The sequence below is a fragment of the Delphinus delphis genome, chromosome 18, assembly GCF_949987515.2.
Source record: "Delphinus delphis chromosome 18, mDelDel1.2, whole genome shotgun sequence".
Classification (NCBI taxonomy): Eukaryota; Metazoa; Chordata; class Mammalia; order Artiodactyla; family Delphinidae; genus Delphinus; species Delphinus delphis.
This window is the reverse complement of record NC_082700.1, coordinates 48768830-48890725: the sequence shown is the minus strand read 5'-3', so window position 1 is coordinate 48890725 and position 121896 is coordinate 48768830. Positions and strand designations below refer to the sequence as shown.

At 38.4% G+C, this 121896-nt stretch overlaps 2 protein-coding genes and 1 pseudogene across 4 annotated transcripts; 2 read left to right on the top strand and 1 right to left on the bottom strand.

The window, feature by feature from the left end:
- Nucleotides 1-2292: 2292 nt before the first annotated feature.
- UCHL3 (ubiquitin C-terminal hydrolase L3) lies at nt 2293-45714 on the bottom strand. Its single transcript, XM_059995635.2, has 8 exons — nt 45581-45714; nt 35070-35198; nt 32085-32241; nt 31651-31736; nt 29763-29810; nt 7930-8005; nt 3256-3314; nt 2293-2519 (listed from the first exon to the last, which is right to left on the bottom strand). The coding sequence occupies exons 2-8, from the start codon at nt 35142-35144 to the stop codon at nt 2436-2438; spliced, it is 585 nt and encodes a 194-aa protein (XP_059851618.1). The 5' UTR covers nt 35145-35198; nt 45581-45714; the 3' UTR covers nt 2293-2435.
- Nucleotides 45715-53635: 7921 nt separating this feature from the next.
- COMMD6 (COMM domain containing 6) lies at nt 53636-74965 on the top strand. Of its 3 annotated transcripts, none has more exons than XM_059995634.1 (4): nt 53636-53723; nt 53812-54032; nt 64322-64474; nt 66819-67176. In XM_059995634.1, the coding sequence occupies exons 3-4, from the start codon at nt 64349-64351 to the stop codon at nt 66867-66869; spliced, it is 177 nt and encodes a 58-aa protein (XP_059851617.1). In that variant the 5' UTR covers nt 53636-53723; nt 53812-54032; nt 64322-64348; the 3' UTR covers nt 66870-67176. The 3 variants fall into 3 exon arrangements, 2 of the variants coding, with proteins under 2 accessions (XP_059851617.1, XP_059851616.1); XR_009516773.1 differs by adding an exon at nt 72239-74965 and having other exon boundaries at nt 53677-53823; nt 66819-67117; XM_059995633.1 differs by having other exon boundaries at nt 53677-53823.
- A 29431-nt stretch (nt 74966-104396) lies between these two features.
- LOC132413842 (MORF4 family-associated protein 1-like) lies at nt 104397-104770 on the top strand (annotated as a pseudogene).
- Nucleotides 104771-121896: the final 17126 nt, after the last annotated feature.

Genomic DNA, 121896 nt, shown 5'->3' with positions numbered 1-121896 from the left:
GCCTGCGCGCCTAGAGCCCGTGCTCCGCAACGAGAGAAGCCGCCGCAATGAGAAGCCAATGCACCGCAACGAAGAGTAGCCCCCGCTCGCCGCAACTAGAGAAAGCCCATGTGCAGCAACAAAGACCCAATGCAGACAAAAATAAATAAATTTATATATATAAAAAAAAGAAATTATGTAGGAGAAATCCAGCAAGGCAACAGGCAGAACACTGCTTAGGAATGTTTAAAATATTTAAGATGATACACAAGATAAATTTGAGGACAAAATGCAAACAATGTAACAAAAAACCCGAACACTTTGTTGTTGTTATTGGCATGCCAAAGCATCATCTCTATATACTATCCATTTACAGCATTGTTTCAGATTATTTCTTCATCCCTATTGCCAACATTTCATTCGGGCCCTCTTCAGATAGGTCCAAAGTGACCTCATCATAGTCTATTTTTTCTAATCCAGTGCTTCCCAGACTTAATATGAATCACTCAGGGATCTTGCTGAAAACACAGATTCTGATTCAGTAGGTAAAGGGTGGGGTCTGAAATTCTTCATTTCTAACAAGTTCCCCAAGTAATACTGATGTAACCACACTTTAAATAACAAACAGCTAATTTATTCAACTTTTTTTTAAGGTGTACAATTTATTTAATGCATTTATATGTTTCAAAATAATTACCATAGTGTTAACACCTGCATCAAGTTACTGACCATTTCTTTTTTAAAATTAATTTTTAGTGGAGTATAGCTGGTTTACAATGTTCTGTTAGTTTCTGCTGTACAGCAAAGTGAATCAGTTATACATATATATATATATATATATATATATATATATATCCACTTTTTTAGATTCTTTTTTTTTTTGGCTGTGCCATGTGGCACGCAGGATCTTAGTTCCCTGACCAGGGATTGAACCCACGCCCCCTGCGTTGGGAGAACACAGTCTTAACCACTGGGCCACCAAGGAAGTCCCTCTTTTTTAGATTCTTAAAATACCACTTATTTCATGTTGCAGCCTCAGGAATCCACCCTAACTCAGTGAAGCACGTATAAAACATCTACATTCAATTCTACGGGTTCAGAACTTCATTCTGGACCAATCTGGTCTTCTGCTATATTCATTCCACCCCATCTCTGCTCTGTTTTTTTTTTTTTTATTGTTTTGTTTTGGGGGGGTAAAATGTATATATAGTGAAGTAAGATTTCAATGAGTTTTGCTAAATGTATACACCTGTGTAACCAATATTCTCCTGAAAAGATGGACCATCACACCAACCGTGTTTTGACGTTAACTCTTCAAATACTCTTCCACCTTTCCACTGCCTTCCACCTTATCCTTTAAGACTTAACTGAAGCCCCTTCTTTTTCAAAACACACCCCAAATTCACTCACATACCTCAATCTAAATTACTACTAATTTTAAGACCCTAGCCATCACTGTCTCTTAACTAAAGCAGTGGGTTCCTCACGTCTCTCTACCCCTATTCTTATCCCCCTCCCCAATATATTATCCACAGAGTAGTCAGTGATATAAAATTATAAACCAAATCAGGTCACTCTCTTGCTTAAAACACTCCAATGGCTTACCATCACACCTGCAATAAATCCAAATTCCTTTTCCCATATTCCTGTATCACTAAGCCCTCCTACTCTGACCTCATCTCTTGTTATCTTCCCATTATTTTCAACGCTCTGGTCTTATGAACCTTTTTTTCTGGTCCTACAACACAGTGAGACTTGCCTACTTTAGGGACTCTGCATTAATTATTCCCTCTATTCTCCCCACCACTCTCCCCTCTTCTCCCATTTCTATGACTGGCTACTTTTCGCTATTCAGATCTCAACTTCAAAGTTACCTCTCACAGAAGCCTTCCCTAACCACAAAAATCTAAAGTATCCACTCAGTCACTCTCTAACACAAATCCGACTTTAATTTCTGCATAGCAGTCATTATTGGTATGTATCTTATTAATGTGCTTATCATCTGTCTATTCTCACAAGAACATAAGCTCTGTGACTAAGAAACTTGCCCACAGTGTTCACTGCTGTAACTCCAGCGCCTAGAACAGTGTTCAGCTCATTAAAAGTAGATGCTAACCAAATGTTTGCTAAATAAATATATGATATATGTTCATACTATGCAGATGGAAATTGTGCCTGTGTCCCAATACAGAATCTCCCATGAAATTCAAAGAGAGTAAGAAAGATACAGCTAGCCATCCAATAAGGTAAATCCTTCATAAGAAAGAAACGGAAGGACTGCAGCTTTAATTTGAGGCAAAAATAATATAAAACACAGATTAAGCCAAAGCTTAGTTCACATAAAGTTTAATCAGTCAAGTTAGTGAAAATATCAAAATTTTTGAGTTAGTGTATGGCAGAAGAAATTTAATTTTGTTGCAAATAATACAGTATTTGGTGTTTCCATTCTGGACAAGTTAAGCTGCAGAAAGAGCAATGGCATTGAATCTCAGTTCATCAGGGTCACGTTCCATAAACTTCTTGCAAACTTCTATGGCATCCTATAGGGAAAAAAGATACATAATCTTTCAATTTAAAAACGTGTTTTACTTAAAACTGATAAATGTTTCACGTTTTCCTAATCCATACTAATTTTATACTGCAGACTTCTTTTCTCAAATAAAAAATAACTTAAAGGACACTAGAAGAGTGAATGGCTGGTGGTTTAATTTGATTAGTACAAAAGTATAAGATCTGCTAAGTGTTCTTTCTTAAAATGCTTTTAAGAAACTTTTAACATGAAAATTACATATTTTATTGATTCTAAGCCATAAAATTTGTTTGTAAATTTAAAAATCTCTAAGATCAAGATATAAATGATGGTATCTTGGATTTAATGAAATATGGGATATGATGTGCATCTCTTTCAATACTATTCTTGTCTTTTTCAAATTTGATACTTGTTCGCACAAAGAGCTCTGCAAACTTCTTTATTTGCTGTAGATTTTTAACGCTAGTTCAAATTTTTCTTTTTGGATTTTCTCAAGAGAGCCAGGATAAGGAGAAATACAGAAAAATGTTATACCAGTTATCTTTTATTTATTTTTGCCATGCCACGTGGCATGCGGGATCTTAATTCCCTGACCAGGGATCAAACCTGTGCCCCCTGCAGTGTAAGTGTGGAGTCATAACCACTGGACTGCCAGGGAAGTCCTATACCAGTTATCTTTAGAGATGTTTTAAAGATAACAAGAACATTAATGACACTGAAGGTGGGCCAACAAGTTTTATTGTTACCTCTAATAAAGTTTCATCACTAGTTTCCCCATGGTTAATTGGAAATGGTTTCCGTCCATCTGTGGAAAATACATGAACAGGTGAATGGTTAGTTGTTTGTATAGGATAATGCACTTTCTTTCTTTCTTTTTAATACTATAAACAATTAACAACATGTATTTCATGTACAAATTTTTCCAATTCACCCAGAAATATCCTTTATCCATGTTGTTTTGTTTTATGTGGGATCTAATCAAGAATCACATATTCTATTTAGTTATCCTATCTCTTTAGTCCTCCTTAATTAAGAATGACAGGATAATGTACTTTCAACATCCATTTTCCTCTTCCCACAGTGAGGCAAAAGTTAAAAGATAAAATAATATATCCTAAAACAAACACTTTAAGTATGCTACCTACGAATATTTTTAACACCAATAGTTATTTAGAACCTTGTTTCCATGTTTGAAAGCCTATATTATCTTCACAAACAGACATTATTAGAAATATATACTATTGGCTTTAATTTCCTAAAAAGAATATGCAAAATTAATGTCAGCTTTTCAAAAGTTATGACCATCAGAAATATAAAAAATTTCTTTCTTCACTTTAAAGCCTTCTGATGAAGGCTCCTAAGTAAGACTGACATGTTTATACCAATGAAAGGAAGCCACTACAAGGTTTATATATTACTACTACTAATTGTGTACCAAGGTAGGAGTACAGAGCAACAATCTAAATCACCTAGGATTATTTTACTGACCACCAAAAGTAATCAGTATCACCTTGAATAAACTAGTACTTTTTCAATACTATGAAAAACGAAAAAGTCCAGAATTATATAAACTCCTGCTAACCCAAAGTTAACTGATACTCTCTATACAAGCCTATAATTTCAGATGTTTCATAAGTGGCACATCAAGTTCAAGCCATAAAACACAACTCCCTCTGTAATTTCATGGCTTCTAAACATAATAAAAAGTTTTGAATCAATATGTATACATAGTGATAGACCTGGACTAAAAGATACTACTTGTAAAGAAAATATGAGTGAAAATTAACCAAACCAAAAAGCAAAACAGGACAATTATGAAATCTGAAGAAATAAAAAAGTTAAAAAGAAAAGTACATTGACTATGGCTCATCTGAGAATAGTATTTCTGTAGTCATAAGAATATAAACAACTATAACAACACTGGAAGAACAGGAAAAAGTAAACCATGTATTTTTGTGATTGGGAGGGATAGGTAGGTAAAGAGGGTGACAAAGGAAAGCTAGATTATCTTCATTGTGGGAAGCCAAGGAATAACATTAGGTAACTTCCACCTCTAGCCAGAATGAAATAATGTACTGGACTAGGCCTTCCACTGGAAACAACTAAAGACCTGGACAAGATATCTGAAACCATTGTTTTATAGATTGGGAAACAGGTAGCCCAGAACTGTTAGTAAGCCTAACAGTAATGTCCACTTATCTGCCAGTGCCGGAAAGGAAAACCCAAGCAGCCTACAGCAGCCTCACTTAGGAGACCGAGGGGAAAGAGCAGAGTTCAAGGAGGCTGAGGCAGGTGGAGTTTGCACAATGCCAGGAAGAAGGTAGCTACACACTTTGGCGAGCTGTTGCTCTTTGTCTGGGACCAGGCCAGGATCAGTGGGCCAGCTGGGGGCGGGAAGCAGTGTGTCTGGAACAGAGCTTTGGGCTGGGGTGGTCAAGAGCTTGTTTATATACCAGGGGAATGAGTAAATCAGAAAAGAAATGAAGGATAATGAGAGCTAGATTTCCCATGTTCAGAAAAGGAAGTCACAAATATGGATAACACTAGAATAAACTGTATATTATTAGGTTAGAATTATAAATGTGGATGTAAATAAATGCTTTTTAATATATAGAGAAACAGATATAATTGTGTGTGTATGTATATCCATATTCACATACATGTGTCTATGTATATAATACAGACAAATATTTCCTAGCTCTGTCCTCTGAGAAAGCCTAGAAGTAATGATATCTTAATAGCAATTAACACACTTAGCACCCAGGTCTTGGTTCTAATCATCATTTTCCAATGAAAGGAACCAGGGCTCCTTGGAGAAGTGGCTGAACACAGGGCTGGGGCACGAAAAACAAAGGATGAACCAGGAAATGTTTTTCTACTAGAAAGTTAGAAAGTGCTCAAAAGAATGACAGGGACACATAAAAAGGACATATGCCAAGAACTACATGAAGCCCTAAGGACAAGAGGTGATAATAGAAAGATGAATAACTCAGTCCCTTTCATCAGCTAACCTTACAATTAGGTATAGAATGAATACATTGAAGACTACCACTACCCTTTGTTATACAATTTTCCTGTAGAAATTACCTTGCACCACGTCTATAATTATATAGCCTTGTTTTTTAAAATAAGGATATGTAGAAATGACTTTTTTTTTTTTTTTTTGCGGTACGCGGGCCTCTCACTGTTGTGGCCTCTCCCGCTGCAGAGCACAGGCTCCGGCGCGCAGGCTCAGCAGCCATGGCTCACGGGTCCAGCCGCTCCGCGCCATGTGGGATCTTCCCGGACCGGAGCACGAACCCGTGTCCCCTGCATCGGCAGGCGGACTCTCAACCACTGTGCCATCAGGGAAGCCCAGAAATGACTTTTTTCTTAAAAACCATATGCTGCTCTCTTACCCACTGTTTTCTATGCACTAACTCAATACTCCTCTTGCTCAACATTCCTTTTAACTTTATTAGGAATTTGCGTCAGGGCTACCACCAATTCCCCTTGCAATGAGTCAGCAGCTGCCCATCTTCATTTGTCTTGCATTCATCCCTGTCCTCTCTAACATCTCAAAGATTCCAGCTATTCTGTAGAACTCTGAAATTCTTTAAACTCATTTAGAGAATGTAATCCTCAAAGGGCTCTGATTCTCTATCAGCAACATCGATCATTCTTCCTGCTAAAGAATACTTGAACCAAACAAGACCTCAGTAGTTCTGCCTTTCTTTTCTGATGTTCTTAGTTCAAACCAATTTTAAAATACTTTGGTGCTGATCTTGGCATGCTACAAAAAAGAACCATTCTGTATATGTAGCCTATCCCGGATACACATCTTTCCTTCTACTGCCCTTTTAGTCTCTGAGCTCAGAAAGCTAGCTAATCAGTCAAACTGAGGTTTTTAGACAACTCATTCCTTCCCGTGAGATGATCAGAGGTGCTTTTCTTCTGAATATCTTTTAGACGTTATTGTTTGCTCTATTATGAAGTCGCCCATTCTGAAGGTCACCATTACTTTTATAGTCTCTGGTTATGGATATTTATCACTCCTCTGGCCTCTCCTAAATCTACTTTCTTGAAGTCAACAGAATGTGTCTGTAAGTCTCAGCACACTCTTTACTTCCACTTCTACTAGTTACTCTTTATTATTCAGAATTCAGAGCAGAAACTAGCTTCCAGCAATCGGACATTTGAAATCCCCAATCCCTATTACATTCTATCTTTATGTAGATTCTAGAGACTGAATTAGCAAAGCATATGCTCCAAATCGCTCTGCAGGTCTGTTACATACTCCGATGACAACTATCTGATTCCTACTCAAATCACTCTACTATTGCAGATGACCCACAGGGATGTACATTCCTTTTCTTGTCCCCTTTAATAGAGCCACTTCTTTTTAATGAAGTGTATGATTCTGTTGCCATATTCCAAATATAAAATCCATCTGAATTTTATGGACCACATTTACAGTCACAATCAGAGTCCTTTTGGAACTCTTCAGTCTTTAAGTTAAGGAAAATGAAAGTGAAAAGTTAATATTTACAGCAAATGAGAAGAAAGAGAACTAAAAATCACGGTATCTAGAAATTGAAAAGGATTTCACTTTTTTGTTTCTTTATTCGGCCTTTTTTAATCAAAGAAGGTCTCAGAGAGAAAGACAAAAAGGACTCATAAGTACTATCTACCAATTTTGAAAGAATCATAAAAGTTTCTTCTGCCTGAATGAATCAATTTAAACTATCCTCGAGTTATTATCCTCTAAAATTATCCTCTAATTATCCTTTAATTATCAATGAAAATATCCTCTCCTCCAAATACAAACTAAAGTAGTCCACCTATAGTTAAACTTTTAAAAGGTAAGTGCAGGAATAGGCCAAAATACCAAGTAATTAATCATGGCTACTTTGACACATGCCTTAGGGAACTGTTGCCAGAAAACATAGACTCCTGTAAAGTCTTTTTAAAAATCAGATGTGATAAAAAAGGATAGTACAAAAGCCTGAAAACTAGTAATACTCATTATTGAATACAAAAACTAGTCATTATGAATAATACGCTATGTTTTAAAACTAGTTTCAGGATCAAGATCGTTCATCCAAGATGTTGACGATAACCAACTCAAAAATTTAGTAAAGACTGCTGAAGTGATTTACAGGAGTCTCCTAAATGATTTAGCAAAGCATTTTCCTGCTTTGCTAAAATGCAAAGGTGGTATGCAGGAATTCTTGAATTATAAGTTACTTGAACATCAAAAACATATTTATTTTTTGTAGTAAAAATTTTTAAATGGAAAACTTCCATTATGCCAACTCAATGTTATATGGTAATCAATTAATTTAGGTAAACACAATAAATATCAACAGTCATGTTTATCAGAAATACAGATTTCCCCATTTACTATTTCTTTCCCCAGGATAAATTAAAATAGTTCTTACCTAATTCATAGAGATGCCCATCTACATGAACTAATGCAATAAAATGAAGATCTACTTTTTCATCTATATTTGGTGCCTGGAATAGGAGGGGAAAATACATATTATATATATTAGTAGTCAAATCAATCAACTACATGTAAACACATACAAATAATATCAAATGACATGAAAAAATATTTATCCAATATAATTCAAGGCTTAATCTTTGATATAGTGGACAGAGTGAACACGCCTACATTTATAATAAATGTGCTTGCCCACCAACAAGGAGAACACTGACTCAAGGTACACCTTTCTTAATCTCAATTGACTTTAACCTAAAGTTTTGTTCACTCTGGAAGCCCAGCACCTAGCACAACACCTGATACATAGTAGGTATACAGTGTATACTTGCTGAATGAAATGAATGCATGAACTAATTTGTCTAATTTCTGAAATTTGAAATAATAAAGTTTTTAGAAGTTTAATAATAGCATAAACAGAGTTTAAAAAACTCTTTGCAAGTTAAATTTTAGGACATCAAGAAAGTGAGTTCTTCCCTTAATGATGTAACCTTAATCTAATTTTTTTGAAAAATGCAATATAGACTTAGAATAAAATAAGTATTTTTATTCATCCTAGATTCAAAGGTTTAAAAACGAAGAGAAGGGCTTCCCTGGTGGCGCAGTGGTTGAGAGTCCGCCTGCCGATGCAGGGGACACGGGTTCGTGCCCTGGTCCGGGAAGATCTCACATGCTAGGCCCATGAGCCATGGCCGCTGAGCCTGCGTGTCCGGAGCCTGTGCTCCGCAGCGGGAGAGGCCACAGCAGTGAGAAGCCCGTGTACCGCAAAAAAAAAAAAAAAAAAAAAAAAAAAAAACGAAGAGAAGCAGGAAAATAGCCCAAAAGATTAAAGGAGAAAAAGGGAACAAGTTAAAGTAACTTGAACAAGTTAAAGTAAAATTTAACTTAGCCTACAATTTTTCTCTCGTTTTCTCAGTGAACTATTTGATATTAAAACTATACCTAGGTTTTTTTAGCTTGCCAAATTCAATTTGCATGAGCAACTTGTGCTACATTTCTTAGACATTCAAATAACTTATGCAAGTCAATACATGATAAACTGGCACTGTTTACAATATATAGTAACTACACAGATAACACTAATATGTGTTAGCTATATACCAAATCTAAATGGTTTGAAATGAAATATAATCACTGTTAAATGTAAGTACAGATTTTAGAGGCAAAAGTTTTAAAGAGGCATAATCAAGTTATATCTCATATTATTTAATATCCAGTAAGTAACACAACAGTATCAACTCTAAAATTTCTATTTTTTCACCCTCAAGTAATTATATAATTTTAAGTTTTAAGTAATACGAAGTTTTCAGATGCAGAAATTGAAAGGAACAGAACAAACGTTCCTATCTTGGATTTACTGGATGCCTCTAAAGCATTTACAGATAGTGACTCATCTAACCTCATCTTATTCTTCAGGGATTATTGCCCTCGAATTACGAATGGCAACAACGCAACATAAATTGCTGTGGCAAACTAGCTCTTCCTAAATTCAACTTAGAACTAAAGAATTTCACAGTTGGTAGGAATCACAGTTACGTAGTTTTACTGTTGCTCCAATGCTAGACTGCTCTCTATTGTAGCCCCATCTTGTGGTATCCCCGCAAACAACAGGGAACTGCCGCTAGGTTTTCAGGCAGTCCATTCCATTTTGACAGTTTTGTTAGAATTATCCCTCATACTGAGGCAAAAAATGTTTCCCAATATTTTCCATCATCTTAAAAAAGTCTAATCCCGCTTGAACATGATATTTCTTCAAACACTTAAAGACAGTGATAATGAGTTCCCTTATTTTACTGGTCAGAGAATCAAAGATTTTAGTGATCACTCAATCCAATACCCCCATTTCACCAATGACCAGAGAGAACCCAATTTTTCAAGGTTAAATCTAGGCAATTCAACAAACTATAAATTCAATTCTATAACAAGAACACTACAAAAAATTCCTTATCCAACTAGGAAAGGGGCTTGATTTACTTATTTTAAGATAATTCTCCAATAGGATATAAAGTATATTTAAAATCTTTTGAGCTCCTATGTCTTTAAAATTATTACTTATTTTAACACCATCTCTTCTTAAGAATAATACCTCTAATCTGGTTTTTACATTTTGTCAGTAAATACAACCGTGCTAGAGATAAAAGTAATACAACCAGAACCAGAGACCTGAATATGTACCCAACCCCTGTGAGCACTGGGTTTCTTATCGGTTTTGAGGTTTAAACGAAATGCATGAAACTACTTTGTAAACTGTTAAGTGTCATATAAACATTATGTGTTATTACAATACTAAGACTACATTATTACAAATGTAAGAAGTCACTAAATCTAGTGACTCAAAATTGTGAGTCATTGTACCTTTTAACCAAAAGTGCATACTAAAAATACAAAACGCCAAAGAGGGCACGAAAATCCTTCAAACTATTATAAAAGATAAATGCTCAAAATTTCTAAACCTTCCACAAGACCTCAGCACCTATTACAAGCCTTTTCCTTTGGTCAACTTCAATTAGTCAGAGTCTGAAATCTATAATTATGCAATTGCTTAAACATTATTCCACTGAAAACAAGAACAATACATAAAAAGCAAATTCCAGGGCTTCCCTGGTGGTGCAGTGGTTGAGAGTCCGCCTGCCGGTGCAGGGGACACGGGTTCGTGCCCCAGTCCAGGAAGATCCCACATGCTGCGGAGTGGCTGGGCTCGTGAGCCATGGCCGCAGGGCCTGCGCGTTGGGAGCCTGTGCTCCGCAACAGGAGAGGCCACAACAGTGAGAGGCCCGCGTACCTCAAAAAAAAAAAAAAAAAAAAAAAAAAAAGCAAATTCCAGTATGTCTTCTGTTTCAAAAAGTGACCAATAACTAACAAAAGGCAAAAACCAGAAGCTACAGATTAGATAATTTTTACCTACATTTTTATATCTTATTTTTTACAAAGTTTCTTAATTTAGAACATACTTATTACCTTGAAGGATTAAAAAAATGATGTGACAAATCAATTAGATAGAAATTAACTAAATGCTAAATAAAAATTTCAAATTATAAAAAACAGTTTAAATTTAATTTATAATTGTGGCGCTAAATATATACCAGGCACTGTTCTAAGTGCTTTATAAGAATTGACCAATTAATTGTTATATAAACCATATGAGGTAGGTAATATAGTTATACCCATTGTACTCTCAAGAAAACTGAGGCACAGAAGTGTTAAGTAACATGCTCTGGGTCACAAAGCTAGTAAGTGATAGAATCTGGTTTCAAATCCAGGCAATGTCATTCTAGAATCCATGTTCTTAACCACTAGGCTATGAAAACACTTATGAAGCTATAAAGCAATGGAATTAACATGGGGAAAAGATCAATATTACATAAAAACATAAAACTGAGAATGCCAATTTTTATGACATGTTCATTTATATTTAGAATATTTTTTAAGTACAAAGGAATTTATTCCTATGTGGAATCAACTGTGTCCAAGTCAGAATTTAGAAAATTACGGTTTTACTCTGATCATCTAATTCACTTGTGTCTCCTACTGTGCCAGCGTATGGCACAGTAGGGAAGCAATAAATATCAGATGGATAAATACGACAAACGCATGTTGTGACCCAATGAGGATAATGAAATAGAGAGACACCAGTCTGTTGATGCCAGTTTGTGGACGAAAGGCTATTTTGATGACTATACTGATATTTGGTGGAAGCAGATGTTTAAGGAAAAGTGCCAAGACTCCACCTCATAGTTTGAGAATAGCTCTAGAAGAGTAAATAAGGGGAAGGAAAGAATGTCTGACACCAACTTTTAATTTTTTTAAGCATGAAAGTATGTGTAATCAGACTTCCTCTGGCTTCAAAAGTCACGATGATTTACTGAAGTGTCAAGTTTCTTATAAATGTATGGCATACACCAAATCTTTCGGATGTCGCATTTCTAGGTAGGCTCTGTCAAGCTATAGTCATTACCATTAACTTTCTAAAACATCAGAAAGACAAGAACTATAGTTGCCATCCTGCATCTTATTTCAATTATGAGAATTATTAGAATTCCATCATCAACCTCAACATTTAAGGTAATTAGGTAATTAGCACAATTACAAGAACAAATGTACTTTTTAACAGTTTGCTAGTATTATCAACTTAAAAAGGAGAAATTATAAAATTTGTGGGAAGTCTATATCAATTCACAAGGAGAAAAATCGTCACCTCCTACATGAGAAAAGATCTTTAGAAACTGAATAGGCAGGGAAGATTGGATCAAGATTAAACCAAGTACCTGAGCCACCTCAGGGAATAAAATAGCTTAGATGAAACACCCTACACCATGGAAGCTTAGATTAAGGATAGAGTGAGTAAAATAACCCCAAAGCATGACAAGAGACTAAAGTCATGTTCAGAAACATGGAAAAAAAATAAAGTAAGAGATGGCAAAGAACTCAGACAATACACAGCATTTGTTGACCTGAGTCAACTAAATGAAATTGGAAAGATGAAGGGTAAGAGAATACATATTCACTTTAACAACTGACAGGAACTTAAACATTATCATGAATGTCGATCAGCACTCATCAAAAGGCAGGCACCTGTTGGTGTTATATGGAGTGGAAAGATGGATGTTCACCAAGGCACTGGTGAGAGTCAAGCTGGACTGCAAAACATAGAGGTATGCTTGCAGTCTTACTGGGGGAGAAAAAGCTAATGGTTGATGAACCAAGAGAAAAGCGCTTTGAAGACTGAAGAAGTTTAAGGGAAAAAATGGACTGCCCCTGTCACTGGAAGAAGAGATGGAAGATTGACTACACTTACAACAGAATGGAGACCCAAAGATGGTAGGCGTAAGAAGGGTCGCCAGCGACGAAGACGGAGAGATGGACTGGTAGCCTTTGCAGGGCCTACATGGTTACGTTTGGCCCAGGGCAGGGATGCATGGTGACACCATGATGAGGCCTTCGCTCTGCAGTGGCTAGAATGAGGCTGTGATGAGGATGGCGGAGAGGACTACATAATTAAAAAAGAGAACATTTTACTGAGACCACGTTACTGGGAGATCAGTTATTCTTAAAAGCACCGTATGGTCATACTTGGATTTATATGGTCTAGTATTTTTAATCAATCATAATTTAGAAAAGGATCGTAAATGAATATTAGTTAAAGGTACGTGAAGTGGAAATACATAACCAAAGTATCAGGTTATATTCCATAGCTTCTGTTAAGTGCACATCTAAACTACCCTCATTTGTATAGCGCAAACTCATGGAATTATTTAAAAGTCACTAAAGTGGAATTATTACATCAAACTGTTTTTAAAAAAAAGAACACACACACAAAAAAAACATGTAACACATACAAAACATACAAAGAATTATGTGTAAAAGAAAACCGTATGGTAACAGGCACTAGTAAAAAGAATTTCTTAGCAGTAATAAACACTAAGGAAAAAAACAACTTCAAAATATAGAGGAGTGAAACAAATCCCTCAGAAGCTGATGCCATGCATAAACTATCCTCTTACTTAGGCTGAAAAGTTAAATGGAAACTATCATGGATTATTTAGCCATCTTTTAGTAAAAGAAAAAAACAGTTAAAATATGTATCACTTATTTTGTGCCAGGCACTCTTTTAAGCACTTTACACGTATTAATTCATTTAATCTCCCAGTAACCCATGAGATAGTTACTGTAATTATCTCCATTTTACAAATAAGAAATCAGAGCACAGAGAGGTTAAGTAACATAACCCAGGTCACACTGCCAGGAAGCAGCAGGGCTGGGATTCAAATACAGCAAATCTAGTTCTAGAATCCAATGATCTTAATAACTGTGGTGTACAGCCTAAGTGGCCAAGAAAAAGATTTTAATACTCATTTATTAGACCAGATTCCAACGAGCAGAGGAGTAATCCTCTTAAAATTAGATTTTTGGGAGTCACATTTTCGAACACTATTGTACCACAAAAGGTGAATCTGACCTAAGAGTTTTCCACAAAATGCACATGCTAATAAACACTAACTTATTAATGGTAATCCAAATGATAATTTTACAATTGTCGCCTCCAATAAATAACACCAGCACATGAAACTGAGTTTAAAGCAGTATGATAAAATTATAATCACTAACAACCATAGTGAGAAGAAGTAAAAAAAAAAAAAAGTGATATAAGTCCTTGCTTAGTGATAATGGATTTCACTAACCATGACCTATTTTCTTTAGGAAAATAAAGGGGTTTTCCTTGAATGATTTCTATGACTCTTTCAACCCTGAAAACCCTATGATCCTACTTAGTACTTCTGATCTATGTAAAATAATACAATAACCTAAAATAAAGGGTTTTAAAAACATGTTTGTGAACAGTTTAGCTGCTCATAGTAAGAATCAATCAATTAGAAATACATAAATGAATCCTACACTTTGCTCTATATGGGAACAAAGGTGTATATAATAAAGTGTCTGCTCTCACATAGTCTAACATGTTTGTCATATTCAATCTGATTACATTTAAATAAGAGAAAGACAGAAGAGTGGGGAAGAGGAAAAGGAAAATGGATGGAGAAAGAAAATGGAGTAAAGGAAGAGAGGAAGAGATGACTAATGAGTAGTGGAGAAAACAAAAATTTTCTAAGAATCTAGGGAAGGAGAGATTACTAAACCAGAAGTAGAACTAAAGGCATACATTGAAAGAACATATAAGGTTTGGGCAGGCAAAATGGGAAAGGTATTCCTAGCAAAGAATTCAGCGTGAGAAAAAAGACAAAAATAGGAATGAGGATGACATGTTCAGAGGACTAGACTATCAGGTCTGGGATCTGACTTTACCCCCCATCTAAAAAGTTATCCTGTTACTTGTTCATAGGTGCTGGCAGAAGACATGAGACGCTATGTCAGAGACAAAGGACTTTACTCATAGCCCAGCAAGGAGCACTATCATCACTGTTAGTGTCAGTTCACATGAGGGCAACACAGAGGGCCCAGATGGACGGCTGCACACACAATGGGCTGCATTATAGGAGAGGAACACTGGGCTTGGGGAAACTGATGTATTATAATAAGCAGTAAGCAAACTTGTCTTTGTTCTGGAGGCAGACATTACCTCATCCCTCACAGTGCTTACTGGGAGAAAAGTGATTTCTAACTTAAAATATGATGGCTCTCTTCTTTTGCCATTTTTGAAGAATGTTTTTTAAAACTTAAAAAAAAAATTCAAATTACAAAGAGTTACAAAAATAAAAAGAGTACAGGAAACACCTAGATTTACCTATGACATTTTATTCTGATTTGCTTTATCATCTGTACTTATACTCTCTTGCTCTCTTCCTGTCTCTCTACATAGTTGTTTTTTTTTTCTTCCTGAACCATTTGAGGATAAGTTATATATATCATGGTCCTTTACCCCTAAATACTTCAGTATTTCTTAAGACTAAGAAAATTCTCTTGGACTTCCCTGGTGGCACAGTGGTTAAGAATCCGTGAACCAGGGGCCTCCCTGGTGGCGCAGTGGTTAAGAATCCGCCTGCCAATGCAGGGGACACAGGTTCAAGCCCTGGTCCGGGAAGATCTCACATGCCGCGGAGCAACTAAGCCTGCGAGCCACAACTACTGAGCGCGCATGCCACAACTACTGAAACCCGCGCATCTAGAACCCGTGCTTTGCAACAAGAGAAGCCACTGCAATGAGAAGCCCGTGCACTGCAAAGAAGAGTTGCCCCCGCTCACTGCAACTAAAGAAAGCCCGTGCACAGAAATGAAGACCCGATGCAGCCAAAAATAATTAATTAAAAAAGAAAATTCTCTTTTATACAGCAGTTATCACCTTCATAATTTCATATAGATATGGGCTGTGTTAGGATGTGTGTAGGTTGGGTGTCACGTTAGACTTCTAACCTTCCATCCATATTTTAATTTTGTCAGTTGATCCATTCATGTCCTTTGTAGCATTTCCCCTCAGGATCTAATCTGGGAGCAGGTATTGAATTTTTTTGTCATGTCTCTTCAGTATCCTTTAACCTGGAGCATTTCCAACAGCCTTTGTCTTTTATGACATTAACACACAGTCCCCTTCCCACATTTTTTAATATACATTAAAAAATGCATTATAGGATTTTTTAATATACAGGTTTTTTACATAAAAAAATCATGCTCTCTGTGAATACAGACATCTGTATTTCTTCCTTTCCAATCCATATGCCATTTGTTTCTTTTTCTCACCTTACTGCATTGGCTATAGGACCTCTAGAACAGTAACGAATTTCGCTGATTTTCACTTTTAATTATTTCTTCCTTGTGCGTACTTTAGGGATAATTTGCTCTTTTTTTTTTTTTTTTTTGCTACCTTTAGGTAAAAACTTAGATCACTGACTTGAAGCCTTTTTTCTTTTCTACTATAAGCATTTAGTGCTATAGATTTTTCTCTAACCCTTGCCTTTTCTTTTCTACTATAAGCATTTAATGTTACAGATTTTTCTCTAATCCCTGATTTAGCTGCAACTTGTAAATTTGGATATATTTAATAATTTTTCTTTCAATTCAAAATGTTTTCCAGAAAACAAATTTATGGTTACCAAAGGGGAAAGGGGGTTAGGGGAGGGATAAATTAGGAGTTCAGAATTGGCAGATACAAACTACTATATAAAAAATAGATAAAACACAATGTCCTACTGTATAGCACAGGGAACTATATTCAATATCCTGTAATAAACCATAATGGAAAAGAATATGAAAAAGAATATACATATATATGTATAACTGAATCACTTTGCTGTACACCAGAAACTAACACAGCATTGTAAATCAACTACACTTCAATTAAAAAAAATTTTTTTAAATGTTTTCTCATGTTCTCTGAGACTTCCTCTTTGATCCAACAAGCTATTTAGAAGTGTATTGTTTAATCTCTAAATATATGGGGATTTTCCAGATACTTTTTACTGTTATTAATTCCTAATTTAATTCCATTATGGTTAGAAAATATTCTTTGTATAATTTAAATTTTTTAAAAAATTTTTAAGATTTATTTTCTGATCCATAATATGGTCTATCCATGAGCACTTAATCATTCTTTAGAACAATTTAAAAAACAAAATTTATTTTATATTTACCTTCACTTGTTCCATTTCCAGTGCTCACCAATTCTTTGTGTAGATTCAAGTTGTAGTGCAGGTAAGCTTGTAATGAATTCTCTCAGTTTTTGTTTGTCTAAAAGACTTTATTTCTCCTTTATTTTTGAAAAATATTTTTGTTCCATCGAATTCATTTTAAAAACCTTTTTCTTCTTTTTTTAAAAAAATATTTATTTATTTGGCTGCGCCAGGTCTTAGTTGCGGCACATGGTATCTTCGTAGCAACGAAGGGATCCTGCCTGTGGGATCTTCGTTGAGGCATGTGGGATCTTTAGTTGTGGCACACAGGATCCTTTAGTTGCAGCATGCAGGATCTTTAGTTGCAGCATGTGGGATCTGGTTCCCTGACCAAGGATCGAACCCGAGCCCCTTGCACTGGGAGCGCGGAGTCTTAACCACTGGACCACGAAGGAAGTCCCTCTCTTTTCCTTCTGATTCTACCTGCACATATTAGATCATCTGAAATTGATCCACAACTCTTGGGTGACCTGGGGGGTTTTGTGGGGTTTCTTCCCATGATTTTTTATTTTTGTGATTCAGTTTGGGTAAATTTCTAGCAATTTATCTTCACATTTCCTGATTCTTTCCTCAACATTTGCAAGTCTACTGGCAAATCCATTAAAGGCATTCTTCACCTCTGGTACTGTGTTTTTAATTACTAGATTTCCATTCGATTCTTTCTTAGCGCTTCCAACTCTCTGTTGATATTCCCCATCTGTTGGTATCTGTTGTCTACCTTTTCTACTTGAGGCTTTAACATATTAATCACAGTTATTTTAAGTTGCATCTGACAGTTCCAACACCTGGATCATATCTGAGTTTGATTCTGTTGATTCCTTTGTCTTGTGACAGTGTGTTATTTCTCTTGTTTTCTTCATCTTATAATTTTTGTTTAAAAGGCACACATCCTGTGTAGGAGCAGAGAGACTGAGACAAATGTATTTATGTCTGGGAATGGGCATGCCTCCTCTTCTGCTAGGGCTTTAGTGTGTGGAGTTGAGTCAATCTAGTTAGAAGTTGTGCTGTTTGGTTTGTTTTTGCTATGGTTATCCTCAGTAATCTACCAGCTTAAAATCTGCCTCGCATTACTGTGTGATTAGGGTAGGAGCTGGCTTGCTGAATGCTTTCTTTTTCAACGTTCTTGTTCCACTCATAGCTTTAGGATTTTTCTCAGAGTCTATGCCTCAGAGAAGGTCTCTCTTCATGCTCTTGGCCTACCCCACACATTTGACACTTGTTTGTTGGTGCTGGCTGGTCTAATGGTGGGAAGGTGAAGGCATTCTTTGTTGACATGGTTCAGCCTCCATCATAAGTAGGTTGTTTGTACCTGGATATCAAGGACAAGGCTTTCCATGGGATCCTCCCCTCCTCCATTGATTTCTCTCATAGGAGTTTCCTATACCTCCCCTGAAGGGGTAGTTTTGTCTGTTCCCTTCTCCAGGGAGGGTTTTCTGTCCCAGCATTGTTAGGTTTTATTCCATAGGGGAGAAGAATCCAGGTCCTTCCCAAAGTAGAAGCTGCTTCCTCCCCCCAGGCCTGCACCTTGGGCCTCTCTCTTGCCTTGTCCCTAGTTTAAGCTTATAGGCACCCAGTGAGGTCTGTGGAGAGTGGATGTGAGCTCCCCTTTGGCACTGCTTACAGGGATTTTATAGTATCATACCAGCCTATACTTGACCTTTAGCAATTTGTTAAAATTTTTAACATTTTTTACAAGGAAAAAAAATCATATTCTTCACGCTGCTTTCACTTTCCATATATTTTGGGCATCTATCCACCTCAGTAAGTATATATGTACATTATTTTTCACAACAACATATTATTCCTTAAATAGATGCACCATAAACATATTATGGCATCTTTAGTTTGTTTCTAGTTTTCTACATTTATAAACTATGCTGTAGTAAATACATTCACACAGGTATCTTTATATGTTCATCAGTCAACAATAGTAATAGCTAGCACTGAGTGCTTACTATTACATACCAAATGTTCTAAACTGTGGATGCTATAGAGTCGCACAATGATCGTACTAAGGTAGAAATTATGATCATTTCTATTTAAAGATGAAGACACAATTTTTGCCCAAACATTATCAGATTATCTATGGGTAATTTTAGCCCTCTTTTTGCTCATCACGTTTTCCATATGTAAGAGGAAGGAATGAAAAAAAGAAAGGATATGTTCAAAAGCACACCCTCCTGAATGAGTTCCATACATCAAGGTTCATGTGTGTGTGCATGTGTTTCTATTTGGCAACTGTTTTACAATATCAAATACAGGACAGTACGTTACTACATTATGACTGTCTTACTTGTAACTACCTTGTAATGCTCTTAGAAAAACCTTTTATCCACTATCATATTGCTAGTATACTAAGTATTGTTTTCCATAAGTAAATGAATATGTTGAGTTGTTAAACATTAGAACCAGTAATTCTAAATTTTTACTCTAGTCATATTTATTTCTACTTCCTAAAGCTAAAGGAACACAATATATACACATCTTTTCCAACTGTACAATTTGTAAAGATAATTTAATTCATAATATAGACATAACTGTGTACATCACATATATTTTCAATTCCAATGAAAGTTTATATGATAATTCAGGGAAGGACTTTCTTTTTTTTTTTTTAACATCTTTATTGGAGTATAATTGCTTTATAATATTGTGTTAGTTTCAGGAAAGGACTTTCAAGTAATATTCTTTTAAGAGATGAAAAGACTGATATGAAGAACGTTACTATGGAATCTTAATATTCCTAGGCTTTCTCTTAGAATTACAAATATTAAAGACATATTCACCAACTTTTACATTGTCATAATATTAGCTGCCGAAGTAACTAAGTTAGCTTTGCTTTCAAATATGAAAATTTAAACTGTGAGTAGAATCTTCAGAATAAATAGCCAATTTCCTTTCCATACTAACTGGAAAGGATCAAATATCTACAGCTTATTCTTGAGTCTTTCAGAAGATTTTAATAAAGAGCTCACTTTCTAGAGCATCTGAATAAAGAACTCACTTCCTCAGTTTTTCAGTTCTGGTAGAGGAATCCAAAGTTGTCAAAAATTATGTATTTCATTAAAATTATTAATGACATCACTGTCTGCCAGGACATTAACACTGAACCCGTGCCCCCTCTGCTTACTGCGTGGGTCTGCAACGGTATAATGTGACTTCACATACACCACTGCAATATAACCTATCTCTTCATTACAGTTTTGAAAAAACCAGAACAGGCTTTTCAAAAACCCTAGGAATTAAATGATTTGCTCTTCAGAAAGTACTCTAAGGAGTTTAACAAATATTTTTTGCATAAAGGAATTAGGTATAGACATTCATTTTGAGATTTTTAAGCATTCTGATTCTGACTTAAATCCTCTTGAGTTAAAAAAAAAAAAATACAGGGTGAGCCATTTGGACACAGCCCATGAGCATCAGAACAGTGTCGGGGTCTTTTAGAGGCACAAGGACTTAGTTGACTTGCCCACAGTCATGTAACTAGTGACTCTCAAAGCAGAGGCAGAACCCATGACTCCTGGCTCCAATTTCAGTGTTTTCATCTCACACAAAGCCACCCACCCATCAACTGTCAACTACCTAATTCATAGAGGCAAACCTATTACTATCTCTAGCTGTATTCCCCAAACAATCAACAGTTCAAATTTTTCTATCTTCAAAGTTATAACTAGTTCAGAAAGAAGCCAAAATACCTGGGTCCCAGAAGGCCAAATTACTTTTCCTTCACAGTTAATGTGTATGTCACTTTGTATATGAAAAAATGAGTCAACTACCCTTTAAACTGTTTAATAACCACAAAATTAGAAATGTCATGAAGCCTAAAAAAAAAAATTTTCAAACCTTTAATAAAAAGGTGGAAAGAGGGGCTTCCCTGGTGGCACAGTGGTTGAGAGTCCGCCTGCCAATGCAGGGGACACGGGTTTGAGCCCTGGTCTGGGAGGATCTCACATGCTGTGGAGCAACTAGGCCCGTGAGCCACAACTACTGAGCCTGAGCGTCTGGAGCCTGTGCTCTGCAACAAGAGGGGCCGCGATAGTGAGAGGCCAGCGCACCGCAATGAGGAGTGGCCCCCGCTTGCCGCAACTAGAGAAAGCCCTCGCACAGAAACGAAGACCCAACACAGCCAAAAATAAAAAATTAAAAAAAAAAAAAGGTGGAAAGAGTGTGTCGGTCTAAAAAGCCAAATTACTTTTCCTTCAGTTAATATACATTCTCTGGGTGTACAAAAAATAGATTACTCTTTAGAGTACTTAATAATAACCAAAGAATTAGAAATGTTGTAAAGACTAAAAAGAAATGATACAGACCTTTTAACAAAGGGGGCAGAGGGGCAGACTAGTATTACTTCTTTATTAAGAAATCAAGTGTTTGGTAGTTTACCCTAAGTGCTTAAATCTAAATTATTCTAAAATGTTAAAATAAAGCAAGTAGATTTTGGCTTATACCCAAAATGTTTTCCCATCTAAAAGGGCATCCTGTTACTAAGAAAAATATCATTATAACCATGCAATTTCCTAAATATAAAGGGATCATTGGCTGGTAGGTACATAATTACTGTTTTCCAAAATACAGATAACATAATTACCAAAAGACTGTGGTTGGTTTATGGGTAAGACTTTATGTTTAATATAAGGAAAAATCTACTGTTGACTAAGAGCTTGTTTGTTTTAGCAATTTTTATTTATCTATACATTTTGTTGCCTTAAGAGCATGGACAGTACTTACTAGCTGTGTGACTTTGGACAAGTTAGTAACTTCTTTGTCTTCCAGTCTGTAAAATGGGATAACATCTATCTTAAGGAATTGAGAAGATTAGAGTAGGGTACACACAGTGCTTAGTATAATGCCTACCACATAAGATGCGTTCAGTAAATGGTAACCATCATTATAATAAGATGACAGACATACTTTTAAAAGCAGTGAGAATTTAAGAAGATGAGAATACTTGGCAATTGATAAGCATGTCAATTTCCATTGCATTCACCCATAAATGACACTTAAGAATAATCAAGACTGATACTGTAACACCCCAAAATGATTCCCAATGTTTCCAGCAACCCCAGGTATCTCATGGTGAGACTCTTTTGTCTTAAATACCTACAAAATCATTCCTTTTATTGACCTGCTGATAAAATATATACTTAGTCATGACAATTAAATTTATTTCCAGAATAGGACATGTCCTTTCAAACTTTAGAGATACCACTGAGTCTAAAAAAATGGCACATGGAAAGGAAAAAAATTAGGAACTTCTCTAGGGCTTCCAAATGCCATGAAAAGAAGTAAAATTATAAGTATAGGCATACATGCATGAGGATATGTACACATATATAAAACTTTAAAAGTTTAAAGTCAAAATTATAAATTAATTCCAAATGGACTCCTGTAGATTTGAATAAATTTCAGTATAATACATTGAATTACACTAAATTTGAGGTCCAAATTTAAAATAGGAAAGTAAAACCAGATTCATGCAGAAGATGCAAACTTTCCTACAAAGTATCCATGTTCAGTTGGCAAAGAAGTCAAAGTGAAACATGAGCTAGATACCGAAATACACAAAATACCACTACATATTCCATGGAAAATGGCAAATTTCTTCATTTTGCTCACCTAATAAATCAAGATACCCACAGATTTCTAGATATTCTTTAAAGACTTTTTTCTCTTACTGGTTTAACAACTGTATTTTCTCACTTCCGTTAACAATTCTCCAAAATCTCTATGAAGATAATGACCTATATCTCTATACTTTACATTAAACTCAAGCTTACCATTGTTAAGCTGGCCAAAAACTAAGTCCCAGAAATTCTTTATTATTATTATTATTTTTTTACAATTTGAGAGTAGCTCCAATAAGATTCTCATTGACTACAAACGAAAAGAATCTTAAATCTTAACCCTTTGTTTTGGAAAGTTGTGGTTAAAACAAAACAAACAGAAAAATCCACCATCCTCAAATATCATTACAACCTCAACTCTATTTTTATTGCTGGAGACATTTTTAGATAGAAGAATTACATCTAGTCAGGTCTGGAAGAGTCAACTGATGAGTTCATATAAGAATTTACTTAAAATAATAATAGTTATATATCTCCTTTTCCAAAACCCTGATACTGGAGAAAATAAGAAGAACAAGAAGATGATGCAGAAAGAATAAAAAACAGACTATTTTGATTCATTTAGGACAAAATATTTGTTAACCTAAGAAAGGGAAAAAAGTGTAAACAGGACAGAGTAGTAACTACATTCTGACCCTTTCAACAACTAATTTAATCCATTTAACTATCATTCATTTTCAAGTGATATTAGATAAAGAAGAACTGATTACATGTAAGGAGACACAATATCACTGCTTGAAAACAAAGGATCAAAAAAAGAACCATTTCAATAATATTTCCCCCACTATGACTAATCCTAATTTGTACTTCCTCCTTCAAACTCAGCTCTCCCATTCAACTCCACACATACGCTTTAAACCAGCTTCTATTCAGGGAATGATATACAGAAAAAATGATAACAGAAGGAGAGAAAAAGGCAAAAGTGTAAGGAGTTAGGACAGAAGTTCCAGAGCATTTCTCAGTTTTAAGAATGACATAAAATGAAGTTGCCCCAAAAGGATTTCCCTTACATCTTGTTGGAATGGAATAGAGAAAATGGGATATGGAAAATAAATGGAAAACAAAAAGAAAGATCAGAAAGATGCAATTTCAGATTTCTTGACAAAACTGGACTATACAGCTTAAAATGCATGGTACTTGCATCTGAGTTTCATTTACAGTTCCCATCTGATTCTCCCAAAACAATCAGGACCTTAAATTGTACATTCTATAAGAACTAAGTTTCTTCCTAATATCTTCCGTTTCTTTCAGAGTCAAGGAAAGAAGAAAATAAATCCCTAAAGAAGGAAAATAAATGTGAGAGCATCTTAACTCCTTGTAATTCTAACATAATCAAAATAATGAAAAACTATACTTCAGAGTAAAATGAAGCCATGCAAACTATACTTATACAACTAATAAAGATAAAACTTGACACTATTTCCTCCCCCATCACTGACATTCTGCACTGATTGGGCCAGAAAAGCCAACTAGACACATACATATACATACACACATACACAATTTATTTAAAATTGTGTATACATATACATGAGCACATACTTGAAATCAGAACTTACCCACTGCTTTCCCAATAGTCAAAAACACCTTCTCGTATAGGACAATACTAACCAAAGTAGATTACACATTTCACTTGTAAATTAATTACAATTTAATTTCATGATTGAAATTCATTTCATAAACTTTTACAACAGATCTTTGAATGGTCTTAGCAATCAACCACATTATTTCCCTCTATCAAACAAGCCAAAATTTAAAAATAGAATTCAACACCGGTAATGGCTATTTTTGAAGCTATCTCCATTGAAGTAAGAGATCCTCGAAGACACACACTGCATCTTATTTATCTCTGTATATATAGTTGCTAGCACCATACCTGGCATAGTAGGTGCTCAAACAGATTACTAGGTTAATCAAATGAAAGACAGACAATAATTTCATATTATGTAACAAGAACTTGAAAAATGTTCATCCCTTTGACTCAAGGTAATTCTACCTATAGGAAATGATCTTAAAGAAAGAACCTAGAATGAATATATGAATAATCAAAGATATTCAATGAAGTTATGTGTTTAACTTGAAAAACTGAAAACAATCTAAATATCAAAAGTTAAGGTTACTGGAAAGTAAATTATGGTTCATTCACATGAGAGTACAGTGCCATAAGGAATTATTTATAAAGAGGTTTTGATGAAGAAAATACTCATGATAAAATATTAAGAAAAAAATCCCACAAAAATGTTTGATTTCGACTGTTCTAAAATTAGCTAAAAAAAGATTTGAAGTTAAAAAAAAAAACCATAACTACTAAAAGCATTTTTTGCTACATTTTCCATACTGGCATGTTTGTTTAATACATACATAGAACAATTGTGTCCGTTTCTATTATTCTTCATTATTACTATAAATTTGTATGGAGGTTCCTGAGCAATATAATAAATTTATTCTTTTTGTAAAAAGTTAAATAAACAATAAATCATCAGGAGATCTCTACTCATATCTGGGCTGGCTCCTAAATTAATATGGGCAAATCACAAACTTTAGAAATGGCTTTTTAGATAAGTATTGATGAAGTAAAACTAGAGTCTGAAGGCAAATAAAATATTCTTTTGGATTTTTCTTTTCTTGCCTTTACATTTGATTTGCATACTGTTTCCATTATTGTATCACTGTATTTGTTCACAATTTAAAAAAACACTTTTAATTTAATTTCCTCATATCCCATTGTTGTTCTTCTATCTTCCCAAACTTAAGTGAAACATGAAAGCAGAAACTTCCAGCGTAGGTTAATGAAGCATAAGTGAGGTGGGGCTACCGTCCAAATTTCTGGATTAGCCAGAGTCGGCCAGACAATCATGGTGGGATTCAGAACATACAAGTAAACAACTACTCTTTCGCCGCATTTACGGCCAATCTTCTAAGGAGGCTACTGTGTTTTGGTGGCTCATCTCACTGATCTCTCATTTAGTCTACAAGTCTCTGCATGCAATAAGGCTCCTGCCTACTCCATTCCCATGAAAGCGTTCTAACAGAGAGTATCAATGACGTCAGTTGTTATTACACTGTTATTACTGGCTCCTCTTCTTCCACCCACTCCTTTAACACCTATGTGCCCCAGGGATTCACTGTGGTTCACCACTATTCTCCCTCTGTAGAATTCTCAAGGTTCTAACTACTCTCTGACCAAATACAGAACTCCAGATATCGCCCTAGAGCTTTAGACTCCATATCCAACGTCTACACAGATGACCCATTACTCACCTTAAACTCAATGTGCTGAACACTAAACATACCATCTTTGGTGGCTCCCCATTGTTTATAAAATTCAAGCCACCCCTTGATCTGGCTTCACCCTATTGCTTCAGCTCATCCTCTGTCACTCATATTCATTTTTCTGAAAGCCTGGTAAAACAAAATCACCACCTAGTATTTACTGAGGGCCCATTAAATACCAGGCACTATTTTAAGCACTTTATATGATTAACTCATTAATCTTCACAGCAATCCCATAAGGTAGATGCTATTCTTTTCATTCTATGCTAAGGAAAGTATCTTGCCTAAGCTACTAAATAGTAGAGTCAGTATACAAACCTACATCCTGTGCTCCTTACTTTTATACTATGCACTTTTTCATAAATGCCTATATACTGTCCAATGCCAAGCACTGTCCTGGGGATTAAAGGTAAATATGACAAAAAAGACCCACGTCCTCATGGGACTCCTATTCTATGAAATAAATGGAATAAACAAACAAAAAAACATATTGTAGATTAAAAAATGCCCGGAAGAAAATAAAAAGGGTTTTATGACAGAAAATTCACTGAGGTGGCCCTACTTAACGGTAATGAAAGAAAACCTCTCTGAAAAATGACTTTTAAGGTGAAACCTAAAGGATGAGAAGGTACCAACTATGTAAAGTGAAAGGGTATACCTGGACAAGAACTGGGCCCTTACAAAGCACAAAAATGGTACTATGGACTGAACAATGTTCTCCAAATATTCATATACTGAAGCCCTAATCCCAAATGTGACTGTGTTTGGAGACAGAGCGTTTAAGAAGTAATTAAGATTAAATGAGGTCATAAGGATGGGCCCTAATCCAACAGGGCTGGTGTCCTTATAAGAAGAGGAAGAGACACTAGAGACTTCTCTCTCTCTGCAAGTGCACAAAGAAGAAAAGCCATGTGAGGACACAGTGAAAAGACACCCGTCTACAAGTGAGGAAGAGAGGCCTCACCAGAAACCAACCCTGATGGCACCCTGATATTGACTTCTAGCCTCCAGAACTGTGAGAAAATAAATTTCTGTTGTTTAATTCATCCAGTTTGTGGTATTTTGCTATGGCAGCAAAACCAAACAAATACAAATGGGAAAGACTGAGGTGTGTCATAGGAACTGACAAAAAATAGTGTGCTGGAATACAGAGAGCAATGGAGATAATAATATGTCAAAGACTCTTAAGTCCACAGATGGTAGATGAGCCAGAAATAAAGTGATCGCAAAACCTGTCCCTGGTGCAGGAGTTTTAAGGTGGTTGATACTGAATTTGGAAATGTATGGTGTGGGTTTTTGTTCTCTCAGTGACTGGGAGTCACTAACATACAGTGGCGAGAATATAATAATCTATATTCCACCCTGGAATGCACAAAACAGCCCATACAGCAAAGAGCTGAACTCGTCCCAAAATGTTAATAGTGCCCTATTGAGGAACAGTGGCTAATAGTATGTTTGGTTTACTCAGGGGACTACAGAACACCAAGATTTAACCTTTTTTGGTAGTTTTTACACCACTAAGGTTAGTTTTGAGCTAATTCTGGTGAATTAATAATTATGTGTTGTGCCTATGCACAAAGAATGGTGTTGGATACTCTGGGGCATACCCACAGGAATCGAACACCAATGCTAGGTCGAAGAGCCACAGTAAGGGAGATATGACACCACATTTCAGCAAATCTAAGGCACCGGTGGTTTTAAGATGCATCATTTTATGTACAACTAAAGAAGGTAATACCACCAAGTAAATTACAAAATCAACTGTAAGATACACCCTAATTTCAGAGCTGTCATGATGTTAAAAAAATATACATCTTAAATAAATGAAAAAGAATATGAAAACAAATAACTAAAATACAAATAGTAGGAATCATATAAAATAAAATAGTCTACAGCGGGAAGGAGTTTAGGTCTAGAGAAGAGATGTGAACATCATCTAAAAGGAGGTATTAAAAGCCGTAATTTGGATAAAGGCCAAAAGGGAGGCAAGAGGAGGCACCATAAAGACAATTTTTTTTAAGTAAACAGGTATTAAAGCATTTAACTGCTTTACTACAATTAACGGTTTTCATATTTTACAATAATTTCATGCTGATCTTCACCATCACTGCTAATTTTTTTTTTTTTTTCGGTACACGGGCCTCTCACTGTTGTGGCCTCTCCCGTTGCGGAGCACAGGCTCCGGACGCGCAGGCTCAGCGGCCATGGCTCATGGGCCCAGCCGCTCCGCGGCATGTGGGATCTTCCCAGACCGGGGCACGAACCCGTGTCCCCTGCATCGGCAGGCAGACTTTCAACCACTGCGCCACCAGGGAAGCCCATCACTGCTAATTTTAACACTACAAATTTGTAAACAAAAAAAAGCAAAACATAGTGAAGATTAAGAACATGCTCAAGATCGTAAAAAGCAATACAAAAAACAGAGTATCCCATTCATTTCCAATATGGTGTCGAAACCACTTAGACATGCCACTGTGTGTGTGTGCGTCTGTTATGTAAACTTAGTCAGAAAGCAATGGTACACACATCTGAAAGCAGAACCTGAGAGCAACCAAGAAACTATGATACAATTACATGGAGAATTAATGTTTAAGTTCCTAAGTGGTTTTATTATAAACATTCACAGTTACCAGTCAGAGCTATGAAAAACTGCAGTTATATCATAGTATCAAATTGTTTTCTCCTTAAAAAAATTTTTTGAAGATAGTGGGAATATTTAAGTTCAATACTTTTAAATCAGTATTTTTTCAAGGTTTTTTTTTTTGTTTTTTTTTTTTGTGGTACTCAGTCCTCTCACTGTTGTAGCCTCTCCCGCTGCGGAGCACAGGCTCCAGACGCGCAGGCTCAGCGGCCATGGCTCACGGGTCCAGCCGCTCCACGGCACGTGGGATCTTCCCGGACCGGGGCACGAACCCGTGTCCCCTGCATCGGCAGGTGGACTCTCAACCACTGCGCCACCAGGGAAGCCCTTTTTCAAGTATTTTTAAAGCATAAAGGCAATGTCATCTTTGTACATGAAAAAGTATGGTTCCAAGTCACGCATAGGATAAGAAAGAAGAAAATCTATAATTCTCTGGTATTAACACTTGAATGTGTTATAAATACACCAAATGATTTTAATTAAACTCTATTCATTTTGACTGAAATACCTTCTGACAAACTTCCCCCAAGAGTGGGAGGGTGAGGTTTGAGGGAAGAAAAAGAATAAATGGAGGGAGGGAATCCCTCATGAAAAAGAGAATGAAAAAAGAGACAAGAGAAGGAGAGGAGAGGTGACCTATCTGAAGAAATAACTAGCTAACAGAGTAAAGATGGTGAAGACCATCACATTGCCCCAGAACAGATTTCCTGAGTAAAGAGAATATTACAGCTTTTTGCTAGAAGCTGAGCATGATAAAGCCTCTTGAAAACCATACTGGCTATCTACCTTCACTACAGGGCAGGTATTTTTCTCAAAATACTTGCAAGTCAAAGGAACCTGATGGGGAACACGAAGACCATCCGTTAGCCAAAGCAAACAGCACACAATCTGCAATCTGTCTAAATGATTAGACAAACGGAGATGGCCTGTTATCAAAGTGCATATTAACAGTTTGTCAAAACATGTTCTTGGGCTACTTTATGACTACTTTTACGTAAGCAAATTCCCTCAAAGGAAAAAAAAATCCCAATAATTTTCTAAAACTACATGTCATACAATAGAACTATGGTTAAATTTACAAGTGGCAGGAAAAGTTTTGAAAAATGTGAAATACCTCAGTCTGACCTTCATGGGCACTGGTCTCATGAGTAACTCGAATGGCCTGTAATAAGAATATAAAGTATTAACAGGAACAAATGACTATATCCAACTTTTTAAATGAAAACAACAATGCTAAATTTTAACATCTAAAGCCTTGTTAAGAAACGAATTGGAGGAGATTTTTGGAACAGTTTAACACTAAATATTTAAGAATGATTTCTGAGTAAGCAAATGAATTGCTGTGCTTTCCAACCCTCAAATCTCTGAAACCTTAGGAAACTGAGTATCTGCTTATTTGTAATTGCCAGGGGTAAGTGGGAGTCATTTACCTTATTTAATTGCTGGAACTAACATTTAACACTTTATTCAACTGAGACTAGAATAAAGTAAGCATCTCACAGATAGAGACTGAAGAAGCTTAGCTCATCTGTTTCTCCAGGTTACATGCTATTCTGCAGCTCTGGCTGTATTTATGCTTAATCATGCAGCTTCAGTCAGCACTTTAGAAATGTGGAGCAAAAGGCATGCATTTAACAGAAGCTAGAGATTTTAGGTTCCTGAACTTAAAAAAAAAAAAAAAATGCTCTTATAATAGGCACTATTAACAAAGATGAAGAGAAACAGTCAAAGTAAACTACGGGTGAAAGTACCTTTATGAATGGCAATTTGGCAATAAGTATCAAAGCTTTAAAAACATGCAAACTATTTCGTCCAGCAATTTCTCTTCTAGGAGTTTATATATTTACATATAACTGTACATAATTATATATCACTAATGATATTTGCAAAGACTTAGCTACAATGATATACCTTGTAGTATTTTTTCAAATGGTGAAAAAAGGGAAAAATATTAAATTTCTGACAATAATTTATTGGTTAAATAAAATACTACACTATGGAAAGCTAGGCAGCCATTAAATGATGATGTCAAATATATACTTACTGGTATGTAATATGTTTGTGATAAGTTACGTGAAAAAAGCAAGTTATAAAACAATATTACAGTGTGATCAAATTTTTGTTTTAAAATATTGTGCATACAATTATATATTCCCTATTAAAAATATAAATGGTGGCTACCTCTCATTGGTGGAATTACTGGTGACTTTTATGTTGTTCATTTTATTTTTATGTAAAATAAAGACGTTTTATGAGATCAGCAGGTTTTTTTAAAGAAAATACAACTTAAAATAATCAAAGTACATTAGAATGCTAAAACAACATAATCAAGTCAATGGATTTATTGGGCACAAACTCTGCCTAACACATTGTTCTAGCCAAATAATTTGTACACTATACTGTTTCTAATTTCAAAGAACTTACAATCTACTTAATAATGTCATTAAAAGGTAAAAAGCCTTCAAAAGAAAAATAGATTTCAAATAGAATAAAATGTAAATACCAATCTAAATTCTATGAAAAGGTACAATCATTTAAAACGTCTTAGACTATGTGGCCTGTGTCCTCACACATGCAAAAATATTACACTGATAAAATAGCTAGAGAATATTCTAACATCTACCTTTAAACCTTTGTTTTTTCCATTGGTCTTCAGCCTTGTTCCAAATTCCCAGTGAAAGACACACAGGGTATTGCCAAGCATATATTTATTATAGGGAGGGAATGGTAAGGAACAGTCAATCATAAGATATTTTATAAATTGTTAAATCAAATTGCCTTTTTTCTCTCATTCAGCTCTGGACATAGAAAAGAAGTGGCAATTTATCAACATTTATGGATATTTCAGATAATGTTACAAAAGTACAAAAGGCCTGTTTTAATGGATACAACAAAAATCCATAATTGCATAATATACGGTTTCAAGACAAACCCCCCAAAAGAATCTACAGTCCCAGAGAATTTTGCCCACACATGAGATCAAGACAGAAAAAGGTACCGACGTCATAGTTCTCCAGGTATCTGGCTCGTTCTTCAGGGCTCATTGATGCAGACTCCTCCAGGAATTTTTTCAAGGTTGATCCAGATTCTGAGAATATTAAAGATGATAAAATTGAAAAGGCTTGCTATCTCAAAGAGACTGAGATATGAAAATACTAGAAGCATGCTAACTATTTCTCAGGTAAAACCCTTTTACTGGTAAGTTAGGAATATAAGAATATTGGGATAAATGATAGGGCTTAAGCTACTTGTTTGTTAAACCTGGGGAGGATTAATATTTCCCCTAACAGTATATATATTCCCATTATAAAAGAAAGAAGGGAGGAAAAGCTTTATTTGATACTTTGAAAGAAAGAACTAGAACACCACCTACTGCTCAGTAAGTTAACTTATAACTTAAGCAGGGGGAAGATAGCAGTAATGAAAAATTATTTACCAAAGTGCATCTTGTCTTTATTGTTGGCAATAGCATGGATTAGTCCAATTGTTCCACAGGCATTGCTGATGGTTTGCTTCATGAAATATACTGATGATGTAACATCTTGTCCCTGAGATTTTATTTTTTCCTCTTCTTCTGTTCTGAATATTTCATACTATCAAAAAAAAATCAGTAGCCTACATGTGAAAATAATATATTAAAAAGGACTTAAATATAAATATGGAAAAACTCTAAATATACATCAATGGGGATTTGGTTAACATGGCATATGTGAATGCAATACTATAAAACATTTTAAAAAGAATAAAATAGATTTACATATTCTGACTTAGAAATCTGTCCATGATTATAGAGTGGTTACAGGCCAGTATATATTAATATGATTCTCATTTATGTTTTAAAAATATTTACTTTATATATGCATTGAAAAGTGTTAAAGGATATAGAAAAGCTTAACAGATAAGAGATAAGAGATCTGGGATAAGAGATTACTAGAGGATTTTTACTTTCTATTTTTCACATTTCTATACTGTTACATCATATTATATTAACAAAATTCACACTATATTTATAAGTATATGGTATTCATAACATTCACCATTATCTATAACAACTGATTGTAAAAACAATATGGTACAATAATGTCAAAAGTGTGGGCTCTACATCTGATTGCCTTAACCCACAACCTGGCTCTGCCATTATTAGCTGTGCAACTCCAACAAGTTACTTAATGTCTCTGTGCCTCATTTTTCCAATTGTAAAAAGCGTTAAAAATAATGAGGTTAAAAAATGGGTGGGGAGAGAAATTAACACAACATTGTAAATCAACTATACCTGAAAAAAATAAATATTTAAAAAAATTGAGTGAGGATGGGGACTTCCCTGGTGGTCCAGTGGGTAAGACTCCGTGCTCCCAATGCAGGGGGCCCAGGTTCGATCCCTGGTCAAGGAACTAGATCCCGCACGCCACAACTAAGAGCCTATGCGGCCAAAATAAATAAATTATTTAATTAAATAAATTTAAAAACAAAAGTGAGGAGAAGGAAGAGAGTAGGAAGATGATTTTATTGTTTTGTTTATTGTTTTCCTATAATTTTCAGATTCCAATAGAGTAGGGAGCCCTACTACAGCCCACAGGCTACAGGCCAAACCTGGCCCACTGCCTGGTTTCGTAAGTGAAGTTTTATTTTTGTATTGTCTATGGCTGTTTTCATACTAAAAGGCAAAGTTGAATAGTTATAATAGAGACTATCAGGCCTGCAAAGTTGAAAATATTTACTAGCTGACCCTTCACAGAAAAAGTCTGCTGACCCCTGTGATAAAAGAAACAAATGATGTCTATTTAAAACCCATAATTAAGGAACTGCTTTTAACAACAAACGTACCTGTGCCTGAAAAAATAATTTTTATAAACGTGCTCCTAAATCAAATTTTTATTTTTTTAATTTTTTACTATTTTTTATTAGAGTATAGTTGATTTACAATGTTGTGTTAGTTTCTGCTGTACAGCAAAGTGAACCAGTTATACATATACATATATCCAAAATCAAATTTGTAAATATTTTCAGAATAAATTCTGAACCATTAATTCATTCATATAAGTTCAACTGATAAAAACTGAAAAGTTCAATACGGTAAGGTCTTGGGCTGAAATGTTTTGTATAGTCCTAGAGTTTAGTTTGTTATTGCTGTTGCTTAACATCAATGTTCCTTGGTGACAAAGCAAAAGAGTTTGAAGTTATCAAAAACTTACCATAAAGTTATCAAAAAGTTTGATAACTTCTCAAGATTTAAGGTTTAGAAAAAAAATCCTAAAATGATTCAGAGCAAGTATAGGAAAAAGGAAAGTGACTGTGTTTTCACTGTGGTCTGCCATAATTAAAGACAACAAAAATACCAGAGAGAAATAAATTAATAGCGTAAAGCACATTTAAAACACTGTAACTGACTTGATTTAAAAGATAATGATGTACCCATAACAATTCTTTTGCTATTAGTATGCTGAAGCCATTCACAACTACATAATCAGTTTCTAAATTAGAACTTAGAAGATTGAAACACTTCATATTTCCTAAACCATCCACTAGATATCCTTTGAGTGATTTTTATTATGTCACTTATGAGCTGAAATAGGGACCGACCAAATTGTAAGAGATATCAGAAAGTGGCAGATGCCACTATATTTTCTACTTATATAAGTATAAATACTCATTCCTCACATCTTCCCATTTACTTCATTTTTTACAATGTTGAGTTCATCCTATTATTTCTAAGTTTAAAAATAAAAATTAGAAAGATATAGACTCAAAACTGTTTTAAAATGGCTCCATAATGCACATGGCTATAAGATATCATTCTAGAAGGCCTGAAATATGGAGATTTGAATTTAGATACAGAGAGCTAAGAACAGCTGTTTATAATCCCCAACATATCCTAAATCTGCCAATTAAATTGTATTTAAGCTTAACGATTCTCACCCAAATCAAGTTTATTCTGAAAATAATGTAACCCATGTCATTAGTTACATCTACCTCCTTAAAACAAAGATTTCTTTACGTATATATTGAAAACATTTACATATTTTATATATTAAAATTTTGAATATTCTTTATTCATATATTTTCTAAGACAGATTTAAGAATATCCTAGTACCTAACAGTTCTAAAGTATACACATCAAATTGTGATTAAATGTCACATCAAAACAGTTGAGGCAAACTAACCATATTTTATAAAAAAAAAAAAAACTACCAGAGTTTAAAAGACTCAGGGCTTCTCTGTCAATCTACAAATCAAAATCTAAATACATCTCTTTAATAAAACTAGATTTTTAGGATGTCCCCACTGTCTAGATTTCCTCATTTTATGCAAGAAGGGAGTCATCTGTTCTTAATTCATAGGTTTAATTCAACAGCATAGGTTTAATTCAACACTGAAAGAGAATTCTGCATTTACTGGAAACTATATCTTACTTAACAATTACCTTTTCTGTAATAGGGAAGAGAAGCAACACTGCACACACTGGTCTTGGTACCATGCTAAGGAGTTCAGGATCCATTCCATATACATCAACAAACTGCCAGTTAGGATGCAGACCTAATTGTTTGAGAAACTGGTAAAAAGGGGAAACGACCAGTTTAGTGTTAACAGGGAAATAATGTGTATACACTGTATATCTGATACGTAAAAGGGAATGGAAGGTACAAATATTACTGATGTTCAATAAGAATGAAGTCAAGCAGGTTTTCCATGAATAAGGTAGGAAGAGATAGCAATTTATTTATATCAGTTAACAAACATTTAAAATTTACAACATATTAAGCAAAACTCCGTTTTTCAAAATCCATTACTTTGGGATTGAACATAATAAGTCAGGACTTCACCGAACACATACGAGTGGCTTGGTTGGTATCTTAAACTCATTCCCAACATTGGATTTTTAAGGAAATGCATCTAAGTTCTAGTACATAAAGAATTATTTTGGTAGTAAATCAGCATAGTCTATCCTAATTATCAAAAATGATGACTGAGGTTTGAAGATAGATGATAGGTCGATATCACAAGTTTTATCAATGAACAAAGAGTGTATAAGGCCAAAAAAGTCCAAGCAACTTGTGGGAACACCAGGAAATGCTTGATATAAAAAGTAACCTGGGACTTCCCTGGTGGTCCAGGGGGTAAGACTCTGCGCTCCCAATGCAGGGGGCCCGGTTCAATCCCTGATCAGGGAACTAGATCCCGCACGCATGCCGCAACTAAGAGTCCACATGCCGCAGCTAAGTCCAGGTGCAGCCAAAATAAATAAATAAATAAATATATAATAAATAAATATTAAAAAAATAATTATATAAAAATAAAGTAACCTGCTGGCTTCCTGACTTTCAGTACACAATGAAACCTACTCAGCTTCACTGTCTCCCCTACATCTAGCAAAAAAAAAAAACTGTAACAAAAGAGCAGTGGTTTTTTCAAACTCTTAAGAATTCATAGGGAAATAAAATATCAGACCCTAATCTATTGCAGAGAGAAAAGGAAAAAAGAACATAATAATAAGAATGATGTCAATTTCACAATAAACTCAATAAATGCCTGTACTGAAGGAAATTGATGGTTTTAAAAAGTTCACCATCACAAAATAAATTTTACATGATAGAAATAATAAAGGAGTAGAGGAAACAAAAAACATACTAAAAATGCATCATTACACCTTACTTTGAGAATACATTATAGTATCTACTGGTCTAACATTATCTTTAAGTTGTTTTTTTGTTTTTGTTGTTTGGGTTTTTTTTGTTTTTTTGTGGTACGCGGGCCTCTCACTGTTGTGGCCTTTCCCGTTGCGGAGCACAGGCTCCGGACGCGCAGGCTCAGCGGCCATGGCTCACGGGCCCAGTCGCTCCGCGGCATGTGGGATCCTCCTGGACCGGGGCACGAACCCGTGTTCCCTGCATCGGCAGGCGGACTCTCAACCACCGCGCCACCAGGGAAGCTCCAACATTAACTGAGATTTAAAAATAAAAGGGTGCCTTGGGTATTTCTCCCTGAAGAACGATCACACATACTTAGATCATCAAATGAGATCTTGCAAAACCAATGGAAGCCATGCCCTATTACATAAACAGTGTTATTCATCTCACAGTCAGGTTCTACAAGACAAGACATTCCTGATTAAAGGACCACTCTCCACATCCCTCCAATTCTCTGCCTGTAGAAAAAACGCTACTTACTGATAGTATGGTTGGTCAAAAATAAGGTCTTAGATACATTTAATAAGAAATACTCTGAATTAAAAAAACTTATCTTGGCAGAATGTGCTCAACATCCATAGATTCATCAAGTCACATGCTCTGCAACAGTCTGGGGCCACAGAAATCAATGGCCTTCTTTAGTTAATACCTATTCTTCATCCGATTCCTATTAATGATTCCAGACTTTAATAAAGTTCAATGAAGTATTCCAAACTACTTCCCTCTCCCTTCTCCACTTTCTCTGAAATTCTTAGTCTATGCCCTCCTCAATATTCAATTCTATCTAGAAACTAAAAAAGGACTAAAACTGACTGCAAAGCCAAAGGAAGGAACTGTGTCTTATTCATCTTTTTAATCCCACTGCCTAGCACTGTACTGGCCAAACCATAGACACTCAAGTTCTATTTGCTGAACTTGCAAGAAATTTGTTGAATTTGTTGAAGATTGTATCTCTATCTTAATAGATAATCTAGCCATCTGTATGTCTACACATGTCTGTTAAGCTATGTTTATAATGAATATTTTACATATACTTTTTATTTGTGCCAAGTTAAAGAGGTAGGAAAGATACATTTGGCTTCTAATCTAAAACCAGGCATTTATCAGCTCCAAATACTCCAAATACTACCTGCACAGGACTGACAGCTCTAAAAGGCATACTGTCAAGGAAAAGTATCATAAACCCTGATAAAAGAATTTAAATATATTTGTTAATATTATGTACCCCCAATAGCCATATTGCTATAAAGTTATAAAACAAGAGGTACATGTAACAGTAATTTTTACATCTGTGCTGCAAACTGAAAGTAACAGTTAAACATCTTGGTGAAAAAACAGTCTGGAGAAAACTGGCAAATTACCTTGAAGTTGTAAACTTGTTCCAATTATCAGCCAAAGCTAAAGAGTATAAAAATTACCAAGCTCCAAAGGCAGCAGTTGTAGCGAGAGTGATTAGTATCAAACTGAGGACACATCAATGATTAAATAGAAGATTAAATTAAATATAAAAAAATGATTAAAATTTAACTGGAATCATACTCTTCCTCAACTTTTTACTCATATAGCCAATCAAATAAGATTGATAAAAAGACATTCAATTTAACTAATATCTATTAAGTACATCGATGCAACCTCTGACTCCAGATTGTTATGGGTCAGACTCACACAGGAAGTCATCATATGCATAGAAAGAATAAAAGAGGCTGTGCCTAGTAACTACCTCTGGGCTTCGGAGAAAAGGTGAGGAAGAAAGTCTCCAACTTTTACCTCTCACTTTTTTTTAAATAACGAAGGTATCCTACTTTTATAATTAAAGGAAAAAGAAGAACCCACGTGCATTTGTGATGATCATAGTCAAATAGAGAAAGATTAAAAAGAAATTCTCTAAAATATTAAATATTAATAGTAGTTAGCTTGGATGGTACGGAACTCAACTTTTTATCTTCCAGTGTTTTTAAAAAGTGTTATTTTTACAATAGATGTAGTTTCAAAGATACAAATCTACAGAACTGATATGCATGTATTTTCTTCAAATTTACAAAACTGGGATAAAACATAATGCCAGTTTTAAAACTATTCCCAAAAAATCTCTCCAGCTTACAAAGAATTCTATATAGTATAGGCACTTGCAAAGCCATCTCTACACAATTAGAAGCATCCTGTTTGCATCAAATATAATAAAGGGATTTATAACCTTTAATATCTGTCTTCAGGCTTTTTTAAACATTGGGTAATAAAATAACAAAAAATTCTGACTGACTAGCTCACTAAAGTTTTATAATGCCACACTAACGTTTGGCCTAGCAAGAAAAACAATTAGTAAATTAGAATATGTGCCCAAAAAAGATCCTTGGTTAACTTATCCTTTTCAATGGTCCAAAGAGAAAATTTCCACCAGATACAGAATATTTTAATTTATTTGTAAATATTTAAAAATAGTATCTTGTATCAGAAACTATGCTAGGAACTTTAATGCACTTCACCTTTACTGCAAAGGAGGTTTTATTATTACATCCTTTCACCAATGAGAAAACTGAGCCTGGGAGGTTCTGTGACTCTTCAAGGTCATGCTGCCAGAACCCACATGCAAAGCTCTGGATGTTCTGGTGCTTATTTACTTGTCTCTCACTGCTTAAAGTACCTTTCTGTACTTTGTTCTCTAATTTTAGCCACAACGAACTCTTCAAGTTCTCAAAGGGTCGATAACCATCCCTTACCTTGCTTTTGCACACAAACTGGACTTATATCTGAAAAACTGTTAGCCTCTCCCCCTCATTTTTATAAATTTATTTATTTATTTATTTTTGGTTGTGTTGGGTCTTCATTTCTATGCGAGGGCTTTCTCCAGTTGTGGCAAGCGGGGGCCACTCTTCATTGCGGTGCGCAGGCCTCTCACTATCGCGGCCTCTCTTGTTGCGGAGCACAGGCTCCAGACATGCACGCTCAGTAGTTGTGGCTCAGGGGCCTTGTTGATCCGCGGCATGTGGGATCTTCCCAGACCAGGGCTCGAACCTGTGTCCCCTGCATTAGCAGGCAGACTCTCAACCACTGTGGCACCAGGGAAGCCCTCCCCCTCATTTTTAATGAATTCCTCCTCATTCTTTAGGTGATAGTCAAGTAACAAAAACTCTGATTACATAAATATATAAAAACAAAAGAAAAATTAAATCTACCTTCCTTTCAAATTTGTTCTTAAGTCACTTGCTCTGGTCTTTAATGGCCAGCTCAGGACAGCAATAGATTCTGCCTTGTTACTAATTTACTAATGATTTGGGTTATGACAGAAATTATACTTATCTAGTAATTGCTTGATATCACTACTAGTAAAAGTATACTAGTAGTAACTGCTAGATGCAGAACTAGGAAAATAACTAATAGTTAAATGAGAAAACAATGGTTTTTAAAGTCTGGAAACCAGCCAAATGAATTTTAATAGCTATTTAGTAAACAAACAAAAATGAAATTACTTAAGTACAGAATGGGGAAATACTAAAAACATTTTATGTAGGAACCAAGAAAAAAAGGAGTTTACTTTACTGCAGGCTCAGTATGGACTACACAATTGTCAACGTAAGTGATGCAATGCTGATCTGCTTTAAAAGTTGTATTACTCGGGATAATTTAGTAACACACTATTTCAACACAGATTATTCAGAGTGGAATATGATATCAGCTCTGGTAGGCCTATTTTATGAAGGATGACAACAAATAATCAGGCTCAAAGAAAGGTCACCAGGAATGATAAGGTTTTGGAAGACATCACAGCTGGAGAATCTGGGCATGTTCGAAGAAAACTTAAATTATTATAATCCTTTTCCCCCAATATTTCTAGTAATATCATGAAGAAGCGATTAGATTTACTCTGTATGGTTTCAATGGGAGGATGACAGACAACTGGAGGAAGTTACAGGAAAGCAGATTTTGTTTCAATATAAAGAAATATAATTCTTCTAATTATACATTATTCTCATGATAATAAAAAACTAAATCACTTTATGAGATCGAATACTGCTCACTGAAGTATTCAAGCAAAAGATTCATGACATTAAAGATAATTTTAAGAAAGATTTTCTGGAGCATGAAAGGAGCTACATAAAATTTATTCATTCTTCCATTCAATAACTATTTGTTGAGAGCCCCCTATGGGCCAGGCACCATTCTAAGTACTTCAGACTTGTCCTTGTTCTCACAGAACTTACATTCTAGTGGTATGATACACACAATAAACAAGTAAACACATAAACAAGATAATTTCACAAGGTGGTTAAGTATTATGAAAAAAAGAAAACAAGACATGATGTCAGTGTAGATTCAGGGCCAGTGGTGGGAAAAGGAAGGAACATGACCTGCATAATGAGGAAAGACTCACTGAGGAGAGGACTTTAAGTTAAGACACAAATGACAAGAACCAGTCATTAAACAACCCAGATCAGAATGATTCAAGCAAAGGATGAGCTAGTACAAAGACTGAAGCAGGAACAGGACGGGCATTCAAAGACTGCAGCCCAGCAAAAGTGGGAGGCAGGCAGTACCTCCCCATCAGGCCATAGTAAGCAGCTTGAAGTGCATTCTAAGGACAAGCAATGGAAGGCCGTTTTGTGTTTTGAGTGTTTTAAGCAGGGAAACACAGACGTGATTTGCATTTTTATAAAATCTCCTTGGGTGTATATTGAGAATATATTTTAGGGAGGTAAAGGGAGAAGCAGCAAAACTAGTCAGGAAGCTACTGCAGTTGTCCAAACAAATGATGATGGTGGCTTGGTACGTAGTGGTAGAAATGAACAGAATGGCCAGGTTTGGGATAGATTCTGAAAGAAGAGTCTACCAGAGTTGCGGATCATTGGATCTGAGAGGTTAGGTCAAGAAAAATATTAAAAACAGTAAACTTCACAGAGTGCATGCTTTGTTCTATACATTGCCACACATAATTTACATGCAGCAATTTATTTCATCCTTACAACAATTTTACAGGATTAGGAGGGGTTATAAGAAACTAAGAAACTGAGGTACAAAGAGGCTAGGTAACTGCCTATAGTCTCAGAGCAGAGATTCAAACCCAAGAAATTAAATCAGTACAAGAATGGCCTCTCCAAACTAGCATAGTTGTGAAGAATTAATGACATTGACTTGGGCACTGTATAAATGGTGGTACCCTTAAAAGACTGGGGAAGTGGATTTGCAGGAGAAATGAGAGGATGTAAAGCCAGATTTCTTTTTCAGCCATGTTAAATTTGAGATATCTATAAGACATCCAAATGAGATATACTGTAAAAGCGGTAGCTGAATATAGTAGTTTCCAATTCTGTAGAGAAGTCAGGACTTGGAGGAACACAGGATCTGTCACACAGAATAGGTGACAACTGACAGTACTAGTGCTATACAACAGAAAATATAAAAAGATTAGCAGTGTAGGACAAAGTTCTGAGGAACTCCTTAGTAATTGGAAGGGAAATGATCCAGCAAAGGCAAATCTAAGAAGCAGTCAGAGAAATAGGAGGAAAACCAGAATTATCACAGCAGCCAAGAAAAGATGTTTCAAGAGGGATGGAGTGGGCTACTCTACCAAATGTTGCTGAGAGATCAAGAAAATGGTGACAGAAAAGTGAACGCTGGATCTGGCCAAGTCGTGATTAGTAAACTTGAGAAAAGTAGTTACTATGAAATGGTGAGGATAGAAGCAAACTAGATGGGAGTGAATACAGGAAAAAAAAACGCTGATAAGAAAGTAGCAAGAGCGTCTATGGACAATGCTTTGTGAAAATTTACAAAGAAGGGAAACAGAGAGGAGGTAGTGGAGGAGGTCAGGGTAACAAGGGTGTTTTTCCCAAGATGGGAAACACTAACTAATGAATATTTGTATGTTCATGGCAATAATAGCAGATGACTTCTAAATCTTTTTCCAACACTAAGCAACTAAATACAACAATTACGTTAAGTAAATTTCTTTTCCTTCAGCCAGAAAATATTTTGCCTATTCAATAAAATCCACAATTAGGAATATTTATAGGGAATTTCCACATCAGAAATGGGTGGTTCTAAAACACAATATTTAAAATTACATAATGTGGCTGTGCAATACTCAATCACAAAACATAATCAAGATGAAAATCTAGTGTGGTCATAAAAGGAAATTCTATGATTGCCCACATCACAAAATGTTCTTTTAAAAAAAATGTTATAATTCCTGATGCTTAATTACCTGTAACTTTCCATCAGCTACAAGCTGCTATTACCCCTTAAATGCATATGTAAATAAAATGGAGCTTCAATTTTTTAAATAATTTTTTCTATCATTTAACTGATTTTATTCTAGGTAAGTCCTACCTATAGCAAGACAAAATATCCTGAGAAGGCAGTGACAGCATATAAACCAACAAAAGAAATCACTACTTACTACATCTACTGAGACATATGGTTACTAGTTAACGTCTAACAGTTACTAACAACCTTCATATAGTAGACATGTGTTAATCATTCTTATACCAATTAGGCATTGTTAGAGCACTAAACAGTGTTTGCTCACACTGAGTATAATGACACATGCAAGCAACAAATGGTAACAGAGTGAAATCAAGATAAGTAAAAGGCCTATGATTCCATTCAATTGAGGAAAGAAGAAAAGGTGGGGATGGATATTGTTGTTGGGATTAATCTGTGGCTTAATTTATAAATTTTCCAAATTCTGAGTGAGTTAATTAAATTTCCATTCATTTTCGATCCTCAGTTCTGCCACTAACATAAAGAGAATAAAGAAACAACTACAAAAATTTTGGTTACACTGATTACTTCTTAGATACTTGTCCATTCTCCCACTAAATGTACATTACTTCTTTAAAAAATAAATTTAAAGGGGTGGGATAGGGAGGGTGGGAGGGAGGGAGACACAAGAGGGAAGAGATATGGGGATATATGTATATGTATAGCTGACTCACTTTGTTATAAAGCAGAAACTAACACAAAAAAAATTTTTTTAATTAAAGAAAATAAATTTAAAACAAACTTAACCACACCAAAGCATGCCAGAAATAGTGTACAATCATATACTAATAATATCTTTTCTCTGTTTATGTCACCACAGAATGGCCTCCTGTGACCATCCAACCTAGTATGTTTTCCCTGATGGTCTTCATCACTGTACCATTAATTTTCTCCACTGCACTTATAATAATTGCTAACTATTTGTTTGCTTACTTGTTTATTGTCTGTCTTCCCAATGGACTGAAAAGCAGAAAACCATAAATGTTTTCATCACCAAATATAACCAGCTCCTGCACAGATATCTGGTATTCCAAAAGGTGCCCCTCAAATATTATTTAATTGATGTGAATAAGTGAATGTGTTTTATAGTCTACCAAGATTACTCAGGAACAAAGGTTTCCAATTAGAACATAGGTTTAGAATATAGGTTTCCAATTATATAAGCTTACATCTTATTAAAAATAATAATGGTATCATCTAAAAATGATTGTATTTTTTAGTCTGTTGATACAGTTAATTACACTGATTGACTTTAGAATAGTGAACCAGCTTTGCAATAACAGAAGAAACGGCTCTTCATCAAGATACACTATCCTTTTTATATACTGCTGCATTCTCTTTGCAAATATTTTGTAGAGGATTTTTACATCCATGTTCATGAGGGAAAGTCTGCAGTTTTTCTTATTACGGCTTGTCTGGTAATGCTGGCCATAAAATGAGTTGAGAAGTGCCCCCCTCTTCTATGTTTATGTGGGATTAGTATTATTTCTTCCTTAAATGATCATTTCAAGAGATATAGGAAAGTCATTTAAGAAAATTCAACAGTGATCCATGATAAAAACTCTCAGCAAACTCGGAAAAGAAGGGAACTTCCTTAACCTGATAAAAAAGCATCTACCAAAACCCTACACCTAACATATCTAATGATCAAAAATCAAATGTTTTCCCTCTAAGTTCCAGAACAAGACAAGGATGTCCTCTCTCTCTCCATCCTACTCAATTTTGTATTAAAGGTCCTAACTAGTTCAACAAGAAAAATAAATAAAAAGCATACAGACTGAAAAGGGAAAAATAACACAGTCTAACCACAGAGAATATGACTGTCTGTATAGAAAATCCCAAAGCATCTACCAAAAAAAGCCACTAGAGTAAGTGAATTTAGCACAGCAGCAGGACAAAGTTAACATGTAAAAATAAATTATACTTCTATACATAGCAATGGACAACTAGAAAATGAAATTTTAAAACACCATCATTTACAATAGCACCAAAAATCATTAAATACTTAGGTATAAACAAACAAAAAAATGTGCAAGATCGACATGCTAAAACGACAGACCACTGTTGAGAGAAATCAAAGACCCAGGTAAATGATGAGAGGCACCAGCTTCATGGATTGCAAGACTCAATACTGTTATGATGTTAATTTTCCCCTAAATATATCTATAAGCCTAGTCATCAAAATCATACCAAAATTTTTTGTGTAAGTTGACAAGCTGATTCTAAAATTTATATCGAAAGGCAAAGAAACTAAAACAGCCTAAACAATTTTGAAAAGGAATGAAGTTTGAGAATTCATACTATTTAATTTCAAGACCACAGTAATATAACTACAGTAATCAAAACAAACACATAGATCAATAGAATAGAACAGAGCCCAGATATACGGTAAATTGATTTTTAACCAAAGTTATAAAAATATCTGGAATTAGGTCTGAGAGAAATATGCTTCCTTCCTAGGGCACTAAATAAGAAGTTGTAAATACTGACTTCTTCAGAGGGAAAATTTTTTTCTTTACAAAGCTGTCAAAATGTTTTAGGCAAAAAAATGAACAACAAATGTCAAAGAGGGTAAAACAAAAGAAAATTAATATTGATAGGAAATGCCACCTTAATAACATGAAAGATATATGCTGTGTTCCAAGCTTTGTTCATTACTAAATTACTAGATTACTAAAGAGACAAGAATTAAGGCAGTAATAATCATTTCAATAGCATGTAATAAACCCGAATAAAAAAATAGTTTGCTGACAACATTAAAATAAAGCACTTCTATCTGCTTTCTTTATATAAGGAATTTTCTACAAGCTTTCAAAACCGAACACCAATGAAGTACAGGATGAATCATTATTCCTTGGTGATGAGAAGGAAGATTATTGGGGGCGGGGAGAAGTATGATAAACTAAGAGGGCAGTAAAAAGTAAACTTGCTGTTGAGAATGAAAAACAGGAGAAGACAAAATACACCTGAGCAAATAAAAAGTTTATACCTGGTAGCACTTATTGTCCTTCTGATCGAGAGGCTGCGAGATGTTCCCTCTTCCTTCCCCATCCCGAACCTCCAACACCCAAACGAACTTAAAGGGTTGTAGCTGGCAAAGGATGACGTGGGAATTGAGCTTTCCTATGGTATAAAAGCAACTAAATTCCACTTTTAAGAAACTGGAAGAGAAAGGGGGCGTGGCGGAGAAGAGAAGTGACTTGATCGGGCGAAAGAAGATGACTGGAACATGATTTCATGGTGCAAGTGGCGGATGAGATTACAAGGACTGAGTGGGAGCCTTTACAAAGCTTGGAGTCAGGTGCTGCAGGCAAATTAGTCACCTAGAAGGTACAGGGCTGGGACAATCATGGATTCGGCACTAGCAGGAGGCAAAACGAAGAGAGAAGAGGAACTGGAATACGGGGTGAACGTCCCTCAAAACCTCTGACCCAAAAAACCCAGGAAACGCTGATGACGGGGAATGGGACCAGAGACAGCTGGGAGCATCTCCAGGACCCAGGTGGAAGGGAAGCGGCCGCAAACAGGGCACGCCCGTCTGAAGGTGAGCAAGAAGGACCCTCACGGAGTTAAATCCCAGACTCCTGGGGAGTGCAGGGGTGTAGGCGGCCAGGGTCCCAAGCGACAAGACACCTCACTCACCTGGTTGGTGACCTGAAAACGAAACAGAGAACACCATTTAGCGACAAACTGCCCGGGACTAGAGGCGGCAGCCCGGTGCCCTCCGCCCCCGCCCGCGGCCTCAGGCCAAGACCCGAGCCACGCTCACCTCGGGATTGGCCTCCAGCGGCAGCCAGCGTTGACTCTCCATGGCCACTCCGCCCGGCCCTTCTCCAGCTCTGACAGCCGCCGCCGCTTCCGCCCCCTTGCTCCTGACCTGGACCCGTCCAACCCTGCGCCCCGAGGGAGGGGTGCCGAGAGACTTAGAAAAGTCTAACAACACTCTAGCTCCTTTATCGCTCGCTACAGAACCACAAGTCAAGGTTTCCACTTTAAATTAAGATGCAATCGGAGAGGAAAAGAATAGGAGCCAGCTTCCTATTGCAGAAGGGAAAAGAATCTCAGCTCTCTCCCCTCGCGCTTGGACTCTTCCGAACCGACGGGACTTCTCCAGTGCCACGCATGCGCCAAGCGCGGGTCTGGGACCGCGTGCTCTCCGGCGCCCTCCCGTGCCTGTATCATCAGCCGGAGACGCTAGGGGGCGCGCCGCTGAGTCCTGTTCGTCGAGGGAGGGACCTGGGCGCTGCCAGTCAGGAGGCCCCGCACCCAGAGGACGCCAGTCGTGCTCAGAAGCTCCTTTGCCAGGGTGCAGAAGTGATATGTCGGCCTTGTCTGCTGTTACAGAGTGGGGAACATTTCTATATACCTACACAGTTACGTGTAGAAAAAATGTCAAGTACCTGTTATGAATCAGAAGCTGTAACTAAGTGTTGGGTACACAAAGCTAAGCTTACAGTAGGGTAGAAGAGGTGGACAAAAGAACGAAGAATCACGATGAAGTGTGATACACGTGTGATAGTGGTAGCATGAGGTTGGTGAAACTACACAAAAGGGCAGCTAACGGGGAAAGGGAGTGTCCAGAAGGCTTCCTGGAGGAAGTGGACAGCTAGAGTGAGCCCTTAAAAAAGTCGATGGTAGCCAGTCAGAGAGGAGGGTGCTCGGAAGAAGGGAAAGTGTGCACTGTGGCTGCAGAGCCTGCAAGACTGAAGGGCAGTGGTTAGAGACAGTTTTGGGGAGATAGGAAGGGACTAACTGGTCAAGATATCTGGGCTTCATACTGAAAACAGCGGGGAACCGCTGAAGGATTTTAAGGAGAATTTTCATCTCTCTTTTCCATCAGGCTGTGAATTCCATAAGGCCTGCAGCAATGTCATTTTTGAATTCCTCACATCGTTTTCCCCAAAGCCTAACCCAGTGCCTGACACATAGTAGATGCTCAATAAATATTTGAGGAGTGAATGGAATAATCAGATATGCATAAACCCCATTTTCAATAATGTGGAAAATTTGCCAGAGTGAAATGATGAGAGACTTACTTAAGGCAGTAGCGGTGACGGAGGGGCAGGAAGGGCAGGCATAGATTAAAGAGATACTGTTTGAAGGGGGTATCCTACTGCTGAGCCCGCACTGTCAATGACGACTCCAGAGATCTGACCTGGGGTAGAGTGCGTGTTACTGCTGCACCCAAGAGAGGGAATGCAGGGAGAGGAGCAGTTAGGGAGTGAGGAAAAGATAATTACACTGAGCTTGGCTTTCTTGGGGAACTTCCAACTCTCCCACTCATGTTCTTCTGGCCACTATTCAACTTCCAAGGAATTTCCAAGACTCCCCATTCTCCTTATCTATCTGAGAGATTGTTGCAATACCACCCAACTGTGAGGTGGTACATCTGAAATGTCCAGCTCATCATGGGAAGCCATAGTTGCATAATCACTTCAGTTGCACAGCCAGGCTCTTAGTGGCATGCCAGGGGTTGTTTTTCAAATGACTTACTGTCAGAGGAATGGCGTTGGTCCAGAACCTTGAGGTCCTGCACTGTGACCCTCCTGTTAGGGCTTCCCTAGGACTCCACACAGCGTGGACCTCTCTAGCACCATTGGATCTGCTGAGATCTAGGGCCAAACAGAAGGTAGCTTGCATTCCAGCATGGACTTGCTGCAGAGGACTCTCTTGCTCAGGGATCTACTCAAACTGGCAGCCATCCATAACACCCAATAAACGTGTTGCACCTGTATTCCCAAATGTGATGTATGCTGCATCCAAAAGCCAGAAACCCACCAAGTGCTCTGCCTCTTGCAGGGTACAATAGCTTATCCTTCATCTTAGAGAGGCTGTCCCATTATGGGCTAGACCTTTGGACCCATAAAAGCCTTATGAGGGACTTCCCTGGTGGTGCAGTGGTTAAGAATCTGCCTGCCAACGCAGGAGACACGGGTTCAATCCCTGGTCCGGGAAGATCCCACATGCTGCAGAGCAGCTAAGCCCGTGTGCCACAACTACTGAAGCCCGCGCGCCTAGAGCCCGTGCTCCGCAACAAGAGAAGCCACCACAATGAGAAGCCCACTCACCGCAACTAGAGGAAGCCCGCGCACAGCAATGAAGACTTAATGCAGCCAAAATAAAGAAAGAAAGAAAGAAAGAAAGAAAGAAAGAAAGAAAGAAAGAAAGAAAGAAAGAAAGAAAGAAAGAAAGAAAAAAAAACTTTATGAATGTAGTAGCCTCTGATCTTTGTAGGGTTTAATTCTCAGCCTCTGGCATGCATATACCCACCATGGTATTGAGTCCAGTACTTGTTAAACTTGGATGTACATACAAATACCTAGGGAATCTGAAATGCAGATTTTGATTCAATAAGTCTAAGATGGGGCCCAAGATTCTGCATTATTGGCTCCCTTTTTTTCTGTTGTTGTTTTGTTTTTTAATTTTTTAATTGAAGTAGAGTTGATTACAATGTTGTTTCTGGTGTGCAACAAAGTGATTCAGTTATACATATGTATAAGGTCCCTATGTTTCTTTTTGTTTGTTTTTTGTTTTTTTGCGGTACGCGGGCCTCTCACTGTTGTGGCCTCTCCCATTGCAGAGCACAGGCTCCGGATGCGCAGGCTCAGCGGCCATGGCTCACGGGCCCAGCCGCTCCGCGGCATGTGGGATCTTCCCGGACCGGGGCACGAACCTGTGTCCCCTGCATCGGCAGGCGGACTCTCAACCACTGTGCCACCAGGGAAGCCCAGGTCCCTATGTTTTAATTCTTCCTTTATCTATACCCTTTGTCATGTAACACTGAAGTTTTTTCCACTAGAGGCAAAGTAGTGTCAATCCTCATTATTCATGGGTTCTGCGTTTTGAATTTACCTACTTGCTAACATTTATTTGTAACCCCCAAATCAGTACCCATGTCACTTTCAAGGTCATTCACAGACATGCTCAGCGTGGCAAAAAAATTGAGTTCCCAGCTGAGGTCAAGCAAGTCTGTGCTCTGCGTTCTTGTTCAAGGTCTTGTATTGGAAATGTGTCCTTTTCGCAGTCTATTTAGTGCCACATTTTTAAGGCATTTGTGTGTTTTTGTTGATGATTTCATTGTATAAAATGGCCCCAAGCATTGTGCTCATGTGCTGTTTTGTGTTCCCACACACAGGAAGACTGTGATGTGCCTTATAGAGAAAATACATGTATTAGATAAGTTCCTTCAGGCATGAGTTACAGTGCTGTTAGCCCTGGGATCACTGTTTACGAATCAACAATATAGATTAAATGTGGGGACTTTCAACAAAAATGCACATAAAAAATGTGTTGATTTGTTGATTAAAATGTGACCAGAGGCTCACAGGAACTTAACCTGTTTCCACTAGGAGCAATGGTTCAGTATTTACTAACTCAGCATTTGTGGTAGCTTTATAATGAGAATTAACTGTATATTTACCCACTCCTTGACATTGAGTTCAGCCATGTGATTTGTTTTGGTCAATGAAATGAGGCAGAAATAATTGTATGCCAGTTCGAAATCCAGGCCTGAATAAGCTTCTGCTTGCTGTTTGTACTTGTGTCATCACCTGGAGAAGAATGAGCTTGGGCCAGCCTGCTGGTTCCAGGAAGAGAGTAAGGACACCTGGAACACAGCAGAAACGCCTCAGCTGAGCCCAGCCTCCACTGGCCAACTCACTGCTAACTCCCAAGACATGTAAGCTAAATAAATGTTTGTTTGTAGTATGACATTGGGAATTTGTGGGGGGCAGGGCTTTTTTACACAGCAACACCTAACTGCTATATCTACCAAAAATTTTCATACTCAAATTCAAAGGAGTCGTCAGATAATTGATACAGCTGCCCCAAATTCTAATAACCAAATAAAAACATGCAGTTGAACCTCCGAAAAATGTTATTTCCTACATGACTAACTCATAGTTTCATTTTTTTCAGCAACTGTTGCAAATTCAGCAGCTTCTATTCAAACACGCTGGGAAGTTTTTGACAAACTGATGTTTGATGTCTTAACGAAAGTATTTGAGACTCAAAAACTGCTCTCTCATTTTTATAAATTTCTTTCTTATATTCTGAGGGATCTGGCAACTTCTCCAACCTTGAACTGAAATAAGCAACACTTTTGTTTTATCTACTCAAGTATATCCACCTTTTTTAGGAATTGTAATTTGGTTGATTTGTAAGAACACATGGAATTTTGGTCGTTCCTCCAATAACCCATATTTGCCTTACTGATCTAAGTTTACAACACACTGTTCTCTTTCCATGCCTGGTTCCATTCCTGGTAACTTTTTTTATGCCAAATCACAGCATAATTTTTGTTTTTAAAGGAACACTTATTTATTTATTTATCTGTCTGTCTATTTATTTATTTATTTTGGCTGTGTTGGGTCTTCGTTGTTGTGTGCAGACTTTCTCTAGTTGCAGCGAGCGGGAGCTACTCTTCGTTGCGATGCGCAGGCTTCTCATTGCGGTGGCTTCTCTTGTTGCCGACCACGGGCTCTAGGCGCCAAGGCTTCAGTAGTTGTGGCACGTGGGCTCAGTAGTTGTGGCTCGCGGGCTCTAGAGCGCAGGCTCAGTAGTTGTGCCACACGGGCTTAGCTGCTCCTCAACAGCATAATCTTTTTAAAGGCATTTCACATGGCATTTAAACATAGTATGTACACAGCCAGCAATACCTGTGATTCAATAGAAGTGTTGAACAGCTGTAACCAAGTTCACATATACACCTGCAAAAACAACTGAGTCATACCTGCTGCCTGCCTACCCGCCACTGTAAGCAGCCATCTGATGCAATGTGCAGTATGATTTCTCAGGAGTCAGATGCGAAAAAATATGCATCTAACAATTGATGAAATTCGGTATTTGTACAACACCTGACTTAATCAAATAAGGTTGTCATTGCAGTCATAACCAGCTCAGGGAATCTTCTAGGATGAGGCCTCACCTGGCTTTCCTTAGGGCTATGGCGGGGTGGTGGGGTGGTGGTGGTGGTGGTGTCAATTTCGCTACACACCTGTAACTCATTCATGGCACACCACCATGATTACTCTGTCTTATATTACTTGTCATAATAGGAATAAGTCCAGCTGTCTTCATGCTGTATCTGCCTTTAGCCTTTGTTGCATTGCCAAATAACCATCCTAAAACATAGCCTTTTTGCAATACTTAAGAACATATCGGGACTTCCCTGGTGGCGCAGTGGTTAAGAATCTGCCTGCCAATGCAGGGGACAAGGGTTCGATCCCTGGTCGGGGAAGATCCCACATGCCTTGGAGCAACTAAGCCCACAAGCCACAACTACGGAAGCCCGCGAGCCTAGAGCCCGTGCTTCTGCAACAAGAGAAGCCACCGCAGTGAGAAGTCCGCGCATCGCAACGAAGAGGAGCCCCCACTAACAGCAACTAGAGACACCCCCCGCGCGTGGCAACAAAGACCCAACACAGCCAAAAATAAATACATAAATAAATAAAAATTAACTTAAAAAAAAGGACACATCAAAACTTAACACAATTTGGTCTCATCTGTCCACAGTATGGATGAAAAATTGTCTGCACCTGATCAGAAATCACGACTAACATAATATTGTTGTGTTTCTATAAGCCAGGCCCTTAATCTATTTAGGTCTCATTTTTTAAATGAGACTCTATAAGTTCCCCTTAAGCCAAAGGTTAAAAAGTATGTCGTGCAGCTTTCAGGTGAATGTGTGACTCGGCCAGGTGAGCTGAAAGAAGAATGTGGGACAGTGACAATATGGAACACATAAAACCTATCTAAATGCATTGCCATTCAGTTTCTGATAGAGTTTGTCTTACTTGCTGTGTTTTGTTTTAAATATGTAGGTCCGTCAAATTTGGCCCCAAATCTAACAATCTGTGGTACGTACTCTGCTTTAAGCTCTAAAACCTCTATGATTCTAGCATCACTGATCATGCTTATTCTCCGTTCTGCATCGTTGCTCAGGCTGCCCGTGGATTTCCACCACTATCTACTTCCCCCAACACCCCTGCAACACACACAAACACACACACAATCATCCATATTTTTCAGTAGCCTGGAGTATAAATAGAACATTCAATTAGCACAAGGCAGCTGGAAAAGGATTTCAGCAGGTACACTGGGAGCGCTAAACCCCTCTGGAGTTCTCTGAAATTAGATTGCAGACCGTAAATTAAAACCAGAGTTTGAAGTTTTATCTATTAGTTAGCTGATATTAACATTCCTGAATTTCCATTTTCTCAACTTTAAAATGGAGATAATTTGTGATCTAGATAACTTATAGGCTTCTTTTGAGGATTGACTATCATGACGATGATGATAGGAGCTGGTATTTATTGAGTACTCGCTATGTTCAGGAACTTTGCTATGTGCTTTACATATGGGATGTCACAGAACCTTTCATAAAGCCTTGTGAGACAAATATCTACAGCCTGAGTTTTACGGATTAGAAAGCCGATCTCCGTAAAGTCTACCTTTACTCAAGGCGTACAGCTGAGTGGTAGAGGGTTTTAGATTCAGGCTTATGTGACTATAAAGCTCCCAGCACTTCGTGTTATCCTCCACGAAGGAGCGTAACAAAAAGCATGCCCACCCTACCTCCAAGCTAGGCCAGTGAAATGAATCCGAGTGACAGAAGCTAATCATAAAACTAAAGGTCCCATTGGCATCTCCCTCGCAGGACAAACATCTGTGGGGAAGGGGGAGCGATTGTCCCACAGCTTTCAAACTTGGTTAGCATCAATTTCTAACAAGTCTGCGCAGCTACAAGTCTGCGCTCGCTCAAAGGGCGCCTGGCGCTGCAGGCAGGAAGAGTCCACGTCCATGGCATAAGTAGGGGGCGACGGCACCTAAAAGATAATCTATCCTTCCCTTCACAAGGTATCTGCCAGTTTTCGGACCTTTTACCCTACAGTGTTTCCGTTGTTACTGATCGGCTCCATAAAACTGATGTCTAATTGAGATTAAGGATGAGGTATACAAAGATGTTTCTGCCCTCCTCCCCCCACGTCCGCTGCGTGCGACGGGCCGCGAGGGGCGGGAAGAGGAAGCGGAAGGGGTGGTGGCCCCGGGAGCTTCCACCTGAGTGGGTGGTGGGGTTCTGGGGCGCTGCTATGGAGGGGTGTAGCGAGCCACAGCTGGATGCTAAGGCCAAGGTAAGACCTGGCCTGGAAGAAGCCGGGGCAGTGGGCTCCGGAGCAAGAAAGATCGTTCCCTAAATTGTGTTTTCTGCTTCCATTTCAGGTCACCAACCAGGTGAGTGAATGGCCATCCCTCGCGGCCTCCGCCGGCCTCGGCTGGACAAGTGGCGGGCGGCTGCACCTGGTCCTCCGCCCGCCTCTGGCAGCCGCGGGACGATGCCACCGTGAGCCTTCCCCAGCTCAACCCCAAACCAAGGCCCATGTCCGTGAGCCCGTGCCTTTCCTCCCGCCACCCTGCATTGCTCCTTCCACTTGGCTTCTGAGGTAGTAGCCACTGCCATTGTAATTTAATCTTCCCCACCCACTCCAGCCCGAAGAGTACAGACCAAATATTGTTCTTCCTTGATTAAGCGCCGTTGATTTGATACTAGGTACATAGTATTTGGGGATGTAATATATATAGAGAAGAAATTATCAAAATTTCCAAAGATAGCTGCGCAAACATTTTCTTAAGTCTTTAAAAAGCAGTTTGTGGAAGAGGGAGAGTTTACCTCTTTAACCTTTCAGTGTCTGTTTTTTTTATGCTTGGAATAACAATTTGATTTTTTAAATATGTCTTAGGACTGTCTCTTTGTTCTGAGTGTTCCCGTCCTGTTTCAGCTAATAAACTGTTTTTAGGCAAATAGCTTATAACACTTCCCAGAAGAAGAGTACTAAAACTAGAGTATTTGAAATATAGGAGTTACCCAGGACCACAAAGTATAAGAAAGGGCTGAGATAAATAATGAGAACACGGGGGCTGAGAGATGTCCTTTGACTGCTCTGTGACATCTGTCTCCAGCTGATTTTTCTGTTCTTTTTGAGGATTCCTGGGAGATAGGGGGAAACTCAGTAGTCAACCCCCTATCTGGCTTTGATCTGAGTTACTGCTCAATAACTTTGATTCAATGTCTCAGAAATCATCTTATCCATTTATTATACTTACATTAAGTCATATGTTTGCGTAAGGTATCCTGAAACTGAATTATACTAGATTATAGGGTTTTAAAAGTTGAACCTTTTGGGGGTGTGTGTAGGGGGAGGTGTGTTTAAAACAACACAAATTTATCCTTATAGTGCTGGAGATCAGAAGTCCAAAATTAGTCTTGTGGGACTAAAGCCAAGGTTGCCAGCAGGGCTGTGTTCCTTTTGGAGGTTTTAAGGGAGAATCTGCTTCCTTGTCTGTTTCAGCTTCTAGAGGCTGCCTGTGTTCCTTAGCAATGGCATCTACTTCCATCTTCAAAGCACATCCTTCCAGCCTCTGCTTCTGTCATCACTTCTCTTTCTGCCAGCATCATCCTATTGCCTTCTCTGATTCTGACCCTCCTGCCGCCTTCTTATAAAGCCCAACCTGTGCCTTAAAATAAATGAAAAGCTGAATAGACTGAAAAATGAACAGTTCTTCTTGGATAAGTCAGAAAAATGAGGTCACAGGGCAAGCTCCTGTCTCCCAAATTGGAGAGACAGGTGAATACAGAGAAGCACAACTTAACCAGAACAGAAACCTCTGTGAAAACCAGTGCTAGGGGTAGGAAAACCTAAACCATAATTGATGAATTACTGGAGGCTCAGCGTGGACAAGGCCGAGTTAAAATCTCAGGCACCCACCTACACCCCAGTCATTAGGGGGACCTCACACTTTTGTGAGTTTTACCTCCAGGAACTCTTAAATTGAACCTTTTTATTCATAGTTCATGATGTGTTTTTTAAATATTATATTGCTAGATAAAATGATTATGTGTATTCAGCAGTCTTGTAGGGGAGAAAAGCCTTGACCTAGCAGTAGGTCATTTCTGTTTGTAGTATATGCTTTTTAAATGTACCAGATATAGCTAATTTTTAGGGCTAACACTAGTTTAAATTCCTTGAGCTATAATACCTTCTTTCTTTCTTTAAATATTTCTCACCAATATAAGAATCAGCGAGGCTAACTGGGACCACACCTCCCGTGAGAGTGCAGACCCCGCATACAATCCATCACAATACTGTTTCCTCTACCTTTAAAAATATTCTCTAAATTTACCTCGCCTTGCTGCCACCTGAGTCCCAAGCACCACCCTCTTGTGTAGATACCGTAATGGTCTCCCAATTAAGTCTTTTTGTTTTCCTTCTTAAACTTAATGCCCTGTTCATCAATCTGGAGGAGACTTTCGTGGTCTAAGTTAGACCAGGTCTTTTCCCTGCTCGAAGCCATTTAAGAGAGTACTGTCTCACTAGAAAAATGTCTTAAGTATTTTCCTTGACCTAAAGGCCCTTCAGAAAGTGTTTCTTTGTCTCTTACCTCTCTTCCTAGCTCACGCCACTCCAGCCATGCGGGCCTCATTGCTGTTCCCTGCGCAGGCCAGGCATGCTTCTCCCTCTGTCCAGAATGCTCGTTTCTCCAGTTATTCTTGTGGCTTTTTCCTTCACTTTACTCAGGTGTCTTTCTATTCAAAACCTACCTCCTCACAGAGGTCTCCCCCAGGCTCTATCTAAATAGCCTTCCTGGTCACTCTGTCCCTTTACCTGCATTTTAAAAAATTCTTTTTATAACACTTAGTACAACGACACTGTATATATATTTGCTTATTGTCTGTCTTCCCTACTAGAACGTAAGTTCCTGAGGTCAGGAACCCTTTGTTTTATTTTTTATAGTCCCAGTGCCTAGAACATAGTATTGTTTCGTAAATATTTAACTGAATATTGGGGCATAGAGACATAGTAACTTGCCCAAAGTCACATGGGTTGAAGGTAGCAGAGCTGAGATTCAAACTCAGGTCTGTCTAACTTCAGAGTCTGAACTTGTTAAATTTAACAAACTGTCGTGCTACCTTGTCCAGCACCAGAAGGTCTAAGGTTACTCATTACTTCACATTCTGATGCTGATAATCACTGTTTTGAAGTAATTCATGGTTCTTTTTTATAGATGTCTAGTTAGAACTCCTTATCATAGATGAATGATTGTTCCTGTTGTTGCCACATTTTATTGTTTTCCTGCTTGCCAGTTTTATGGTATAAATCAACAGAAATATGTATATTGACGCACAATATCTAGTGCCCTTTTCCCTCTTCCGTATATGAGACAGTGACTTAAGTTTTTGTACAGTTTGTGTAATAGTTCATAAACGTATGTCTGTTTTTGTTCTTCTGTGTGTCCTGTTGGGTGCTACAAGTCATGTAAGGATGTATGAACTCCCCTCAGGGAGTTTACGGTCTAGTAGATGGTGGGGGAGGGAGACAGATCCACAGATCAGAATGTTCTAAGTGCTGGGGTGTAAGAAGTGACGTGACCATTCATGGAAAAGTTGAGTAAACCAGGAAAGACTTTACAGAGCAAGTAGAATTTGAGAGGAGTTTTGAATTTTAAATAGGTGTTTGAGAGTTGTATTCCAAGAGGGGTGAGCAGCATGAGCAAAGGTTTGAAGACTGAAAGATAATTTAAAGAGAGGATGCGGGGCTTCCCTGGTGGCGCAGTGGTTGAGAGTCCGCCTGCCGATGCAGGGGACACGGATTCGTGCCCCGGTCCGGGAAGATCCCACATGCCGCGGAGCGGCTGGGCCCGTGAGCCATGGCCGCTGAGCCTGCGCGTCCGGAGCCTGTGCTCTGCAACGGGAGAGGCCACAACAGTGAGAGGCCCGCGTACCGCAAAAAAAATAAAAATAAAAATAAAGAGAGGATGCGGTCCAGCTTGAGCACGAGTGGGAAAGCTGTTTGGGACTATGCTGTGAGATGACTTAAGTGCTAGGGGAAGGGTTAACTAGTTCCTGAGGCAGTAGACATTACAAGTTTAGATTTGGTAAGTTTATAAGTAGTGTTTAGAGTCCATCCTGTGGATTGGAACTGAGGAAGACTCTAGGCAAGAAACTGATTAGGAGGCTGCAGTAAAATTGAAGGCAAGCCTTTTAAAAGGCTCTGTAACAGTGAGATTGGGAAGAAGGGAATAAGTGGCATTGGCTGAAATAAAATCTTGAGTACCTAGCGATTCATAAGTGTTTTGTGTAAGGGAGAGAGAAAAATCAAAGTTGACTGAAGTTTCAAACCTGAGTCACTTAGAAAATGGGGGTCATCAGAAAAGAAATGAGGATTAAAAACCATTTTGAGGAAAGCTGATACTTGTTTTGTGTTGCATGGCAGTAGTACTGTGAACTTACTAGTAGCGATTGTGTTTAATGGGAAACGCTTTCGTTCTCTGGATTATTTTTACTGGTGGTATTAACACTAACCAAATATGAAACATTGTTTTGATTATTTATATTTGCTACAGTTTCTATAAACCAATATAGTTCAGATTGTATAGTTTTGAGAATTCATTTTTGATAAATCGTATATCGTAATAAGTTTATTAACAAAGCTATTTTCAGCTAGTTGTGTTTGCTCTGTTTTAGTTATCTGTCACCACATAACAAACCACCCTAAACTTAGTGACTTAAAACAGTTGTTTAATTGTCTCTCATGAGTCTTTGGGTTAACTGGGCTTAGCTGGGTGGTGGTTTCTACTCCTTATCATGTCAGCTGGGGCTTCAGTCATCTAGGAGGCTTCAGTCATCTAGGAGCCTTAGCTGGGTGGAAGTGAAGAGGGCTCACTCACATGCTAGTCATGACTTGGGCTATGAGCTGAGCTAGAGCTGATCATTGGCGTGACTCGGTTCTCCTTCATGTGGGTGCTCACATCATGGTGGCTGGGTTCCAAGGAGAGTCCCAAGAGCCAGCATTCCATGAAGAAGGAAGGACACACTTCCAGTTCTCCTAAGGCCTAGGCTCAAAAAAGATTCCAGAACACCTCTTCTGCCATATTCTACTTGTCAAAACAATCACAGGCACAGCTCAGATTCGTGCAGAGAGAAAATAAGCTCCACTTCTTGATGTGAAGAGTGACGTGTACTTACAGAGCCGGGTGGAATTAATTGCTGGAGGCTATCTTTGGAGACCAGTTACCACATACCCCAGAACTTCTAAACCGTTCAACAGATACTTATTTGAATATTCACTTTCTATCAGATAATGTTGTAATAGATTCAGTAGTAACTGGATTCATAATGCCATTTCCTTGGGGACACAGGGGATGAATAAGTTAACATAATTTTAGAAACCGTTAAGTGCTATGAAGAAAATCAAAGCATGGATGAAGGTGCCGTTAAGCAAGATGAGAAAGGCTAATGACTTAGCAAAAGTTGTCCACTTAGGCTAGAGCTAATATGAATTTTCAAGTAAAATTTGCTAATAACTGATGCCATAATCAATATCTGCAGATACAAAGTACGAAGCACAGAGTTTAGCACAGCACTGTCCAATAGAACTTCCTACGATGATGGAAATGTTCTCTGTTGGCGCCATCCAGTATGGTAGCACTAGCCACACATGGCTCTTGAGCACTTTGTACGTGGCTAGTCCAACTGAGGAACTGAATCTTTTATTCATTTTAAATTAATTTAAATAGTCACAGTTGGCTAGTGGCTACTATACTGGACAGTTCAGGCCTAGCATTTAGGAGATGCCAAACACTCTTGCCCTGTCCCAGACCTGTCTACTTTCTTGACCTATTAGGACTTGGTTTAATTCTGAATGGTAGTCATGTTGCCGCTAGGTATAATGAAAAAGGCATGGAATATGGAATCAGACAAATTTGGGTTTGAATACCAGCTCTATTAGTGTTGTATCCTTGGATGAGTTTAATCAGTCTTTTCCTTGTAGTACTTTGGGAGAGATTAATGTGTGCAGAATGCTTAACATTCTTTCCATTTGAAAACTTTCATTTAAAAAAGGAGAGAACATAAAAATGTGTATTTTGTGACTGTAGCTATAAAAATTGCATACAAAGACTAGAAACGGGGACACAGGAATATGAACATAGTTTTTAAGATGATGGAGTTTTACACGATTATTTTTTAAATTTTCTCCTGTTATGTTTTGAAAAATAAAAATTAAATTTAAACTGAAATGGTCTTAAAAATTTTTTTCTTTGTAGACAGTTTTTTTTTTTTTTGTGGTACGCGCGACTCTCACTGCTGTGGCCTCTCCCGCTGTGGAGCACAGGCTCCGGACGCGCAGGCTCAGCGGCCGCCATGGCTCACGGGCCCAGCCACTCCGTGGCATGTGGGATCTTCCCAGACCGGGGCACGAACCCATGTCCCCTGCATCGGCAGGCGGACTCTCAACCACTGCGTCACCAGGGAAGCCCCTGTACACGGTTTTTATAGTGATGTTTTTATGTTAACAGTAACTTCAGCCACCATATCAACTATTTTTAGTGTGACAGACTACAGCTAATTTCTTTGTTTACCTCTTAATCTATTTTTGCTTTCTGATTATTTTTCTTCTTTGTATTCATTTTACTTCTGGTTATTCCTATATTTTTTTACTACTAGCTTTTTTCTCTGTACATTTTTCTTTTTAAATCATTTGCTTAATTCTACAAGAATTTTGAGGCTACTTCATTCTTACTTCATTCTTAATATTCTCCATAGTGATGTTCGCCCTGTTCTGATTTTTTTGTTTTTTCTTTTTTTATTCTTTTTAAACTCTTCTCTGTAGTTAATTCCTATTTAAGGCTCAATCACACTTATTAGAAGGTTTGCTTTTAGTGATAATTTGCATTTAAATGTTCAGTTCAGAATTTGGGGAATTCTCATCCCATAACCCTAATCCCAGCTCTTGTACTCATGAATACCAGCTTTGCACAGTAAATGGCAGCTCTCCCAATTTCCCCACCTGCCAGTTTCACCATTGTAATGGTCAGTGAATTCCAACATTGTGTTCCTTAATTGCTTCTCTGCTTAAAATGTTCTGGATAATCCAGAGTTTTATTTCATACTTTTAGAGTCAAATAAGCAATGTTTTATCTCCCATTTTACTATGGACAGTAAAAATGGAACTTCTTGCATCAAGGAGTTGTATGGGGCAAATATGTTTAAAAAGTGTTAAGTTACTTTCTTGACTATCACCATTGAACTGATATAAAACTATCTCTAATCATGAACTCCCATGAATTCTGTTCTTGAATTTTTATCCACTTATTGAACATTCCTATTTAGATATTCCTTATCACTTTTTAAAAAATTTTATTGGAGTATAGTTAAGTTACAATGTTGTGTTAGTTTCAGGTGTATGGCAAAGTGATTCAGTTATACATATATTCATTCTTTTTTAGATTCTTTTCTCATATAGGTTAATTATCACTTCTTGATAATACTTTTGGGCTTAAAATATAAAAAGTCCTGATTCATATATGATATATTCTCCCAGTCATCTGGGCTCAAAATTTTATAGTTGTCTTTGATACCTCCCTTAACTGTAGATGATCATCAAGACCTAGTGATCCATTCTTCACAGGATCAGCTTTATCCTACTTGTCACATATCCTAGGTTCCTCTGCATACATGTGGATTCAACCAACTGCAGACCGTGTAGTACTGTAGTATTTACTATTGAAAAGTATCTGTGTATAAGTGGATCCCTGCAGTTCAAACCCACATCGTTTAAGGGTCAACTGTAAATGAGAGTATTCTGAAAACTTGTACAATTTGCAAAAAATTACTGGCCTCTTGATTCTTGATCTCTTGTCAGCCTTCTTTTCCATACTTCCTTGTAAGAGCCTTTCACTTTGAGACAGTGTGCTCTATCCCTCAGCCAGATATGAACTACTTTTATCTCTAGTTGGTTCAGCTTAATATTTATTAAGCACTTATTCTTTGCTAGGTGTGTATTTATGGAATATATAAATAAAACAAATTTTTTCCTCTCAATTTCAGTTCTGTTATTCTTCAAAACTGAGCTCTGTCTCCTCTGAAGCTTTCCTTTGATCACCTACCCTAAATAAATTTTTCCTTTCAACCAGAAATGTGGAGCTCACTAACATATCCTTCCCTCCCCCTGCTATATGTGCAAGATAACATCTATACCAAAACGTGCAGAACATTTGGACTGTTTAATGAATAATTTTACTTTTTCCAGTTTTATTGAGATATAATTGAAATACAGCTCTGCATAATGACTTGACATACATATACTGCAAAATGATTACCACAGTACATCTAGTTAACCTCCATCCCCTCAAATAGTTACCAAAAAAATGGGTAATTTAAAGGTGAACATCTGTGTCACTACAATCAAAACTCAAGAAATCGAACATTACCAGTACCCCAGAAGCCCACCACATGCCCCTTCCCAATCATATCTCTCCCGCCCTCCTCCCTAGAGGTAATAATTATCCTTTTGTGATAGTCATATTCTTGCTTCTTTTTATAGTTTTGCCATCTGTGTATGCATCACTAAACAGTATTATATTTCCTGTTTCTCAAGTTTAAGTGCATGGAATCTCATAACTTTTTGACTTGTTTCTTTCAGGATTTTTGGTGTTAAGTGTAGCTGAAGTTCATTTTCATTGCTGTACAGCATTTCATTTGTCCATTTTATTACTGATGAACATCTGGGTTGTTTATAGGTTAGGGCTATTTTGAATATAGCTGCTAGGAACATTCTCACATAAGCATCCTGTTTTTCCTTTTTTAAAATATTTATTTATTTATTTTTGGCAGCTTTGGGTGTTCATTGCTGCGCACGGGCTACTACTCTTCGTTGCGGTGGGTGGGCTTCTCATTGCAGTGGCTTTTGTTGTTGCGGAGCACAGGCTCTAGGCCGGTGGGCTTTAGTAGTTGTGGCACATGGGCTCAGTAGTTGTGGCGCACAGGCTTAGTTGCTCCGCGACATGTGGGATCTTCCCCGATCAAGGCTCGAACCCGTGTCCCCTGCACTGGCAGGTGGATTCTTTTTTTTTTTTTAACTTTTTAAAATAAATTTATTTATTTTGACTGTGTTCGGTCTTCGTTGGTGCACATAGGCTTTCTCTAGTTGCTGCAACAGGGGCTACTCTTCATTGTGGTGCGCGGGCTTCTCAATGCAGTGGCTTCTCTTGTTTCAGAGCACGGGCTCTAGGTGCACGGGCTTCAGTAGTTGTGGCACGCAGGCTCTAGAGCACAGGCTCAGTAGTTAATGGCGCACGGGCTTAGTTGCTCTGTGGCATGTGGGATCCTCCCGGACCAGGGCTCGAATCCCTGTCCCCTGTATTGGCAGGTAGATTCTTAACTACTGTGCCACCAGGGAAGCCCCAAGTATACTGTTTTTCTAGGTTATATCCCTAATAATTTAATCACCGGATCACTGGATATGCGTAACTGCAGTTTAAGTAAAGCCAATTTTCCGAAAGATTGACCCAATTTAGACTTCCATCAGCAGCACTGTGATACATCCTTTCTTGCCAGTTTTAGAATCATCAGACTTAAAATTTTGCCATTTTGGTAGGTGTGTAGTGGTATCTCTTTGTGTTTTAAATTTGCATTTCCCTGTTTCCTTTCCATATGCTTATTAGCTGTTTGTAGTTCTTTTCTTATTAACCTACTATCCTTTCTCTATTTTTGTATGGGAAACTTTAAGAAGTACCTGTACAGTCTTTTTACTTATCAAAGATGTTAACCTTTTGTCGGGACCAGCCTGCCCTTCATGCTGTAGCTGGTTCGTCTAATGCCAGTATGAAGACAGGAGGAAATTTTGGTCCTTACACTAATCCCACCTTTTATAAAAATTTTTTTATTAATATGTAAAGCTATTTGCCCAGTAAGCATTCATTTGGTAGCAAAAGGTATCAGTCAATAGACAGGTATTTTTTGTGAGTGCCTGCTAGGTACTACATATCTTTCGAAGCTTTGGGAACAAGACACAAAATTCCTCCATTTATTGTCTTATGTTTTTAAACTCAGTATTAAGGGTTGCATTTATCCAGTCCTGTTTTATGCCATGGCAACACTGAACAATCATTGAAAAGAATTAGCTAGAAAGTATTGAGGCAACCAGGAGTCAATAAGCATGTAATCATTGGAGTCAAACAGAGTTTGGTTTCAGTTATGAGTCCAGAAATGCATGACTTTGTGCATATTACGTAAGCTCTCTGAAATTCAGTTTTGTCACCTGCAAAATGGAAATAATAGCTTATAATGTTATGATTCAGTGAGGCATTAAATACATGTAAACTGCATAGCACATCACGTGGCAGGTATCCATCATCAACAGTGATGAAATCTAAAACCACCTTCCCCAATAGTGTAAGGTTTCATGTCAAGGACTGTGGTGAGGAAAGAAACTGGTATGGTCCCATGTATGCCTCAATCAAATATGAAGATGGTATATAACTCACCTTCCATTTTAGGACTTTTGGGTTGTGGAATGGGGCAAGGCATATGTGGAACAGGAAAATGAGATAAGAGATGGTCCAAAATGTTTGGAGTTCCCTTAAGTACAGGAGCAAAATGAAAAGAAAACTAGTACTGCCACATCTACCTCCATAACACATCAGGTGGAGACTTTTGTTTTTTCCCTTTTGTAATTATGACAGTGTTGTTTTCCAACCCTGTTTATATCTCTTATTGCCTCTCTCTGTGTTCATTTGATTATTATATCCCCCTAACAATATTAAAATGAAGATATTTTCTTTTATTGTGACTGGCCTTGAAATTAAAACTTGAATATGAGAGCAGTAAAATTGAATAAATATCTTCATTCAGGGCAATATTATAACTGGTGTATTGTGTACTGTTTCATTACAGCTAATAGATTTTCAGTGGAAGCTGGGTATGGCTGTGAGCTCAGACAGCTGCAGATCACTTAAGTATCCTTACGTTGCAGTGATGCTCAAAGTGGCAGATCATTCAGGCCAAGTAAAGAACAAGTCCTTCGAAATGACAATTCCACAGTTTCAGGTTTGTGATAAAACTCATTCAGTTTAGCCATTGTTCTGTAATTACTGCTTAAAAAGATGCATAAAATCTTCTTTAAGAGAAAATTTTAACTGTTTTTATTTGCAATTGTTTTGATGTGCTTTACATGCAAAAGATCTGGATTTACTTTATTTGGGAATTTGATAAATTATTTTCAATATTTTCAATATAATATGCTGAATTTGTATACTGACACTCCATCACTTTCAAGGACTCATCTGTGAGTGTGTTTAAGAAATTTGCATCTTTTCTAGCAGGATATTTACTTTGCATTTAACTGTTTTATTCTTCTTAGGCTTAATATTCAAGAGTGATTAAGCTAAATAAATCTTACCTTTGAGCAGTATTGACCCTGAATTTTCTGACTAATAATGTTTACAAAATGTAGATCAGACCACTAGTACTTGATGGGTAATTTTATCTGCTGGGGATTAGAGTAACTCAATAGTTTATTTATAGAATCATGTTATATATATTATTTTTTTTTTTCGTATCCAATATTATATATATTATTATTCTACCTCTTATCTGTAAGCAAGAAAGGAAGAAAGGGGGTGGATGAGAAATCATTTTCTTTTCAATGTACATACAGGGAAATGCTTTGTCTTTGGCTAGTTTAACTGGCCTTAGAGTTTTGTTTTTGTTTGTTTTGATCCCTTTGGTGAGTGAACAGATATGAATTATTTCTTATAGCATACTCTCTGTTACCATGAATTCCAATTTTTTTAGATTCCACATATAAGTGAGATCATGCAGTATTGTCTTTCTGTGTCTGGCTTATTTTACTTAGCATAATGTCCTCCAGGTTCACCCATGTTGTCAAAAATAGCAGGATTTCCTTCTTTTTAAAGGATGAATAGTATACTGTTGTGTATATATACACACCACATTTTCTTTTTTTTTTTTTTTTTCACCACATTTTCTTTATCCATTCATCTGTCAACAGACACTTGGGTTGTTTCCATACCTTGCTATTGTGAGTAATGCTGCACTGAATGTGGGAGTGCAGATAACTTTTTGAGGTAGTGATTTTATTTCCTTTGGATATATACCCAGAAGTGAGATTTGTGGGTTATATTGTAGTTCTGTTTTACAAATTACATTTTAAGGATGTTCTCTCCTTTTGATTCCTATTTTTAGAACAGCTGTGTCTGCTGTAGAACAAAAAAAGGGTCACAGATTCATTATTTTTAATGCTAAATGGTGTCTTGGAAGCAAATTAGGACTTGGTTGGAAGGAACTAAATGTAGTGTATTGTGATATGTGAGTAGCTTGCAACTGAACATAAAGACCAAATCTACTTCCAAAAGGAATATAGGTTTCAGTCCTTTTGTAATTCATAATACTGGCCTAATTCTTATTTTTCTTTGCCACATTTGTGCTCCCTGATTCCATCTCTTAAAATTTTTTTCTCAGAGTCAAAAGATCACAAATGGGGCAACTCTTTTAGAGGTAGTTCTTACGTGGCTTACAGCTAACCAGGCGAACAGCCTGTTAGTCACATTATAGGACTGAGCACCAAGGAGCATTCTTTGAGCTTTTGACTTTTATCTTTCTAGTAGCTGAAATTATGATCATGAGTATATATTTTTTAAGAAATGGTTATTTCCTCCTTCGTTCCATAATAAACTTACATATGAGTTAAAAGAAAATACAGATACTCTTTTAAGTAGCAAAATAGAGAATTAAGTCCAAAGAAGAGGGAAAATACAAGGATGGAATCATTAGAGTATATCAAATTTGCTTCCTACTTCTCGGCAAGTAGAGAATAAGAAAGGAAAACAGAATTTGATCCCTTTTTTATCTGATGTTTTATCTGATGACTTCTACAGGAGAACTACCATACCAGCTTAGTTTTTAATTGAAAGAGAAATAAGCTTCTACCATGTAAGCTACTGTCAGTGTTGGGTCCCTCTTAGTATAACTGACAAGACAGCCCCTATCACCCTGAAATGCAGTCTTTCACTGTATTAAAAGTGGTTCAGAGCCTGGGAACCAATCTGTCATTTTTTTAAAGTCTTCATTGTTGAGAACAGTGCTGGGCATTTAATAAATCTTTCTGTTGTGATCTCAAAGAACTTCGTTGGATGCTTTTAAAAAGCTTATTTATGAGCTAATTATCCGACTCTACAGTAGTATTTTTGCTTGCACCAAATTACACCTGTTTGTTTCTTATAGTAACTTTTGAATAATAATAGTTGAGGAAGTAACATTAAAATGCAAACTTAATATGTTCTAGAGCCTCTGCTGGTTAGATATAATTAAAAGAACTACTTAAATAGCCTCTAAAAGCAAAATTAATATTGTTTTTCCCCTTTCTCTCCAGAATTTCTACAGACAGTTCAAGGAAATTGCTGCAGTTATTGAAACTGTGTGAAAACTGATTACTTTGTTGATGAATTGCTACCATCATTCTAAAATCATGAACTTTACTTTCTGCAACAAAACTGCCTAAGGATCAAATGATATTTATTGAATGAAAATTATACTTTTGATTTTCCATTTTTTTAAATAATAAAAAAGAAAATCAGACAAACAGGAATTACAAAGTGGTGATCGCTGCACACTTTGTGAATATACTAAGAGCAACTGAATTGGAAACTTTAAAGAGTGAAGAACTCTGTGGTATGTGTATTATATCTTAATGAAAAATAAATCAGACAAACAGTTGAATGATATTAAAAGCAGCACAAGTTTATGTATTAGACCAATAGTTTTAAAAAATACTGGTAATGTTACCCATTTTATAAACGAACTCTTCCTTTTTGGCATTCATTTTTTTATTGATGTATAGTTGATTTACAATATTATATTAGTTTCAGATGTACAACATGGTAATTCAAACTTTTTAGAGATTATACTCCATTTATGGTTATTATAAAGTCTTGGCTATATTCCTTGTGCTGTGCTGTACAATGTATCCTTGTAGCTTATTTATTTATTTATTACTTTTAAAAAAAATTATTTATTTTTGGCTGTGGTGGGTCTTCGTTGCTGCACGTGGGCTTTTCTCTAGTTGCGGTGAGCGGGGGCTCCTCTTCGTTGTGTGGGCTTCTTGTTGCGGTGGCTTCTCTTGTTGCAGAGCCCAGGCTCTAGGCGCTCAGGCTTCAGTAGTTGTGGCACTCGGGCTCAGCAGTTGTGGCGCACGGGCTTAATTTCTCCACAGCATGTGGGATCTTCCCGGACCAGGGCTCGAACCCGTGTCCTCTGCATTGGCAGGTGGATTTTTAACCACTGTTCCACCAAGGAAGCCCCAACAGTCTTTATTTTAAAGTCTATTTTATCTGATACGAGTGTTGCTACTCCAGCTTTCTTTTGATTTCCATTTGCATGGAATGTCTTTTTCCATCCCTTCACTTTCAGTCTGTATGTGTTCCAAGGTCTGAAGTGGGTCTCTTGTAGACAGCATATATAGAGGTCTTTTTTTGTATCCATTCAGCCAGTCTGTGTCTTTTGGTTGGGGCATTTAATCCATTTACATTCAAGGTTATTATCGATACGTATGTTCCTATTACCATTTTCTTAATTGTTTTGGGTTTGTTTTTGTGGGTCCTTTTCTTTTCTTGCATTTCCTGCCTAGAGAAGTTTCTTTACCATTTGTTGTAAAGCTGGTTTTGTGGTGCTGAATTCTCTTAGCTTTTGCTTGTCTGAAAAGCTTTTGACTTCTCCATCGAAACTGAATGAGATCCTTGCTGGGTAGAGTAATCTTGGTTGTAGGTTTCTCTTTCATCACTTTAAGTATATTCTGCCACTCCCTTCTGGCCTGCAGAGTTTCTGCTGAAAAATCAGCTGATAACCTTATGGGGATTCTTTTGTATGTTAGTTTTTGTTTTTCCCTTGCTACTTTTAATATTTTTTTCTTGAATTTAATTTTTGTTAGTTTGATTAATATGTGTCCTGGTGTGTTTTTCCTAGGGTTTATCCTGTATGGGAGTCTCTTTTTCCTGGACTTGGGTGACTATTTCCTTTCCCATGTTAGGGAAGTTTTCGACTATAATCTCTTCAAATATTTTCTTAGACCCTTTCTTTTTCTCTTCTTCTTCTGGGACCCCTATAATTTGAATGTTCATGCGTTTAGTGTTGTCCCAGAGGTCTCTGAGATTGTCTTCAATTCTTTTCATTCTTTTTTCTTTATTCTGCTCCTTGGCAGTTATTTCCACCGTTTTGTCTTCCAGCTCACTTATTTGTTCTTCTGCCTCAGTTACTCTGTTATTGATTCCTTCTAGTGTATTTTTATTTCAGTTATTGTGCTGTTCATCTGTTTGTTTGTCCTTTAGTTCTTCTAGATCTTTGTTAAACATTTCTTCTGTGTTCTCAATCTGTGCCTCCATTCTGTTTCCGAGATTCTGGACCATCTTACTATCATTACTCTGAATTCTTTTTCAGGTAGGTTGCCTATTTCCTGTTCATTTATTTGGTCTTGTAGGTTTTTACCTTGCTCCTTCATCTGTGACATATTATTTTGCTGTCTTATTTTTTTTTTTTTTTTTATGAGTGGGATTGTGTTCCTGTCTTACTGGTTGTTTGACCTGAGGCTTCCAACACTGGAATTTTTAGGCTGTTGGGTAGAGCTGGGTCTTGGTGCTGAGATGAGGAACTCCGTGAGACCTCACTCCGTTGAATATTCCCTGGGGTCTTTCTGTTAGTCCAGTGGTTCAGACTTGGAGCTCCCATTGCAGGAGCTTTGGCCCAACCCCCCGGCTCGTGAACCAAGATCCCTCAATGTGCATGGGGTGGAAAAAAGAAAAGAAAAAAAAAAGAAGAACAGTAACAAAGTAAAAAATAAAATTAGACTGGGAAACTAACAGATATGTTAGGAAGAATATAAAAATATGAATCAACAACCAGAAGGTATGTCAGTACCACAATAGTAAAAGAGAAGAGGAGGGAAAAGAAAAGAAAAAAGAAGTGGGGGGAGGCCTTGGTTGTGGAGGGCGGGGCCTAAGCAAGGGCGAGGTTTGGGTGGTGGGTGGGGCCAATGCTCAGGACCCACAGGGCTGGAAAAGGCCCTGGGGGCTATGGGGGGTGGGGCTTAGGCTCAAGGAACAGAAGGGGCCCAGGAGTGCCCCCCAGCCCTGGTCTCAGAGGGCAGGGGACCTCACCTGGGAGCCCAGCAGGCTTCCTGGGCTTGAGTGGGCGGGGCAGACGCCCTCGTCTCCTCTCCCACTCCTCCAGCCTGCAAGAGCCCATGCCTCCTGCCTCTCCTGATCTCCCCAGCCTCCCTTCTATGCCCCCAGGACCAATTCGGTTGTGGGGGGGACCTTGGAGGGCAGAGGACCAGCCTGGGAGCTCAGCAGGCTCCCCTGGTCCGAGTGGGCGGGGCAATCAACCTCTCCACTCCTCTTCTGATCTCCCCAGCTTCAGGGGTGCCCATCCTGTCTGGCGTCCACTTCTCCTCCCCCTGCAGTCCCCCTTCATCCTACCAGTTCACTTTGGGGTTCCTCGCGTCTTCTTGGGCATCAGAGTCCCCCACCAGCGGTCGGCAGGTGCCCTAGTTGTGGGGAGACGCTAACTCTTCGTCTTCCCACACAGTCATCTTGACTCCGCCTCTCTAAACAAACTCTTACATAGAGTCCTTTATAGTCTTATATATAAAGTATATATGAATGACAAAAGTAGTATTTGATTAGGATAATGTTACTTTACAAATTCAATTTTATAACATTAACTTATGAAAGCAATCAGAAGAGTGAGGCTGCTCCTTCTCCAACATTTGGAATCAGGTTAGGATTGGTCATTGCTCCCTTATTTTAGCCAAGTATTCAGATGTTTCTGTTATTAATATTTGTAGAAAGTTCAAATATGTGCACAGACATAGAAAAATAAATTTTATTATGAGTTTATGTAACAACTGAGTTAACCTGGTAACACAAGTTATTGTGTTAGATGGTCTCTTTTGAATTTAGATTTATAAAACAGTTGTTAAAATATTTTATAAAACCACAGCAATCAACACTGTATGGCATTGCTCAGGAAAATAAACAGATCACTGGAATAGACTAGGTGGCCTAGAAATAGATCAAGATATTTGGGACAAAGATGATATTTCAGTTGGGTGAGAAAACAGGATTGATTTAATAAATGATACTAGCAGTCTCAACACATGCAAAAGTAAGTTCCAGATGAATTAATTATTTAACTATAAAAGATAGAAATTAGACGTTTTATAGAATATGTTAACTAAGGCTTGGGAAGCAGCAACACCACAGCTATAACATAAAACAAATATATTTGAAATGTAAGAATTAAAAAATTATATGTGGGAAAAAATGGGTCATAAACAAAGATAAAAGACAAATGCTAGGTTGATGTGTAAGTTAGTACTTAGTCTGGAAACAAATTGCTTTAAGTATTTCAAGTAGGAAGAGGTTTTATACAAGAAATGAGATGTTCACTAAACTGTCAGAAAGACTGAGAGAACAAGTCAGGAGAAATCATTGCTGGCTTTTAGAAAATCCGGTATGCAGGAACTTCAGGGAAAGCCCCTGCCAGTAATCTCTGCAGCATGCAGGATGTCACCTGGAAGCAACTACAGGCCATTTCTGCCAAGTGTCAACATGTTAGAATGAAATAAAGGCTGCTTGCTTTCTTCACCTTTTCTAGTTTCAGTGAGAGTGCCTCTCATTGGTGGAAGTTAAACCAGGACCCTGTTGACACAGGAATCTGGTCAGTGGAGTTTCTAGTCTTTTAGTACCTTTGGAAGGGAGATTTAGAAAAGCAAGAAAGGTGCTGAATATTCCTACTCTGCTGACAGAAATAGGAGTTGTCATGGCCTTTTTTGTGAAGTGATAGACATACACACATTATATAGAATTTCACAGCCCAGAAATTTCAGTCCAGAAATATATCCTTTGGAGTAAAGCCACCAATACAGTAAGGCCCCTACATACGAACCTTCAAGCTGTGAACTTTCAAAGATGCGAACATGCATTCGCATGTCCAGTCACGTAAGTTAGTTCACATGTCTGGTGTACGTTGTCATGTGCATACATCCTCTGCAAGTGTGCTTTTGTGTACTTTACTGTATAGAGTACAGTAGTACAGTATCTTTATTTCAAGCCCAGGATGTCATCTATGACGAGAAAAAAAGTAGCTACTACCCAGACATCACTGGATCATTTTTTCAAGAGGGTCGATAGAATTGAATCCAGCAAGGAGCCAGAACCTGTGCCATCAGCGTCAGGTGTGAGTGAAATTGCAGCTGGCCCTCCATCTCCTGTTGCTGACGATCCTTCAGCTCTACCACCTCCCACCTCCTCTCCCTCCTCCAGTCAGTAACTCTTCTTGCCTGTTCCCTCGATGCCAGCCCCTGTATGCCCACTGTTGTACTGTACTACTGTATTTTTCAAGGTACTGTACTGTAAGATTAAAAATGTTTTATTTTTGTGTTTTATGTTATTTGTGTGAAAAGCATTATAAACCTATTATAGTACAGTACTATATAGCCGACTGTGTTAGTTGGGTACCTAGGCTAACTTTGTTGGACTTACAAACAAATTGGACTTAATGAATGCGCTCTCGGAACGGAACTCGTTCATATGTAGGGACTTACTGTATATAAAAATATTTGCAAAATTGACTAAATGTTCATCCAGTTCCTGTTAGGGCACACAGGAAGACTACATTTCCCAGCCTCCCTTGCAATTAGGTTGGGACCTCATGATTGGGTTGTAGCCAGTGGAATCTGGGCAGAAGTGTCCTAACATACATCCAGTCTTTGTCATAAACCTTTCCTTGTCTTCCAAGCTCTCTCCCGTGTTGACTGCTGGAAACGAAGAAATCTGAGATAGGGAAACCATAAGATGGAGCCCTGGAATCACGATTGGAGGCAAACTCATAGTAACAGCCTGACTTGCACCAGACAGTGATGTGAACTAGAAACAAACTCTTGTGGTAAGCTTAGAGTGTTTGTTAACGACAGCAAGTGAGCATAAACTTGAATAACAGAAGATATTTGTATGAAGATTTTTATTGTAGCATTTCCCCAAGCGGTGAAAAGTAAAATAAAGGGAGCAGTGACTGTCAATAAAGAAATGGTTGAATAAATTCATCATATCTATGTTACAGCATATCATATACCTGCCGTTATCAATATGTAGTAACAATACATTTGCTGTTATCAACACATATTGTTGTTTCATAAAACTGAAAAATGCACTCAATATATATTTGAATTCTTAATGGAAAATTAGGAAAATTAAGGAAAGATGTTTACCATGTTGTAAGCATTGATGGAGAGGGTATCTGGAGAGGGAGAGGAAGAGCAGTTAAAAAAATTTTTTTCAAATCCATAATGCATTATAAGAAAATATGTATCATTGTTTTTAAGAAATACTTGATAAAAATGTTTGCTTTTTAATTATGCTGAAAAGTTCTTATAGTTCTTTTTGTGGTACAATGCATCCTTATTTTAACAAATGGTATAGTGTGTCTCCAAATCAGGATAGACAAACCTGAAATACATCAAACGTAGGCCTCGCTGTGCTATAGAAATCCTGACCGCAGCTGGGTCTGATATTTTGGCTGGTATCACTGCAAGAAACTTCATTTCTTCCACTTACCTTTGTTTCCTCTTCTGAGCCTTCCTGTTGGGAATTTAAGTCCTCTTCACACCCTGTCAGCATTTCTGCAGATCTCCTGTGTGAATCCACTTTCTTTCTTGGTCCTCTGCTCGGTAGCATACTGTCGTGAGGAGTGCGGGTCCAATGCCTACTGCTGTCCACCCATGTACTCAAGTCCCACCAGCTTGAAGAGTTAGCCAACTGGTCATTCATCCTTACCAGCTGCCCATAGACTACTGTATTACCCACCCTCTGCATAGTAGCACATTAAAGATTTAGGATTAGGAGAAGACAAAGTCCCCTTTCTATCCCTTTCTCTGTCCTTTGGGGTACCAACTTCATTGTATCCCCAGAAATCAAAGTAGAAACCTGCCCACCCAATCTGGGTCAAAAGCGCACACTTGCCTTCACAGACTGTGCTTATGGTCTTTCCATCTCCCACTCACCCCAGTTTAACACCCTCCATCTTCCGCCCCCTCCTCATTTGCAGTGTTGCAAAGAGGCCCAAAGAAAGCCCTTGGCTCAGACACTGGGTGATGGATTTGATTAGAATAAATTTAAATTGCATGTTTAAATTTATCTTTTGAATTTGAAAGGCAAGTTTTTCTCATAATATAGTTTTACACTGTTTTCACTGAAGATGTCTATTTTGCTTATTATGAGTTTAATGAGCTTCACCTGGCTGGCCTGGGAATTAACCACTGTTTGTAACAACATTTCTGTGGGAAAATGTGTTTCAAGTTTCAAACACTTGACTTAAATGTAAACTTTTGGAAAATACTTGATTCTCAAGTTGGAAAATGTATTAATGAGCATTTAGTTTCTAAAAAGAAATAGATTATCCCCAAGCTCATCAAGCAAAACCCAAATATTTTCAGATATTCTGCTACCAAGACAGGTTAACATACATATCAGATTTATGTGGAAAGAAGGCAAGATAGTCACATTAAATTAAAGGCGTTGAAATTTCCATCATGCTGGTGCTTCGTTTTTAAAAGTACTTAAGCAGAATTATCTTTTCAAATAAGTTTTTTCAAATATTTATTTACTTATTCATTTATTTATTTATTTTTTATTATTAAATTTTTGGTTGCATTGGGTCTTTGTTGCTGCGTGCGGGCTTTCTCTAGTTGCGGGGAGTGGGGGCTACTCTTTGTTGTGGTGCGTGGGCTTCTCATTGCGGTGGCTTCTCTTGTTGCGGAGCACGGGCTCTAGGTGTGCAAGCTTCAGTAGTTGTGGCATGCGGGCTCAGTAGTTGTGGCACGCGGGCTTAGCTGCTCCCCAGCATGTGGGATCTTCCCGGACCAGGGATCGAAGCCATGTCCCCTGCCTTGGCAGGCAGATTCTTAACCACTGCGCCACCAGGGAAGTCCCTCAAATAATTAAAAAAATTTATTTTGTACTTTAGATTTTAAAAAATAAACTTTGTTTCTTTCAAGTTTTAGATCTATAGAAAAATTGCAAAGATAGTACAGAAAGTTCCCATATACCCCACACTATTTCCCCTGTTAACATCTTACGATACATTTGTTATAATTGATGAACCACTATTGATACCTTAGGTTTCCTCGGTTTATACCTAATATATTTTTCTGTTCCAGGATCCCATCTAGGACATGATATTACATTTAGTCATCATGTCTCCTTGAGCTTCTCTTGTCTGTGACAGTTTCTCAGACTTTCCTTAGTTTTGTTGACCTTGGCAGTTTTGAGGAGTACTCAAACTGGTCAGGTATGTTGTAGGATGTGCCTCAATTGGGATCTGTCTGATGTTTTTCTGAACTGGAGTTATGGGTATCACAGATAGAAAGTGCATTTTCCTCACTTCATATCAAGGGTACCTACTAGCAACATGATTTATGAGTGTTCATGAGGATGTTGATAACCTGGCTGAAGTAATGACTGTTTCTCCACTGTAAAGTTACTTGTCCACCTGCTTTTTTCCATACTTTACTCTTGGAAGGAAGTCACTACCTGCAGGCTATACTTAAGGAATGTGGAGTTATGTTCCCCTTCTTTTATGGTGAAGTATCTACATATTTTATTTGGAATTCTGGGAGAGAGATTCATCTCTTCTCCCCATTATTAACGTACTCATTCATTTATCTATAACAGTACAAACTCACGGATATTTATTTTATACTTGGGGTTACAATTGAATACACTTTTTCCTCAAGTCATTCCAACTTTGACTCTTGGGAGCTCTTTCATTTGGCTGCTGTGCCCCTTTGACACAGCCCCGCCAACTTTAAAAAAATTTTTGAGCACTGCTTTCTGACACTTATCACTACAAGATGCTCCAGGCTCACCTTGTGTATTTGAATCAGTCATTTCTCCCAAAGAACCCTCATTCTTTTTATTAGACAGTGGTACTAGAAACCAAGGTCTGGGTGCTAGATAGGTTATGTATTGTAGATTTTGAGATCATTAAAACTTAGAAGTCTTTCATGATATTTGTACATCAAATCATTATGCTGTACACTTAAACTTATGTAGTACTGCATGTCAGTTATAGCTCAATAAAACAAAGAAAAAAAACTTAAAAAATTAAAAAAAAACCCTTAGAAGTCTGATGCACAACATGGTGACTATAGTTAACAATATTGTACGATATATTTGAAAGTTGCTAAGACAGTAGATCTTAAAAGCTGTCACCACAAGAAAAAAAATGTAACTATGTGAGGTGATGGATGTTAACTTATTATGGTAATCATTCCCCAGTATATACATATATCAAATCATTATGTTGTGCACATTAAATTAATACAATGTTATATACCAATTATATCTCAGTAAAACTGGGGGGAAATTTAGAAATCTGAAAGAAGGAGTTCTCCTGCTGAGATAGGTCCGACCACAAAGTCCAGCTCACGTTTTAGGATTGGTGAAAATGATGACCTGAACTCAGCTAATGTAATTATCCCTTCAGTTTACAATTTGAACCAGCTAACAACAAACAGGCCAAGATAATACATATGAGATCATGGATGCAAGAGAGTGCATGTGTCTTCCCAGTGAGATGGGCTAAATAAGATAGTTGGTATGGTGGCTAGAGAGGGCTCCAGGCTCCTTCTGTGTAGTTGACCAGCCATTCTCAACGCATGGCTTCCACCTTGTGAAAAACATGGCTGCTCCAATTTCTATCATCATGCCTACATACCAGTCAGCTGAAGAGAGGGAGGGAGACGGAAGGGCATACTTCTCCGTATAAACTCACGTCCTGAGTGTTACACACCTCATTCTACTTACATCCCATTGGAAGAACCTATTCATGTAGCCACTTCTAACTGCCAAGGAGACTAGAAAATGTCTAGTGGGGTAGCTGTGTGCCCAGTTAAAAGTTCTATTGCTATGCTACAGGGAGAAAAGGGATTCTAAGGAAAGCCAGGCGTCATTGCTAGTCTTCCTTCTTGTCCACCAGCTACAGGCATCCTTCCTTCCACTTGCAGAACATGTTTATCCTTCCCAAGGGAAGACAATCCCAAAGTCCCAGCATTCTGCATCCAGCCACAAACAGAACCTCTCTTCCAAAGGGAAGTTCCCTCCATCTCTGCACGTAAACTTAGCCTGAGCTTCTCTGTCTTGTAGAATTTTGCCAAAAGTGGCAAGAAGGAGCCAACACATCAGTGTTCTGCCATTTTTTCTAGTTAGTTCCTCTAGTGCAGTGGTCCTTACCTGGGGGCAGTCTAGCTTCTATAAAGGGCATGAGGGAATGTATGAGGAAGTTCTTGATTGTTATATTGCCTGGGGCTAGTAGATAAGATCATTGAATCATACTGCTGGCATTTTATGGGTGGGGAGCTGTACATCCTACAATGCCTAGGGTATTATTGACCAACAAAAAGTTATTCTACCCCAAATGCCAAGAGGACCTATGTTAAGAAACACTACCTTAGAGCTATAGGCTCTATAAGCACGTGGTCTGCAACTTCAGTATCATATGGTGATAGTTTTATCAGATGTTTTGCCATAGCATGAGTCACCACCGTTCCCATCCACAGTATCCTCACCACCTGTTGCCTGACTGCCAGTGCCTCCTGTTACACGTTTTATTCCAGTAGCATCTCACTTTTAGGTACAAATTATGTGTTAGGTTATCAGCTGCTGTGGTAGTAATCCCAAAATGACAATGGTTTAAATTAGACAAAATTATTTATCACGTCCGAGCTGTTTGTTCTTCTTGAAGACATCAAGGACATACACTTCTATCTTATAACTCTACTATTCTTACTGTACAGCTTCTTCAACAAGTTCAGGGTGGTTGTACCAACTCCTGGCTTCACACACAAACTCCACTAGAAGGGATGCTTTAAGGGCACGATCCAGAAGTTGCCCTCATCTGGCAACAACCCATATGACTGTGGACAAGAGAACAGATAAATAAAGAGTGGTATGTTTTCACAATGGAATATTGTACTGAGAGAAAATGAGCAAAAAGTATACACAACATCATAAATTAATCTTAGTAACATAATACTGAATATATGTATGTAAAAACATTAAGATAAATAAATAAAGGGAATGAAAAGCAAAACCAAGGTGATTGGTCACCTCTAGGTTTCAAGACAGGGAGAAGTTAGAGGCAGGATAGAAGAGGAACCCACAGTAGATGTAAATTACTGGTAATGTCCAATTATTCATGTTGGGAAATAAGTTCATGGTGTTTATTATATCATTAAATAAACACATAAAATACATTAAAATAAAAGCTAGGTTTAGACCAATGATGAAAGTGTGCCACAAGCCAAGAACTACAATTAAATGATTAATCCAGTATTCGTCTGTGCTTCTGAAGTAATAAACAAACAAACATGCAGTAAACCTATGATACATAGCATTTTGCTGGATGATGTAGTTGGGTCTACTAGTCCAACATCTCAAGAAACTCAATCCGTCCAATGATCTTGCCTCAGGAGGAATGATTCATGCTAAAAAAAATTCAGTGAAGATGGGTATATAACTCAAAATATTTATTTATTAATTTACACTGAAAATATAATGGCTAAGTAGTCTATAGTAGTTATATTGTTCGTTCATTCAACAAATATTTATTGAACATCTCTGAAGTGTCAGCCACTTTGCGAATCACTTGGCATATAGTGGTGAACAGAAAGTTTTCACAGGGCTTATAATCTATTGGGGGAGTCAGATATTTAATAACTAATAATAAAAATCAGTGGGTCAGCCTATTACACAATGTGGTAGAGTGGAGAATTTTTTATCCATTAAAAAATATATATTTATTTATTTGGCTGTGCCAGGTCTTAGTTGTGGCACACGGGATCTTTAGTTGTGGCATGCAGACTCTTAGTTGCAGCATGTGGGAATCTAGTTCCCTGACCAGCGATTGAACCCGGGCCCCCTGCATTGGGAGTGCAGAGTCTTAGCCAGTGGACCACCAGGGAAGTCCCCCTATTACCCATTTTGAAGACTGAACAAATTGAGTTAGTTATCTGACTTTGGGCAGGAGGTCTTCATGCCTTCCTGGCAGGATTTCATCACTGCTGTGGACCAGTGACAGCTGTGTCTCCCGTTCGTCTCTTTCCAGTAAGTAAATAAATAAGTAAATGAGATTGAATTCTTCCTTGTGTTCTCCTGTCTCTGCGCCACCAATGTGTGTTGGGTGTGTAGGGGGTGGGCAGATATGTTGACTTTTGGTTCCAACATGGACGTGTATTTGGATATGATCGAGACAACTGTGCATCAAATGGAGATCCTGCACTTTGATAAAGATTTTTGAAATTTGTCAGCTTTCTGTCTTATTTGTCCTTTTATGGGCAGTAAGTGGCAGAATTATTATTTTACAATTAAAATTGCTGGCTCTCTTAAAATTAGAGACTAACATAATATTTGAAATGAAACAAAATACCACTTTTATTTGATAATATACATTCCTTAAGAATCTCCCAAATATTAAAACATTGTTATGTATTACCTATCTTGTGGTCATTTTTGATGCAACAAACAAACTTTAGTAGTATTACAGTGCTTAAAATTACAGGTTGATTGATTGTTCAATATACAGTGATTTAAAGTTTTATATTGAACTAAATAAGTAATGAAAAATGTTTTTAAAATCCTGAAGTGCTGGAGGTAGGTAATAAAAATTTTAAGACAAACTTTTTTTACAGTGAAATTTTCAACTGACTGCAGGTACTATTTTCTTGTTCCAAATGAAACATTTAACAAATAAGTGATGTGAGCAGTTTTATACATTTCTATTAATTCATTCAAAGAGATATCTGTACCCCCAACTTCATCGCATAGTCTAAACATTACATGCTCAGAACAAACATGTAGTGTTTTCTGTGTGTGGGAATAAAAGTGCCTGTGGATATTTGAAGGCCAGCGGGGCAACCCCAGGCAGAAGTGACCAGCTATTTCCTCAGCTGTAAAACAGGGATAACAACTCCTGGGGTTGCTGTGAAAACTGAACACCATATGTAAAACATAATAGACCCTGAAAACATATTAACACTCCTTGAGAAATGCAAATCAGAAGGGTGCTCAATGAACTTGAAACCAGAGAAAGGGGAATTATAATGCGCCCACCTTTATAGATGAGGTGTACCTGTCCAGGAGGCCAAAGTACATCTGACCGCCGGTCCATCTAGTGCTTAGTGATAAATTGACTAATTTTCATTTTCCAGTATTAACTGCTTGCCCTTTTTTTCGCTTTTCTTTCTTTAGACATGTTACATATTCAGTCCTTTTCTTCCTTCCTTTATGGCTTACCTGAAAACTTGTGAAATGTCTGGCAATAATACCTGCAATAAGAGAGTTAGAAAAACACTGGGGAAGTTAGGACACATTAAAATATGAGTAGGAAAATAGTATAGCCAAGTTCAGTGCAGAGAAACATACGCATAGAATACTATCCTGTACAATGGTTTAGATTGGGTTGCAAATAACTGTTCATCTTCTAAAGTTAAAAAAACAAAACAAACCAGAAAAACAACCCCCAACCACTCATGAGGGGCATGGTAAGATCAAAGTAAAACATATAGTTCAAGGTACACCTAATTTAGTTAAAAGAGATCTGAATTTTGTCTGTGGGTCCTGTCTGATACAGAGGGTACCCTACAATGGGTCCGATGTGATCTTGGGCAACGTCATGACAACAACTAGAAGAGAATTCCTTATTAATGGTCTGTAAGGTTGACTACACCATTGTAACCAAAATCAGAACAAGGTATAATTACAATCAATTGTACAGATTTCTTGATTTACAATGCGTAGGAAATCCTTAAGTTTTCATTAGTAATGCATTTAGAAGCTATATCTTACGTTGAGGTGCACATTATTAATCCTCAAATTAAGTGATTCTTTTAAAAGTAGGTTAGGGGATTGTGTTGGGGGTACTCAAGACCACCCTCAGTTTTGGTCATTCATTAGGAGCACTCACCAGACTCAGCATGTAGTCATACTGATGGCTACAGTTAATTACAGTGAAAGGGTACAAAGTATAAGCAGCAAAGAGGAAAGGCACATGGGGCTAAATCTGGGGTAAACGTATGCAAGCTTCCAAGATTCCTCTCCCAGGGGAGTCATGCAGGATGTGCTTAATCTCTCACCCAACAAGTTGTGACAAATTGTGTGAAATGTTGCCAACCAAGAAAGCTCATTAGAGACTCAATACCCAGATTTTTTTATTGGGAGCTTATCATATAGGCACCCCTGCCTGTCATGTACCCAAATTTCAGACTCCCAGAAGGGATGCAGAGGGTTCCATAACTACATTGTTTGTACAAACAATTTAGGCACAGTGAGCCACTCATATCAGTCAATGGTGGGAGCGCTCCTGGAATCCAAGTTCCCAGATGCCAACCAAGGGCCAACCTTGTCAGCTGGCCTTTTTAAGTATAAGCAGTCAGGAGTGCTATGTTAACTCTTTTCTGCACAGGGATAATTAAACACATCTAAAAAGTATAGAGGTAACTTGCTAAATAGCTTCTTATATATTGCGTAAAGAAGTAATCTACTTGCTTTTGTGCTAATTCATTAATATTAATATTCTCATGAAATGAATGATGCTAGTATAAATTTAGCCTATACATTCTACTATACTGATGAATTTCAGAGTTTAAGTATTAAGGTTTTCAAATTTGAATAAGAATCTTAGGTGCCACCATTTAAATGGAATTTTACTATTTCACCTGTCATTCTCCAATGAGTGTGCTGATTTTACTAGTCCTGTATTTGATAAGGGGATCTGCTAGCTATTGATTTAACCACCATTTCATAGCACACAGAAATACTGAATATTACAAATCGCATAGCTTGATTTACTTGATCCTGATTTACACTCTTTTGAATTCCAAGTACCATAGGAGAAAATAGCTATTAATCTTTGGCTAGTTACTATTTTAGCATATGAAGAACATTTGTTAAAGAAAAGCACTTACGTGTCTCATTGTGTTTCACACTTCTGTGCCAAGGTAAAGGGCAAAGGAATATTTAAGATGTGCTATTAAAGAACTGTTATTATCAAGAACATAACCGCAGGGTGTAGGCAAATTGTAGATTCTAAGCCATGATGACTAAGCAACAGGTTGGAGGAATTCAGACAGATAATTACGTTCTGGCCCATAGGAGTTTCCAAATGAATGGCAGGGCAAATGGGAAGCCCTAGAGAAGCAGACTGTTTACTGTCTCCTTCCAACATGTGCAAACCCCGTCATGCTGTAGAAGCAGCAGCTTAGTTTGGGGGATGAGGAAAGACAGTATATTTTATTTCTTGCTAAAAACACCACTCATAGTTGGGCATGAAAAACCCCTGGCTTTCTAGTATAGACATCTAACCATTCATCATTTATATACTTGGTGTCTCCTCTGTAGCACATATACCAAGAGCCAAGGATACTGAGGTGAATGAAATTGATCATGCCCTTGAGGAGGTAAGTTTTTTTGTGGCAGTGGTTTTCAGTGCTATAGGGTGACTACAAATCAGCTGAGGAGTCTGTTCCTACCCATAAACATTTAGATATTGATCAGGGAAAGGTTAGCTATTTATTAATAAGTGTTGGAGTTGGGTGATGTGTATATTTGGGATTGTTATACCATTGTCTTTTTTATTTGTGTGAAAATTTCCATATAACTTATTCTTTATATCCTGAGAATTTACCATGTTTTATTAAAAAGTCAAAAGATATTAGTATCTTTAGTTTACAAATATATTTGTTCCTTCTCCAAGATGGGAGACCAAGATACATCATAGAGCAATTTTTATCATATAGCTGGCCTCAATCATACATACAGCCATAATTAAAGTATACTTTGAGCCAGATAATGTGCTTTTTTTACTTTGATTTGTGATACATGAATTGGTAAGCAGTTCGTTCCATAATAGGCAGTAAAAGAAGCTTGTTTGACTCCAACAAATTTCTAAAAGTAGTTTTACATGCAAATCATTAGGAAAAACTAACTTGACTAAAACATTTAAAAAGAAATTGACAATAAGACTGAGGGGTATGTAAGGTGAACAGAGTAAATAATCTAAACATTAAAACTCTCCCAAGTCATGGTGTACATCTGAAGATAGGAATTATACTTTAGTATATGTGAAACATGAATAAAGTTGTAAAATAATAAAATCAAGTGATCATCTTTTTAAAATACCTTATTATAAATTATGTGCTAGTTGTTAAAACTTCAAATAATAAAACTGAGTATTGAATGAATGAATGGATACATAAATAAATAGGTGGTTTTCTTTAGCCTCAGTTTAAAAGTCACATATCTAATTGTTCATCAGAAATGACCTTTTGGTTTCCACGAAGTTTTTCTTTTAATTTGAGTCTTTTAAAAAAGCTGGAAGACCCCAAAATACTACATGTACATTCTCCAGTGCCAATAGTTGGCTAGAGCTGAGTAGTAACTACCCCCTTTAAGATGGAGTCTGAATGCTTACATGCACGAGTACATGCCTGAGATTCTGTACATCTTGAATGTTCACAACAGTTTCTGTATGTTCCTTATACTTAAATGTCAGTTTGCATGGATATAAAACCCTTAGCTCACATTTTCTTGCCTTGAGTGTTTTGCATATGTTACTGCATTGTCTTCAGTCATAAAGGGTTGCTGTAAAAAGATCTGATGACAATTTGATATCACTTCCCTTATAAATGATTTGTGTGTTTTGGTCTAGATACAAAACGAATACTTAAAGTTTTTCTTTAAAATTCATTAGTTTTACTAAAATAAGTCTTGATGTTGGTCATTTTGGATTAGTTTTTCCAGGTACATAGTGTGCTTTTCAAGATGTATGTTCAAGTTTTTGTTTATTTTTTTTACTTCAGGAAAATTTTGTTGGATTATAGGCTTTTAATATTTGTTCTGTTCCATTGATTTGGTTCTCTTCTTTGGGCACTTCTGCTATGCATCTGTAGGAACTTCTCTGACTGTTTTCTATACCTGTCACTTTCTCTCAAATCCTTTTCAACTCTTTCTTCATTTCTTTTTGAATTTTAACATTTTCTTCCTTTTGATCTCCTATTTCTGTCATTATTTGTTGTTTTTATTTGTTCTTGTGTTTCTTATATATGCTTCCTTAAAATTTTTTAAATTATTTCCTGAGTTCTCTCATTTTTTTCTCTACATAAACTTTTTGTATCACTAAATAAAGCACATTTATATACGAGGAAAACTCCTAAGCCCAAATGGTGAAGTACCCACTGCTGCAATGAATGCTTGCCACGGGCATGTTAACTCCAAAGAGCAGAGACTGCAAGATACTTAAAACTCTCTAAACTAGAGAGAGAGCAGAAGACTGGCTGAAAGTCATACAACGATTGTCAGATCTCCTCTACCTCATGCTCAAAACCACCGAAGATGGTATAATAACTTCTAGAATTAGTGTCATGTTCCTGTTTGTTCAAGTGAGTTTTCTCCTGATCTTAATGATTAGAACAAAGGCAAGAGCTACAGAAGAGGCATTCCATTGATAAACATAGAACAATATCAGAACATCAAAGAGGAGGTAACATAGAAAATCTTGTTTTTTCAAGTATCAGATGCTTTCATATTGTAGTCGTATAGCAGTGGAGTAAGCTCCACCTCTCAAAGGCTTAATTCAGGGCTTCCCTGGTGGCACAGTGGTTAAGAATCCGCCTACCAGTGCAGGGGACACAGGTTCGAGCCCTGGTCCAGGAAGATCCCACATGCCACGGAGCAACTAGGCCCGTGTGTCACAACTACTGAGCCCGTGAGCCACAACTACTGAGCCCATGTGCTGCAACTACTGAAGCCCACGCACCTAGAGCAACAAGAGAAGCCACCATAATGCGAAGCCCACCCACCACAACGAAGAGTAGCCCCTGCTCGCCACGACTAGACAAAGCTCTCGTGCAGCAATGAAGACCCAATAGAGCCAAAAATAAATTAAAAAAAAAAAAAAAAGGGCTTAATCCAAAAACTTTCTGTTGGTATCACACCAAACGAGGTTCACTGTACTTTGGCATCCTTCTTGAACTGTGAGATCCAGCTGGCTTTTTAGGGTGTTGGAAACCTTTATTCTGTGATCTCCATCACGGATTTCAAAATGGCCAGCTATTTACTCAGACAGGTAGGCACCTTGATCAACTTAGACATCGGCATCATTTTTTGGTGGCAGTTTTATATATAAGGATTTCTTTTTGCACTTGAACCTCTACCAGCAGGGAGTCTCGATTCCTGTAAGGAAGAGTCGTTAGGGGCTATAGCAACAAGTACAAACCCTGGAGGACCAGTGCTTACAGCCTCATTCGGTGCCTGGTTGTACTTTTACCACCTTGCTAAGTGTATTTTGCTTTACTTAGGTCTGTAATATGGTCACTTCTCGGCTCAGAGGACTTTTGAACTTGCTTTGATTTGTCATGGTGGACATTTCCTTTTGCTGCGCAAACTGCATTGCTTTCTTTTCATAATAATCTCTAATTCTGAGTCTTTGTTTGCACAAGATAACTTTTCTCAACCTTTTACCTTTTCTTTATTGTTGCCTCTCTTTCTTCTGCTTTCTCACTGGCTTTTGTTCAATGAAAGCTACCATGTGCTTAATCTGCTGTATTGCATGTCAGCACTGCAGAGGCTCATGGCAAAGGCAGAGTTAGCCTAGAGCATAATGGGCTCAAGTTGAGCATAATGGGCTCAATGGGCTTCAAGTTTGAAGGGCCAGATGAAAGAAATGGCAGAGAGAAACTCAACAAAGGTCTCAGCTTCCTTGCTTTATAACCCCAGATTCTGGTTTTGCTATTTTTGAGTTTCTCTAATCCTGATTTATGTTATTCTTTCATAGCTTCTATACTTTTCTTAATTTCTTTTAGCTTATTTTGAAATATTAGATTTTATAGTTTCACATTTGGTTGCCATGTCTTTTCGAAGTGTTTTTGTCATGGTTTGTGGGGATTTTATTCTGCCTCTTATTCTCCTTTTAATGATAATAATTTTGCGTGGCACTTGGCCAAATTTTTTCTATTGCTTATTTTGTAAATAAGTTTCCCTTTACTTTTTATGAGAGAGGAGGGTCCAAAGAGATAGATTTTCTAGCTTCCCTGTTCCAGGACTTCGGCTGCTGCTGTTTTTGCAAAGTAACAAGAAAAAATAGCCTCTTTCAGAGATCTGCCTCTCACTGCCTTTTCTTTTCTTTTTTAAACAGGAAAGCAATGCATCACTCTTAACGAGGGAGAATTACTTTAAAACAGGGAGTATCATAATGGGTAGCTGAGAGAAGAGTGGAATTTAATCAAATGCACATATTGAGTTTAATGATCCAAAATAGATGAATAATTCTCCTCTAGAGTTATAGCCATAATCATAAAAAAATACTGCCTGGTCTAAATAACTTTCTTCATACACATTAGAGCAAAGTGATGAGAAAATTTAGTAACTATATAATCCAGAGATGCTCCCACTGCTTCTCAGAGTGCTTTTAATTTCTCAGCCATCACTTTTGTTTCTCTCACCTTCTCCCTCCACATTTGCTGAAAATAATTCCCTAGGCCACCTTTTTCAGTGTTTTCTCTTACATAATCTCAATACTAGATAATCAGTTATTTGGCAAAGTTTTCTACAAAGCTACATGTGTTATTCAAGAACTTGTGTTGCATCCTCTAAAATTTTGTTGAGAACTGACTTAAAATTCCCTAGAGTTTGTCTAAAATACTTTATATACACATCATTTATTGGTTAGGTAATGACTACAATGGACATATAGTTTATTCATTTTTGTCTTCAACTTTTGTGTTGAACAGAATATTGTACTATTTATCCTTATACAGATTTGGGAGTTCTTCTGACTGTTGTAACAAAACTGCCTATCTTATGACTATTTTCTCTTTGGGGGGGCGTGTTAGGCTTTCTGTGTTATAACCTAATGGAGTTTCCTTGTTGAGGCCATGGGCTAAGGTCATATTAAGGTAGATTTCAAGCAGGATCTCCTCTCAAAGGGAGAGATCCTTTCCACCATCAGGTACTTGGGTGAGTAGAGGGAATGAAGTCCTTAGGACTTAAACAGGCCAGAGCAGGGTCTTGAGGGCAAAGATGACTCAAGCTCTGTGTGAAGAGACTGGATAGACAATGAAGTAGGCTTAGCCCCCTTCTTAGACCTTATGCCCAGTTTGCTCCTTGGTGGTAGGGTGCCTTGGTGGTAGGGTGCCTTGGTGGTAGGGTCAGTATCTGGCTAAGCAGGTCTCAGACTTGTAATGAGCTACAAAAAGTGTCCTCAAGTGGAACCGTGGAACATTGTCCTGGTTAGGAGGCAGAATTGTCCAAGGTCATGGACTCCCAGGGAGCTCTCTACCAAATCTGGTGGAACAATGCCAGGAAAACAGGAGGGAAAAAATATTGAAGACTGTGGCTAAGAGTTTCAAGTGAGGGAGGAACAGGGAAAGATGCCAGATGATGGTGAGTTCACCTGATTCAGCCCTGAGGCCCTGTACAGGGAGTATATATGCTGGGCAACATTTTTCACGAGCCACCCCGCATACTGCAGAGGCTGGCAGCTGCTTAAAGGAGCTTCTCTCTGAAGCATCCCTTCAGAACACAAGAGACTATTCATAAACCTTTTTCATTCTTCTCAGTCCTTCCAATCTACCACTCCCCAGATGTTATTTTATTTTTCTCAGATGATCTCATCTTCATTTCACAGAGAAAATAGAAAACATCTAATGGAACTTTCTCAAATTCTTGACCCCACATCTACCAAATGAACTGCATCCACACTCATGTCCTCATTTTTTGCCTTTTTGATGGAAGAGATATGGTGCCTCCTGTCTACAGACAATTTCTTCACTTGGTTTCTGGATTAAATACCTCATTTCTTATAAAGGAATTCAGTCATTTATTTGGTAAAGACTTACTGAGCATCTACTTTGTAACAGATGCCATGTTCCATTTGTTGATTAACTGTTGTCTCTTTTGTAGATTCAGCTTCTGTCACTCCACTCATTTCTTCCCGATAGCATTTTACTGTGCTGAATACTCTCTACCAGTTAAAAACCAACTAAATGGAACCAAACTGAAAAACAGACCCGTGTCCCCCACTCCCTCCTTCAGCTACTAGTCTTTATTCTTCTCTTTAGAGCCAAGCATCTCTAAAATGTTGCCTATATTTAGCATTTTAATGTCTGCATCTCTCATTCATTCTACTTCTGCTCTTACTAAAAGTATGTTCTCTGTGGTCACCAATAACGTGCATGTGGCTAAAAATGGAATGGAACCATTTCATTCTTCACCCTATTTGATCTGTATGCAGCATGTAAAAATGTGGACCACTTCTCTTTTCACTGGGTTTCTATGACACCACATTCTTCCTATGCCTCTGGTTTATCCTTCTTAGTCTTTTTTGCGTGCTACATTTTGGTCTGCATTTCCCTTAAATGTTGATGTTCCTCCGGGCTTCCTAGGCATCTTTCCTTCTCATTGTCAGCGCTCTGTGGTTGATGTCATCAGCTCTTCAGACTGAAATTATCATCCATATCATGTAAGAAAAATGCTTTGACATTGTGTTTAGACATGAAGTTGTTGGAATCAAAAAGATTATCTTGTTTAAATAGGTCTATAAGGAGAAAGCCAAAATAAATGTGTTAATGAATCCTTATTAGCAATCTATTTCATGCTGATTGGGAACATATTACAGCATAGGTGTGTAGAGTCAATTCTTACAACAAACATTCTAACAGATACAGTTTCATGCAATGCTGATGTAATTCATAAATACATTATCATAACAAACATGAAAAACAAACTTTGTAGTATCTATTGTCTTGAGTTAATGTTACATTTTGAAGGAGATGATGATGACTATGACAATGATTATGATAATTCTTTTGTAATTACAAGTAGAATATCACAAAAAAGGTTCTTTTTGTCCTTCTCAGCAAACTGTCCAGAGATTCATATTTATGATACAGAAACTGCATATATAAATTCAACATGGCCTTCTCTCCACCTGGCTAGTGCTATACATTCTTTTGCATTTTTGATACCTGATTTATAAATGTTATTAAATCTTCTCCTTTACCTAAAACCTGTGCTAGTTATTTTGCATTTGCTTCTCTGGATACACTCTGCCCTCCTCCCCCTTGCCTTATGCCTTGGAAAACTGTCCTCTGAGGACTATATCACTTGTACCCCTTTGGCTTGTCCAGTGGCATGTATACCAGCTGGACATATAGCACAAGAGGAGAGCAAGGTCAGGGCAATTCTTCCCTGCCTGCTCCGTGCTCTGTGCCATATCTCTGGCAGTAGCTGTGTTCCTCCCCAACTATATATTCTGCTGGGCAGTGCCTCCCTCTAGGTTCCATTAACGCTGTTTCTTGGGGACTTCCCTGGTGGTCCAGTGGCTAAGACTCCATGCTCCCAATGCCGGGGGCCCGGGTTCGATCCCTGGTCAGGGAACTAGATCCCACAGGTATGCCGCAGCTAAGACCCAATGCAGGCAAAATAAATAAATAAATAAATAATAAATATTTTAAAACAAAACAAAAAACACTGTTTCCTACTCTTGACTTTTTAGTCATAGGTGTAATAATGTTTCCCCACTGCCGCAAAGCTCTCAGTGCCTCGGCATTCCCTGTCCTCCTCAGTTCTGCCCGCTCCTTGTTACTCCTTTCATTAAAGTCTTATTTGAATTCATCTAGGGTGAATTTGTTTTCTTTCTGGGAACCTGACTTTTATGATAATGTTGTAAAACTAGCCCAGTGCTCTGCATCCTCAAAAGCACTTGTGTCAACAATTTTCTGCTTCTGTTAAAGATTCTCATTGAATAACATTGTCACTTGGGGTCCCAAGATTTTGCTTATATTTCAACCAAAGCTGAAAGTTTGCATTTGGTATTTCATACGTGCTAATGATTCTCAAATTTATATCTCTAGCCTAGATCTGTCTCCTAAATTTTATTTATTTAATTAAATTAATTAATTAATTTATGGCTGTGTTGGGTCTTCGTTGCTGTGCATGGGCTTTCTCTAGTTGCAGCGAGCGGGAACTACTCTTTGTTGCAGCGCGTGGGCTTCTCATTGCAGTGGCTTCTCTTGTTGCGCAGCATGGGCTCTAGGCACATGGGCTTCAGTAGTTGCTACACGTGGGCTCAGTAGTTGTGGTTCGCAGGCTCTAGAGCACAGGCTCACTAGTTGTGGCACACGGGCTTAGTTGCTCCGCGGCATGTGGGATCTTCCTGGACCAGGGCTCAAACCCATGTCCCCTGAGTTGGCAGGCAGATTCTTAACCACTGCGCCACCAGGGAAGTCCTGTCTCCTAAATTTTAGAACCACATGTTCAACTCCTCTGATTTCTCTGCTCTGATATCCTACAGACACTTAAAATTCCAAATGTCCAATTCCAGTTCATCTCCTTGTATGTCCTTTGAGCAACTTTCTCAGTCTGTTCCTGCCTGTATAAAGTTAGGAACCCAGAAACTTATTTACGATTGAATAGTCACAGTCCCTATTAGTCCAGGCTGGCAGTACTTTTGCTAGTACAATTCCCTTAAGAACTTTGGGAGTCTTCTATGTATCAGATGAAAGTTCACTCCATGCTCTAGAAGCCAAAGCCACACTTGTTTTCAAGACAGTCTTCTCTTTTTAGACTAATTTACTGCTACTTTCAGATCAGGCTTCTGTGGACCTACATCTTTAAGCTTTTGAGAAGCCATTTTGTTCAGCCCAAGAAAGCACCAATTTAAATTCCTTAGAAGCGTTAGAAAAGTGTCTTCTGGCCATAGTTTTGATTTTATCCTTTATCTTTAGGCCATATCTTAATTTGAAAATCTTTTATTTGCTTGAGAATCTGGAAATAAGAGTTTACATTCCAGACTGGCAAATTCTAGCCCCTTTATAATCTCTTTAAATTCTGCTTACATATTGGTCAGTTGTTTTCAGAGCCCATCTCTTTCTTGAAGCTTCTCATACATCAGCTAGTACAAACACTCTCAGTTTTCTTCCTAGAAATCTCTGCTCAAATCCAAAAGTCCATCAGGTTACTGGGTGGACTATCTTTCAAGTTACTGCAGGTGATAGTTTTACCACTATATTATATGACATGGGTCACTATTTTTTTAGCTTCTGTAGCAGTTTCCTCATCTTTTTTCTAGTCTCCTGCAATCGTTTTCTTGCTATTTCTACTAAAGTTTTCCTTTTCATCTGCCACATGGTCTTGGAATCAATGTCACATATTTTAGAGTTTTGTTATGGCATGATCCCAATTCTGTATACTGCATAATATTTTAGTTGCTTTTCCCTTGCCTGCATTTCTCATGTGAGGATGGCAAGTATGTTTCCAGTGCCTGGACCATAGGAGGTTTTCAATAAATATTACTTCATAAGTAAGTAAATTAGTTCTTAACTGTTAAAGACCCTTTAAATTAAGGTATCATTGTAAAGTTTTATCAAATCTCAATTATCCTAGCAACTGTTACTCTAGTTCAGCTATTTTCTCTAGTATAGTATCTGTTTGAGTACAGCCTGTACAAATACGAGTAATAGCTCTTGTTTGAACCAAAATTCTTCCACCTACAAAGTGTGACCCTATACAAGATTCTTAATGTTTGTATGACTCAGTTTTATCATTAGTAAAATGAGGAGAATAGCGGTCCTTATCTCATACCATTTTTGTGAGGAACCTTGGTGCAGAGTGATTATTCAACAAATGGTGGCTATTATTATTATTTCATTTTTAGATCCATGCATAGTAAACTTATAACAATGGTTGTTTCTAGAAAGAAAATGGGTATCTGGGGAAAGGAGTGGAAGAGAGACTTACATTTTGCTGATTTACCTTTTTTTGTAACATTCAAACTCTCTACCCTCTACATATATTACCTATTCAAAATAATTATTGGTTTGAAAAATATTACATGTATATTTGTTCATTTTAATCTCTATTATGTTAGTGGCTTGAGTGTTGTATTTTAAACTCAGCAAGGAAAATGTGGAATAATTCATCCATGACAGACTTAAAATATATTTATTTTTAAGCTTCTTAGGGCCCATTAGAAATAGTAATTAAACAGGAAGAATTTTTACAGGGGGACAGTTTCATTGCAGCATCACTATTGCTTTCAGTTGCAAAGATTTTCATTAGGTTCAAGAGAAAATAGTCAATGATATCAGTTTAAATCCACATAATTCTGAAGAGCATAAATGTGAAATTCCACTTACTGATAAAGGAAGGCATAATGCAGGAAGTGTTTAATCTCTCCATACTAATATCTTCATTCAAATATACAATATTTCATAACTTGTGCTTGATTGCATATGCTTGGCTGATGTGAAGCTGTCTGGCCTGAAATCGTGCATTAAATAAATGTTCATTTTAACCCTGTTTCTTTTCATCCCTCAAATAGGTTTTATGACAACAGAGTTTTTCAGAGTTTTTCACTCGAGGCACTTCTGATTTACGCAGTAAGACAAAAATGGGTATTGTAAAGTTATGAAAAAAGAGAAAAGCTGCTTCCTCCACAGAAATTTTTAACCTCTGGAGAGATTGGTTCAAGATGGCGGAGTAGAAGGACATGCACTCACTCCATCTTGCGGGAGCACCAGAATCACACCTAACTGCTGAACAATCAAGGACAGGAAGACACTGGAACTCACCCAAAAAGATACCCCGCATCAAAAGACAAAGGAGAAGCCACAATGAGATGGTAGGAGGGGCGAAATCACAATAAATCAAATCCCATAACTGCCGGGTGGGTGACTCACAAACTGGAGAACACTTACACCACAGAATTCCACCCACTGGAGTGAAGGTTCTGAGCCCCATGTCAGGCTTCCCAACCTGGGGGTCCAGCAACGGGAGGAGGAATTCAGGGAGAATCAGACCTTGAAGGCTAGTGGGATTTGATTGCAGGACTTCAACAGGACTGGGGAAACAGAGACTCCACTCTTGGAGGGCACACACAAAGTAGTGTGTGCATCAGAACCCAGAGGAAGGAGCGGTGACCCCATAGGAGACTGAACCAGACCTACCTGCTAGTGTTGGAGGGTCTCCTGCGGTGGGCGGGGAGGGTGGTGGTGCTGGCTGTGGCTCACAATGAGGACAAGGACACTGGCAGCAGAAGTTCTGGGAAGTACTCCTTGGCATTAGCCCTCACAGAGTCCACCATTAGCCCCGCCAAAGAGCCCAGGTAGGCTCCAGTGATGGGTCACCTCAGGCCGAACAACCAACAGGAAGGGAACCCAGCCCCACCCATCAGCAGACAAGCAGATTAGAGTTTTACTGAGCTCTGCCCACCAGAGCAACAGCCACCTCTACCCACCACCAGTCCCTCCCAAATTGCACAAGCCTCTTAGATAGCCTCATCCACCAGAGGGCAGACAGCAGAAGCAAGAAGAGCTACAGTCCTGCAGCCTGTGGGAAAAAAACCACATTCACAGAAAGGTAGACAAGATGCAAAGGCAGAGGGCTATGTACCAGATGAAGGAACAAGATAAAACACTAGAAAAACAACTAAATGAAGTGGAGATAGGCAACCTTCCAAAAAAAGAATTCAGAATAATGATAGTGAAGATGATCCAGGACCTTGGGAAAAGAATGGAGACAAAGATCAAGAAGGTGCAAGAAATGTTTACCAAAAACCTAGAAGAATTACAGAACAAACAAACAGAAGAATTAAAGAGCAAACAAACAGAGATGAACAATATAATAACTGATATGAAAAATACACTAGAAGAAATTAATAGCAGAATAACTGAGGCAGAGGAAAGGATAAGTGACCTGGAAAACAGAATGGTGGAATGCACTGCCACAGAACAGAATAAAGAAAAAAGAATGAAAAGAAATGAAGACAGCCTAAGAGACCTCTGGGAGAACATTAAACGCAACAACATTTGCATTATAGGGGTCCCAGAAGGAGAAGAGAGAGAGAAAGGACTGGCGAGAATATTTGAAGAGATTTTAGTCAAAAACTTCCCTGACATGGAAAAGGAAATAGCCACCCAAGTCGAGGAAGTGCAGAGAGTCCCAGGCAGGATAAACCCAAGGAGAAACAGGCTGAGACACATAGTAATCAAATTGTCAAAAAATTAAAGACAAAGAAAAATTATTGAAAGCAGCAAGGGAAAAATGACAAATAATGTACAAGGGAACTCCCATAAGGTTAACAGCTAATTTCTCAGCAGAAACTCTACAAGCCAGAAGGGAGTGGCATGATATATTTAAAGTGATGAAAGGGAAGAACCTACAACGAAGATTACCTGGCGAGAATCTCATTCAGATTTGATGGAGAAATCAAAAGCTTTACAGACAAGCAAAGGGTAAGAGAATTCAGCACCACCAAACCAGCTCTACAGCAAATGCTAAAGGAATTTCTCTAAGTTGGAAACACAAGAGAAGAAAAGGACCTACAAAAACAAACCCAAAACAATTAAGAAAATGGTCATAGGAACATACATATCGATAATTACTTTAAACATGAATGGATTAAATGCTCCAACCAAAAGACACAGGTTCACTGAATGGATACGAAAACAAGACCATATATATGCTGTTTACAAGAGACCTATTTCAGACGTAGGGACACATACGGACTGAAAGTGAGGAATGGAAAAAGGTATTCCATGCAAATGGAAATCAAAGGAAAGCTGGAGTAGCAATACTCATATCAGATAAAATAGACTTTAAAATAAAGAATGTTACAAGAGCCAAGGAGGGACACTACATAATGATCAAGGGATCAATCCAAGAAGAAGATATAACAATTATAAATATATATGCATCCAACATAGGAGCACCTCAATACATAAGGCAACTGCTAACAGCTCTAAAAGAGGAAATCGACTGTAACACAATTATAGTGGGGGACTTTAACACCTCACTAACACCAATGGACAGATCATCCAAACAGAAAATTAATAAGGAAACAAAAGCTTTAAATGACACAATAGACCAGATAGATTTAATTGATATTTATAGGCTATTCCATCCAGAAACAGCAGATTACACTTTCTTCTCAAGTGCACACGGAACATTCTCCAGGATAGATCACATCTTGGGTCACAAATCAAACCTTGGTAAATTTAAGAAAATTGAAATCATATCAAGCATCTTTTCTGACCACAACACTATGAGATTAGAAATCAATTACAGAAAAAAAAAAACGTAAAAAACACAAACACATGGAGACTAAACAATACTTTACTAAATAACCAAGATCACTGAAGAAATCAAACAGGAAATCAAAGAATACTAGAGACAAATGACAATGAAAACACGATGATCCAAAACCTATGGGATGGAGCAAAAGCAGTCCTAAAGGGAAGTTTACAGCAATACAAGCCTACTTCAAGAAACAAGAAAAATCTCAAATAAACATCTAACCTAACACCTAAAGGAACTAGAAAAAGAAGAACAAACAAAACCCAAAGTTAGTAGAAGGAAATAAATCATAAAGATCAGAGCAGAAATGAATGAAATAGAAACAAAACAATAGCAAAGATCAATAAAACTAAAAGTTGGTTCTTTGAGAAGAGAAACAAAATTGATAAACAATTAGCCAGACTCATCAAGAAAAAGAGGGAGAGGACTCAAATCAATAAAATTAGAAATCAAAGAGGAGAAGTTACCACAGACACCGCAGAAATACAAAGCATCCTAAGAGACTACTACAAGCAACTGTATGCCAATAAAATGGACAACCTGGAAGAAATGGACAAATTCTTAGAAAGGTATAAACTTCCAAGACTGAACCAGGAAGAAATAGAAAATATGAACAGACCAATCACAAGTAATGAAATTGAAACTGTGATTAAAAATCTTCCAACAAACAAAAGTCCAGGACCAGATGGATTCACGGGTGAATTCTATCAAACATTTAGAGAAGAGATAACAACCATCCTTCTCAAACTCTTCCAAAAAATTGCAGAGGAAGGAACACTCCCGAACTCATTCTATGAGGCCAACATCACCCTGATACCAAAACCAGACAAAGATACTACAAAAAAGAGAAAGTTACAGACCAATATCACTGATGGATATAGATGCAAAAATCCTCAACAAAATATTAGCAAACAGAATCCAACAACATATTAAAAGGATCATGCACCATAATCAAGTGGGAATTATCCCAAGGATGCAAGGATTCCTTAACATATGCAAATCAATCAGTGTGATACACCATATTAACAAATTGAAGAATAAAAACCATATGATCGTCTCAATAGATGCAGCAAAAGCTTTTGACAAAATTCAACACCTATTTATGATAAAAACTGTCCAGAAAGTGGGCATAGAGGGAACCTCCCTTAACATAATAAAGGCCATCTAGGACAAACCCACAGCAAACATCATTCTCAATGGTGAAAAACTGAAAGCATTTCCTCTAAGATCAGGAACAAGACAAGGATGTCCACTCTTACCACTATTATTCAACATAGTTTTGGAAGTCCTAGCCAAGGCAATCAGAGAAGAAAAAGAAATAAAAGGAATACAGATTGGAAAAGAAGAAGTAAAACTGTCACTGCAGATGACATGATACTGTACATAGAGAATCCTACAGATGCTACCAGAAAAGTACTAGAGCTAATCAATGAATTTAGTAAAGTTGCAGGATACAAAATTAATGCACAGAAATTTCTTGCATTCCTATACACTAATGATGAAAAACTTGAAAGGGAAATTAAGGAAACACTCCCATTTACCATTGCAACAAAAAGAATAAGATACCTAGGAATAAAGCTAACTAGGGAGACAAAAGACCCGTATGCAGAAAACTATAAGACACGGATGAAAGAAATTAAAGACGAAACAAACAGATGGAGAGATATGCCATGTTCTTGGATTGCAAGAATCAATATTGTGAAAATGACTATACTACCCAAAGCAATCTACAGATTCAATGCAATCCTTATCAAGTTACCAATGGCATTTTTTACAGAACTAGGACAAAAAATCTTAAAATTTGTATGGAGACACAAAAGACCCTGAATAGCCAAAGCAGTCTTGAGGGAAAAAAAACGGAGCTGGAGGAATCAGGCTCCTGGACTTCATACTATACTACAAAGCTACAGTAATCAAGACAGTATGATAGTGGCACAAAAACAGAAATACAGATCAGTGGAACAGGATAGAAAGCACAGAGATAAACCTATGGACCTATGGTCAACTGTTCTGTGACAAAGGAAGCAAGGATATATATTGGAGAAAAGACAGTGTCTTCAATAAGTGGTGCTGGGAAAACTGGACAGCTACATGTAAAAGAATGAAATTAGAACACTCCCTAACACTATACACAAAATTAAACTCAAAATGGATTAAAGACGTAAATGTAAGACCGGACAATATATAACTCTTAGAGGAAAAAATAGGAAGAACACTCTTTGACATAAATCACAGCAAGATCCTTTTTGACCCACCTCCTAGAGTAATAGAAATAAAAACGAAAATAAACAAATGGGACCTAATGAAACTTAAAAGCTTTTGCACAGCAAAGGAAACTATAAATAAGACGAAAAGACAACACTCAGAATGGGAGAAAATATTTGCAAACAAATCAATGGACAAAGGATTAATCTCCATAATATGTAAACAGCTCATGAAGCTCAATATTAAAAAAAAAAAAGACCAATCCAATAAAAAAATGGACAGAAGATCTAAACAGACAACTCTCCAGAGAAGACATACAGATGGCCAAGAAGCACATGAAAAGCTGCTCAACATCACTAATCATTATAGAAATGCAAATCAAGACTACAATGAGTTATTACATCATACCAGTTGGAATGGGCATCGTCAGAAAATCTACAAACAAATGCTGGAGAGGGTGTGGAGAAAAGGGAACTCTCTTGCACTGTTGGTGGGAATGTAAATTGATACAGTCACTATGGAGAACATATGGAGGTTCCTTAAAAAACTAAAAATAGAATTACCATATGACCCAGCAATCCCACTACTAGGCATATACCCAGAGAAAACCATAATTCAAAAAGACACATGCACCCCAATGTTCATTGCAGCAGTATTTACAATAGCAGGTCATGGAAGAAACCTAAATGCCCATTGACAGAAGAATGGATAAAGAAGGTGTGGTACATATATACAATGGAATATTACTCAGACATAAAAAGGAACGAAATTGGGTCATTTGTAGAGATGTGGATGGACCTAGAGACTCTCATACAGAGTGAAGTAAGAAAGAGAAAAATTTTGTATATTAATGCATATATGTGGAATCTAGAAAAATGGTACAGATGAACCTGTTTGCAAGGCAGAAATAGAGACATATGTAAAGAACAAACATGGACACCAAGGGGGGAAAGTCGGGGGGGTTGAAGGGTGGGATGAATTGGGAGGTTGGGATTGACATATATACACTAAAAGGTATAAAATAGGTAACTAATAAGAACCTACTATATAAAAAATAAATAAAGTTAAAAAAAGACAATCTATGAAAAAAATAATTGATAAGCTGGACTTTATTCAAATTAAAAACTTCTGCTCCACAAAAGACAGTATCAAGAGGATTAGAAGACAAGGAAATGTTTTCTTCAAGGCTGTGAGAAAACAGTTGCCAAAGACACATCTAATAAAGTCTTGTTATGCAAAATACGCAAAGGAACCTGCTATATAAAAAAATAAATACAATAAAATTTAAATATTCCAAAACATTTTTTTAACCTCTGTAAGTAACTGATTCTGTTCTTTGGCATTCAACAGAGCTCTAAACATGTTCATTCACCAGAATTTTATTAGTCACCTTCTCTGTGCCAAGCACTGTGCATTTGATTAGCAATCAGTTGCTATTATTGTGTTCGTTTTCTACAACATTACTCTCATTACCTGCTTAGTTTGTGCCTCAATTTCCTAATTAAAAAATGTCACTTTTATAATTCTGTCAAGAGTATTAAGAAGTAGCACCTATATTTGGGGTGTGGGCTGAAGTAAATCAATAATTACCTCAGGGCTTCCCTGGTGGTGCAGTGGTTGAGATTCCGCCTGCCGATGCAGGGGACACGGGTTCGTGCCCCGGTCCGGGAAGATCCCACATGCCGCGGAGCGGCTAGGCCCATGAGCCATGGCCGCTGAGCCTGCGCATCTGGAGTCTGTGCTCTGCAACGGGAGAGGCCACAACAGTGAGAGGCACGCGTACTGCAAAAAAAAAAAATTACCTCAGTTTTTGTGAAGACACCTTAAACATTGTTAAAAGACAAGGTGTGGTTAATTTCTTTGACTATTCTATGAGTGTTTGAAAAAAAAAATCTGTATTCTCTGTTTTTGTTATGTCCAAAAAAATAATGAGAAACTGGGAGAAATATAGAAAATGTATGCTGAACAAAATGTTACTTTTCCTAATATGGAGAGATTCTATAATTTGGTCCTAGTTTAAAAAAACAGGCAAAAAAATATGATCACCAAGTCCTTCAAAACAATACAGATAATCAATAGATATGAAAACATTCTTCCATGCTATTCCTTTCTATTGTTTTCCCATTCTTTATCTTCCTGATTTCTGGACTTAACTTTATTCCTTCTTTCCTTATTATTTCCTTGGGTTTTTCCATGTCATTTTTTTCTCTTTTTAGTTAAATTCTTACTTTATTTGTTTTTATTCGTTCTTTCTTTTATTTTGATAAGTGTACTTTAATCAATACATTTATCTGTAGTCCACAAGTTTTGCCAGAATTCCTTTTTAAACTTAACTCCATATCTTTAAACTTTTCTCCTATAACTTTCTGTTTAACCAGGATACTCTATGTTTCTTACTTTCCAGATATGTGGATTTTTAAACCTATGTTTTTGATTCCTAGTTTACCTTGAATAATAAAGAGAAAACATGTATATGATAGCAATTCTTTGGAATTTATGGGTTTCCTGGGTGACACAGTGCATAGTCAATTTTAGCTTTCTTCACAGGTGCTCTATAAAAATTTTGTATTCTCTACTCATTTATTCATTACATATATTTAAACTGTTAATTATGTTATCAAAATTTATAAATTTGATTATATTTAATTTATTTAATCTTATAGTATATGTGGATGATTTGTTAAAGTCACCAACTGTTTATTTTTCCTGTCATTATTTTAGTTTCTGTTTTATGTAGCTGAGAGCAATTTATTTAGTGTGCATGTGTTTAAAAATAAAATCATCTTCTTAATACTTATGCTGGCAAATATTTCTTCATGACCCCTTTCATTAGCCTTAAATTCTATTTAATCTAACATTGAAACCACGACCCTGATTTTCTTCTCATTCATGTATGCCTGATATATTTTCTGCTATTTATTTTCAATGTTTCTATATCCTTTCTTTTTAAAAATTTATTTTATTTATTTATTTATTTATTTTTGGCTGCAGTGGGTCTTTGTTGCTGTGCGCGGGCTTCTCATTGAAGGCTTTCTCTAGTTGGGGCGAGTGGTGACTACTCTTCATTGCAGTGCGTGGGCTTCTCATTGCAGTGTCTTGTTGTGGAGCACGGGTTCTAGGCACGTGGGTTCAGTAGTTGTGGCTCATGGGCTCTAGAGCGCAGGCTCAGTAGTTGTGGTGCATGGGCTTAGCTGTTTTGCAGCATGTGGGATCCTCCCAGACTGGGTTCGAACCTGTGTCCCCTGCATTGGCAGGAGGATTCTTAACCACTGCGCCACCAGGGAAGCCATATCCTTTTATTTTCAAAGTGATTCTGTAAACAACACATTCCTGGATCTTTAAGTCTTTATCTTTTGGTCTGTTAGAGTAACTAACTTACATTTATTATAGTTACTATATGGAGTTACTGTAGCCATACTATTTTAAGTTTTCTAATTATCACAGTTTAATTTTGTTTCCTTTCTTTTCTTTTTATTCCCTTTCCTTTCCTACTGGATAGATCAATATTCTACTAATTTGAAAATCATATATTTTACATCTAGTTTCCTAGCAGCTATCCTTTTTTTATTTCCTCTCTCTTTGTCTCCGTCTCCCAAATTTGGGAAACTTTTATTTTTTTTTAGTATGAAGAGCAAGAGAAACTGACTCTGAGAGCACATAGTATTCCAAATCTTTTCCCTTTGCAAGGTTCTTAGCTTTTGAAACCTGAAAGCTAAGAATGGACTCTTTTGTTATCTGTGTTCTGCTGTGTCCTCATTTCCCTGGATCAGCGAAGATGCAATGCCCTGGCTGCCTGGGCTGGGGGAAGGTCACAGGGAACAAGGAACAATAAGGGGAAAACCCTGATAGTATCTCAAATTGTTATTCAGTCACAAACACTTGTGCTCTGTTTACTATCTCCAGTCAGAACTCCACCATGATTTTGAAGAGGCATTCTATTATTTTCTAGTATTTTATCATTAGCTAGTGGATATATTTAGTACATTTACATGAAATTATATAATTATTTGGTGTATCACCTCTGTGATAGTAAAATAACCTCTTAATCTTTAGTTTCTTAAATTCTCATTTGCCATTTATTCAATTCAGTTCATTCATTCACTCAGTATTTATTAAGACCCAATTAAGCGTCAGCTATTGTGTTTTCTGCTGGAGGAAAACAGAGCACAAAACAAATAATCCCTTCTCTCAAGATGCTGTCTTTGTGGTGGGGGACACAGACAAACTACCCAGTAATTATAACTGTAATGAGAGCTATAACAGTGAAATGTATTTAAAAAAAGACCCAAGAAGAGAGGGCCCCTAACACTGACTGGGGAAGTAAGAAACAACCTCTCAGAAGACATGATTCTTGACTTGGGTCTTGAACAATAGATAAATGTTTCCATAGTGAAAGATGGGGGAAATTCAAGTTGTGGGCATTAGGAAGCAAGAGCAATCGGGGAGAGGAAGAAGCTTAGGAAGCCCCATGAAGACCTGAGCATGTAATGCATCTGGGAATGGAAAGGTTGTCTGGGTGAGGGAGTGGGGGAGTGAAGAGCAGCAAATATAAGACTAGAAAGATTCGTGCTTTGAGCTTTAGGAAATGTATCTTCATTTAAAGATTTTTAAGTGGGAAGAAAAGTAGATATTGGGGGAGGGTACAGAATGGAAGAGAGAGATAGAAAGAGAAAACAAGAGAGAGTACATTTGTGCTTGGAAGCAAGGAGACAAGCTAAGAGATTGAGGTGAACCTTTCCAGTCTTATACACTAGCTCAGGCCCTTATACTTCTCATGTAGTATATAGTTTTTAAACTAGGATTTGACTGAATGTTACAACTTCTAATTAATGCTAACAGCATTATAATATTGGGATATTAGAGGAGCACTTTTTAAAAAAATAAGTGTTTACTTTTGGATATCATAGTAGAGGTGGCTACAAGACTATTCAGGAGATACTTCTTGCAGATTGTTAGAAATGCTTTTCATGAGCATATTCGTTGGCCCTTTTTTGGGCAACAGTGGGGTTGAGAGTGGAAGGGTTGGGGGTCAGAGGATGATTTATTGCCCCACCATTTAGTAAACATCATAGACCTGCATATTCAGTGTAATAGCCGGCAAACATTTAAAATTGTATCATCCTCTTGTCTTTTTCTAAATTCAAGTAATCAAACTATAATTGAACACTTTTTTTATGTGCATGCAATTCTCTAAGCTTCTGCAGGTGATACAATGATGATAAGAAACTAATAGCTTACCATATAGTTCATTCATGCAATAAGTCAAATGTCTAAATGATAATAAAGCAAGTTATATAAGATACAATATATACTGTAGTATAATAACATTATCGGACAGGATAGGATAGATTTACAACAAGGTAGCAGACAACTCCACAATCCCAGTGGCTTAACAAAGAAAAAAGTTTATTTCCCACTACAAGAAGTGTGCTGTGTGCCTGGGAGGGTCTCCAAGACAGCTGTCCTCTAGGAACTGGCGCAGCATTCTGGACTGCTTCGATCACGAGGAACCTCCATACTGATGTTTCCATAATGACCACTGAAGAGGAAGTGTGGGGATGGACAGCACGAGAGGGCTAGGGCGTTGATTATTGGCAATTAAATGCTTCTACTCAAAGATATGACCCAAGTCACCTCTGGTCACATTTCACTTCCAAAACACTTCTTAGGATCGTGCCTGCCTTCCCATGTGTCAGGATGCAGAGAGGATCAGGTATTGGTAAACAGTAATAATGCTCATTAATGCACAGTAAGCAAAACATCACAAAAAGGTTACAAAGAGAGGGCTAAGGATGTTCCAGAGCAGGAAACAATCACACTTAGGATGTCATGTAATAAAAGACAATTCTTCTGTGTTTCTGTCAATAAGTAGATGTTTATTGCATCACTTTCTTTCACCAGTAAGAAACGGCCTGCTGGGGCTCCAGATTCATTCCTAGCTCCCAAGCTGGTTGATTTGGTAGAACCCACAAGACTTCCATGCTTTCCCCAGATCTCTGTTCTTTTCTTTCTTTTTTATAGATCTCAGATATGTGGCCAAGGGAAATAGGATCTATATAGGAGTTTCTGGCAAGGTTCTACAAGGTTTCAGTCACATTCGGACAACTTTTCACTACTTTTTAAAAAAAAAAAAAATTTATTTATTTTTGTTTGTGTTGGGTCTTCGTTGCTGCGCGAGGGTTTTCTCTAGCTGCAGCCGTCGGGGGCTACTCTTCGTTGTGGTGCGTGGGCTTCGCATTGCGGTGGCTTCCCTTGTTGCGGAGGACAAGTCCTAGGCACGGGGGCTTCAGTAGTTGTGGCACGCAGGCTCAGTAGTTGTGGCTCGTGGGCTCTAGAGCGCAGGCTCATTAGTTGTGGAGCACGGGCTTAGTTGCTCCACGGCATGTGGGATCTTCCCAGACCACTCTGTGTCCCCCGCATTGGCAGGCAGGTTCTTAACCACTGTGCCACCAGGGAAACCCTTCAGTGCTTCTTGAAGACATGGTTCTACTTTGCACAAAAACGTGGTGGTGTGAGTAAACCGAATGAGTGAATCTAACCAATTAATAATGTCTTTATCTTGGAGCTTAAATTCTATCTATAAGGGAGCCATCAGGGTGCACCCAGAAATTCTGCATGGGAATAATGGGAATTGATTGTAGTGATATTACATATAGGATAAAAAATAGTCTCAAGGCTTTATAGACAGTGAGAATACCATTAAAGGAAAAAAAATGAGAGAGAGAGAGAATGGGAGAGTTTTCATTTTTCCTATGAGCCCTTTGGAGAAAATTGGGAACTTTTTTGTTTGTTTGTTTTTGTTTTTTTTGTGGTACGCGGGCCTCTCACCGCTGTGGCCTCTCCCATTGCGGAGCATAGGCTCCGGACGCGCAGGCTCAGCGGCCATGGCTCACGGTCCCAGCCGCTCCGCAGCATGTGGGATCCTCCCGGACCGGGGCATGAACCCGTGTCCCCTGCATCGGCAGGCGGACTCTCAACCACTGCGCCACCAGGGAAGCCCGAAAATTGGGAACTTTAAGGGTCTTTCCCACTTATTTTTGTTTACCTGTTACCTAACTCTTAATTATAATTTAGTAAGAGTAAAAAGAATGAAAGTCCAATTTGCTAAAAAGAAAAAAGAATACTTCTCTTTCTTCTTTAAAATTAGAATGATTAAATTATCCCTAGAATGTTTTTTGAGTTCCCTGGAAATATATATTACTACATAAAAAAGGGTGCGAAATCTCTACACTAGCTCTGAACTGGGTAAATACAATGAATAAAATGTATTGGCTGCACTAAAAGCTATGACGATTCATGTTTGTCATACCATGTTATATTTTAAAGGGAAATTGGAGTTAAAAATACTTGATCGTGATTCTGTTCACCGCTCTGCAGTTTACATGTGAGGCTGTTTTCTCCCTGAGCAGTGGTGAAGCAAAAGGCGTAAAGAGATATTTTTAAAAAGATAGTTCAGGAACACTATTGACAAGGAGCGTGGGTCGCTTTTGACCCGAGCAGTAACTGCTGATCAGCTGTCCCAGGGCAGGGCGTGAGGGTCGTGTGGTTCTGAAGATGAGGCAGGAAAAATGTGCCCCTTGGACCAGGACAAGGTAGAAGCACCGGCGGAAGTGGAAGTTTTGGGGCCCTAGGAAGATTTGGAGCAGTTCCTGCTTCCAGTCATCCGTGGGGTGCGGGAGGATATGGTGGCTCTCCCACGAGAGTGTACCTGAGGACCAGGAGTAAGTTGTGGAAGATGGATAATATGCTCATGCAGATAGAAATGCAGGTGGAGACCTCAGAGGAGAAAGCCTTGAATCACCTTCAGCATCCCAGTGGGGAAGCTGATGAGAGAGTGCCAGAGTTGTGCCGGAAGGTGGAGGAGAAAGCCAAGGAGATTGCGAAGATGGCAGATTTGATGGTGGAGCTGGTTTGGCAGATAGAGAAAAGCAAATCGTCTTGAAGGAGGGTTGGCTTTCACAGCTGATGGACTCTGGTCCGCTGGTAAGGATGGGCGGATACCTGGAAGAAACTGAAACCGCTCATTTTCTCTATTCAGTTTTTGTATGTTTTTTACTCCCATGTAACAATGTCCCTTAGGGTCAGTGGCTGGTGACCTTGATATGAGTGTAGATTGTGAAATGTATTTGGTTCCTAAAAATAATTTTCTTTTGAGAAATACTCTCATAAGGGAAACAGGGCTTAATCAAAACTTGTTTCAGTTTATTTTTGTTACTTTGCAGTGTTTTGGAAATGTTGGGCATGGCCTTGTATTTTGGTGTTATCATGTGACCTGATTGTTTTCTGGAACTTTGGAACACCCGTGTGAAGACTTGGGGTCAGAATCTTCCAACTTTAGAGGTGCAGTGGAAGGCACTACTTGGATGTAGCTGGTGAAGCAATGTAGGAATGAGATTGCTTTGGATAAGACTGGGAAAAACCAAAAGAGAGTTGGAGATGGAAGACAGTGGGCACATGTTATGGAACTTGAATACCTCTGTGAGACAAAGGAGGAGAGCTATGTTTTGTGGCATATTGTCTCGTGTTTATTGTATAACCTGTCAGGTGCGTTTATTTAGACAACCTATCTGACCCTAAACGACAAAGAAGTTTGAATAGGGAATGATGGAGCGCGCTTTACTATTGTAATATCCTCACACATTACAGAGGTTTAAGAGTATGGCGTCAAAGAGACAATCTACCAAGAGCCTTGAGAGCCTGGAGAAAGGAAAAGTCATATCAGGGCCCATAAAGTCCCTTCTAGGTCACCAGGGCAGTAGATCTGACTAGGATTTGAGGTCAAAATCAAACATGTAACAAGTGTTCATTTGCCTTGAAAAACAAAGACCTAAAAAGCCTTAAAATTGTTTTTCTTTTTGTGCAGATGACCAAAGCACCTATGTGTGTTAATAAAAAAATCATAAATAAATTTCTTTTGAAATGGAAAAGAAATTTCATCGTAATTTCGTGATTTAAAACACGAGTATTTTTTTGGAGATTATTAGGAAATAATATTCAGAAATTATGATGCAGGCTTTAGAAGGAATTGAAACCAAGCAAATATGATTAATTAAAAAAAAAAAAAAAATCCCAGCGCCCCGTTGAGAGTGGTCCCCTCTCCAGGGGGCAGCAGAGACGCCCAGAAGAAGACGGAGATATCGGTGACCCGGGAGATGATGAGTTGGTCCGGACAGTGCCGGCGCCGGGCGCAGTATTGCTGCCTGAGGGGCGGGTTGGAGGGGCGGTCTGGGATCGCGGCCGGAGAAAGAGGCGAAGAGGTGACTTCACAGATAAGCTTTTATAGGCACCACTCTCCGCCCGCCGGACGAGAGGCGGGGTGGCAGCCCGATTAAAGAAGCAGCCTGGAAGGAAGGAAGAAGCGAGGGAGGGACGGGAACAGTTGGAGGAGGAGCAGCGAGCTGGGCTGCGGCGACCGGAGGAGGAGCGGCCCCCGCGAGGCCACGTTTTGTTTTTGTTATTTTCCATCGAAATAGTTCTCGCAGGCCCTCCCAGAGAACCGATCGCGCCGAAGCCCGGGAGCCCCGACCTTCCAGGTGACAGCTGGTCACCCTGGTAGGAGTCAGCTCCGCCCCAAGTCACCCCCTCCGGCGCACAGCCCATTCCCCGCCCTGCCTCCCAGTGCCCGCCCGGGGCGAGCGCGGCGGCCGCAACGGCTCTGCAGCGCTGGAACCGGCGGCGACCGGCGGAGGCGCGGGGCCCTCGGCGTTGTCCTCTGACCCAGCGGAGCCGCGGACGAGGAAGGGGGAAGTGCGGCCCCAGGCTCGAGCCGGAGAAAGGAGGATAGCGATTTAACCCGCCCTCTCCTGCCAGTCCTGCTGCCGGGCTCTCCCCGGGTGCCCGCCGCCAGAGCCTGGGAGCCGCGCCCGAAGTGCCGCATGGGGCAGGGCCACTAAAGCGCGGAGTTCGGGGTCGCGCCGAGGCGGGCGCAGGGGCCCAGCGCGGCTGTTGGCACAGTTTCGGCGGCGCCTTCAACGCGAGAACTGGGGGCGCGGCGCGCCGATCCGGCCGCCTCCGTGCCCTCGGGAGGCGCGAGTTATGGAGCCCCCCAGCTGCCTTCAGGATGAGCCGTTCCCGCACCCTCTGGAGCCCGAGCCGGGCGCCACTGCGCAGCCTGGCCAGGGGAAGCCGGGAGACAAGAGGTTCCGGCTGTGGTACGTGGGAGGGTCGTGCCTGGACCGCAGGACCACGCTGCCCATGCTGCCCTGGCTCATGGCCGAGATCCGCCGGCGCAGCCAGAAGCCCGAGGCGGGCGGCTGCGGGGCGCCGGCGCCCCGCGAGGTGTTCCTGGTGCTCAGCGCGCCCCTCCTGCGCTGCGTGCCCGCGCCGGGCGCCGGTGCCGCTGGGGGCTGTGGCCCTACGGCCGCGCAGCCCAACCCGGCAGTGTTCATCTTCGAGCACAAGGCGCAGCACATCTCGCGCTTCATCCACAACAGCCACGACCTCACCTACTTTGCTTACCTGATCAAGGCGCAGCCAGACGACCCGGAGTCGCAGATGGCCTGCCACGTTTTCCGCGCCACAGACCCGAATCAGGCAAGACCGCGGCTCGGAGGCACGGGGGAGGGTCCATCACACCCGGGAGAAGTGGCAGGGCTGCAGGCGCTGGGACCCCACGTTAAAGACCGACTCTGGTCCAGCTCCTGGCGCGCGCCTTCCACGTGGCGCGCTTGAGCGCAGGCTGGTCCCGCTCCTGGGACCCCGAGTCCGGAGCTTGCTTCTGGCGGCAGTTCCTTCCCCGCAGGGCCGAGGAAGAGGGAGGGAGGCGGAGAGTGGTCTCGGGACAGTGGAGGAGCTGGTGCGCCCTAGGAGAATGCGGGAGCAGCGCGCGTGCCGGGAGGATCTCGATGTCTTGGGGTGTGCCTGGAGATGGCATCCCCGGCCTTGGCCGAGTGTGTGCGTGCGTGCACGCGTGTGTTTAAGAGGGAAAGCGGGAGAGGGTTGGGTTCCTAGAGGCCCCTGCACACACTCTCGGTCTTGGCCGAGTCCGGCACCTTGGCCCCTTAGGACAGTCGCACCCTAGTCACAGCGGCACCTGCAGATCTTGGATCTGGGAAGCTGTTTTGGAGCCCGGCTTAGAGAGAAGTTACTAGACGTTGTCAGATTGTCAGCAAAATACGAATCTGCCTTTAGATTTTGAGTGGAAAGACTTTTTTTTTTTTTTTTTTTTGCAGTTTTTTCCACACTAAATGGAGACAGAATCAGTACCTACCTGGGTGATTTAAAAATCAGTGTTGTAGAAGAGGTGAACATCTCTTTTCTAATATTTCTCCAGAGTTTACTAAATCAAGGTGCCTGTTACCAAACTGCGTTTTACTTCCTTAAAAAAAACGGACACAGTCCTTTTTCCTCTGGAGAGTTATCTAAACAATCTTTACTACAGTGATTGTGTCTTGAAAAACAGCACCTCCCCCTCTTTAAAAAATGTGTAAGGAGTTTACCATATCAAAAGCCCCCCAGATGCTGTTATTTATAATAATTACTGACTGTTTGGGCAAAGTACTTTAAATTCTTTGGGAAAATAGTGTTGTCTAAATATAAATAAATAAAGTCTCAGTTGTACTATGTGGCGGGTTTCTTTAGCAGCTGGGAAATTAATAGTCAAATGAGAAAAACTTCCTATAAATAAGACTTTAATTTTTGAAAATTCATGTATTCTAGTATCTGTAATTGAAAGACTGTCCAATAGTTTTTCACAAAAAGGCCTATAGCTGAGCTGAAGAAAATAAAGCTCATTGTTTTAGATTCCATCAGTTACTTTGTAAACTAGTTTAATATATCCTAAGGGCTCAGAACTCCCAATATTTTAGTTAATGTTACCGCTGTTACGTTATGGTAAAATACCTTATCACAGATGATCTCAGGATTCTAACCATGATTAAAATGAATTTCATTTTATGCTTATTTGTTAAAAATTTATTTTTAGCTTTCACCTAGGTTGAAATTGGAGTGCAGCATGTTCTTTATTCTGAACGTTATCACCATCTTTATTGTATTAAGATTTTTGGGTTCTGTCAGTGAGGTGGAAGTGGTTGCATTTTTCCAGGACTTTAAGGAATGTTTTATGATTCTTGGTGGTTATTTTCTTCAGATCTGATGCATGACACATCATTGCTAATTTCATTGATGGTCAAAGTTTGTTTATGGGTTATGGCACCTTAAATTCTCAACAGTGGCTGTTGAGTCTTCCCTGGCCTCATTGGAAGGTCAATTAAAATATCTCATTTTATTTACTTTCATTTTGTATTTAGATATTAGAGGTTGGATGCGCTCTTTACAAATAATAACATGCTTAGGCTTATTTCCCCCCTTTGGTCCTGTAGGAGGAGTGGAAGCCATATGGCTTCTTGATAAAAGAAAAAACAAACTTTTCCTGTTTATTGCCATTTCCCAGTTGAGTCTTTGATCTAAAGATATAGATTCCTATTTGCTCCAAACCTAGAGAGCCCCTGGCAGAGGATCAATTAATTTGAAATGCCAGTTGTTGTCTACCTGAAATGCCAGTTGTTGTCTACCTAAGGATTATCTCCAGCTGTAGATCAGGGGTTACAAACTCAAACTGAGGGGAAGAAGGTTGAGTGAGGGCCATAGAGGACTAGATAGAGAGGTCCTTTCTCAAGCTGCTGGTAGCTCCAACTGGAAATTACATTATCAGAATATAAGCCCAGGGTTGCCGGAGCTTCGGATTTCTCAAGAGAAGATGGAAATCTGGATTTTTATGTATGAGTCCACGTTTTAAAGTATCAGCAAATATTTTAAACATACAAGAATCCTATCTGGGCTAAACAAAACACATCTGAAGGTTGGCTTCAGAGATCTAAGGGCTGCCACGTTTGATCTTGGGCGTAAATATTTGTTGAGTGGACAAGTGCAGTCATTAGATACTGAGTACTGTTTGTCACATTTCCTATTGAAATAGTGGGGAGAGTTAGGGTAATTTGGGGGGGAAAATTTATGAGTCAAACTCCCAGAAGTGATGATTCTGCAATTGAACTTGTTAGAGGGATGGATTCATCACAGTATTACCGTCTAGTAGTATGCCTAGTATAGAGTAGAACAGTATTACCATCTAGTAGTATGCCTAGTATAGAGTAGAACCTCTGGATCATTCTGAGCACGTTTGAGATGAGAAGGAAGAGGACCTGCTGTTTGCTTTGCTGCTGAGTTCTACAGTTGAAGTAGAGAATTTTTTAGTTGGACTTTAAGATTATTGTTAAGTCTCCTAAGTATTTTCTACAGTCACTGAACAAAATATTGGAAGGTGGCCTGGAGCAGAAAGGCCTGAAAACATCCCCAAGTAAACTTACCTCTGCTTTGTCTGTCATGCCTGTCTCTTTTCTGAAACGGGCCTGCCTGTAGGATGACCATATAATTTATTGTCTAATCCAGGACAATTTTTATTAAGAAAGGGGGCATCATTAAAATGACACAAGCATAACAGGTATAAAACTGGACTGTTCAGGGCAAACAGGGACATGGGTGACCATAGATAATTGGCAAAGTTCGTGTTTCTGCCAAGCCACTGAGATGGAGGATTGTGGTTTCTATATATAAAACGATAATGCCTTGCAACATATCTACTCACACATCTTCTTTTTGGGGGCGGGGGTGTGGATCTACATGTGACCTCAGAGATGGGAACACTGCGCAAGTAGCTTGGGTCTGTTGTGGGGAGTTGCCATAGTGATGTGCCCTGTGGCTCCACACCTTCCGGGTCAGAGTCAACCTAAGGATGCTCAACCTGGGTCAGCCTGAAGCAGTGCTCAGCCAGAATGGTCTGATACATACATAGCTATTTCTGCCAGGTGCAAGAGGGGTATGGGTTGGGAGCAAATGAACCAGTTTCAGATCAAATATATGCCAATACAGATTGGATCCCATTTATTCAAGATGTGTAGTCTTGCATAGGAGGAGTGTCAGACTTAGCACATTTCAGCCAAAGTTGGATATTTGAACTAGTAAAAGTGCTTAACTGTACATAACTTAATAAACAAATCACACTGGCATAAATGGAGTTGTAGACTTAAAACTGGTTGGAGAACCAAGAATATCCGATTCTCTACCTTACATCTTGGGAAGGTCACTAATATTCCTCAAATACTTACCTTTAAACTACGTTCAGAAAGAGGCTATGTGTATATATATATATATATATATATATAGCATTATCTCCATTTCCCTATTAAAAAGTAGAATTTGTTTTATGTTATATATATTTTTATCATATTAAAAAATAAGAATTGTTAGTGTTTATAACTATTGTTAGAGAATAAAGGTGTTATTTATCATTTCCATTAGACAACAGCATATACTTCATAATTATAGAATGACTAGTCCTAAAAAGACAAAACCATGATTGCTATAATTTTCATTGATTTTGTTTATGTATATATTTCTTTTTTTTTTTTTTTTTTTTTTTTTTTTTGCGGTATGCGGGCCTCTCACTGTTGTGGCCTCTCCCGTGTGGAGCACAGGCTCCGGACACGCAGGCCCAGCGTCCATGTCTCACGGGCCCAGCCGCTCAGCGGCACGTGGGATCTTCCCAGACCGGGGCACGAACCCACGTCCCCTGCATCGGCAGGCGGAATCTCAACCACTGCGCCACCAGGGAAGCCCTATGTATATATTTCTTGAAGCTCGAAAGAATGTACTTTCAAAGAGCTTTTACAAACTGTGTTCTTAAAATTAAAAAATGAACTTGACACCAGTTTTTTTAGCACTAAATTCTCTAAGTCTGTGGGTTTTTTGTTTGTTTCTCTTAAAATACTTAGTATTTTCTGAGCTTTACTCAGGTAACCAATTTTCAACTTAATTTTCAGTGATATACTTCAAAAAGGTCATTTTCAGTTCTTCCTCAGAGTTAAGGGTCGGTGGCTCTGGGGGTATGCTAGCAAGGAAACCAGAGAAATAGAAATCTGGAAATGTTCACACTTCTCTGTTTGCTTTCTGAGTACTTTGTGCTATTCTGGGTAGATCTCTCCTCATGTTTGCTGTAGTCATTTTTTTTTTTTTTTATATATTTGGTTGCATTGGGTCTTTGTTGCTGCACGTGGGCTTTCTCTAGTTGTGGCGAGCAGGCGCTACTCTTCGTTGAGGTGCGCAGGCTTCTCATTGTGGTGGCTTCTCTTGTTGTGTCCCGCGGGCTCTAGAGTGCAGGCTCAGTGGTTGTGGCGCACAGGCTTAGTTGCTCTGCGGCTTGTGGGATCTTCCCAGACCAGGGCTCGAACCTGTGTCCCCTGCATTGGCAAGTGGGTTCTTAACCACTGCGCCACCAGGGATACCTCTCTCTCCCCTTCTGATTTGAGGTGGATTAATTTGCCCTGGCTCTGTGGTAGAATCTTGACGACAATATCTAGAGGAAAGGTAAAAATGTCAAGTTCCCTGATGATGTTCAGACTACTGGCCTGGGGACCACAGTTTGAGAACTGCCCTCAGTGATTTTGTTCATCTGGTTGGGAATATGACCACTTCTGTTCCCCTGGTTATTTTTGTAGTTGTTTTCAGACTTGAAAGTTCAGGCTGAGTGTGAGGAGGAGGAATACGTGACTAAAGAAGATTTTTAAGAAACTCGTCATTTTCTAGCTTAATAGCTTTGCATATCTTCTTCTCCAGACAGACATTATTCTGCCAGGCGTGATAAGACTAGCCATGTGTTGAATGAAAACTTTACCTTTCAAGCCAAAGTTTTAAGTTCTGCAGATGGAATAAACAATTTTTAGGGACTATATTCTAATGTTGGGCTTCCCTGGTGGCACAGTGGTTAAGAATCTGCCTGCCAGTGCAGGGGACATGGGTTCGAGTCCCGGTCTAGGAAGATCCCACATGCCGCGGAGCAACTAAGCCCCTGTGCCACAACTACTGAACATCATCAGGGAACTTGACATCATCAAAAACTGAAGGTGGGGTCCACCAGTCTGTTCTAACAAGCCGACCAGGTGATTCTGACACATTTACAGTTGAGAAAACGGAGGTAAAGAAAGGTTAAATATTTCCCCGAGGATACAAGCCTTGTAATGATAGAAGCTGATTCCAGTCTGGGTAGATAGTTCTCTTATCTGCTGCTCTGGAATGCAATTGTTGAAAAATTAGCTTTTAGTCGTTAGTAATATGAAGTTTTATTCTATCACTTTTTCCCATTCTTTTTTAAGATAGTTGTTTTCCAGTTTTATTGAGGTATAACTAATGAGCAAAAATTGTAGGGACTTCCCTGGTGGTGCAGTGGTTAAGAATCCGCCTGCTAATGCAGGGGACACGGGTTCAAGCCCTGGTCCGAGAAGATCCCACATGCCGCAGAGCAACTAAGCCCGTGTGCCACAACTACTGAGCCTGCGCTCTAGAGCCCGCAAGCCACAGCTGCTGAGCCCACTTGCCACAGCTACTGAAGCCCGTGTGCCTAGAACCCCTGCTCCGCAACAAGAGAAGCCACAGCAATGAGAAGCCCGCTCACCGCAATGAAGAGTAGCCCCCGGTTGCCGCAACTAGAGAAAGCCCGCACGCAGCAACGAAGACCCAGTGCAGCCAAAAATAAAATAAATAAATAAATTTATTAAAAAAAATAATTGTATATATTTAAAGCTACAGTGTGGTGTTTTGATATACGTATCAAATGAAAGGGTTACCACAATCAAGCTAATTAACATATCCATCAACTCACATGGTTATCGTTTTGTCTGTGTATGGTGAGATCTACTCTTTTAGCAAATTTCAGGTATACAATATAGTATTATTAACCATAGCCACCATGCTTTCTGTACATTAGATCTTCAAAACTTTCTCATCCTGCATAACTGAAAGTTGGTACCCTTTGACCAACATCTCCCCATGTCTCCCATCCCCCATCCCCTGGCAACCACTATTCTACTCTCTGCATTTCTGAGTTTGACTTTTTAGATTCTGTATATAAGTGAGATCATGCAGTATTTGTCCACTTCCCCCCACTTTTATATTAAAAATCTCCACAGTTAAATATGCTCATTAAATTTGTAAAATAATAATGAAATGCTGAATGCATGCTTGGATATAGTTTTGCCAGTGTGTATTTTTATTTTAATGGAAAGTAAAAAAAGTCTGTATGATTTGTTAGGCTGGTGTAACTGAACTCCGGTGTATCTTTTACGTAGTGTCCTTAGGAGTGGCAGGGAAGTAAATTATGAGAGTCTGTTTGCAACCTTTAACACTACTTTAGAATAAAAAATCTTTAGGGTATGTATTTAAGAACAGGTACAACCATGCATTTGAATATATTTTAGTGACTCATAAAGGATACAAATATTGTAAAGTATAACAAAGTACGAAGTATAAATTATAAACTGTATTATAATATAAAAGTATATAATTATATAGTATAAAGTGTAAAATTATACTATAAAAATAATGCATCTTACCATCATTATAAAACATACAATAAAGCAAGAAATATTGGCACCAAGTTGTGCTATTTTAATTACCTTGGGTTAAAGGGAAAAGAATATGTAAATTTTTAAGGTTAGATAAAGCCCATTGACCTAATGGGCTGATGTATGGTTTTGTAAGAGTTCAAGTAGAGAAAAATGGTTCATAAAAAAGCAATCTTGGAGTCCACAGTAACATTAGCATGCTGAAATTGTGCTGTAGCATTCAGTGCTGTAGGCATGTGCTTTGAAAAATAACATCTTTCATCCCATTGAATTTAGCTTGTTAGTATAATTATTCCTAGTTTTATGCTTGCGTTTGTAGGTATTTTGTAAATTGGTTTTGGTTTTAAAGCTTTTTAGATTTTACCTCCTTACCTCCCCCTTTCTTTGTTCTGTAAAATGAACTATAGCACCCAGACCCCGGTAAGATGAGTCTCAAGGACACTAGTCCATCATCTTCTCAGACTCTTGACTTTCTGAATAAAGTGGCTATAATTTGCTCCAAAAAGGAAAAAAAAAAGCTTTTTAAAAGCTAGAGCTGTAAGCATCTAAAGTTTATATCTAGATTTTTGTGAACATATTTAAATAAAGTAACAGTAAAATAATTATGTTAACACCTTAATTTACCTTTAAAAGGATTCTGAACAACTATAAGTTTGGAAAACTCCTGGCTTAAACTTTCAGGTGTTATTTAATATGATTCCAGTCATCTATGATCCTATGACAGAAAGGGAAAAAATATGAGATTAAAATTTTGGTTGGTTTAATTTCAGATAATCTTAACGCAGGTTTTTGCAGCCCTATGAAAAAGATACGGAGTTATTCTTTTTCAAGTTACCGATCCCTTTCAAGTTTCATTTCTTGTAAGAGGTTGGGTTCGAAAGAGGATCTCCAAGTAATGGGATCTTCCTGGTTAAATATAGAAGCCTAAATTTGCTGCTTCAGTTCTTTTATTTTGTGGATGCCCTTAACTAGTTGGACAGTCTTCACTTTGGCACTGTTGTGAATTTTTACAGGAATTTCTAAAATTCTCAAATTTAGAACTGTGGAACTTTGTACTACCAGTATTATATAACTTGTGAGTCATTTATGATCAGTTTCAGATTGCAAGTCAGTGCTTCTGGTTGAGCAAATCAAGTAGTATTTTGTATCTCACAATTGTATCTTCATACACATTTTCAGTAATTCATTATACAATGTGGACAAATACCTTATGGCTTAAGCTTTTACAAACAAATAAGCAAGTCTGTTTTCTGGCCCCAGACAGCTCCCAGCTTTTTCAGTTCACCTCTTGCTCTGGTTTCAGCCATTTAATTCTCATTAGCTAGGCAGCTTGAGAGATTCTTCTGAGTTTACCTGAAGTTAAACTGATGGCCTTCTCGCTTGGTTCTACAAATATTTCCTCTCCTTAGATTTCCAGTGACATGTACTTTATACCTGGTGGGATACCCGATTACTCTGTGTTGTATCTGTCTGATCCTGTTGCTCACTTTGAAGACCGGCCATGGCTCACGGGACCAGCCGCTCCGCGGCATGTGGGATCTTCCCGGACCAGGGCACGAACCCGTGTCCCCTGCATCAGCAGGCAGACTCTCAACCACTGCGCCACCAGGGAAGCCCTACTCTCTGACTCTTTGAATATTGTGCACTGCCTGCTTGATTGAATTTCTTTTCAGTTTTGGAAGCTGGCCTTCCCTCTTCTGAGGAACGATCTGTTGTCCGGTCCTTAACCCTTCCTGTTGGTGCCCTCCAAAGCTGTTAACCATTGTTTACTGATTTTATTTCAGTTTTCATGTGGAACTTTGCTAAGGCCAGTTGTCATGAATATAGCCTAGTGGTAGTAGGTAGTAGGCATGACCCCTCTATATTCATCCATAATTCTTTTATCTAATTCGAGGAGGGTTCCATAGGCTGGATCTAGGACACCAGATTTCTGCCTAGTTTCTGATAGTACTAGTAAAGCAATATGAAAGTGGGTGGTATTATATTTAGTTTCTTGACAGCCCTTTATGTTTTAACTTCCCCTATTGATCCTAAATTCAAATGGTCAAATTTTTCTGTTAAAATATTAACTGGCATTTGATAAATTTGCTTGTTCTATATTCTAAGTGTGTTAGTTATAGCAGTTGACTACTAACCCATAGCTAAAATGCCATTCCGGGTCTGGAAGTTAATTGGTGTTAACCCTTCTATTGGAAGTGAGGTTGAAGATATATATTTGAAATTATATTGTTCATTTTTAATAAGTGAAGTGTGAACATGACTAAATTAAATCTATCTTAATATATGAGAAAGTATAGGAGTTCTCTGAAATAAAGAGTATATAAAAACAGTCTTTAATTTCTCAACTATTCTTACCTAAGTCCACCTTGTAGTTTAACAGAGTTTGTTATCTCTCTTTTGCTTGATCCACCACAATTATCTAGCATTTGATTCTACCTTTAGAAATTATACTCTAAACTTCTATGAACCAGGTTAAAAAAATAATAGATATGTATTAATAATACTTCTAAGCAGTATATATTTATTAATGTTCTTGACGGGGGGGGGGGTGTCTCAGACTTTAACATGCATCACCTGTAGGGTTTGTTTTACTACTGATTGCTGGATCCCCACCCCGGAGTTTCTGATTCACTTAGTCTGGGGTGAGGTCCAGAATTTGCATTTCTAACAATTCCCAGGTGACATTGATGCTGCTGGTCCAAGACCACACTTTGATAACCACTGCTTTAGACCAGGGGCTGGCAAACTATGCCCTTTAATTTTGTAAATACTGTTTTATTTGAACACAACCCCACTTGTCTGTTTACTTATTATCTATGGCTGCTTTCATGCTGCAATGACAGTACTGAGTATTTTTGACAGAGACCCTATGGTCCCCAAGCCCCAAGTCTTTATTATCTGGTCTTTTATAGAAAATGATTGCTGACCCCTGCTCTAGACAACCTGTTAAAAACAGGTGTTTCTTATCCCCATTTTATAGGTGAGAAAACTAAGTCAGTAATTTTCCTACAAAGACACAAGCCAGCAAGTAACAGCAGATCTGGATTTCCAAACCTCATGCACTTTGTAAAAGCCACTTTGTAAATTTTTGCTAATGGCTCCCAAACTTATCTCTATAGCTCAGCCCTCTCCTCTGAGCACCAGCTTCTTTCAGCATCTAAATGCTTACTTGACATCTGCACTGGAATATGTAGTTGTTGATGCTTATAACCTAGGAATTATATTTGAGTCCTACTTTTCACTTCCCAGTTACAGTCCTTGAAGGAAGTCATCATGTTGATTCTGCCTCCAAAACTTAGTTTTTAATATGTCCATGTCTCTCCATGACCACTGCCACCACCTGGGTCTAACTCCCATCATGTCTTTTTGGGACTATTAGACTCCTCTCAGCTATTCTCCCTGCTCTACTCTTGCTCTCCTATCAACCCCTTCTTCAGTGGAGCAGTAGGAGTCGTGCTTATAAAGCACAAACCAGAGCAGGTTCCCTTTGCTCTCCGAGTAATAACGCAGATTCCTTCTCACGTGACTCTGCTCGACTCTGCTCCCTTTGTCTCTCCAGTCTTCTTTTAGACTGCCCCTCTCCAGCACGCTCCCTATGTTTCAGCCATCCTTAACCAAGCCCAACTCAGATCACTTCAAAGTCTTTGTGTGTGTGGTTCCCATTCCTTTCTAGATTAGTTTTTTCCCTCAGGTTTCAGTTCTTTGCTTAACTCACAAATGTCACTTCCTTAGATTGGCCTCCAGTGATCCTCTATCTAATAAAGTCGGTAAGTATCCCAATTTTTCACTTCTATTTCAGCCTTTTATTTATTTTCCTTTTGGCACCTACACATTTAAAACTCATTTTTTTTTCTTTTTTTGCGGTACTTGGGCCTCTCACTGTCGTGGCGTCTCCCATTGCGGAGCACAGGCTCCGGACGCGCAGGCTCAGCGGCCATGGCTCACGGGCCCAGCCGCTCCGCGGCATGTGGGATCTTCCCGGACCGGGGCATGAACCCGCGTCCCCTGCATCAGCAGGTGGACTCTCAACCACTGCACCACCAGGGAAGCCCTTAAAATTAATTTTTAAAGCACGTTTTGTGGGTACTGTCACCACCTCTAGAATGTAAGTTCTAAAGGGAGAGCAATCTTGTCTGTTCACGGTTGTATGCCCCAGACCTAGTTCTATAGTAAAGGTCCATTCCAACAAATTGAGTAAGTAGGAATTGGTCCCTGCCCTCAGGGAATTTAAATCCACTGGTGAGAACTTAAAGTCTATTGGCAACGATATGCATATGCTCTCATACTTGTTTGTTGCCTTTCATTAATTTTAATGTGTTTATTGTACTGGTTGCACAGTATTTTTTGTTATGAATGTTTATAACTGTAGAGACATCATAGTGCTTACAATATTAAATGGGATTATAAGACAGACTTTTCTTTAATAAGTAAATTGTGTAGTTTATGAAAAAAATTTTGTAGACTAATTTGAGTTGGACTTTTCCCTCCCCTATCGAAACACAGGAAGTTTAGTGAAGCTGCCAACGTGAGAATAGGCGTTTCCACGGCCTTTTCTTTGAATAATGTGAATCAAGCATTCACGCATCTGGAAGATGATCAGCAAGAGTGGCGTTGTAAATACATCCTTGCAAGAATTGGATATTTTTTAGTTTCAGTTCAGTTGTTATTTAGGCTTCTCTGTGGAAATACAATCGGATTTGGAAGGCTGTTTAGTTTCAAAATACTTCGAATGGCTTCTGTAAGTTTTTACTCCCAAATCTACAATGGACCATTTTCTTAGGCACTGATTTTTAAACCTTATTGGAAGTGCCTAAGAGTTGTCTCAAAATTTTTTTTAAAATCAAAAAGGGAAATGAATAAATGGAGAAGAGATCCACCAGGGTGAGACCAGGGATGGGAAAGAAAAAAAACTATGGCCAGTGTCCATGGTGAACTGTTGACCAATATTAAGATGTACGGTTCGTATTCTGGATTTTTTTGTTTGCTTAAACAGCATGCCCTTGTGACAGAGTATATATTTTTTTACTTCCCTTGTGTTCTTTTTATCTAATGTTTATAATTAGAGCAGTTGATAGGTTGGATTATAGTTTTCAGTGGCCAGTGGGACGTGTACCAAGATACACATAAGGGTAATATTCATGCTCGGCAGTAACCCCATGGGTTGGGGTTCGACTTTAAAGAATAAACAACACAAGGAAAGATAACCTTATTTTTCCAGGAAAAAGTAAAAAGTGCCACAGTCATTTACATTTATAAATACAGGCCCTCTGTCTCTTCTCGTCCTCAAAAAGGGCATTTCCTCCCCATTCCCTCATTGCCTTCAGGCATAATTTGTCCATCCATGAGCATCTCCACATTTTCTTCAACGTGTGGTCCCTTTCATGGTGTAGGAGACCCTTTTGCTCCGTTGATAGATCAGTGTGTTTACTAAATGAGCATCTCTGGTTCGTCATCTCCCTTTTTTTAATGATGGAAATGATCTTTGAAAACCAGCTTTCCATTAGTAAGCTCGGCTTGAAGACATAAATATTGCTGATGGTGCATTTTTCAAGACCAAACATATAGCTGCTTATTAAGGCAAAAGGCAAACATAGAAATAGTTTAATAGCAGGTTTGCCTATTTAGCAGATTGTTTTCTTTTATTCCCGGAGTGGAAGATAAACTCGCAAGTCACTCTGTAGAAGGACAGGCTATAATATACATACTGAGCGTGAAAGTTGATGTCTGTCAGCAGTGGATTTACTTTACCCCGTTCACATTACCCCTGTTTACTTAGGAACCAGGCAGGTTAATAGCTTTTGTGTGAACGTGATTGTACCAGTTAGTAGTTTCTCTGGAGATGTTGTTTGCTGTGATTAGGCTATGATGTTTCTGCTGAGAGTGGAGTTAGTTCTGGACATTGACAGTGGGAACCGGCATGTATGTCCTGTAATTTTTTCTTAGCTGTTTACATTTTCCAGATGATTTATTTTTAAAAGTCATGCTGTCACCATGAAAGAAAATTACAGCAAATGGTCTGCAGATACTCAGATCTCTGTAAATCAAGTGGAGACTTTGATTGGTTTATTAAAATTGTTGATTTAAAAAAATGTTTCAATTGCCTCAGTACCTGATACCACAAAGGGCTTTGTATATGTTTTCAGTTTTTGGTTCTTACTCTTAATGAACAAAGTGTTTGTCTAATGCAGATAGGCTAAATGAGGATGAAAATCCCATCCTTTACTCAAATCATTCTCTATTTTGGACATGTTCACATATTAATCTATCTCAAAAGAAGTGACTGTCTCCTGCTGGAGTTTTCATTTGCTGGTTGGTAGCTTTGCAAAGAAGAAAAGACTATTGACTCTGCAGGTGTGACCATGTGGAACAGAGATAACAGACCTTCAACTACAGAAGTCAGACTGGACACAGGAAATTGAAGCTCTGGACCACACTCTTCCATAATTAAACATGTGACACAAATGCTCTGTTAATCTGGGTCACGGTTTTACAGTTTGTTCCTTTGTTCATTACCTCATTTGTTCATTTACTCATTCTTTCAACCATCTATTCATTTGTTCACTTATCAGGGGAACTGAATGCTTCCTGTGTGCCTGGCACTCCATCGGAGACTGATATGTATAAAACAAAAACATTCCCTGCTTCATGTATCTTAGAGTTTTGTGGAGGAGTGAGACAAAAGTGAGTAAAAAGAATAGCATATTGTAGTAGTTGAGTGCCTGGGCTGGGCTCTGAAGTGTAATCACTGTGACTCAAAGCTCTACCGCTGTGGGCTCCATGCCCTGGGGCAGTTCCTGCATCTCTTTGTACCTTGGTCTCCTCATCTGTAATACGGGGATGATAGCATTGTTATGAAGGTTAAGTGAGTCCATTTATATAAGGCATTTAGAACGCTGCCATCTCAAAGTATTAGGGAGATGTTAGCTACATGTCCACAAGTGTCCAATTTCAAAGATGATAGGGGCTGTGAGGGAAAAGAATGTGGTGCTATGAGAGAATAAAAGGAGGAAACTTTTGATTGGCCTGTGTAGTAGATTCTCCAGCTCTCTTTTACTAATAAAACCTTAAAATTTTCTTCATTTATCTCTCCCTCTGCCACTCAGCCCATATGCTACAAAAGGCTGGCCCCATCCCCAGCTTGAAAGTGGGAAATGCCATTGATTTAGCCAGGATTCCTGCAGCAAGCCAGTTTTATAAGTTTGTACCTGGAGACCCAGTAGTCCCAGGGAATGTATCCGTTTGTGCCAGTGCAAGATGAGAGAAATTTTCTTGGGGCTCCTGAGAAAGGAGCCTTGGTTGTTGTTTCCTCCTTGGTTGTTGTGTGTAGATTTAAAGCCTGGAACTGTTATTGTTATTTCACTGCCAGAGTGATGATGAAACAGAGGAGGGCACTCTGGAGAAAAACTAAACTCTGATAGGAACAGTCCAGATTACCACCTACATGCAGACGTTTTCAGTTTACGTGAGTTGAGTTTTCTGCTACTCATAGTGAAGAGTAAGAGATGAGTCAAGGGAGGCTTACTGTGGAGATGACAATTAAGGATGATGCCCGTTTGCTGACTTTTTCTTTTTCTTTTTTTTTTTTAATAATGGGTGGGTTTGTTAGATAAGAGGAAGGCAAGTTGGAGGAGTGGGGGAGAAATAGGTTTTAGGGCAAAAATCTCATTTGTAAAAT

Coding starts and splice junctions, on each gene's coding strand:
- UCHL3 (XM_059995635.2), bottom strand. CDS start 35,144: ATGGATCCTGAACTCCTTAGCATGGTACCAAGACCAGTGTGTGCAGTG. Junction 32,242..35,069: donor TCTTCCCTATTACAGAAAAG/GTAATTGTTAAG, acceptor TTTTTTTGATAG/TATGAAATATTCAGAACAGA. Junction 2,520..3,255: donor GTGATGAAACTTTATTAGAG/GTAACAATAAAA, acceptor TTTTCCCTATAG/GATGCCATAGAAGTTTGCAA.
- COMMD6 (XM_059995634.1), top strand. CDS start 64,349: ATGGCTGTGAGCTCAGACAGCTGCAGATCACTTAAGTATCCTTACGTT. Junction 64,475..66,818: donor TGACAATTCCACAGTTTCAG/GTTTGTGATAAA, acceptor CTTTCTCTCCAG/AATTTCTACAGACAGTTCAA.